Raw genomic sequence first — 122,000 nt, forward strand, 5'->3', positions numbered from 1 at the left:
TACACTTCCAGTCTAGTGTCCGGTCCGCTAGCTTCTCTAACATAATGTATCTTCTCATTCAGTATTTCTTTCTTTTTTTTAAAATTGGTCTTCCTGAAAAAAGTGTGTCTTACTTTCTATACAGCAGCTGGTATTAGAAATGTAGAGGTTGAAGAACAATTACTTTGTGAGCACACAGAAAACGTCACCTGTCATTGTCACTTACTTTTGTCCATATCTATAAAACTCACCTACATAATCTTTGAGCCTGTCCCCCCAAGAAAAACAACACCATAAGCTATAAATTCAGTCGCCAAAAATGACGGGTTAAGGGAAGGGGTACGTACAACGATTTAATTCAGAGGACTTGTTGCAACCCACTGATGTAATTTAGTTTAAACTTTATAGCCGTTAATCTCTGCTGTCTATACACTTCTCCACTGTTTAGTCCTCTTTGTCCTGCTGATTACAGATGATATAGATAGATAGATAGATAGATAGATAGATAGATAGATAGATAGATAGATAGATAGATGGATTGTGTTACCAGTTTTATCTACCAAGACATTTAACCTACGATGATGTCAGACTCATAGGAAATGGATTTTGTTTAAGGCCACTAAAAAAGCAGAAATATGAAATAAACCACTAACCCTCCCTGTAATGATTGGATAACCCACTCTTTCTCCTGAGCCACTGCCACCTCTATTTTAATGGGATTTTGAATTAGTTTTTTTTACTTTTGGAAAGAAACTTATAAAGTTCAAGTTTCACCTTGGGTCCTCACTAGAAAAGACACAATCAAGTTGCAGTGGTTTTTTAATGTATTAGTGACTAAAGGTGAGAATATTTCCTTCTTCTTTTCAGCTGCAGCTTATAATTTCCCCAAATTTATGGAAATACAGTACTAAAGTGGTGGAGTCCCTCTGGACATTCATTGTTATAAATTGACAAATCGGTGCTTCGTCTCTAAGCTCAGGATTCTTGGATTACACTCTTATGATTTCAGTCTGCCTCTTTGCATATTGCCCAGCATGTAATTAAAACGGCTATACCTGGGTATCACCGTTTATTCCTTTTCCACTGTGAACCAACAACCTTGAGTGGATGCTCTTTCTCCACCGCACCTGCTATATCAGTATTAAGGGTGGATGTTGGCTTATAGCCACTGAGTCTGAGTGGCTGATTGCGCTGGTTGACACTCAGCAGAGGGTAAACACCGGGCTCGCTGTCATGATAATCACCTCAGTCCTTGAGCTTTAGTAGCCGAATCATGTGTGACTGTGCTGTCAATGAACAGATTATTGGCTATGTATCTCTTGAGCAACACACATATATATATCAGTGAAAAAAATACACTGAAACCTAATTATATGTATTTATACGATGGTGCATATTGTGTGTTGTTATGCAAGATGAAGCATGCTATAAATTGCATTTTGGTTGCTTTTAAGAGATTAAAAGGCCGAGCACAAGGTTGTCCACTCCATCAGAACTGTACTGAATATGTTTTTCTTTTTTTTCTTAATATAACACATATTCTGTTCAGTGTGATTGGTCAGAATCTCTCCCCAGCACCTTGAAAGACACATTTTATATTTAGTGGGTCTTTCGTGACTGGCACGACTATTTTTCTTTCTCTAAAAAGACAAAAACAGAGTAACAAAGGAGTCACGTCTCCGACAGATCATCAACCGTTATCCCTGTGAAGACACTGTTGTCATCAGATGTTCAGGGGATTATTTACAAGTCTGTGTGTACGCCTCAGCAGGTTTGTGAGGGAAGAGGGAATCTGTGGCATTGAATTTCTCCGGTATTTATGACCACTTCATGACTAACTGATACTGTAACTTTCCTCCTATGGCCTGAAGTGGGCCACACTGTATATTCATCTACCTCACATGAGAGATGTATTGTGAGCACAGCAAATCTGATAGAGATAGAGACAGATGGAGCTTGATACCCTGGAGTAACAGCACATTTAGTGGCCAGCCTCACAGATCAATACAGCACTGGCAACCTGAAGGCCTGCAGGTTGGAGATTTACACCTTCAGGAGACCTTCTCTGAGACTGTAACACTGCACTGGTTTCTATCTGTGTGGCGTTCAGCGTGTCCTAATACCAGTAAGTAACTGGTCAGTCATTTAAGGATCAGCTTTATGTGAGCCTTAAATGACACAGTCACACTTAGGCATGGGATGATAACCGTGTTCAAGGTATACCACGATTTGAAAAAGCCATGATAACCGAAACCACCAAATTTTCTGTCATACCGTTCCTAAGGTATGAGCTGTTATTTGTCTGGTCAAAGACAGGAAGTGCTGGTCAGAAATCCCTCAGGTGGTGCAGCATAGAGTATCACGACCCCTCACACTGTCATTACAGATTCAGGTTAAATTAACATGTCTGTCTTGAGCTAGATAGCTAAATATAAATGAATTATGTTGACAAAAACTGATAAAAATCTATTGACACTTTTAAACAACGTATAAAACAAGATGAAAATGTTAGGGAGAGACGAGCTGGGAAGAGATCAGATGTAAGGATAAAGAGCCCTTGTAAACCATGTGGAGCAATCACTAGTAAAAAAAAGTGACATTTGCAGTCATCACGAAATTCATGCAAAGGTGAACTTACTTGAATGTGTTTTTTCAAGCTAACGTTATTTTATCAGAGCTGGTGTGTTTTTGCTAAACTTAATACAGTCTAAAAGAAACCACTGCTGTCCTGTACTGATAGATTAAAATATTGATTAACACGCTAAAGATTTCCTCAAATTGAAACAAATATGTAACAAACAGAAGAAGATGCATCTGAAGGAATGTTTACTGATGTTTGACTAATTTAATGTTACTAAATGTTGATGGGAGAAAGGAGTTGAAATGTAGTATGAAGCCAACTTGGAAAGGGGAGAGGAGGTTAGGGAGTTGAGAGACAGAAAAATCAGAACATGAATTTTTCCCCTTATTCAACCTCACAGATTCAGAAGATGTCCGATGACAAGGACATTTCAGCCGCTCCTCTAAATGCTTCTAAGTATAAAAGTGTCTAAAGAACAACGTATCGAGGAGGAGGGCATAGCTAAAAGGATTGGGTCACAGGATTAACAGTCACAATGGCTGAAGATGAGGACTTGGGGATGGAGACAGTAGAGTATAAGTGATTATCTACGTAGAGGAGGCCAAAAACTCATCATTGATGTTTTATCATTGACTGAAATGGTCTTTGTGAAAAATCAAGGCCATATTCGTATTTCTTTTATAAGAGACTTGGTTGATTTATATTTGATTTTAAGATACATAAAGACATGTTTCACACATTCACATTCAAATGGGGTGGGGGATTTATAATGAGACTCTATCTAGGTATGCATTTATGTTATATTGTAATTGTAATCAGTTGTATTTATTTTAACATGGACCCCAGGAAGAGTAGCTGTTGCCTGGGTAACAGCTAATGGGGATCCAAATAAACTAAACTAAACCTTAATACTTCCCCATAATAACAGGTAAATAGGCGTTTCCTCCAGGAGTCCATAATCTGTGCAGAGGAATGTATAAAATCATGCAGCACACTTTAACTGAACCTGTTAACTATAACCTGTAAAACTCATGATGTTTAGTTAACTACAATGAAACTTTCAGATTCAGATGACTCAAATATGACTAAGACTAAACAGCATTTTAGTCAAAAGGCTATGACTCAAACAAAATCAAAATTTGAGTTCAAAATGAATGTTGTCCTCGAGTAGGAAGGAAGGGAGGAAGGAAGGATGGAAGGGAGGGAGGGAGGAAGAAGGAAGAAGGAAGAAAAGGAGGAAGAAAATATGGTAGAAAGGAAGGAAGGAAGGATGGAAGGAAGGTTGGAAGGGAGGAAGGCTGGATGGAAGGGAGGGAGGGAGGAAGAAGGAAGGAAGGATCAAAGGGAGGAAGAAAGAAGGAAAGGAAGGAAGGACAAAAGAAGGAAGAAAGGTAGCATGGAGGGAAGGAAGGAAGGAAGGAAGGAAAGAAGGAACAGTCAAAACAGACGGGGTCAATTTGACCTGGGAGGACGGCACAAAGGTCAATGCTGGTTAGCAGGAAAGGTAGCTAATCAGATGCTCAGCTGCAACACAATATTCAGCACACCTGCTCTTCAAATCCTTGCTAACAACACACAATATAATCTTATACTAGATTTGAGAAACCTGAATAGGCGTACTCCAATAAAAACCTGGATACTTACACCTTAAACACTTTCATTGTTGGTACAGAACAAAGTTGCTGAGTTTGGGGAGAAATCAGGACACAAATGCAGATGATCAGAAACCTGGATTTTGTATTCATGTATGCAGGGATATAAATAACCCGTTTTCTCATGTTTCATGGGGGACGCCGTTTCCCGAATAAGAAACAAAACCAGGATATTAAATGCACTGACTGTCTGCCCATGACTTGTAGCTACAGTACAGCAGTGTGTCTACTTTGTGTGTTGTTCCCTTCAGTGTTACACCCGCACTCTTGTGGCCTGTCAGCTGCTGTCAATCAACCACAGACAGCGACACGTCCCTGCAGCTAGATGAGACAAATAAAGTGCACTTCTAATAATTCCCTGAAGACCTTTTTTTTCTTCCCTTTTTAATAATAAAAACTATTAACGAGGCATTAGAAAATATATGTTCACATTATGTTGACTGCAAAATGGGATGACTACTGTAAATGTGATTTCCATTGGACTTTAATCCTCCTGTTGTCTTCAAGTCAAGGAAGGAAGAGAGGAAGAAGGACGGAAAAAGGGAGGAAGGAAGGAGGGAGGAAAGGAGGGAGGAAGGAAGGAGGGAAGAAAGGAGGTGAGGAAGGAAGGAATGGGGGGAAGGGAGGAAGGAAGAAGGAAGGAAAGGAGGGAGGAAGGAAGGGAGGAAGAAGGAAGGAGGTGAGGAAGGAAGGAATGGGGGTGGGAGGAAGGAAGGAAGGAAGAAAGAAGGAAAGGAGGGAGGAAGGAAGAAGGAAGGAAGGAGGGAAGAAAGAAAGGAAAGAAGGACAGGAGTGAAGGAAGGAAAGGGAGATGGAGGGAGGAAAGAGAGACGGAACAGTCAAAGTAGACGGGGTCAATTTGATCCGGGAGGAGGACACAAAGGTTAATGTAGCAAATATTTATCTTAACTCTTAAGCTGTGTATGCATAAGTGAGAGTTTCTTTTTTACCGTCCAGCAGCTGAACTACTTGGTATGATTACTGTGGAGTGACTAATATTATTATATAACCATCTCTGGTGTTGCAGCAGCCACTGTGTTATTGTGGGCATCATCAAGGGACACCTCAGCAGTGTAATACCGGGACCCGAAACATTTGGCAGTTTTGTAGAGAAATCCCTGATTTAGTGTTACACTGATGGAAATGTAAAAAAGCTTTTTATTCTTTGACATTGCAGCTGCATTCATAGATTTGTTTCTCGTTGTCCGATCCTGTGGTAATGCTGTAATTATTGTGTCTGGGTTACTAAATCATTCAGTTTTATTTCATTACACCATGTCTAGCCACACAGAGCAAAACTCCCATTTTACCCTTCCTCCTAAGCGGCCAGATGTAGCACTCGATACCCCAAGTGTCATCTCCTCCATTAATCTTATTTCCACTAATAGCTCTCTGTGGATCTTGGCTTATCCTTCATCCAGCTACTGATGTATCCTGACTGTCCTGCATCGTTTTTGCTCAAACTTTAGCACGCTGTAAAACATCATCTCATTATTCTGCTAGACCACACAAACAGTTCAGCTGAGCGTTTTTTATTCAATACAACTAAAAAAAATGATAATGCTTTTATGGCTTGAATGTCTATTAGCCACCCTGCTTTGCTTTTGATTATATTGTAATAACTCTTTGTCGTGTTTCTGCTTCACTTCATCAGTCTTCCTCTTGTTTTTTGTTGTATTTTTACTGTCTGGATATTATCTTTAACCCTCCTGTTGTCCTCGAGTCAAGGAAGGAAGGGATGAAAAAGGAAGGAAGGGAGAAAGAAGGAAGGAAAGGAGGGAAAAAGGGAGGAAGAAGGAAAGGAAGTAGGAAGGAAAGGGAGGAAGGAAGGAAGGAGGCAAGGAAAGAAGGAGGGAGGGATGAAGGGAAGGAAGGAGAAAAGAAAAGAAGGAGGGAGGGAGGAAAGAAAGAGAGGAGGAGGGAAGGAGGAAAGGGAGAGGAAGGAAAGAAAGAGGGAAGGAAGGAAGGGAGGAAAGAAGAAACAGTCAAAACCGACGGGGTCAATTTGACCCGGGAGGACAACAAGAAGGTTAATGCACATATATATTTTGTAAATCATTATATAAAGAAGGTGTGGGTTTGTTTTAGAAAGACAGGTGCTTCTTTCCTCTTGTGGATTTGAGCTTTTTTGTTTTAAAACAAAAAGGGCAGATGATGCAATCTGCAATAAACTACTGTCTCAACTTTCCCTTTTCATCACCCAGACGATTCTGTTACACCGCTGTAAGAAATCTGCACATAAGAGAGTTTTGGCCGGTAGCTGTGTAGCATGTGGTGTCATCCACCTCCTCAGGAATTAAGCATAATCTCATCCTTGTAATTGCAGGTACGTCTAGTCATTAACGAGAAGGGGCTCGTCTGCGAGGAGAGGGATGTGAGCTTGCCGCTGCAGGAGCACAAGGAGCCGTGGTTCATGAGGCTGAACCTGGGCGAGGAGGTGCCCGTCTTTCTCCACGGAGACGCCATCATCAGCGACTACAACCAGATTATAGATTACCTGGAGAAGAACTTTGTGGGAGGTACAGTGATAACGTGGCTCCAATCTAATGATTATGATCCCTTTTTCGTTTTACTGTAACCTTTGATTTTAGTGACACATTTTGGGAGGCCTTTAGAAATATAAGAAATATAAAACTCTTGCTCAAGAAAATATGAGGCTATTCTCCAAAGCCTTCAAATGTGGGATAAAGACCATTCAAAGCCATTCGAGGCCACCGGTCACCTTGTACAGAGTGCGAGTCTGTACTGTGAAACTTGTGTACTTTGTAAGTTGTTGTTGCGACAATGTCTTTGCACCAATGTCACCAAGATGAACTCTTCTGATTGGATTAGGTGAAACTCGAATGACCTCTCAGGGGAAAATGTTTGGCAGTCAACAAATATGACGCAGATACCGACACAAGAGAGGAAATTTAGGATGATGAACAAGCAACAGAATAAATAAGTAAAGAACAACGTCGGCATGCAGCAATTCAAATGTGATGAAGATGGAGGAATATATACAAGATGTGAAATGTGCATTGTGACGCAGTGACTCAGATTGAGGCTTAAACAGCCATAAATGTCAACCACTGCAAGAGGAAGGAGACGTTAAGACACTGAATCCTGTGTTGTGTTGTAGTATCTGTGGGTGGCGTGTCTTATATTATCATCAGCTGAGACATTATGTAGATGTTATGTAATGCCCTCGGAGCCTCAAACCACAAAATGCCTGAGGGAGATTAAGAGCTGGCCAATAACTGAACTGAAGAAGCCCCTCGTCTTTTAGTTTAGTTTGCAGTCACTTGTCTGGAGCAGCGATCCTTGAAAGCTCAGTTTTCAGTTGCAGAAGATCTGGTTCACTGCTTGCACAATAATAAAAGGACACGAGGCAGAAATGAACCCTGGTGTTTGATGTCTCAGTCTCATTCAGACCCATTTATTTGAGCTAATTTATACTGTGGTGCATTTAAGTTAACACATTCTGAAACAATATACTCTGAAGTCCTTATTCAGTATTTTCCAGACTGTAATAGTTCAGTTAAGGTGTATTTCTTTTTTTTGTGTTGAACTCGTTTTTTAAAACCAGACTTCAAGCCGGACATGCTTTTAGCCAGACGTCAATCTGTGGGATAAGAGTTACAGACATGCTTTCTCTCTGCGCTTAAATTCCTAATGAATGCTGGCAACGTGGGCTGCAGCTGGGCTGTAAAGTGCAGATGTCTCAGAAAAGAAAAGAGCAGCGCAGAGCAGCACGGTGCCAACTCAGGCTACTTTACAGTGTTGTTGAGAGGAGGGCTTTTATTGTCAGAAAAGCTGTTTGTCGCCTGATGAAAATCCAACAATCGGGTGCCTCAGTTGGTCTTATGCTCTGTCACATTCATCCTGAAAGTGTAAAGCTGTCAGAAGTTGATCTATACGGATGCCCTTCGGGTGCTGCTGTGATTTTTCCACCACAGTGCTGCAGCAGACCACCTAGAGGTCCGCTGCATGGCATGGCCAGACCGGCATGCCGATCCTAGGACTGATTACTCAGCTTCCTGGACTTCTGCCAGGTGCAGCTCCACCCTTCACGAGCTTCACTATTGGCCCGAGCGTCCCAAAGCAGCCAACAGACTCTATCTCTGTTTTGTCAGCACTGCCTGTCCCGTGTTTTCTGGCTGTGACCCTGCGGAGAGATAAACGTCTTTTTTTGTTTCTGTTTTGTTCTTATAAAGTGTTTCTTCTTAATATTGACTCTCAGCAGCAGATCATTGTACAGAGCACCGTCCCTTCCAGCCGCACAGCATGTAGCAAACCTGCTGAGTGCTAACACCAGAATTAGTACAGCAAAATGTAAAAGCTTGCTCTTTCACTGATAATGCTTTTTAAAGGAATAGTTATGTGGCACACAGTATCTTGGCCTGACACTGTGGCATTTTTAGACCATGTGGCAACTATCACGACTCTAGGTTGAAGACCACATGAAGACAAACCATGGCAAGCCAGCCTGTTGTTAAATTAAAATTAAAATTAAATTAAAACAATAGTGAAATTAATAATTCATTAGTCACATAATACACCATTATTAAAACACAGTACGTTGCCTAATATTTGCCTCTTTCAGCTGTCTTGGACAAACAAATTCAGATTTATTTAATAAAAGTACCAAGTTGTGTGCACTCTCTGGTGTGTTGAACTTCAAGTGTGAGACATCATTTTGAAACTTGGCACAAGAAAGACTTCAAAGATAAGGCTAACAAAAGCTGAATCAATCAAGAGGGCAGAGGCCCTGTATGAGAAGCAATGCAGCATGTTTACAACCCGATGTGCCGCCAAATGTCAAGCTACAGAGGGCAGCTATGAAGTCATGCAGTGCAATGCTACTATAAAGGTCCAGAAGTCTCCAAATACAGACCAGAGTACACGCAGCTCAGCAGAGAAAGGCAGGGACAAGGGTCGCACCAAATCAGTGAGATTGAATTAATATCCTTTTGTGCTCTAGTAATTTTCATACATTTGCACAAATAATAAGGTGTGTGTGTGTGTGTGTGTGTGTGTGTGTGTGTGTGTGTGTATGTATGTGTGTGTGTGTAGAGCGCAAATCTTTTGGCATGGGGAATCTAGACTGGGAGACGAGCAGTAGGAGTAAATAAATAAGTAGATAAATGTAGAGTGTAACACTGACGGCAGCCACTATGTGCTCGCTCCAATTGACTCCAATCCAAAAAGTGTCCATGTTTTTCATTATGGTCCCAATCTCTAACTTCAGGCCGTGTTATAAGTGTGCTTCTGGTCATTTGGGAATAATTGCTTCATTAATGAGATTTGAAAACTGTGATTGACAGTTGGCTCACTTGCTGCTCCAGGACTCACAAAGAGTCTAACTATGGGGCGGCTGTGGCTCAGGAGATAGAGCCACTAATGGGAGTGATGTGTCCTTGGACAAGATACTTAACCCCAAATTGCTCTCGATGGATTCCCCAATGTTGTGTGTGAATGTTAGTTTCCCTCTGATGAGCAGGTTGGCACCCTGCGAGGTAGCCCCAGCCATCAGTGTGTGAAAAAAATGGCTGAAAGTCTGGACAAGCAAGACTTTAGTATTGTTGTTACTACTGTTGCAGAATGTCAGTAAAGTTAATGCCACTTGATTAGTAATACCTGCTCTGTTCACACATTTTAACTAAAGTAGCTAACGGCCAAATGTGCACCACATGGTGTCTCTCTTTGCCTCGGGCTGAGGTTGCGAGGCATGTTTCCAAAGTGTGAAAGGCAACATACCGCGCTCTTTATTTGGAAGGTCCTGGCTCCAAATGGAAAAGATAGCGCTGAACCTAAGCTGTAACTCTGGACTTCAAACCAACTGCGAGGCAAATCAACGGGTGACATCACACCTGGCTATATCCATCTTTATACACAGTTTGTGGGTTACACTTAATCTGTTAATTAGTTAGTTTTAGAGGTGAGGTTTTGGACGGAGCCAGGCTAGCTTTCCCGCCTTGTTTCCTGTCTTTATGCTAAACTAACCAACTGTAGACTCATATTTAACAGACAGATTTTAGCTCTCAGAAAGAAAGCAAATTAATGTATTTCCCAAAATGTCAAACTATACCTTTTAAGTTGAGCAACAGCAGATAAATAGGACAGAGCAGGCCAGTAGGGGACTGTTGTAATGAGCTATCAGCATTGCCCTAATTAACCTGTTTCATAATATTGTTGCCTCCTGTCACTCTGCATATTATTGTGTTAATTTTTATCATCTTGATTGTCCTTGAATTTAATCTCATGGGGGTGACACAGTGTTGGTTCAGCTCAAGCCTCGCTACTTTTCCCACTCCGCCTAATTTCTTAGAGCTTTTTAGAGTTCCCAGGAGACATTTTTCCATTCGGTTCAGTATTGTTTAAATGTCAGGCTTTGTGAAATGTGGCCGGCGGTGCGTTACAGAGAGTGAGGGGTGTCATCTGTTACTAGGTTACCATGCTGTGTCTCTTTGACAGCCGAAGGGAGTATTGTATTAATTTTGGGGTTGTGTAGCATAAAGCTTTATGATGGTTGCTTAGAAACCTCAGGTGCTCTGGGAAATTATGAAGTAATAAAAATATACGAAGTGTGCAATTGTTCCCTAGATTCTTTTTACTCCTTTGTACATATTTTCTTGTGCATATGTGTAACTGTTTTTCTGTAGCTGTGCTTGTCCTCAGAGAAACATGCCATAACAGGGTTGTGAGCTACTTTAAAAAATGCTTTCTCTCTCTATGGATGTTTTTCACATCGTCGTCTCTCCCTGCAGACACGGTGGCTCAGCTGATTCCTGATGCAGACTCGCCTCTCCACGAACGAGTGCAGCAGTACCGCCAGCTACTGGACGGTCTGCCCATGGACGCTTACACACACGGCTGCATCCTCCATCCAGAACTCACCACTGACTCTATGATCCCAAAGTACGCCACCGCAGAAATACGTAGTAAGTGAAGCCAGCTCACCGGGTTGTGTGGACATGATTGTGCATAACTCTGCATTAATTACAAGTGGAATAGAGGTGATGTTATAAATATTTGCAATAGTAATATTTGTTAATGGAGCATCTCTTCACACAAGGCAGCAAATTAAAATTAAAAAGTATAATATCAAGTATTGAATCTTAATTATTATACAATTAATTTAATTTGAGAATAAAATGGGCAAAACAAATTCCTTATGAGATTTAAAATAATAAAAAGATAATTAAAGTAAAGCAAAATAAATAAATAAATTAGTACAAGCTCCCCAATAATAGTATCTTGTTATTTTCACACGTTGGTTTGTGGACAGATCAAACAAATTGGATATAAAATAGATGTTTCCTGTTTGTTTGCTAAGCTGAGCTAACTGGCTGCTGGCTCTAGCTTTATATTTACTGTACAGACTTGAGAACGGTATCAATACTCATATTTAACTCTGGGCAATAAATCGAATTAATGCATTTCCCAACTTGTTGAAATATTCCTTTAAAAGATGATTTCGTCAGGCAGATTGTTCCAGAGCCTCCAGGCCCTGATTACAAATATGAAGTATTGAATCTTAGTTATTATAAAGTTCATTTAATTTGATAATAAAATGGACAAAACAAATTCCTTATAAGATTTAAAATAATAAAAAAAAAACAGTACAAGCTCCCCAATAATAGTATCTTGTTATTTTCACACTTTGGTTTGTGGACAGATCAAACAAATTAGATATAAAATAGACGCTTGTGCTGTTTTCTGTTTCTATGCTAAGCTGAGCTAACCGGCTGCTGGCTCTAGCTTTATACCTGAGAACGGTATCGATGCTCATATCTAACTCTCGGCAATAAATCGAATGAATGCATTTCCCAACTTGTTGAAATATTCCTTTAAAAGATAATTTCCTCAGGCAGATTGTTCCAGAGTCTCCAGGCCCTGATTACAAACTCCCCTAAAATTTTAAGCCAGGACACGACACTCAAGGAGCTACATAAGGCCACAAAGAGCCATAAAAGTAATCAATAAGATCTGAAAGACAATTTTAAACATACTGGGAACCAGTGTGAGGAGACTGGTGTGATATAGTTATGCCTCACAGCTCTGGTTAAAAGCCTGTCAGGTGAGTTCTGTACAGTCAAGGAAATCGATCAATATATTGTATTTGTAGTATAAAGACCGTTAGAATAATCAAGATGTGAAGAGATGAAAACATGAAAAAGGGTGTTAAGATTTCTTGCAGCTTGTCTTGTGATGTGCTCAAGAAACCAGGATTTAATTTCTCTGCAGTTCAGTTTAAGAACATTTTTAGACAAAGACAATCCTGTAAATAGAAATAAACATACCGACATCACTGGATCTAACACTGAGATACAACAGGGTATCGTCTGCATACAGTGAAAAGCGATGTCATGTCTATGGATGATCTGCATATAAGACACATTTAAGGTTGATGTGATGCATCGGTAATCGATTATCTCATATTTATATATCTTTAGATTTAAAAATGAGTCAGGAGGTCTTATTGACTGTAATTAACAAATATTAAAGTGCAGATTGCAGATATATTTACCATTGTGTCAGTCAGACAGAAGGAGTGTAACAACCAGGCGGGGAGTTCCGGTCCTCTGAAATGAGGCCAACGTGGAAGTAACTTAGAACTGCATTCTATCAAAAGGCCACCAGGGGGCGACCGTTTTGGTGTCAAAAGGACTTCCGTCTCAATACAAGTCAATGGAGAATTCACCAACTTCTCACTTGATTTCTAACCTCAGTAAACGTTTTCAAAATGTGTTTATGGTCTCAATCGCTAGTTTAAAGCCTTCTTCAATGCAGTATGATGTTCATTTGTGACATTTTGGCCTCCCTGATTTTATATTTGACGATAAAGCAGGGTATGCATTAGGGCGTGGCTACGTCGTGATTGACAGGTTGATTGACCAATGTCCTCGAGATCCAGCCCTTGCAACCATAGCAGATTCAAAACTATTGGCTTCTGAGCAGCAGTCCACAAACCAATGGGTGACGTCACGGATGTTATGTCCATTTCTTTTATTCAGTCTATGGTAATAACTCATTAGATATCTCTTATATAACTCTACTGCTGTGACACCAGTTAGCTTCGTGGCAAACAATGGAACTACTTTATCAACAGGTAAAGCTATAGGCATGAGTTTTATAATATCTGTCAGCATTATACTGACAAGAGAGAAAATGATAAGGCTGTTGCTCATTGACTTACTGACTGTTTCACAAATTAACCAAGTTGGAGTCCTACTTTATCATTGTCCCTAAACAGTTGATATATTATTTAAAACTGAACCTCTAAATGACCAGACACAGACTGGAGTGCAAATGTAGGTTACTGAATCCACTCAGCTGTGTATAACACTCAGAGGCATGTGTTCAGAGAATCAAACTGTATCGTGCATCGATGCATGAGTGACTCCATGTGACAGTGTTCTGCTACATTTCACAGCGCATGTTCACACACAGTTCATGTTCAGAGTAGATTCATGTCAGGTGTGTGTGTGGTGTGTTAGGATACTATATACTTCTGGTGCCTGTGTGCATTTCAAAGGTTTTATTCTCATCACTTAAAGAAACTGTTTCTTGGCAACAGAAAATGATTAACCCCTGTGTCGTCCTCCTGGGTCAAATAGACCCCATCTCTTCTTTCTTTCCTTCCTTCCTTCCCTCCTTACTCCTTTCCTTCCCCCCTTCCTTCTCTCCTTACTTCCTCCCTCCCTCCCTCCCTCCTCCTTTTCTTCCTTCCTTCTCTCCTTAATTCCTTCCTCTTTTTGTCCTTCCTCCCTTCCTTCCTTCCTTCCTTCTCTCCTTAATTCCTTCCTCTTTACGTCATTACTCCTTTCCTCCCTTCCTTCTCTCCTCCTTTCCTTCCTTCCTTCCTTCCTCCCTTCCTTCCCTCTTCCTTCCTCCCTCCCTCCCTTCCTCCCTCCCTTCCTTCCTTCCTTCCTTCCTTCCAGGACAACAGGAGGGTTAAAATGTGCTGTGGCGGGTTAAAAAAGTCTTATATTTATGTGCAGAATGTGTTGACAGCATAAAAAGTAGATGCTATTTTTGTTTTTGCCTTTTTTTTCTGTGCTTATTCATGTTTTTGAAACAGTATATAAAGAGATTATTAGTGTTGTTAACTCTTTTCATTATTCTGGACGTTTACAAATACTCTGTGTGAACGAGCTTCAACTTTGGGACCAACTAGTCTCCCATAGCAGCAGCAACAGACGGGCATTATGAATGCAAAGCTATTCATCTCCCTTACTGCATTTTCCACATCATTGGCAAACAAATCCCTGTTTTTATGTGCACTGTGTGATTAGCATACAGTGTAATTTGACGCTACTCAATACCAAAACCCCTTAACACAGCATAGTGTAGTGCTGCCAGGTTATATATCCCAGCAGCTGATATCAGCCTGAACTGCGGTGCTCTTTCCATCAGGTATCGGCCTCGCCATGTAAATCAACCGGCTGGATTAGATGAAATCCTGCAGCAGAATTAATTATCCTGTTCAGTCCGTGTTGTATCTATACAATCAACCCGATGAAGTATTAAATATTAATAAAGATGCATCAGTGATTTTCATGTGTAATTATCCACTAATTTGTTTTTACGTCAAGTCAGTATTAAAAACAGTCTTGGATGATTATACTACAAACTTAAAGGGATAGTTCACACAGTTTAATACAGAGGTGTCAAACTCATTTTCATTCAAGGGCCACATAGAGCTCAATTTGATCTCATGCGGGCCGGATCATTTAAAAGATGGAAGGCACTAAGAAGAGAAGGAAGGGAAGAAGGAAGAAAGGAAGGAAATAAGAAGGGAAGGATGGAAAGACAGGCAAAAGGAAGGAGGGAAGAAAGATAGGAAAGGCAGACAGATGGAAGGAAGGAAGGACAGGAGGGAGGAAGAACAGAAGGAAGAAAGGGAGTAAGGACAGATGGAAGGAAGGAAGAAAGGAAGGAGCGAATGAAGGAAGGAAAAAAGGAAGGTAGGAAGGACAGATGGAAGGAAGAACAGAAGGAAGAAAGGAAGGAAGGACAGATGGGAGGATAGACAGATGGAAGGAAGGAAGAAAGGAAGGAGCGAACGAAGAAAGGACAGATGGAAGGAAGGACAGATGGAAGGAGGGAAGGAAGGAAGGAAGAAAGCAGGGAGTATGGAAGGAAGGAAAAGAACACAGGAAGGAAAGTGGGCTGGACTGAACCCCTCGGCGGGCCGGTTCTGGCCCACGGGCCGCATGTTTGACACCCCTGGTTTAATATGTCTGGGTTCATCAAGTTTAAGGTCAACAGTGAAATGTTTAGGATGAGACAGGCAGAAGTAATTCTATACAATAAGATAAACAATATAGATTAAGACAGAAAACCTCCCCTATGAATAATGAATTTTAAATAGATGAAAGGTGCCAGTGTATAAATAAATGGTAGGCGTTGGAATAGAGTCATTAGATGAAAGCTGTGATACAAATAGTGTAGAGGTTATAAGAAGTCACAATGCTGCAGGAGATATGACTGTTTCTTGTTATTCATATTTCAGTAGATTAATACAGTAGCACAATGTTGGACACATATTTCCAGTGTAACTACATTAAGACTGTTTCAATCATAATCTAGACTGTAACATGTCTGAGTGGAGGGTGGATTTTTTTTAACATTTTTTAACCCTTGTGTCGTCCTCCCGGGTCAAATTGACCCCATCTCTCTTTTGACTGTTCCTTCTTTCCTTCCTTCTTCCCTCTTTCCTTAATTTTTCCTTCCTTATTCCCCTCCACCCTTCTTTCTTTGCTCCCTTCCTACCTCCCTGCCTCCCTCCTTACTCCTTTCTTTCCATCCTTACTCCTTTCTTTCCTTCCTAACTTCCTTCTCTCCTAAATTCCTTCCTCTTTTCATCCTTACTCCTTTCCTTCCTCCCTCCCTCCCTCCTTACTCCTTTCCTTCCTTCCTTCCTTCCTTCCTTCTCTCCTCTCCTTACTTCCTTCCTCTTTTCCTCCTTACTCCTTTCCTTCCTTCCTTCTGTCCTTCCTTGACAGGAGGGTTAAAGGAAAAAGCTGGTGATATTTTTACTGTCATCAACAAATACAATGAAAAGACCAAAACCAACAATGTGTTAGTCCTTCTCTTATTACTTTAGAAACATCCTGTCTGTTCCAGTTGGTTTCTACTGAAGCTGTAAGTGTTGTGCCCTTAAACAGGGAAAATAGTGAGGGAAGAGGGATGAAGAAACACGCACTCTGCTCTTGCCTTTACTCGTCTGTATTGAGTCTTAATTCAGTCTCAGGACCACAGTTTCCACAACTAAGTTATCCTCTATGGTTTTCTAAATAATGTAAATTATATTTTTAACCAGCATAGACTGCAACTTACATGAAATACATTTACCTTTTTAACATATGTCTTTTAGCTGACACATGAACTGACTTTTTACAGTAATAAAATAACGTTTTTAAGCATCTTACAGAAAATATCTCTGTGATAAGCTCAAATGCAGAAAATGGCGGAACAACAGTCAGGCGCTAAAGCGAGACAATAGCAGTAGCTAGCTTACACGGTGACGGAGTTAGCCAGAAACTCTTTGACAACATAAAAGTACAAAATTCACCTCTTTCTCTCACAATGAACCACCATGACAAAATAACAATTATCAACAACGTGTGTCACTAGATTTATAGTGCTTTGTGTACGGTAATTACCTTAAACAGGAAAATAGTGAGGAAAGAGGGATGAAAAAACACACACTCTGCTCTTGCCTTCACTCATCTGTATTGAGTGAGGAAGAGTAGCGCGATTCCCTCTACTGGAGCCCTGAGGCATTACCAATAGATCGACACATAATCAACCCAGAAAAAGAACACACATTACCTATTTGTATTATTTACACTCTGGCTGCATATTCTCCACAGTAATAACCTTAGCAACATAGCTGAAATAACAATGAAATTATGTGTTAAGAAAGTGGAACACGATTCATAACTCTGAAAAGGAATAAAATTATGTTTCTGAAAAATCTAATTATTTTAAAATTCTTAACTACTACATAAGCCGATCTTTAAGATACACGTTTGATTTTAAATAATTTCCTAAACCAGCTATAGGCACTGTACGTTACTGAAACAGGAGTACAAAGTGATTTTATGATGACTACTCTCAGCTGTCGATTTGGTTTATTAGTAGATCCAACAGCAGGATGGTGTACTGTATGTGGGATCATAATGAAGGAACAGTGGCTCGTTGATGAAGATGCAGTTTAGTTTTTAGACAACAATGGAGCTTTGTGGCACAGAGGAATACTCAATATGTCAAGCTTTGGATACACAGAAAATACTTATATATATAATCGGCTCTTAATAGGATCAGTACATTGTTGGTTTGAGTCTTTTCATTAGTTTGTTGACAATACGAAACATATAGAATATCAGCAGACTCAAATCCTTTAATAATATGGGCTCCAGTGAAGCATTTGTACATTATAGGCCACATCTTACATCATACTGTAGATGCCCTCGAGGGACTATGAATGGAGCACAGATGAGAATAATCGCGTCGTCCTCCCGGGTCAAATTGACCCCGTCTCTTTTGACTGTTCCTTCTTTCCTTCCTTCTTCCCCTCCTCCCCTCTTTCTTTGCTCCTTCCTTCCTTCCTTCCCTCCTTACTCCTTTCCTTCCTTCCTTCCTCCTTTCCTCCCTTCCTCCCTCCGTCCCTCCTTACTCCTTTTCTTCCTTCCTTCCTTCCTTCCTCCTTTCCTCCCTTCCTCCCTCCGTCCCTCCTTACTCCTTTTCTTCCTTCCTTCCTTCCTTACTCCTTCCTCCTTTCCTCCCTCCCTCCCTCCTTACTCCTTTTCTTCCTTCCTTCCTTCCTTCCTTCCTCTTTTCCTCCTTACTCCTTTCCTTCCTTCTGTCCTTCCTTGATCTGAGGACAACAGGAGGGTTAATAATATGGACTTCAGTGAAGTATTTGTACATTATAGGCCACATCTTACATCATACTGTAGATGTCTCACTCTGCCCTCGAGGGGACTATGAATGGAGCACAGATGAGAATAAGCTGATATGATTATTAAACAGTCTGGTCCCCCTGAGTGTCTGCTCTGTGCAAGATATGCCAGAAACCACAGTGGATGGGAAGTGCAGCAAATGTCTAATAATCTAGAGTAATATCTACAATTTACATCTGACTGTACTGTATGCACACAGAGCTGCATTATTTACATTGGTTCAAGTATCAAATTTGTCACAATGAAACTTTCCTCATCTGAGCTTAAGATAAAGACACTATTTGTTTGCTATGTTATTTGTGTGTGTGTGTGTGTGTGTGTGTGTGTGTGTAACTGCAGGACACTTGGCCAACGCTGCGACGGAGCTGATGAAGTTGGACCATGAGGAGCCACAGCTGACAGAACCGTATCTGTCCAAGCAGAAGAAGCTCATGGTGAGTTTTGTATAAAAGTTTTTTATCTGACCCTAACCCTCATTGTTTGGAAATGTGGAGACGGCCACTATGGAACTGAAACCCTTATATTGTTTTCAGTATATTATCCATTAACAATGTATTGTAGTTATTTTAATGGGAATAATTAATGGATTGTAATTATAAAGGTGTTTTAATAAATTTTCTGCATGTTTTAAAGATTTGTGAGCACTAGTATCACTATTACTCATTTTCCACCGAGCTGGAGCCAGTGCTGGTTCGGAGCTAGTGCTAGAATCAGTGCTCAGTTGGTGCTAAGCCTTTGAAGCACTTCCATGATTCACCAGTGAGAGGCAGCAACATGGCGCAACGCATCTAGCCTGCCGGAAACGAAGAAGAAGAAAAAGAAGAAGAAGAAGAAGTAGACAACGGCGGCTCTGGCAAAAAAATTGTACTTTTAATCAACAAATCTTTAACCCTCTGTAAATGCCACGCTAGTCAGCTAATGAACATTAACCCCGCTAATCTGCTAATAAACGTTAGCCCTGCTAGCCGGCTAATAAATGTTAGGCCCGCCCCCAGTCTGTTGATGTAATCGGTTCTTGCTTTAGACCAGTAAAGAGTTGGTACTTGCTCTGGCTCCCGTTCTGAGGATCGGGGCTGGAGCTTTGGTGGTGGAAAAGCAAAGAACCGGTGCTTAGTCAGGCTCTGGCTCCGAACCAGCACCAGCTCCAGCTCGGTGGAAAAGGGGTATATGGAGGTGTTTTTTTTTAAACTTGACCATATGCTAATGATTCTGTAATGTGCCAAGAAACGCAGCAAAGAAGTACTATAAATACTATAAATGTGGCTTTGCAAAGGAAGGAAATGCATTCAACAGGTTTGTTAGACCTCGAGGAGACATACGATGTGTTTCAGTGAGTAATAATGAAGGTAATAAGTCAACAAGAAAACTCTACAGAGTGGCTTTAAGGCCATTTAAGTAATAAAATGGGCTTTGATTTTTCAGCTAATGGCTGTCATGCTATGTTGTAAATTCAACAGTTTGTAAGGGAGTCTTAATCCACATAGAAATGGCATTAAGATTCCTAATTATATTAAAGTCTATTACTTTATTCTTTAATCCAGCCCACCTCTGGAGTAAAGCTATTGAATACCTAAATACTGAATATGGATCCCTTAAAATATCATTAGTTTACACTTTTATATGATATATATAATATTTCAGACCCTTTAACTGTGTGTAGGAGCAAAGAAATGTAATGGAGATATTATGTGGACAGCTTTGTTTACTCCTTAATATTTTGTGATAGACAATCCCACTACAAGTCAAACTTACACTGGCTCTCTGACAGATAATGTCTCTTTTTCCAAATGATGTTGGACCTGCATGGTTATTACATTGCAGGGCTGCAGCTGGGAGAAATTTCATCATTAAAAGCCCTTTAGCAGTTTTTTCCTCTAATCACGCCACTGGAGAGCTGAAAAACATTCTGCAGCATGCAAATCCTGTAACACTGGTACCTTTGACCTAAATACAGCTCGTGTTCCCTGGAGAAAACGTCCAGATGTACTAACCTTGTTTTCATCTGTTTAAAAAAAACCTGTTGGATTCTGTTAACAGTAGGAAGTGAAACGTAAAAAACAAAACAACAACCACCACCAAAAACAAACATATTGTACATGATCACAAAGCTGGAAAAGCATGACGTAGACAAGTAGCTGTTTCACCAGTGGTTTAAAATCATGAAGCAGGGATCAGACTGAAACATCCACAACCATAGCATGGATTGAAATCTGTGAGAGAGAATGAATTGTAGTGACTTTGGTGATCCTCTGACTTTTCCTGTGGTTTGGAGTGAAACGTCTCAACAACTATTAGATAACATTTTATATACACATTAAAGTTCCCCTGCAAATATGATCCTCAGCTGCACTGTATATGTACCTTGTTTTCTGCCAAATAGCTAATGTTAGCATTATATCTGTAATGTTTATTTGATTAATTAATTATTTGGAAAATGTATTAGAAACTATTTTGGTAATCAAGAAACTCAGACAGTCAAGCAAAAAATGCCAAAAAATTGATTGTTTGCAGCTTTTGAAATATGAGGATTTGATGCTTTTCCCTATCATGCATGATAATAAACTGAATATTTTGGGTTTCTTGGACACTTCATCAGACAAAACAAGAGTTTTGATATCACCATGAGCACCAAGATAATATAATGGGTGCTTTTCATTATTTTTTAATACAAAATGATTAATTGATAATGTAAAACCTGAAGCTAGTTAGCATGCTAAAATGCTAGCTCATCATCAGCATGCAGCATAGCTCAGCTGCAGACTCCCAGTCTTGTTTTCCTGTTTTTATCTAATATTGTATCAAAATATCTAAAAAAAAAAACTTGACATGCAAGTACTAGTGGTCATATTTTATTAACGTATTGGTGACAGCTACAAATGTCTCTCCTCACAGCACCTGGAGCAAAATGCAGTCTCAGTTTAAAATCATGTTTTTACTTCACAGCGCTTCGTAGTGACTGTTGAGATGAAAGCGGTTTGTTTTTTTACGATTGGCAGGCGAAAATCTTGGACCACGATAATGTGAACTACCTGAAGAAAATTCTGGGGGAGTTAGCCATGGTTTTAGATCAAGTGGAGGCTGAACTGGAGAAAAGGAAACTAGAGTATCAAGGTTTGTCCAAATGATTATTATCTGCTGTCATAACACCACCAAAATATGTTGTATAGCTAAATAAGTTAAATTTGTATTTTTTCCCCCTTCCTTTCAGGTCAAAAGTGTGAGTTGTGGCTATGTGGACCTGAATTTACACTAGCTGATATCTGCCTCGGAGCCTTGTTGCACAGGCTCAAGTTCTTGGGACTTTCTAAGAAATACTGGGAGGACGGCAGCCGATCCAACCTGCAGTCCTTTTTTGTGCGCGTGCAAAAACGCTACGCTTTCCGCAAGGTCTTGGGCGACATCCACACGACCCTCCTGTCCGCGGTCCTACCCAACGCCTTCCGGATGGTAAAAAAGAAGCCTCCGTCCTTCTTCGGGGCCTCTTTTCTCATGGGCTCCCTGGGAGGAATGGGCTACTTTGCCTACTGGTATTTAAAAAAGAAATACATGTAGTGAATGCCCTTATTGTTGTGTTAAATGTCTAATGTGTAATTTGTGTGATGTTTCAACTTTTCTGTAATGTTTTATGACTGCAGGAAAAACATAATGAATCTATATAGAGAACACTATTACTTACCTGGGTGAACAAAGAAATATTAAAACATTCCATAATAAGAAATTCTTGACAGCACATTTTCTGGTAATCAAAGGCCTTCATCGAGTTTTAATTTCTGGCAACTTGCAGCTCTTGTGCCTGTAAGTCCTTGTTTAACTCTTGTTGGAGGCATGCATCAGGTCCACTTGTACTGAAAAACTTCAAAAGTAGAAAAAAAAACAAACCCAGACAAAAATGTTTAAACACAGTAACACAAACATGGGGTTAACCGACCTTCGCATGCCACTATTATCATCATTACTCATACCTGCTCTTCACTCCTCCATCAGCCCGAGGTTTTTAAGTAGTAAAAACCGCGGGGGAAAACGTTCATGACAAACACTTTTCTGATAATTGCTGTGCTGCCAGAAACTGCCAGATGAAGTGAAGGATGGAGGCAAACTTTAAAGGAATAGTTTGACATTTTTTCTGAAATAGGCTTTTTTTGCTTTCTTGTTTAGACTTAGATGAGGTTTTCGATATTACTCACATGTCTTGTTAAATATGAAGCTACAGCTAGCAGCCAGTTTAGCTGTAGCCTAGCATAAAGACTGGAGCTAGCACTTCTAGAGAATAATAATAAACATACTACATCACCTTTTTTAAATCTGGACAAAAACTGAAATGTAACATCAACAAATTGTGGTTTTATGTGGAGCCTTAGCTGCAGATGTGCTAGCTGTTTCTTAGCCCCAGTTTGTGCCTCATATCATGTACACCAGCCATCTTCAACTCATTCCACAAAGGGCCATGTGGCTGCAGGTTTTCATTCCAACCAAGCAGGAGCACACATTTAATCAGCTGAACTCACTCTTCAGTCAGCTGATTGGTGTGCATGTGTGCTCCTGCTTGGTTGGAATGAAAACCTGCAGCCACATGGCCCTTTGTGGAATGAGTTGAAGATGGCTGATGTACACTGTTACATTTGAGTCACAATGCAAAGCACTCCATTTTTGTTATAAATATATAACACGCCAGTTTTTGAAAAACCCAGGAGATCGTTTGACAAACTGTACTGTCATGTATTCTAAAAGTATTCAGGTTTCAGATTCCTCAAAGATTTCCAACCATCTGGATGTAAAAATATTCTGTTTGCTGCACAATTTTAGGCAGGTAGGCATCAAAGTATTAAATTACAATAACCAGACGCTACAATACAACAACAAAAAATAACAGAAAAGGAAAAGAAAAAGTAAATAAATCAGAAAACCAAAAACACAGAAGAGTATATATATATATATATATATATATATATACATATATATATATATATATGTGTGTGTGTGTGTGATATGAAATATAATCCTTGGTATCACCAGAGGCAGATTATAGATATGCTGCATCTTTAAAATCCCCATTTCATACATCGCTTGTCTAGTCTACCAGTCGAGGACAAAAGAAACCTTTTCATATGCAGCCAGTTTAGTGATCTGCCAATGCATTGACTTCCTCTACCAAACATAATGACCTCGCCTTTTATGCAAAATTCACCCAAAATACTAACATGAAATATGGGAAAGAAACATCAGTAAATACTTATCAATATTACTGATGATAAAAATATTACTGTACAATTTGATTCCTATTGTACAAATTAATCAAGGAGTAGTAATTTCTGGCTACCATCTTTATTTGGATTTGGGAAATGTGTGAAACAAATATTTATTTTCATGCAGCAATTAAAATATTTTTTAATCCAGATGGCCATGCTGGCAGTATGAGTCAGCGAGTCAGTCCAGACTGATCTATCTTAAGAGCTATTTGACAGACAGTCACGACGTTTGGTGCAAACATTCATATTTAAAGAGGTCAAAACTCCAACATCACCTGTAGTTTAGTCTGTGGCCTTCATCAGAGTCATCATGAAACATTATTAGTACAAGTGTTCCTGGAGTTTTGATCTCTTAACCCTCCTGTTGTCCTCAGGTCAAGGAAGGACAGGAGGAAGGGATAGGGAAAGGAGGAAGGAAGGAAGGAAAGAAAGAAATGAGCAAGGAGGGACGGAGGAAGGAAGTAAGGAGAGGAGGAAGGAGGGAGGGAGGGAGGGAGGGAGGAAAGGAGGAAGGAAGGAAAGAAATGAGCAAGGAGGGAGGGAGGGAGGAAGGAAGGAAGGAAGGAAAGGAGTAAGGAGGGAGGGAGGAAGGAAGGAAGGAAAGAAAGAAGTGAGGAAGGAGGAGGGAGCAAAGAAAGAGGGAAGGAGGCTAAAAACTAAGGAAAAATTTAAGAAAGAGGGAGGAAGGGAGGAAAAAACGGTCAAAAGAGAGATGGGGTCAATTTTACCCGGGAGGACGACAGGAGGGTTAAAACTTTTTTTCTTCTTCTCTGTGAAGTTGAGCCAGAAATCCCGACTCTGGATGAACTGTTTTAACTTTGGTGATGCTCTGACTTCAGCGGGTCCATCATCGGGTCAAAATTAAAAAATGTGTCTTACACTTTGGAGCATTTCTGACCACAAAAAGCATCAGCCTCAGCTTCTGCTTCATGTTTAGTGGTGACGTATAACTCGCTAAACTATAATGGTTTCAGGTTCAGTTATAAGCTAAGACAATCACCTGCTTCCTCCAGTTTAATATCTCTCATAAAGACATCAGAGTGATATCCATCTTCTCATCTAACGCTCCTCAAGAAAGCAAATAACCTCCATTTCCCCGACGGTCAAACTATTCCTTCATCTAACAGTACACCCAATACACACACACACACACACACACACACACACATACAGAGACACACACACACATGTGCGCTCAGAGCCAGTTTATAGTTTATTTAGAGCACCAGAGATTACACAGCACACGATGGTCCACTGTCACTCTCTTTGTCGCTGAGCAGGAGTTCAGATGTAATAAAAACCTTGAGGGGGGGAGGGGGGGGGGGGGGGTAGTAGGGCTGGGCGATACGGACAAAATCAAACATCAACCAAAATATTATGTGTGTATAGATGACTATTGGTGCTTTCACAAAATAGTTACACGATGAGAGTTTTGATAATCACCAGTGATGTGAATATGATGAGTATAGTGGGTTAACCCTCCTGTTGTCCTCGAGTCAAGGAAGGAAGGGAGGAAGGAAGGAAGGAAAGGATGGAAGGGAGGAAAGAAGGAAGGAAGGAAAGGAGGGAGGAAGGAAGGGAGGAAGAAGGATGGGAGGAAAAGAAAGAAGGAAGGAAAGGAGGGAGGGAGGGAGGAAGATAGGAAAGGAAAGGAAGGAGGGAGGAAAGGAAAGGAAAGAAGGAAAGCGGGAAGGAAGGAGGGAAGGAAGAAAAGGGGAAAAGGAAAGAAGAAAGGTAGGAGGGAGGGAGGAAAGAAGGAAGGAGAAAGGAAAGAGGAAAGAAGGAAGATCATGGGGAGGAAAGAAAGAGACAAGGAGGGAGGCAGGAAAGAAGGAAAGAAGGAGAGAAGGAAAGAAGGACAGAAGGAAGGAAGAAAGGGGGTTGGAGGAAGGAAAGAAGGAACAGTCAAAACAGACGGGGTCAATTTGACCCGGGAGGACGACACAAGGGTTAAAGGTGAATAACTGAAATCTATCCGAACTGTTAACACGATATCTACTCTCACTCTCACGTCATGATATTGATATATTATTGATCTGTTGCCCAGCTCTACTACCCGGGTGTTTGGGAAAGTTACACTCGGCTGACCTGGTGGGAATATTGTAAATTCTGCGTCTATGGCTCTAGCAGTGTTGCTTAGTTACAGTAGGTCTAGGGTGTATATTTCATTTGCATGGGTACTTTTCTTATTGTGTAAGTGTGTTTTTGTGATAAAGGTGGACACTTATGGACGATTATTGTGTGGCACCAGGAGGCAGAATTTACGATCCACTTACCGAAATAATCAAAAACCACCAAAAATGTCTAAATGTCACTGAGTGTAACCTCTGAAGCACCCGCTCACCCTCCAACACCCCTCCTCTTCCTCCTCACCTCTCAGCAATACTGAGCAAGAAAAAAAAAATCACTGGATTTTTTTTACTGCTGCTTTCTTTATTTGTCACCAACTCCACCTGACAGATGCAAGATTGTTTTTACAGATAGATATTTTTTAATTATACATTCGTCTTGATGATTTCTTTTTTTTGTGTTTCACCGTGCTGACTTTTTTTAACAAGCTTCAAAAATGGATGAATAAGAAGGGGAACGGAGGGAGGGAAGGGGGGATAGCTGACTCATCTAAAGGTGAAAGGAGTATGATGATGAAAAAAAAGCCTTTACCAGCTGTTAAGTTTTCTTTGTTTCTCTCTCCACACTTTGTTCACCCTTTAATGGGAGGCTTTGTGCTTTTTCTTAGTTGGACCTCGAAGGTGTTTAACATGTTATAAGTCTGCTCCTGAAACCCTCCCCTCTTTACGTTTAATTCATTATTCATGATGTGACGGACCATGCCGGGCCGGAGGAGGAGTTGTAATAAGCTTCTTTAAGTTTAATGGCTGGTTAGACTGACACATTCATGCAGCTACAGTTGCCCCCTTTTCTAGTCAGTGAGTGGAGGGAGGGAGGGGGAAGGGGGGGTTTAACTGTACAAGCCTTTGGTTAACAAACGCAGATTTATGTGAGTTTTTTCAGTTAGAGACAGGAGACAGGACGCTCGCTGCTGCAGCTGTGGTGGTGGAAAAAAACTATTGAACCAAAGACGATCAATGCTCCTTTAAAAACAGCAGCGTCTCCTTTTGCTGTGTCCGTATTTATCTGATAATTAAATCTGATTTTTCCACTGAGATTTAATGTAACTCCTCTAGAAGTGTAGAAGGCTGTAAAAGATGTTGGTTTGTGTCCAGTTTCTACGTCTGATATGACCAGAGAGAGAGAGAGAGAGAGAGAAAGAGAGAGAGACAGAGAGACTGTGCGGTTATAGCCATTACAGATTTTAACCTTCACATCTGGAGAGAAGAAGATATTTGAGATATGCATTAAATGAAACAAGAGGGGCTTTTAGTTTCAACACTGTTCTTTGCATGAGCAGCAGTAATATAAATGGCACAAAAGTTAAAAATATAGATAAATATATATATTAATTTTTTTTCAAGTCTGGAGGTTATTAAGAGAAGTTGTAAAAGTGCTATTTCCTGATGCGATTGAATCATTTTGCGATTTTAGCTTAATTGTGTCAGCATTTCTTCTTTGTGCTCAAACGTTCACTTCTTTTGTTCATTGACAAACAGCAGAGGAAACTCGGAGAGAGAGAGAGAGAGAGAGAGAGAGAGAGAGAGGAGGAGGGAGGGAGGGGTAAACGTCAAGAAAGGTTATAACCAGCCAATCATTGTGAACTCTTCGTGCTTTCTGATTACTGCTAGTCCACTTGTTACGACTCCACTGCTTCTTCTTCTTCTTCTTCTTCTTCTTCGTCGGACTGAAGTCATGCTGCCTGAGGGGCTGGATCTGTACCTCTTGGATCACACACACAAAGAGTTCAAGTCGAGTAAAAAAAAAAAAAAAAAAAAATCCTAGTTGTGATTTGTGGCCATTATATTTCACTAAAGTATTTTTTTATTTTTTACTTTTTATTTTTTATATTTATATATATGCATTTATTTATGGTGCTTTTTATGATGTTTGTTCATAAGCCTTAATTTATTCAGTTGCCATCAATGACAAAATAAATTATGAAAAATGGAATATACTGATTCTGGTTTTTTAATTTGGCATCTTTCACCCATCGACTGTGCTTTCATCACATCATTGCTAGAAAAAAAAAAAGTTTTAAACATGCTCCTATGATTTATGTAAGTTGATACTGATACTGATGATATGGTAGTTTTTCAACAAACCCCATGAAAAGACCAAAACCAATAATGTTGTTAATCTGTCTCTCAATACTTTGACCTCCTCCGACCTCGTCTGTGTCTCTCAGCCCGAAGCTCCCGTTCAATCCTACTGAAGACGGCTCACAAATATACTGTTTCATTTAAAAAAAAAAAAGAAGTAGTATTATGTAAGTATTTCCCTCAACAGCTGGGCTCTGCAGTTTTCTTGTTTAAAAAAAAAAAAACTAAAATAGGAGTAAACAGTTTGTTTTCAGCTGCAGATTATCACACATTTGGGAATCTGGTGTAGTATTGTAACGATAAGTCGATTAATTGATCGACACAAAATTGCCTAAACTATTTTGATCACTAATTCATCATTTTGAGTCACAATTTTAATTAAAAAATGCTTAAATTATCTGTTTCCAGCCTCTTAAATGTGGCTATGTTCTGATCTTTGGATTGTGGACTAATAATAAAATGAGACATTTTAGGTTGAATATTCTGCTTTGAGAAATCTTTATTGCTGTTTTTCACCATTATCTGACATGATTTTGATTAATTGATAATGATAAATAACCTAATCTCCTTATTTATATGGCATCAGCAAAACGGTGTATGTAGGATTGACTCAAAGCAAACCACAGTGCCAATGTTTATGTGTTTTTATTCATTTTTGGACAACAGTATAGCTCTATGTCACAGAGGAATAGGCTACTATATATATATATTAAAGGCTTTAGTAATACTTTACAATACTTTACAGGTCGCCATTTAGCCCAAAACGTTGATTTGAAGAGGGAAATATTGTTGCAGGTACCAGTGTGACCATGAAATATGACCAATAAAGTCCAGTGTGAGGAACAGATCTGTGAATTTAAAGACTGAATGTGTTGCTTGTTGAATATGTTTGGGTGTCAGATGATGGATGATCCCATACATCTGAAAGCAGCCTTAAAAACAGTCAGTCCAGTTCTGGTCTTTTCACAGGGTGAGTGTTGAATATGTCCAGGTTTGTCTTATTAGGCACTCTTAACAACAGTAATAATACTACTAATATCCATTCGCAGTGCTCTCCTACTACTGGAGTGCATTTATCACGAGAGATTAAAAATGATATATATAATTACTATTCTTAATCAAATTTTAAAACTTCCTATGTTGCTGTACAGTCACCAAACCACATGTGATTATAAATAGACAACTTATTAAAATCCTAAAATCCAACATACAGGGTGAAACGTAGGTCCGCTGCAGTTATAGTGTCAGTTCTGACTTTGTTCTAAAAGGTAGTTTTCTCTTTAAAAAAACAAAGAGTATAGCTGCTGTACATTGGTCATCATCATCATCATCATCATCAGTGCTACACGACAGGAGCTGTAAACATTCTCAAAGTATTCCCGCTCACATCTAAAAACTGTGATTACTCATCCAAATGAAATATTATTAAGGCAACAAACTGTGAGACAAACAATTGGTGTAGCATGAGAGAGAGAGAGGGAGCCGCAAAGCCGGACAGCAGAGCAGCGTTTTGCTTTTATCTCAGATTACCCACGAGTCATTTTGGGAACGGCAGCTGACAAACACAGAGCGGAGGAACTGCGAGCCACTTATCCTGAAACAATTTGACCTTTCCTGCAAGGAGGGAATAACTTTAAATAGCGTGGCCTCGGCTTGGATCCGGAGACACATAAGCAACATAAGTGTAGTGTGTTGTGTTGTGTTTTTTTGGCGGAGGGACGGACGGCTGCAACATTGGCGGGTAAATGTCGTGTGTTGGAAAGTATGACCGCAGTCTAAGCGTGTTGTTTCTGTTCTTTTGGCTGGCGGAGAGGGGGGAGTCCAGGAGACAAAGGGCTTGGATACCAAACCCGATATGTCAGATACCACCCGGAGAGGGCGCATATGGTCCCGAGCAGCTTGTGAGACATGTCGTGGAAGTAAACAGAGGTGCAGGCAAACATCCACACCCAAATAATCACTATGAGATTCAGAGCCACGTACAGAATGTTGAGCACCATCCTCGGCAGAGAAGACAGGCTGGCTGTCTTCAGGGAGGCCATCGGCGCCGTTTCCTCCATGATGAAGAGAGCGGAGTAGGCCAGGATGAAGGAGTGCCCCGAGATGTCGTAGCCATCCCAGTGGTGGCCGGCTCTCCTGCAGGTGGCTTTGTTAGCGAAGCCCTCGACGAGCTCCGAGGTGTCGAGTGTAAAACAGGAGCCGGTTATGTCCTCGATGTAGAAGAAGGTCTCGGTGCAGACGTACCACACGGCGGTGGCCACCACCAGAGACAGCAGCCGCCGGCCGAGGAAGGACACGCTCCTGTTGAAGGAGGAGTTGGAGAGGAGGAGGAAGGGAGTCAGCAGCAGCAAGGTCCAACCCCAGGACAACTTGACAAAGTACCTGTAATCAGAAGAGTGTGCATTATTCAAACGTATTCATGCCTTTTTTATCAGCTTATCTGCAGCCTGATGTTCATTCAGATATCAGGTCAATCTGTGCTGGAAGTGTTACTCAACAGTAGGAAGCACACAGGCTCTCTAATCAGTTTTTTAAACATCTAAATCAGCTGAAAAGAAAATATGTTCCACAAGAGAAAAAAAATGAGGCCAGGAAAATGATAAAAGGATAATTGTGTTATCCAAAATCTACCCACCCCCCCCCCCCCTAAAGTCAAAGATAACAGTATTTTTCTTGCATAGAATATTTAAATAAACACCTGAAGTGAGACTGTGGATTATATTATCTTAGTTATCTTTTCAGAGCTACTCATGAAGGGAGTTTGTGGTAAATAACTCGATTTCATTTGGTAAACTTTTGCTTCATAGATGTAAAAACTTCTGCTGAATCACAGCCACTGCAACTCCAAGTGACATTTATGGGATAACACTTAAATACTCAGCTTACAGCAGCACAAGTAGAGGCGCGTGTCCATAGTATACACCAGTATTACCTCAAGTTTTCTAATATTAGCCTCCAGCTCCCAGTACCTCCCTCTAAAATAGACTGACGCTGTCCTTACTCGGGTGGGAATCACCAGACGCTGCATGATACAATATTATTACGATAGTTCTGTCACGATACAATATTATTGCGATTTTAAATATAATGCGATATGCTGCGATATACTGCAATTCATTATCTTTTTTCAACTGCAAATTATGTCCCCAAAGGAAAACTTCATGCACACTGACTGTCACCTCTGCTGACCTCACCACAAAACAAATTAGAGCCCTCTAGTGGCCTGAGAAAGCAATTGACTTTATTATTTTTAGTTCCAAAAACATTGATATTTGGCTTCTGTGCATCGATACAATATTGTCACGCAAAATATCGCCATACTATGTTGTATTGATTCCCCCCCCCCCCACATCTCTAGTCCTTACTGTGTAAATCCAAGGAACATTGCACACATGTATATAATCTCAGGAACTTCTGCATATTTATATATAATGCAGATTTATTTACACACAGATTGTTACTGTATATAGTATTTTATTTTATTTATTACATCATGTTCACCTTTATGCTGCTACCTTTTCCCACTATACTGCTTGTGTCAATATGAACTTCTTCAAAGAGGGATCAATAAAGAAATATCTTATCTTATCTTAAATCAGGCCAAGTCAAGCTGTAGCAGCAACTGTTAATATAGGGCGTATTTTATTACCTATGAGTTTAACATTTGAATTGTTACAGGAACAATACATCACATATAAATTTGACTGTTAGCAACTTTTGGTAATACTTTATAATACTTGTTAGAGACCAACAAACATAAAGACATTCCTAGTAGATTACTTTTAAGCCTTTAAACTCTTTAATCATTACCCAACCTGGATTTTCTTTTCTATATTTCATTGTCAAGCTGGTACCTGAAGCACTGTGTACCACACCCAAACCCACACAGCCACTTTACATACGTTTTGTTTGTCCATCTAAATGTCACCTAACAACTAATGTTAGATATATAAACACATTTTTTCCTCTGACCAATGAATAGTTTAATTCATAAATAATAAAATACACCTTTTCTAATCAGTTTCTTCTACAGCTTGACTTGATCTGAGTGTTTAACCTATTAATCTTTGCCAAAGAGCTGCACTGTTGCACAAAAACATAAAACCGTAAATGTCGTCTTTAGTCGCAGTGGTTTGAGCCTTCAGGGCCACCTTACATGACTTAAATCATTCACTAATTCAGTTTAAAACATATTAAATAGATAAAACATGCTAAATAACAAAATGAATATAACATTGTATTTAATTAAAGGTCCTTTCTCTATCTATAAAAGTTCATTTGAGGCTTTAAATGTTTTTATTTGAATTTTGACAGCACAGCTCCTTTAGCTTTGCCCTAAATCTCTTCATTTAACAACAACTCCTGATTGTATTTTAATCTGATTGTATTTTTAATCTTTCCTTCATCGGAAATCACCTGACAGTCAGTGAAAGGTTTGTTTATGAGCTTTGGACCTCAGCTACCAGCTAACAACATGCTAAATGGAGGCTACTTACACGTTCAATGCATTTCTGCTGCTGCTGAAATAAGACGGCGGGATGAGCTCCAGATGTTTCAGCACTGATCCAGAGACTGAAATAAGTAAAAATATCCAGGGGAAGTTTTGTCTGACGGCTGGTATCCTCCAAAGTGTCACCAGCTTGTCCACAATGACATCTACCCCTGCCATGTTGACGTCTTCTTCTTCTTCTTCTTCCTCGTCTTCTTCTTCGTCTTCTTGTCGTTATTGGCGGTTGGAATCAAAAATGCGTCATACCGCCACCTAGTGGATTTAAATAAGCGGTGTCAAATTCATTTTACATACAGCTAGTTTAACAAGGGATATAAGTGGTTTTATCTTCATTTTTATTCTGGGGAATTGACTGGATTTAGTTAAGTTTCTTTGTTTGTTTTTTTTAAACCATTTTTTAATTTTATATTTTAATATATTATTGTTGTATGCATCTTTTGTTATGTGTTTGATGTGTAGGCTATGCTGTGTGTATGTGTTACTGTTGTGTGTAAGGAGAGCAGCAAAGTAAGAATTTAATTGTATTGTCCGTGTTTTTACCATGCATATGACAATACATTTCTTTATCTTATCTTTTATTTAGTTTTTGTAGTCTTTCAGGTATTAGGAGGAAAGACTGGATTTGTAGAAGCTGAAAAAGGATGAATGAATGCATGACACCAAACGTGGTTTAACCACTTAACACACGCCCCTGTTTTTTATGCTGTTAGCCTAAACGACATGCCCAAGTTGTGAGCAGCACAGATCCCACATAGTTTGAGACTCAGAGATGTGTCTGGTATCATTGGAAAGGAAACACTCTCAGGATTCTTGTAAAAGTGTCTGTGTGATTCTGTGACTTACTCACAAAGAGTGGCAGAGGTTACAATGATGGGGTTGTTTACTCGCCCATAGGTTTGCCTTTACAATGACATGTGTACAGACATTCAGGGACCTCTCAGCAGGATATAGACACAATGAGGCCACAGCCACATGTCTTGGCTTCATGCAGTCCAAATTTGGAGTCAAAAGACCAAAAGATGAATTTTTCAATTCAATTCAATTATTTTTCAACAGGTATGTCCATGTGTTTTCCTTAGGTCCTTTTTGGAGACTCCAAATGGACACTTGGTTACCAAAGCTGTATAACCACAATCAAACACCTATAACTTCACATCCCCTTTGCCTACAATCAAAATCTTGGTCTCTAATGAAAGCTGACGCCATATTATTATTATTATTATTAATATTATTATTATTATTATTATTATTATTACATATAACCATATTTTTTGTTTGGCCATATCTATCTATCTATCTATCTATCTATCTATCTATCTATCTATCTATCTATCTATCTATCTATCTATCTATCTATCTGTTTATTTTGGTATAAGTCATATGTCAAGTCGAAGAAGAACCAACCGTGTACCAAAATGCCGAGTGCGTAATGATATGGTTCAACTCTTTTACGCACAGGGCGCACGCCGGTTACGCTTGGAGTTTGTTTATGGACAGCCAAACTTAATAGCTTAGTGTCATATATGGTCATACACCGTTGGCTAAAAGGTTATCAACTTCATTTCACCGAATATTTCCATAGGCTAGAACAGCAGTCAATCAAAGCCATGTCGTTATTGTTGTCGGTCACATGTCTTCATTGGCTTTGGATCGCTTTGGATACGTGTACTGCCTAATCCTAAACACCGATTGGCTTGTGTGTGGTGTCGTCAGAAGCAGAAGAGGCTCACGGTCGTAAACATCTAGTCACGTGTACTCTGAGATGGACGCGCAGGTCAGGAAATGACGTAAACGGACCGCATATGGTTTGTTATTTGTGTTATTACGTTACGTGTTGGACTAAATCCATGGACATATTGAGGAAAGTATTCCGGTTTTATGGAAACGGATTTCATATTTCACAAGAATGGATATTTGGCGAGCTGTACAGAAAGTGCTGAGTCATAAGATGATCGTTGTGGATAAAGGGAAGACTTTGAAGGTATGTAGCATTATAGCTTTTCTTACTTAGCTCAGGGGCTAGCCGAGCTAATCGCTAATACTATTACGGCTGTGAGCAACCATATAAGTCGTAAGTGGTCTTGAATGAATCAGCGCAATCTAAGCTTTCCAACGATGTATGGCATGAGTATATATGTTTAAGGGTTGGTGTTTAAAACATCCAGAAGAACTTGTGGCTACCTCCTAACATCCGTCCCGTTCCTTAGACGGAACAGCGTGCGTTAAGTGGTTAAAGGATTATGGTTAGGGTTAGCTCAAATCAAAAGCAAAACAAATCTGATTTTATCCGCAAATCAGTTGTGTTTTATTTCATTTTGCATCATTCATTGATGTTTTGATTTAGTTTTCTTCTTTAAAAAACAAACAAACTATCATTTCAGTTATCGATCAGTATTTCAGTTAACAAAATGGTCTTTTCACTAATAGTTTTGGTCTTAGTTTTCGTTAACTTTGGGCCGGACAAACAGATGAATAGCCTGATATGTCTTGAGAAAATGGGTGAAATTTCAACAATTATTTTGCACAGAATATGCTGATTGACAACATTTTGCACAATGTTCAATATATGTATACATGATCACAGTATGTATTCTTTTTTTCTTTTTTAGAGAAGTGTATTCTGATCAGGGTGGAAAGAAATTGGAATTACTTTTCTGCAATTTTCATACATTGTAAAGTTATCCACTGGGTCGGTTCTGGTCCACTAAGCGTTCCATTGGGGCTATATATCTTACACACCTGACTTAAAATAAACGCTCCATTGACTAATAAAAGATTTATATTCCCTTCTCACCTATTTCCTATTGTGCTATAAAGTCTCGTATTTCAGGTGTTTGAGAAAGCCAAAGAGCTTCTCTAAACAACTGCTGCACATCCTCTGTACCTTCAACTATCAGGCTCCTTTCCTGTGAAACCATCTTGGAGGCAGAAACCCTCTCTACATTTAAGAGTAGGCTTAAAACTTTCCTTTTTGATAAAGTTTATAGTTATGGACTGAGCTAATATTCCGTGAAAAAAATTCTCAGATTAAAGTGTAAATTTGCAAAAAAAAAAGTTGGGTATTCTCCAACATTATAAAGTCACAAATCAGCAAGAAAAAAAGTCGAATATTCTCAGGCAGCATAAAGTCATACATTTGCAAAAAAATGTTGGGTATTCTCTGATATTACAAAGTCGCAAATTTGCGGGAAAAAAGTAGGATATTCTCCGACAGTATAAAGTCATAATTTTGCAAGAGAAAAGTTGGATATTCTCTGTTATGATAAAGTCACAAATTTGTGAGAAAAAAAGTCACTCTCTGAATAGACATAGGCCCCGCTTATGAGCGGTTAATATCATTAATATCTACAGCGCCTCACAGTGGCTTGGTGAGGGAGTGCAGTCATTGTCATTCACAAGAGTTATGATGCATTGTTCTACTGGAAAAAATGTTTTTGCCGATTTGTCTCATAAATAACAGGCATTGTACTGAAAACTCTATGAAAACTCTCTTTATGGGCGCTTAGCTCCCATTGGCTCTCTCTGTATCTATCTATTACTGTTATTGTTATCGCTGTTGTTGCTGTCCTTTGTGTGTCTCTCTCTCCCTTCTCTCCATCCTTCTTTCTCGTTCAACCCAACCGCTCAAGTCAGATGGCCGCTCACCTATAGGGCCCGGTTCTGCTCGAGCTTTCTTTCTTGCCAAGTGCTTACTCATGAGGGATTGTTGGTTCTCTGTAAATTAGAGAGTATGGTCGAGACCTGCTCTATGTGAAAAATGCCCTGACATAGCTTCTGTTGTGATTTGGCGCTATATAAACAAAACTGACTTGACTTGACTTCTCCAGAAACTCCCACAACACCCAGAAATACAATTATGCCAGTTTTCTTGGATTTTCTTTCGACGTCAGCAGTGCAGTAAATTACCGTTGCCGAAAAGGCCAAAAACTTTGCCTGATCCTTACAAAAACAAAACTCAGCATACTTCCAGACTGATTTGCCCTCCTTAGCTTCTTGTCTTACGTCATAACATTTCTTACCTACTTCCCTGATTATTTGTGCCTCCCTTACACTCCTTGGAAATTTAGCCTCCTACGCAGTGTTGTTCCCTTTGCAAAGAAGACACCATGGATCTTTATCCTTCAACGTCATTCTCTCCGCATTTACCACATGTGGCAAAATCACTCCATCATACAGTACAAACAAACTATGACAAAACTTTGAACAATTCTTGTACTGCAAAGGTTTGGGAACACTCTGCCTTACTCGGTATGACATGTGGTCAAAGAACACTGACAGCCAAGTACCACAAATCAAAGTGAAGCATAACAGATTTGGTCTCATACTTTTCATCAACTCCTTCGTCAAACCTCTTTATTCTACAAACTGTCCGTCACCCCTTCACACTCTTTTCATCTCTTTGCATCCATCCTGCGTGAGACTCCATGACTCCATCAACACCTTTTATTGGAGCGTACTTGCTGAGCAAAAAACATGCCAACTCATGAATCTGGCTCTATGTTTGGTGTTTTTGTCATGCTGCAGAATACATTTGGGATCAATCAAACACCTCCATGATGGCTTAAGAAAACAAGGACTGCTGATGATATGTATTTAGCTTTTGTGGTGATTTGTCCTTAACGTGAAAACAAAACATTTTTAAAAAATGAAGAAAAGTAAATACATTCAAAATCCAATAGCCACTGTGGCATGTAAGGAATGAATCTTAAACAGGGTAAAAAAGTCCATTGTCCAGGCAAGCATGATGTTTCTTTCAGTTTATTTTGACCATTTTCTGCAATCAAACAGACAAAGAACGATGCCGTCTGCTGCCTGTCTTGCCCTTGTAAAAAAACATATACCCTTCATAGTGCCTGCTAATCCTATCCTATAATAAATAAACATCTAAAGTGCCTACATTTTTGAACAGTACTATATAAACAGTATTTTCACAGCATGGTATAGCCACTTTAGTAAAGCAGTGAGCTGAATACTTAATCCACCACTGAATAAAACACTATTGTTATTCTTGTACTTATTTTAGCTGTTACAGTATATTAACATTTCACGGCTGAAAAAACATAATAAATACTGAATTCTCTCTGCTTTTACCCACAGTTGTTAGTTCTTCAAGACCACACTACACTCTTACCTGCCTTCTCACCAAATCTCTCCCTGTCAGTGATATATTTACTGCCGCTGACCTTTTTCACAGCAGGCTTATTTACCCCACAGCAGGAAAAGCACAGGTGGAACTGATTGCATTAACGTTGGATGCCTCACTGGTATGATATATGTTATTAATTCCACATGTGCTTTTCAAACGCTTTGACATGTCAAAACATGTCTCCTATGAAAAAGGTCTATTGGTAAAAATGTGTCATACATTTCTAAAATATTATATTTGTATAATTGTTTGGATTTAGATAAACTTAAAGCCATCCCCAACCGGTCGACGCAGATGTTCTCCCACTCTGAGTCTGGTTCTGAGGTTTCTTCCTGTTAAAAGGGAGTTTTTTCTTGCCACTGTTGCTCATGTGGGAATGCTGGGTCTCTTTAAAGTTAAAACCTGAAGAGTTCAGTTTAGAACCTGCTCTATGTGTAAAGTGCCTTGAGATAACTTTGTTGTGATTTGGCGCTATACAAATAAAATGATTGATTGATTGTTTGAACTCATAAATGTGTTTTTCTTCTTGTTGCTTCACTTGAATGTTTGAATTTCAATGTGCAGAATGACATCTTGTGTCCAGCTTAACAATATTTCCATATTAACAGATTCTGGATTTTTAATTCTATTATTCAAGTTATTATTCAAAAAGATATATGGCGAACTCACTCTTTTTTTTCTATTAAATGAATGGATTTGCTTTCTTATGACTTTTAACTGAAATCTCCGTACACTGTGACTTATGCAGAAAAATTTATGCCAAGCCCTTCTTCAGTGTGCTCGTCGCTAGGCTAAACAGTTAGACTATTTTCTACATAAATCATGTCGTGTCACATTTGAATTCAGAAACATGTAAATTTCTGCACTTGTGGTTTTTCTCTTTGTAGTCTGTTCCATCCATGACCCATCACCCCATTTACATCCAAAGATCTGTCATCTACTTCACTTCTGAATGACTTTTTTTTCTTTGGTTGTAATTTCTGGGGTGATCTTATTTCCTAACACAGTAGTTAGGCAGCATGAAAGTTGGGACAGAATCGGGGAAAGTCTGAGTCAACAATCAACCTTAATTAAAGAATGATTATTTCAAGATGTGGAAGATTGCTTGTGTCCACAATCACACAATCAGCTCTGCCTACTCCCAACAGAAATGTCAAAGAAATGAGTCAATTATTCATTTGCTGCTCTATTATGGGTAAGATGATGGGCTAAAAAATTAAAAAATGACCACTGAAATATATATTAAGATTACACATAATACAGTATCTTTAATGATTACGATTTAATTATTTAAAATGTGAGATTCACCTACACACACACACGCACACGCACGCACACACACACACACACTGAGGAGCGTTTGCCTTTCCTCTTCATTGAGCTGAGATGTGTCCATTCCGCTCTTGCTCGGAGTCATGTTTGCTCAAACGAAGCTTTGTAACGTGGCATGTGGATGTAAGTCAGCAGGTCAACGTTTCACGGCACACGCTGACCCCAGTGGAAGAAGCTCAATGCAACCACAACCTTAAACACAATGTCGACTAATTGGAAATATTGATTGCTGCAAATATTTGGAAACTGGCTGGATAACAAACACACTTTTCAGGGTTTTTTTCCTCTTCTGCTAGTTGGAAGACTGTTGGTCAATCTACAATATTATTATATATACATATTATATCTACAAATGATTATAGTGATATTATATAGCCTATGTAAGCATCTGTTTCAATCAACCTCAAAGCCTTTTGGTGCACTGTGCTTTGTCATACATTACGTATCTGTAAAGCTTCCCTGGAAAAACTGACTTCTGTCTGATCCTTGACCATAATTTCCAAATATATGTGTAAAACCTGTGGTAATAAGTTGGAATGAAGTAGGAAAAAAAGTCTAACACAGAATTAGGTGATAATTTATACCTTACGCTTTATAAACAGTCAAACCAAATTGGGTCGGTTTTGACCCAAGTGGACAAAAGTTGTCGATGGGAAGACATCACACCCGATTGAGTTTGAACAGCAGTGGAATTCAACTAAATATATTTAATTATGTACTGTGTTTATGAACAAATTTGGCTATTTATTTATATTTTATTTCTACTTCACTGCATTTATTCTAGAGCTAAGTTCACAGAATAAGATTGTATACAGAAACATATACTTTTTGTTAGGTGGAGCGGAGCAGGTGGACACGAATGCAGGCTGAGCGAGGCTGAAAAATATTCTTTTTATTTAGACTTGAGTGCAAGCAGGCCAAAACAGAACAATGCAAAACAGAACAAACCAAGCAGAACAAAAAGTGAACAATGGATCTAACAAGACTGAACTGAAAACCAGGACTTCCAAACAAACTGAACTAATGAAACAACAAGGAACAGGTGGCAAGAAACAAGGCCAGGCTGGGAGCTGATTGGCTGGAGAAGACACAGGGAGCAGGGCAAAGCTAACGAGACTGATGCAGGGCAGGTGTGGAGGGAAGAGCAGGCTGAGGAAAACATGGAAAAACACAAAAGGCAGTAGTTGCCCTGGGCTGAGGACAAATCAAAAGCAGAACTTCCATCCATGAGCCAAATAAAAGTCCACAGCATGCACAATCCTCTTCATATATAAACTGTTATATATTAAACTGTCTTGGAGTTATATAAATATAACACTTATAAATAAGTGCACAAGTCATATTGCGCAAACACAGCACACAAACCTCAGCATTACATTACCAACCTGAGAACCTTTACCAAAAAGACTAGAAACATGAATTGCTGTTGACACAAAAATAAATCAATAAATCAAGCAGAGTGGTCTGCATATTAAAGCTGCATGCAATACAAATTGGACTGAAAGACAACTGTTGCTCTGAGTTTCAGTTCACTTTCAGTGAACAGTTTCTATGAGAATCAATGCAGCAAGCAACAGTATCTCAAGTGGCCCTTAAATATAATCTGCATCCTCTTATCTGTCCTTCTTCTCACTCTGTCGAGTATTAAACGAGGCAGAAAACCCAGAGGGCATCTGGCTTATAAAATATGACTCATGTCAGAGATAAAACTACTCAACAGAATTTAAGAAAATTCAAATTAGCTCATATTCGACCAACTATAGCAATAAAATGCTACTTAGACATTAATACCATCCATCCATCCATCCATCTTCTTGCCGCTTATCCGGGGTCGGGTCGCGGGGGCAGCAGCCTAAGCAGGGAAGCCCAGACTTCCCTCTCCCCAGCCACTTCGTCCAGCTCTTCCAGGGGGACCCCGAGGCGTTCCCAGGCTAGCCGAGAGACATAATCTCTCCAGCGTGTCCTGGGTCTTCCCCGGGGTCTCCTACCGGTGGGACGTGCCCTGAACACCTCACCAGGGAGGCGTCCGGGAGGCATCCTAACTAGATGCCCGAACCACCTCATCTGGCTCCTCTCGACGCGGAGGAGCAGCGGGTCTACTCCGAGCTCCCTCCGGATAACTGAGCTTCTCACCCTATCTCTAAGGGAGAGCCCAGCCACCCTACGGAGGAAGCTCATTTCGGCCGCTTGTACCCGCGATCTTGTTCTTTCGGTCACTACCCAAAGCTCATGACCATAGGTGAGGGTAGGAACGAAGATCGACTGGTAAATCGAGAGCTTCGCCTTTCGGCTCAGCTCTCTCTTCACCACGACGGATCTGTGCAGAGTCCGCATTACTGCAGACGCCGCACCGATCCGCCTGTCGATCTCCCGTTCCATCCTTCCCTCACTCGTGAACAAGACCCCGAGGTACTTGAACTCCTCCACTTGAGGCAGAATCTCATCCCCGACCCGAAGAGTGCACTCCACCCTTTTCCGGTTGAGGACCATGGCCTCGGATTTGGAGGTGCTGATTTTCATCCCGGCCGCTTCACACTCGGCTGCGAACCGATCCAGTGAGAGTTGGAGGTCACGGTCTGATGAAGCCAACAGGACCACATCATCTGCAAAAAGCAGTGACCCAATCCTGAGGTCACCAAACCGGACCCCCTCTACACCCTGGCTGCGCCTAGAAATCCTGTCCATAAAAATTATGAACAGGATCGGTGACAAAGGGCAGCCCTGGCGGAGTCCAACTCTCACTGGAAACAAGTCCGACTTATTGCCGGAAATGCGGACCAAGCTCTGACACCGGTCATACAGGGAACGGACGGCCCTTATCAGGGAGTCCGATACCCCATACTCCCGGAGAACCCCCCACAGGATCCCCCGAGGGACACGGTCGAATGCCTTCTCCAAGTCCACAAAACACATGTGGACTGGTTGGGCAAACTCCCATGCACCCTCAAAGATCCTGCAGAGGGTGTAGAGCTGGTCCACTGTTCCACGGCCCGGACGAAAACCACACTGCTCCTCCTGAATCCGAGATTCGACTATCCGACGGACCCTCCTCTCCAGCACCCCCGAATAGACCTTACCAGGGAGGCTGAGGAGTGTGATTCCCCTGTAATTGGAACACACCCTCCGGTCCCCCTTCTTAAAAAGAGGGACCACCACCCCAGTCTGCCAATCCAGAGGCACTACCCCTCCCTGAGCTACTACCTTACCGTGGTGGAGGGGTTTGCGTGTCCCAATGACCCCAGGAGCTCAGTTGTCGGGGGCTTTATGCCCCTGGTAGGGTCTCCCATGGCAAACAGGTCCCGGGGGAGGGGCCAGACAAAAGGTAGCTCAGAAAACCCCAATGACGAGTACGACAGATGGTTTTTCGTGTCCCTTGCCCGGACGCGGGTCACCGGGGCCCCCCCCTGGAGCCAGGCCTGGGGGTGGGGCTCGGAGGCGAGCGCTTGGTGGCCGGGCCTTCACCCATGGGGCCCGGCCGGGCATAGCCCGAAAAAGGGACATGGGACCCCTCTCCCACAGACCCACCATCAGTGAGAGGGGCCAAAGGGGTCGGGTGCGTAGTGAGCTGGGCGGCAGCCGAAGGCGGGGACCTTGGCGGTCCGATCCTCGGCTGCAGAAGCTAGCTCTAGGGACGTGGAACGTCACTTCTCTGGTGGGGAAGGAGCCTGAGCTGGTGCGTGAGGTTGAGAAGTTCCGGCTAGATATAGTCGGCCTCACCTCGACGCACAGCAAGGGCTCTGGAACCAGTCTCCTCGAGAGGGGTTGGACTCTCGTCCACTCTGGAGTTGCCACTGGTGTCAGGCGCCGGGCGGGGGTGGCAATACTTATTGCCCCCCGGCTTGGTGCCTGTATGTTGGAGTTTACCCCGGTAGACGAGAGGGTGGCCTCCCTCCGCCTTCGGGTGGGGGGACGGATCCTGACTGTTGTTTGTGCCTATGGTCCGAACAGCAGCTCAGAGTATCCAGCCTTTTTGGACTCCTTGGAGGGGGTGCTGGAAAACACTCCCCCTGGGGATTCCCTCGTTCTGCTGGGGGACTTCAACGCCCATGTTGGTAGCGACAGTGAGACCTGGAAGGGTGTGATTGGGAGGAACGGCCCCCCTGATCTGAACCCGAGCGGTGTTCTGTTATTGGACTTCTGTGCTCGTCACGGATTGTCCATAACGAACACCATGTTCAAGCATAAGGGTGTCCATATGTGCACTTGGCACCAGGACACCCTAGGCCGCAGTTCGATGATTGACTTTGTAGTCGTGTCGTCGGACTTGCGGCCGCATGTCTTGGACACTCGGGTGAAGAGAGGGGCGGAGCTGTCAACTGATCACCACCTGGTGGTGAGTTGGCTCCGATGGTGGGGGAGGATGCCGGGCAGACCTGGCAGGCCCAAACGCATTGTGAGGGTCTGCTGGGAACGTCTGGCAGAGTCTCCTGTCAGAGAGAGTTTCAACTCACACCTCCGGGAGAGCTTCGACCATGTACTGGGGGAGGCGGGGGACATTGAGTCCGAGTGGGCCATGTTCCGTGCCTCCATTGTCAAGGCGGCTGACCGGAGCTGTGGCCGCAAGGTGGTCGGTGCCTGTCGGGGCGGCAATCCCCGAACCCGCTGGTGGACACCGGCGGTGAGGGATGCCGTCAAGCTGAAGAAGGAGTCCTATAGGGCCTTTTTGGCTTGTAGGACTCCGGAGACAGCAGACAGGTACCGGCAGACCAAGCGGAGCGCAGCTAGGGCGGTCTCTGAGGCAAAAACCCGGACATGGGAGGAGTTCGGTGAGGCCATGGAAAAAGACTTCCGGACGGCTTCGAAGAGATTCTGGACCACCATCCGGCGTCTCAGGAGGGGGAAGCAGTGCACCGTAAACACTGTGTACGGTGGGGACGGTGTGCTGCTGACCTCGACTCGGGACGTTGTGGATCGGTGGAAGGAATACTTCGAAGACCTCCTCAATCCCACCAACACGCCTTCTGGTAAGGAAGCAGGGCCTGGGGGCCTGGGTGTGGGCTCTCCTATCTCTGGGGTGGAGGTCGCCGAGGTGGTTAAAAAGCTCCTCGGTGGCAGGGCCCCGGGGGTGGATGAGATCCGCCCCGAGTTCCTCAAGGCCCTGGATGCTGTAGGGCTGTCATGGTTGACACGACTCTGCAGCATCGCGTGGACATTAATACCTCAGACACAAGTAATATATTAATAAAAGTAAAAGACTGAAATGGGCAGTTTTTGTGCTCCTACTTTTTAACTTTTTTCACTTTATTAAGATTTGAATGCAGGACTTTTGCAGTATCGTGTTGCTACTTTTACTTACACGAGGAAACTTTACACTTTATCTCTCTTGGGAAAAGAACGGAAATCTCAATGAGACCTGTTTAAAAAACAAATGAAACAAAAAGCAATTAAGATTTGTCAGTGATCACACAACTGTGCTGCCAAATTTCAGGGTAATCCACAGCAGTGATGAAAGAACCGGTGCTGATGATGACGACAAAGTTGAGTCCAGGTTTTGCTGAGTCATTACGATTGTACTGGAGGAAAATAAATCTCCCCAAATAGCATCTGAATGCAGAACAAAGTTTGTCCTTGATGCACTCTGACTTGGCAAACAAGCCATTTTCCAGGCACGCCGGCTGTTTGGCTGATTGTTCCTCGAGCACTGCTGCCAGACTACAAAAGGCATCTAAATTACAGTTCAGACATCTGACCAAAGGAACTGATTTAAGACTTTTGAGATTTAAGATTTCTGAAGTTAGATTAAAAAGGCTTTTATACAAGACAAAACATTCAATGCATACTAAAATCCTGAAAATGGTTCTCATTTTGCCTCTATTGCTGTGAGACTACAGATATTTTAATGTGAACACACTGAAGGCAAAGACTGAAGAGGCCCTTTTTAAGTATGAAAACCTCAAGCAAATAAGGGAAACGGGCCTAGACTTGACTGGTTGATTAAGATCCTGAGGTTTTCCCATGCAGACTGGAAAATATAGCTGTGAATTATTAAAACAAACTTCGCTTAGCCCTGAAATTATTTAGTCCGGTGGAGACGCTGCTCCTTAAACAAGCTGTTTTACTGTCCGCCTGTATGCTAACACTTCAAAGAAAGCTGCTTGTTGTCACATTTTCAGCTTTGCTTCAATAAATGACTGATTTGATTCATCGTGATGCAAAACGTATGTGTTCTTCTCAGGGAATTACTGAAGGGTAATGATGAGGAAAATTTTATGGGAACAAGTTAGTGCAAATATTAAATCTGTATTCATTAATTTTACCTCCACCTTCCAAAGTAAACACATTAGGAAATGGTTTCTTATTTACGTATCCTGGTAAATACAGAGTGACTTTAGCTTTCAATATTCACTCTCCTTTTAGCTCTGTTTTGGTTTCCACCAACTCCTGAGGGAAATATCTGGCTCCTTAGCTGCTAAATGCTCCACTATGTTCACCAGCTATTCATTAACTTTCTCTGTTTGACGCTGGGCAGGTAGTATTGCAACTGTAACTGTAACACTTGATGAAAAGTGATGAGAGTGAATGAAAACTTTAAAGTTGCAGGCCATAAAACTAAAACAATGAGCTGCTAAAAAAAGCTCGGTAGAACTGAGGGGAACTGCAGAGTCAGTGATAATTAATGTGGGTTTATCACTAAGAACAACAGCTTTCATATTAAACAAAGTAATTCAATCCATTGTTATCATACACTGATTAGAGCAGCTTTAGCTGTGAGAATCTTTTTCGTATTATTTCAGCCACATCAGTTGATCTGGTGTTTATAGATTGTTTAAATGATATGGGTGTAATTGTTCTATATTTTCCTTTTTTGTCAACAAATCTCAATGTGCAGAGCCAAGACAAAAATTAGAGTGTGATTAGAAGGATCAGCTAAGTATTGTGTGTGTATCCAAAGCTTGACATATCGTACACGAACGCACCATTGCACTGGATGACATATTTCTTTATCCTGAAGATCAATGACCAAAGACTTATAACAGCAGCCATGTTTTCAGTCTCTGGAGAGTAGTTGTGTGTAAGACACTACTGAGAACATGGTTCCACTTACAGTACAGTGCTTCACTAGCTCGTTGTACTGCATATCACAACCTCTTGACTTTGTTAAATTTCCCAAAGAACTTTAGTACAAAGTCAAAAGGTTGTGATATGTAGATATGTTTCCTCCGTCGTACATAGGAATATGTAATTCCTGTTATTAGTCTCTGGAGTCATTTCTAAAAACTGATGTGACTGTAATCTTTGGGGTGAAGGAAGATGCCAATCGATGTGTCTTACTGACATGTTTTAATCATTTTTGGTCAGAGGAATAAGATATATCAGGCTTTGGATACACACACACTACTTCTAAGTAGAATGAGTCCATTATTGGTTTGGCTCTGCACATGAGAAAATTAGATAAATATAGAAAATTGCTAGTCATATCCACACTAAGTACATAATCACTGGTCTCTGATTGAGAAGCTATAATTCAGGTGTGCTGGTGTTTGTCTAGAGTTCCTCTCTGTGAAAGGCACCAGCTGCTGTGCTGTTACAGCACTCAGACCGAACTGAAAGGCCCGGCTGTCACCTGAAAAGCTGTGGCTCAGGGACCTCAAATATAGTTAGTGTGAGGTTTGTTTTATTTTCCCTCCCGGGTAAATACAGAAGGCCACTGAGTGCTCCTCCTCACCTTTCAGACATGACAAAGTCACACTGAGCTTTTGTATGCAAGCGCCCTGAAGCACCTCGAACCAGACAGATGATGTCATGCTGCAGGGGGTGTGGGATGGTCTCTGGGAGTAACCGTCTGGTCTGGTCTGGTCTGGCCAGGGAATCATCCTCTCCCCTGTTTGACCCATTTCAGACTTTCCTTCTGAGGTTTCTCTAACTCAGATTCCTGCAGACTCATTCCTGCATAAATATACTGCACTTTAACCAAAGGAAACATCATCTGTTTTAGTGTTTTCGGGACTGTAGGGTGGGAGTTAAAATGATGACATTGTTTTGTCCTTTTAACCCAATAAATTCTGTATTGAACTGTCACATTTCCACCGTCATCCTGTGACAGCTGGAAGCATCTAAATGACTAAAGTAAATTTGCTTTCTGGTTGTACTGTTTGAACTTGTCCTTCCCCACAAATTTTATTATTATTAGGCAGGAATTTTCCTAAAGACTTAAAGGACCAGTGTGTAAGATTTAGTAGCATTTAGTGGAACAGATTTGGCAGAGATGAAACATAATATTCATTAGTATGTTTTATTTAGTGTATAATCCCATTAATATAAGAAGTGTTGTGCTTTCACAACCTTAGAATGAGCCCTTTATATCTGCATAGGAGGTGGGTCCTCTTCCACGAAGCCTGCCATGTTGCATTGTCATGTTTCTACAGTAGCCCAGAATAGACAAACCAAACACTGCTAAAGAGGGTTAGGGTTCGGATGGGAGGGTCTTTTGCATTTTTCATGAGTTTTGCAGCCGCCGTAGGTTCTGCTGCATGCTTGGAAGAGGAACCTCCCCACTAGATGCCAGTAAATCTTACATACTTGTCCTTTAACACACAAGAGCAGCAGTCCTCAGTCAAATATACTGCACACGCTCCATCATCTGTTCATGTGTCTGCACCTGTCTTCACCTGTTTGATGGATCTGTGTTGTTTTGCTGTGTCTAGTTTTGTGAAGTGTGAAGATAGAAATATTAACATGACGGAAGAGACATCTGTGTACCCACTGTTAAATTAAAATGTCATCCGGTTAAATGATGCGTATATAGTCAACTTGACTCATACAGCTGAGTCATGTTGAATTAACAAGATTTTTCCTTGGTGAACTCCCAGTGCAACAGAACAGACAAGACATCATTCAGCACAACATCTTTATTATTTATTATTGATAACATAAAAACGTACAATCTTATATTGTACATCTGTGAACCCATCACATCTAACATGGTGCGTCACATTAATGCAGATTTATCATTTGCACTAGTATGTAGTATGAGTAGATCAGTATGTAGTATGTTGCATTTTCTTCCATTTAAACTTGTAACAGCTGTTTTCACTTACAATCTACTGAAAAAATTAAAATAAATAAATATATATAATTTTTTAATTTTTTAATTGCTATGCAACATTACACCAAGGCAAATTCCTTTTATGTGTAAATCCACTTGGCAAGAAACATGATGATGATTTCTGATTCTGATACTAATAATAAAACCCTACAGATGAGAAAACTTTAAAATACACCAAGTATTATAAGCTGAATAACCTCAACACGTTAGAAATAAGCAACATACCAAAATAATTACCAAGGCAGCCACAAAGTGAAAACAAAATATACTTTAAAGTAACAAATGTGTTTTTAAGAGTTGTATTGTCTCAGGGAATGTACTGTTTTTTTTTTTTTTTTTTGTTTTTAAAAGTCACTCAGATTTAAAACAGTTGTATGAACCTACTCCCAAGTTCAACTATTTTCTTCTGTTTAATTCGCTAACTTGTTTCAGCAGTACTCAGACTAACAAACTTTGATGGAGAAAGTTAGCACAGGTCCTGCAGCAGATCTGTAAATCAGGACAAACTATTGAAAGTTGTCTAAAAATCACAATATTAATGAAAGAAAACCAAGCAAATGTAAAGAATGCATAAAGTCAAGCGGTAGTTTATGTTCATGGTCAGTAGCAGACAGTGAGATTCTCACTGGTCTTCAGGTCGAGTGGAAAAGCAAACAGGTCAAGCTCAAAGACCAACAACACGATTCGACCCCTTTAACTGAACCTTGAGTGCTGTTGACCTTCTGTATGTCAAAGGCCTTCACATCCACTTTGATGGAGCTCTCCGAGCATTTTAGACACAAAGTCACAAAGTCTGACAGCACTCTGCTGAGCCAGTGTAAGTATGCCGTCAACCCTTTGAAGGCTCAACTTCAGACCTGAGCAACCCAGCGGACACAAAAACCTTCAGAGCTAAAGTGTGTGTGTTCAGGTTGATTCAACATTTTTTTCCCCATACGAAAGAAAACCAGAGACCAGTGCATGATAGGATGATTTGGACCAGAAACCCTAATAAATGAGGTCATTTGTGAATTCACAGTTATGCAGCTGTGACTATCGTATATTGTTTTCTGTAACAGATGTGCTCTCAGGTCTTCCCCCTGCTGTTTTCTCAGCATTATAATTACATCTTGCATCAATAACCATTGTATTAAACATATGTCACTCACAGTCAATAGTTGAGTCCCCAAACCTGCACATGATTTCAGGACAGTGAATTTTGCAGATATTTTACACAGTAACTCTACAATAGGTTTCTCAAGTCTACTTTCATTTTTCTGATCAGGTTAAACTGTAATGAATATGGTGTGTGGTGAAATGTGCCAAATGTGTATCAGACTGTGCCATCATAAACCTACTGAGCCCTCTGACAGCCGACGTCATTCTGACCTAACACAGATTTAAACTTCTGGCTTGATCTTGGCAGCTTTATTTGAATGCCATGACCTGCTCAGTGGTTTATCGTTTTCTACTAGTTTTACAAAAAGCTGCCAATTGGCAAACACACTGGTATCAGAAACATTTCCACACATGACCCTTTGACGTAAAAATAAGAAAAAAAAAGGTTTCAATATGAATTTAGAGTTTAGGCAATGGATCCACAACACAGAGAAGGCTCAACAGTGTCCTCTCTTTACCTACAGCCACACTCAGCACCACCGCAGAACTAACTAACAATATTTGAGCTAATATGGATTACAGATAACTGGACACCGTGTTGAAAGGTTGTGCCCCAATTATTCCACTGAAAGTTGCTCTGTGGTGAATTCGCTGAAGCATGGATCAAATTCTGATAATAAAAAGCCATTTCGAGGCATTTGTGACGCTCATAGAAATATATTCACTAGTTCATATTTGCCACTTTTCCAGTGATTGTGTATGTGGAAAATGCTTTTTGGGCCAGTGTGCGTTGTGTCATGAACCTGAAAGTTGTAATTACCCTCAACACCAATAAAAAAAGGGGTTGAATATAACCAAGTACCCTCACTAAGCCTGGCTAAGGTAACTGGCCTGTTAAGCTAACCAGCATTTTGCCATTACTAGCAGAACTTGACATAATCCACCAAGGAAACCTTCTCAGCTGCCTCACTCAAGTAAGGAACAAGGCACATCTACTGCATATCGATTAACCCTAACCCTAACCCCTAACCCTAATCCTAACCCTAACCCTAACAACAAGCAGGTTGTATTAACAGCTGACACCAAACACATTTTTTTCCCCTTCTGTGCCAGATCGTCTTGTCCTTTGACTCAGCGTATTATTTCCTTGAGTATCTTCCTGTGAGTGACCAGTTGTTGTACTGCCTACCTGGTTTTGACCCCCGCCTACAATAAACGACTCATTGGTTCCTTCATTGTGTCCTGATCCGTACCTGATACAAGTACCCTCACTAAGCCTGGCTAAGGTAACCGGCCTGTTAAGCTAACCAGCATTTTGCCATCACTAGCAGAACTTGACATAATCCACCAAAGAAACCTTCTCAGCTGCCTCACCCAAGCAAGCAACAAGCCACATCTACTGTATATCGACTAACCCTAACCGTAACCCCTAACCCTAACCCCTAACCCCAACCCCAACCCTAACCCCTAACCCTAACAACAAGCCGCTTGTATTAACAGCTGACGACAAACGAAAACTTAAAAAGTACTCACAAAACTAAGAATACAGATCAGGCTGCTGAAGACAATCATGATATGTAGCCTATGTTTGATATTCCTACACTGTCTCCACAATATGTTGGAGTTCCTGGTGACAGAAATTCTCTCTGTATAAAGCAATAGTTAGAATTTATTGTCTTTTTGTTTTAAGGTCTTCCTGAACCCGTTTTATGATCCGATCTCTGCAAACAGTAATGTGTCAAGTTGACAGCGGAGAATGTGAGTAAACAGTTCATTCACATTTAGCTTGTCTGCCTCTGCATCCGTTCATGTTTCACGTCTAGTGCTTTGAATCAGACTGTGCTGTGTGACATTTTTATATATATTACTTACATGTGCAGACTTGAGGTTCATTATTATCATTTCAAGTAAGTATTGTTGCATCTTAAAGCGTTTGACTTTTGAAGCAGAACTGGGTTTGTAACCGGGTTAAACCAACATGGATCAAGTTCCTCATCCATAAAATGTGAAGAGAGACTCGCTGGAATGTCGATGTTAAAGAGTTCATTTCATTGTTTGCACGCCGAGTCTTTTATAAACTTTCTCACACTCTATATTTCTAATATCTCACACATATTGCAGATGTTTTGGCGGGCACGGGTTAGTACGAGCATCTCATTTAAACGATTGCAGAAAATATAAAAAAAACAACAAACAAAACTATTTTCATAACTGCATTAGCATCTTGTAGCTTTCATTTCACGTTCCAGTTGGTCTGCTGTGTCTGACTCCCGGTCTCGGTGATCTCTTTGACCCCGGTGGCTGCGGAGGCAGGTGGTGCGGTGTACCTTGGCAGTATACTCCTCAGTATATTACACATGGCAGACAATCCTGGAACTGACAACAGCTGGAGATGAACACTCACTCTGCAGCCACTTTTCTCCTTTTTGTTTAATGTGCATTCTTCACCACACTGCTCAGCGCTTCCCAGAGGAGTGCTTATTTAAACATTTTATTGTGTTTTATTGAAACAACTCAGGGAGGTCAAGGGGCAGCCGAAACATGTGCTCTATTACTAGCAGACTCTTGTAAGGCAGCCTCAAGCTCTTAAATACAGCAAATGGTCCAAATTGCTACGCTTTTTATTTAAAATAAGGAAATTATCAGTTCTTCTGTTAATAATTGTTTTTTTGATTAATCCAGATCTCTTTCTTAATAAATCAGACATTGATTTATTTAAGAAGTTATTGAATCTATAAACAATGAAGGTGGCCACTAAAATATTTCATCATTGCGATTTCTGTTCTCAAAGGCAATTTCCTGTGTTTGTGATTTTCTCTCCGCAGCAGAGAGAGAAAGAAAAAGACAGACTGTAAGTTATCATGATGATTGTGTTCAGAAACCTGAATCAGACAGTTTCCTGACTCCCCATGTGAGCTGGAGGGAGAAGAAGAAGTGCAGGAGGCTTCTTTTTTTTTTTTTTTTTTTGTGCGTCAGAAACCCTGTTGGCCCAGTTAAAACTCCCTGCCACACATGACAAACGGGCTTGTTTGCAAAGGCTCGTGTTGAAGCGAGGGTCTCCTCTGCTTCTCTTGCTATTTGTGTGGCTCTCTCTGCTCTGTGAAAGGATCCACTGATGAAGGTATGAGGCTCAGATTTTTTTTTTTCTTCTTCTTCTTCTTCTTCTCCTCCTTTTATGTAACAAACATTGTTCACTGATGACAGTAGAGGCTGGTTTTTGATTGATTTCAAATTGTGTTTTATGGAAATGTTTTTTTTTTAAATTGTCTATATTGGAAAGTTGTGGGCAATTACTGAAGCATGAACACTTTAATGAAAGCTCCAATTTAATATCATTAAAATACAGTAACACAAAAACCAGATTGTACAATTTAACTTACAGAACACATTTTTAACCCTGAACTGGATATAATTTCTCTAAGGAAGCGGAAAGTGTATTTTACCCTTAATTTAATGCATATTTAAGATTTTTTTTACACATTGTTTTATTTTATGATTTGTTTCTGGTGAGTTAAATAAGGAGTTGCAGTAGATATAATGTTGCATGTTGAGGTTTTCCATTTGTTGCTTTAAGGAAACATTATGCAGCTGGGAAACTTGTCAGGACAATAGCATGCTCAGAAATATATTATTATGTAAAATGATGACTCTGCTCAGTGTTTTTACAGCCTACAAACTGGCAATAATGCACACAGTACATTTCATGGTCTAATGGCATGAAAAGGGTAATTGAATAGTCTGGGTCTTTTCCTACTGACAGTGAGGACAGTGATCCACAGTCAGGTTTTGAGAAGCAGTTTACATTGGCGTCACCAATCTTGAGCCAACACGCGGAAAACACACATTCTTACAGCGTTAGATAATTATTTAACCAAGGATGATCCATTGCATTGCTATTTATGATAAAACCAGCAGTGTTTTTACAAAGTGTACAGTGGAATAAAGTGGAAGTATGAGAAAGGGTGCAGAAAATGTGATGCTGCTGCTGCTGCTGCTGATTTTTTTCCAGCTTCTCTACACAGAAAAAAGAAGCTTGTAGATGAAGATTGATAAGGGTTAAAATGGTTATAGACTCTTTATATCATATTTATAATAACACTGTACTGTATCAAATACAATAAGTTATATGAGAGGTGATGATGGAGCTTTATAGACAGTTTCATCTCATTGTTTTACTGTTTCCTGTGTCATTTTCAGCCACATTATAGGCAGCTGTTTTCAGAGGGAAAAATCCCAATGTACACTACCTGCTCAACAGACACAGAGAGCGACCAGCTGGTGAACACAGTGGAGCATTTAGCAGCTGAAGAGACAGATGTTTCCCTCAGGAGTTGTTAGAGAGCAAAAACAGAGAGTGCATATTGGACTTAAACTCACCAACTGGACAGAATCACGACTCCAAATGAATGATAATGATAATGAATGATAATGATGCTCCGAAAATGTTGGATGTCATGTAGCTGTTTCCTGATAAGTTCAACATAACAAATGAACCCTTACATGCTGTTCAGGATCAAATTTGACCCAGTTTTAGATTAAAGAACTGTAAAACACCGTATACACATTTCCTTTAGCTGGACCTTTTTTTTAATGTAACCCACACTATACAAAAATGGAGCTGATACACATTTTTATAAAAGCAAATATCATAATATATATATTATATTTAACCTGTTAATTAAAAAAAATAATAATCAAAAATCAGCATTCAAAACAAGTTGTGTTCATCATATTCTATAAAATGTTATTCTAGTGATTGTGAATGTCTTTTTCCATAAGATTAATCAAACAGAAGGATTAATCAAACATGTAATAATGACTAATGAGGGAATTTATGAATGTGAATTGGTGTAAAGTAAACGTTTCACTTGACTGACATGTTGTTTTATCAGCAGGTGAAATATAATAAATTAAGCCTTATTTATACACGTGTTTTAGACTATTTAATTCAAGGAAGGACAGGAGGAAGGAAGTAAGGAGAGAAGGAAGGAAAGAATGAAGGAAAGGAGGAAGGAAGGAAGGAAAGGAGTAAGGAAGTGAGGAAAGAAGTATGGAAGGAGGGGGGAGCAAAGAAAGAGGGAAGGAGGGGAAGAAAAAAGGAAAAATTAAAGAAAGAGGGAGGAAGGAAGGAAAGAAGAGACTGGGTCAGTTTGACCTGGGAGGACGACAGGAGGGTTAATGAATCACACAAAGATAAATAACCACTTGTTTTTGATATTTTCAGTCTATCACGAGCTGAAGTCCTCCCAACCTTGAGCTTCTATTATTCTGTTATTGATTTTCACTGTCAGTCTGAGCTTTGAGCCTCTCTCCTCCTCCTGCTCAGAGGCGTGCAGGGATGCAGAGCAGCTGCAGCCTCCTCCACGGTGCTCAGATGGGTGCTGCCTGTGTTCAGCTCCTGTTGGCTGCCACCCTGTGGACGATGCCTCACATGGGAGCTGCTGCTGCTATGCTGTCGAGCTCCACACAGCAGCAGCTCAATACGACCAGAGCCGGAGCAGACGCACAGTCTGACGTCAGGATGCTCACCGAGGGCATCAGTGCGCCTCACAGCAGACGTAAGCGAGCCATTTCATCCAGGGAGATTAATGCCCTGCTGGACTACCACAACCGAGTCCGCTCTCAGGTCTTCCCCCCTGCTGCTAATATGGAGTTTATGGTGAGGAAATACTGGATTCATGGCAGTTTTTTGATTCTTTCTTTTAGATTATCAGTATAAACATGATAATACATCAACATTAGGTAAACATCTGCAGGTTAAAACTGTCCAGATGTGGTTTTTTTTTTCGGGTCCTGGAAACCACAGAACATCTTTAATATCTCCAAAAACATGCATAACATTGTCTTTTCACCTTGATACTTTTTAAAACAGAATTACAATCATGGTTTTGAACTGAAGATTTGCATTGATAGACTTCTCTTTTACATAGAGGTTTAAGTACTATATGTTCTATATCTGAGATTGGTGTTGACTTTACTGTTTACTCAGCACGACTCCTCCCAAATCCCAAATAATATGAGGAGGCTATTTAGATTTCTGATTTTGGAGTTTCATAATAATTTGTTCATAAACAGGGATGTTACACCTGTCTGAGGTCTGAAACTGAAAACCTTAATAATAATAACTATGTAGGATAATATGCTGCTTTTTTTGTTGGCATCAAATCCAATGCTAGTCCAGTTTGTGAAACTTTGTCAACAAAAACACAAAAGCTTATCTGAAAAAGTTTGAGTTTTATTTTGTTGGGGTTTTTTTTTTCGTACAGTAAACCCACAAAAAATGCAGCAGGAGGCTGATGTGTGAAAGCGTGTTTGGTTTGGTCTTTGTTTGAAGTAGATTATTTTTCTTTCTTTGTCTTTCTGTTTCGCTTTCTCTCTCACTCTCTCTCTCCCTCTCTCTCTGTCTCTTTCTCTCTGTCTCTCTCTCTCTCTCCCTCTCTCTCTCTCTCTCTCTCTCTCTCTCTCTCTCCACAGCTCTGGGATGAAGGACTTGCTAAGTCAGCCGACTCTTGGGCTTCACGATGCATTTGGGATCACGGTCCGCCGCAAGCCATGAAATATTTGGGCCAAAACCTGTCAATCACTACAGGAAGGTAGTGTAGCAGAGAATCAGCTCTCAGTTCATGCAGTATAGTCTTAACATACACTGAACTTACACAGGATACAATGATGAAAACAATACACATGTGGTTATTTTTTGAACTGTGTAGATCAGGGGTGTCAAATATGCGGCCCGTGGGCCAGAACTGGCCCGCTGAAAGATCCAGTCTGGCCCAGTTTCCTTCTTCCTCTTTTCCTTCCTACTTTTCTTCCTTCCTACCTTTCTTCTTTCCTCCTGATCTTCTTTTCCTTCCTTCCTTCCTTCCTTCCTTCCTCCCGATCTTCTTTTCCTTCCTCCCTTCCTTCCTTCCTTCCTTCCATCGGTCCTTCTTCCCTTCCATCTTCCTTTCTTCCATCTTTCATTCCTTCTTCCCCTTGCTCCCTTCTTTCCTTCCTTCCTTCCTTCCTTCTTGTCTTCTCTTCTCATCCTTCCATCTGTCCTTGCTCCCTTTCTTCCTTCCATCTTTCCTTCCTGTATTCTCTTCCTTCTCCTCCTTCTTTTCCTTCCGTCCTTCCTTCCTTTTAGTGGTCCGGCCCACATGAGATCAAATTGGGCTGCATGTGGCCCTTGAATGAAAATGAGTTTGACACCTCTGGTATAGATGAATGACTGATTGTGTGTTGGCTGTGACAGGTACCAGTCCATCACTGATCTGGTCCGGTCCTGGTACGATGAGAGGCATTATTTCTCCTACCCGAACAGATGCAGTGGACCTGTGTGCTCTCACTACACTCAGGTGCAGGATTTGATCATTCAATGCTTTCAAAATACAGTCAAATTTAAACATGTGGTTTTGCTCCTCTAGTCGTTTTAGTATGTTTTATAGATACAAGCATCAAATCATGTTTTATGGTTCCTCTCAGATGGTGTGGGCGAGCACCAACAGAGTGGGATGTGCTCTCAGGAAGTGTGCTAACATATTTGTGTTTGGAAGCACCTGGAGTGAGGCAGTGCTGCTGGTCTGCAACTACTCCATGAAGTAAGAACTATTACGATGTCTTACTATGATATCATGGTAAGATATGCACATGTAATAAATACTGGGAACTGTCTCACACATGCAATATATAAAAAGACCTGCAAACATACACAGCAGCAGTGTGTTGATATAGCCTTTTTAAATCAATTCAGTTGCTTTATTTCACAGGAGAATCCACTCAGCATCATTATAGGTCTTACACTTATGTATCATTTTGATGTACATGCAATTTACTTAAGTATTTCCACTTTTTAAATTCCTTCTGCATCTTCAGAGAGAAATGTATACATGACATTTATCTGACAGCCAAAGCTACTTTGCAGATTATAATGCAGTGACACCCAAGACATGAACATATTAAGCTTTTAAAATGAGCTCTCAACCTCCAACCAGCTGCAATAGTAAAATATACATACATGTTTATGCATCAATAATAATAATAATGGTCAAATATTATGCATATAATAAGACACAATAACAATTGGAGAGGTGGTATTCTGCATAAGAGTTTGAATTATTTGAGTTCATACTTTTGTACGTACTTTCACTACAAATGAAGGCAAGGCAGTTTTATTTATATAGTGCATTTCATACACAATGGCAACTCAATGTGCTTTACATAAAACAGAAAAACATGTAATTTGAGAAACATTAAAACATACAATTAACCCCCCCCCCTCCCCCACACACACTAATAATAAAAACAAAGTACAGAAAAATAGAAATAGAGAAATAAAATGCTAGAATAGAGCATTAAATATAAGATAACAGCATAAAATAATGATTAGCTTTAAAATCATTAAAAGGACATAGAGTGGAAATGAAAGATTAAAATGTAAAGTGCTTTAACCTTCCTGTCGTTCTCCCGGGTCAAATTGACCCCGTCTGCTTTGACTGTTCCTTCCTTCCTTCCTTCCTTTCCTCCCTCCTTTTCGTCCTTCCCTGCTTCCTTCCTTCCGTCCTTCCTTCCTCCCTCCTACCTTCCTTCTTTCCTCTGTCCTTCCTTCCTCCCTTCCTTCTTTCCTTTCCTCTCTCCCTCCTTTTCTTCCTTCCTTCCTTCCTTCCTTCCTTCTGAACACATAGAAAATGAGACCTTCAAGCTAACATCATGTCTTTATGTGTTTCAGAGGAAACTGGGTGGGAGAGGCTCCTTACAGCAGCGGGAAGCCTTGCTCAGCGTGTCCGTCCAGCTACGGCGGCTCCTGCTGGAGAAACCAGTGCTCACCAAACCCAAAAACCAGAAGACTGACAAGATACTGACACACACACACACACACAACACTGGATTTTAAACTTGTTTTAATGGAAGAACGAGAGAAAAGTACAAAGTCATCATCATTACCCATGTAAAGACGAGCTTTCATTAACACACAGGCTGCATAGAAGAAGCAATTTTGACATATATATAAAAAAACCTAATGCAGCTGTCCAGTTACCACTATTACCATCATAGTTATTAATTCATGCGTGTTCATTGCTGTTGATTGTCCAAATTTCACTAAAACAAAATATTATTTTCTTTTATTGGTTGAAAGAAAATTGCCTATTTTTATACTTATTGAAGACATATATATGGAGAGGTTTTTTTTGCACTGTTATTTGATTAATTTGCTGCGTTGTGTGACTATTTGAGAGGCATAGAACAAAGAAATTAAGCACTTTTGTTGTACAGATTATACTTATTGTAACCTTGGATGTGTTATTGATCCTCTTTCTAACCTGATTATAATATTTTTTTCTTTGTTTAACATTAAAAAAAAAACAACAACCTGTCAAGTCATTCCTACAGTAAACCAGGGTGTGTTTTAATTTGTGGTTGTCTGTTTGCCTGGATGAACATTAATTAAGTTATAAATAACCTATGGCACTCTATATCCCTATAAATAATCTGCTGTTCACCACTCGTGTTTATTCACTGCTGCTGCTGCAGGAAATTTTCTGTCCTGCATTTCACCTCATTACATCTCTCCATTTACCCCCTCAGAGGCTTTTCTCTGCCATAAAACTGGAGCCTAATGCAGCTTTTATGGTCTAAAATATGAGAGAATCAGCTGTGCCTTCAGATCAATTTATGGACACACACACACACACACATAAAGACACACACACACACTATTTGATATGGAGAAGTGTCTTGCAAACGAGTGTAAAGAGCAACTTAGCACTTTCTGCATGAGAGGAAAGTTTTTGCTTATTCTACTATTTGTTGTTTTTGCCATTTTTTCTAATTACTCGTCACCAATCTTCACCGCTAGTCGAGGCCTCTACAAACACTCTGGGAAATATCCGTCTTTGCCTCCGTGCCAAGATTTAGAGGAGAAGATTGATCCACTTTTGTGTGTGTGTGAAGCTACAGCCAGCAGTCGTTTATCTTAGCTTAGCATCGAGACTTGATACAGAGGGGGGGGGGGGGGGGGGGGGGTAACTAGATAGGCTCTGTCCAAAGGTAACAAAATCAGCCTACCAGCACCTCTAAATCTCACTAATTACCATCTCATTTGTTTAATCCGTACAAAAAACAAAGTGTAAAAATAACAAGTTGTAGTATTACAGAGGTTTAAGTGTCAGACTGTATCTCGCTGAGGCAAATTAACTTCCTGGTTACGTGCCGTTTTTACTCATTATTGTACAGATTAAACAAACAAGACATAACTTTTTTAATTAAGTGACTTTAAGAGTGGCTGGTACAGTACATTGATTTTGTCATCTTCAGTACAGAGAGAGCCAGGTTAGCTTGATTACATGCTGTAGTTTCATATTTAACCAATTACCATGAATGCAGCATCATTTTTCTCATCTTATTCTCATTTTAGCATCATCATAGCAAGAAAACAACTACTTGTATTTCCCTTTAACAGATTTTAAAATTACACAAGAACACCAGTGATGCTATATTATGAGATAAATCCTGAATATGAGTCTTATATCAGCAAGATTGTCCAAATAAATCACATAAAACATCATTATTAATGAGCATGACCTACTGTAAGACCATAAACACTAACTGCCTGATTGCTAGCTGCTTTCTTTCAACCTTGATGGTGTAAAAATGGCCTTTTAAGAAAGTGAAACAGGTGTATGATTCCCTATTTCTGCAGGGAGGATTGTGGAAATAGCATTTTAGCATTAGTCAGTGGGCGTCCTGCTATCCACACGTGTTTTTGTCGCCCAATTTGACAGCTAAGCAGTGAGCTATACTCTTACCCCCTTCAGTCAAAACAAAACTGATTAGGCCTACGTCACTCATCATACACACAGTTTGTTAGCTGCCACCCTCAGTACATTCTCCACTCCTCTCTGTCTTTTATGTCACTCCCCCGCCTTCTGGCTTTCTCTCTCCTTTTGTATAAACTCTTGTTTCTTATTCAACGCTCGTATTCGCCCCTTAATCTGTATGTTGAGAAACCGCTGTCTGGTAGATGAGGAAGAGGGGGGGAAAGCACATAATAACTTTATGTCTATTTGAGTTTCTATCATCATGTTGCCATAGTTACAGCTGCTATATAGATTGGTGTCCATACGAGCCTGGTTACTGTTTAACCTCCCCACCCACATTTGCCCAGATTAGGAAAATCAATAAGATAACAGCGGCAACACCGGCCTTACCTTGCACCAACAACACCCTTCTCACACTACAGCGGCTCCCAAACTTCCACAATTTACACCTTGTGGTGCAGGAGGAAAAAAAAGTGGATTAAAAAAAAAAACATGCTTGAAAGGAAGCAGAAGACGACATGGTCAATGTAAACACACAAGTCAGCTCAAGTATGGAACTTCCATTTGGTGAGTACACACTCATGTTTTTATCAACTTGTCTCGCCGCATTCAGAGAGAAAAGCTGGAGTGTGGCAGCTGCTTGGCTTTTTTCTTTCTTTTTTCTGTGTCTTTGTGCAGCAGCAGCAGCAGCAACAGCCGCAGCCGCCCGGCTCCTGAGCTCGGCTGGATCACAACTGACTGTTTCTTGAGTGGAAATATCAACCGCCATTTGTATCTGGCTTTTTCACACGGCTGTAATCCAGGAGGTGTGTCAGAGATATGGAGGTTGTTAAAAAAAAAGAAGGCTGTGGAAGCCGGGGCCTTGGTGGTGATGATGGTGCAGAGGCTAGAAAAAGGGATGATTTGAAATGATGTTGTTGCTGCTGTTGACATGAGTAGTGGAGTTTTGAGAAGCTGCAGAGTGTGGATGATGAAGTGTTTTTTTATTCCTGAGGTGCTGAAAACATTCTTTCTGCAGAGTTAGAAGACTGAAATATTAAAGCTGTGATGAAATTTTGATGAGGATTTATATTTTGAAGTAGCTATGGTGTTTTTTTTTATATGATGTTGCACAGCCACAGTGGATGGTTTGATACATTTGACATCACAGAAATCCTCATCCTTCACATCTCTCCTTTATGTTGCTGCTGCTGCTGCTGCTGGAGGCTGCAGACGCTCCCCTGTGTGTGTGTGTGTGTGCGCGCGTGTGTGTGTTTGTGTCTGTTTTGAACAATCTCAGTAAAAACAAAGGCCTCACTGAGCTACCTCTCAACACCGACAGTTAGTCTGGTTTTTATTTTCACTCCTGTTATCATTCATTGAATCATTTGCATGTCACAATGGGATGCGGAGATGCAAATCCATGTTCTCAAAGCTCTGCCAAATGAGAAAAAAAAGATAGAAAATGAGACTATTGTGGAGGTTTGTGTGCCCACCAACAGGTGATTTGCATATTATTGAGCTAAATGATGATCATGATCACTGCTTTCAGATCTTTCTCTGAATAACTCCACTGTTACAGGTGTTAACGGCTCAGCTTTAGTATTTACAAGCTTTATTCCACACATGCTCTCTACTCTGCTACATCAACCCGTTACTATTAGCCTACTTAAAGGATAAGTTCACAATTTATCTATTGTCCTAAAACAATATCTAGAAACATGTTTTTGCTGTAATCGTTCCTCCTTTTCATACTGACCATTATGCATGTTCAATGTAAGTGTTAAAAGTTTGTTTAAAGTTAATAGGAAGCTTCAACCAGCCAAATTATTCAACTCAAGTCAATATCTTTAAAAAAATACAGTTTTAAAGTCTTTTTAGTGCCAAATTAATTGTTTTTGTTGAGATCCTTTAACTGCAGCTGAACAAGAAATGAATATTTTTCTTAAAAAAAGGCTGTAACTGTGGAAGATATCAACTTAATTTTATTAAGACAGATGGCTGAAGCCTCATACTATCACTAAAATACGAGGACTTTGGATTTGTGTTCCCCATCACTTACATTGTAAGCACACTTAGAGTAGATCTTCTAATTGTCAGTATGAACAGGAGGGATGATCACAGCAAGAAAACACTGTTTCAATGTTCATCTGGGCTCCTGACTGTTGTTTTAAGACTGATTGTCCTTTGGCACAGTGAAATTCATCATTCTGTCTCAATAGAAAGGTGTGTTTGTTTTTCCTTTCACCTGTTTGAAACTCTTTTCCTGTTATGTGATCAGACAGTAATAGTGATGTGTAACATGAACTGAACCCCTGGAGGACTTAATAGATGATAAAATTAAGAATATATATATAAATGCAGCACAGACTCTGTTGCTGTAGTAGATTGGTGATATTGTGATTATTTGTGATATTGGTCATTTACTCCACCTGACAAGCTAATCACTGAACATAAACAGTGTGCAGAGAGGCGTTGTCCATACTGTATTTATAAACAATGGTGCATGAGGACGCAGGTGTGTTGAGTATGGATGTATGAAGTTATCTGGATACAGGGAGAGTGCCACATAGACATAGTGGCCAAACAATGTAATTACATCACGAGATGCTGTTGAGCCTAAGAAGACTTTTCCCCATAAACTTATATAAAAAAGAGACATCTGATATATTTTTTGAGCATCATGACCCCTGAAAAATGACTCATTTCACTATCAGAGGTGGATCCATTCAGTCTGATCACATTTTGAAATTCTAGACAAGCGGCAAGATTGAATTGTTTTATCCCCATTCACGTTAGCCACAGGGCTAAACTGGAAGTTTGCTCCGTGGAAGCATCAGACCCACAGAGTGTGAGCAATATATTTTCAGGAAGTTGCTTATTTGGCTTCACGCACCATTGAGTTACTTTCCTATGAATGAACGAGGCCCTTCATCAACACTGTGTCCAGTCCTGTTTAGACATCCATGCTGTTGATGCTGATGTATCACAAGTCTTGAGTATAAACTTCTTTGAGATATGAGCGTGAAAAAATGGCAATTGTTTACTGAAAGTATGGTGGCCTCTTGAAGACTGAATGTGAAAACTTGACACTATTACTCTTTGGAGCCATTTCTGAACCATTTTTAACCATTTTTAGACAACGTCAGAGGTCTGCAGCACAAAGGAATAAGATACGATCAGGCTTTTAATACACATAAAATACTAAGTAGATCAATCCATTGTTGGTTTGGCTCTGTGCATTAGATTTATTGACAATAAGAAAACATAGAAAATCACCAGTCTTATCCTTTAAAGGATAAGTATGACGATAACCTACATTGTTCTTATTGTCAACAAATCCAACAGTAAATTGAAACAAGGATTGTCTGATATAGTTTATCCTCTCTGAATCACAGAAATGAGCCACACAGTTGCACCAGGTTACATTATTCCCTCATTACTATGAACACACACACACACACACACACACACACACACACACACACACACACACACACACACACACACACACACACACACACACACACAGTAGTTTATATTGAGTCAGTCCCACATATCGGCCGGCTGCCATATGTCCTCTCAACTGTGTATTCATCTGCAACTGAAAAAAGTCCCCAACAAACAAGCTTTTTTCTCCTGTTGGAGTAAAACTACAGTGGCCAGTAGTTTTTAACCCTTTCATGCATGAATTATAATAACCTCAGTCAAGATTTTTCTCCTAATATTTTTAATTTCTCTTTATGCATGAAAAAAACATATTTGAACTTCATTTTTTCGTTCACCAAACGATATACTATGACATTATAATAACATAAATCAACTGATCTATGACCAAAAACATTACTGCAGGTTTAGTGGTAGTGTATGGGATGATGCACTAGTGTCCACTGTGGAGGCTGAAGCGTAACTATGTCATCAAAATCCTTTCATACATAAGAAAACAGCTTTTGAATAGCTGTCCACTGCAGTGACCACTATGCGTGAAAGGGTTAAGGAAATAAAAAGCATCTTTAAACACAATTGTAGATATCTGTTACATTTCTTTTAATAAAATTTGCATCTTCAGCAAGAACCAGTGAGCTTACAGCCGGACTAGCACGCCATTTATTTAGATTTATTAACAATATCATTGAAACTACACTCTGTATAAAACAGAATCAGATGATGCAGTGTTTGTGTTAGTCTCCGTTTATCCTCTCCTATTAAGTGACAGGATATTCGAGTGTTTTGGTTATAACCACCTAAAACCTGTGAGTGAGCTGCTTTGTGTGTTTTGAGTGGATCAGCGACCTTTTTCTGAGAGGATTTGTTTACAGTATATACTTAACAACAAATCGCCCCCCCAAAAAACTGGGACACATTTATGTTACAAATGCATTCTTTGGCAGCGGCCCACTCTAAGCTTCTTTTTGGCCTCGATCGGGTTATACTATGCTTCTTTGTCCGAATAAACTGCAAACCAGTGTTTGGGTCACTTCTACTTTAAAGTGGTGCTGACACAAGGTTATTATAGTTTTGAAATTTTCTTTAGTTTTTATTTAGTTTTTCAGTTTGCTTTTTTTATTTCAGTTTAGTTTTAGTTAGTTCATCAAGTGATTTAGTAGTTTTAGTTTAGTTTTATTTTGAAGGAATTGAGTAGTTTTAGTTTAGTTTTATTTTGAAAGAATTGGCCAGTTTTAGTTTAGTTTTATTTTGAAGGAATTGACTAGTTTTAGTTTAGTTTTATTTTGAAGGAATTGACTAGTTTTAGTTTAGTTTTATTTTGAAGGAATTGACTAGTTTCAGTTCAGTTTTTATTTAGTTTTATTCTTAGTCTTAGTTTTCCAGGTATTAAGAGAAAGCCTCGACTTGTAGAAGCTGAAAAGGATGAAAGAATGAGTGACACCAAATATGATTTATCATCAAGTCCTTTTTCATTTCATTCTTTAACCACGAAGCATAGCGGCTGCTGCAGGACAGGAAGTAATCGAGGGAGAAAACAAAGCTGAATTTATCTGCAATTCAGTTTAGTTTAGTTAGTTAGTGTTCATTGTAGTTTTTATTTAGTTTCTTTTTTTTAATTGTAGTTTTTATTTATTTATTAGTTATTATTTATTAGTTTTTATATATTTATCATAATAACCCTGGTGCTGACACAATGTCCCTTACGAGCATTATAAATTAAACATATGTAAATTCTAATGTCATATATACTACATAGATGGAGACTTCAGCAGCAGATAGCAATATAAAGATCATCATGACTAAAGGCAATCATATCAAAGATGTCGACCAGTTTCTCCTCAAACTTCCTCTTTAACATGATTATTTAACTTATGATATAAATAACTTTGTGTCAGTCACATCTGATTAATTGCTCAACGGTCACAGCCTGGACAAACTCCCCGAGCAGCGCTGTTGGCAGAATCACTTGGTGAATGTAAACATGACAACAGCCGTTCAACAGCCCCTCAGCGGATATCTGTTTGCCTACGAAGCTGAATGAGTTGACCGCAGGGCGCACAGCGAGGTCTGGCTCCTCAATGTTACCCCATCTGAGTCACACAGAACGAGGTCTGGCTCCTCAGTGTTACCCCATCTGAGTAACACACAGCGAGGTCTGGCTCCTTGGTGTTACCCCATCTGAGTCACACAGAGCGAGGTCTGGGTCCTCAGTGTTACCCCATCTGAGTAACACACAGCGAGGTCTGGCTCCTTGGTGTTACCCCATCTGAGTCACACAGAGCGAGGTCTGGCTCCTCAGCGTTACCCCATCTGAGTCACACAGAGCGAGGTCTGGCTCCTCAGTGTTACCCCATCTGAGTCACACAAAGCGAGCGAGGTCTGGCTCCTCAGCGTTACCCCATCTGAGTCACACAAAGCGAGGTCTGGCTCCGCAGTGTTACCCCATCTGAGTCACACAGAGCGAGGTCTGGCTCCTCAGTGTTACCCCATCTGAGTCACACAGAGCGAGGTCTGGCTCCTCAGTGTTACGGTTGATGTTCCTCTTTTCCACGCAGGTCATTTAGAAATCCACTCCTAACGTGATGCAGTGATGAAGGCTAATATGAGGCTTCAGCAGTCCGAGTTAAACAAATCAAGCAGATATTTACCAGAAGCTGAAGTCTTTTTAGTACAAAATTCCCTCTTTGTGTTTCCTTGCTGAGCTACAGTGGAGAGACACAGAATTTCACACTAAATAAAGACACCAGATTTGTCTAAACTTGACTGAACAGATCAATTTTGGATCCATTTATATGAAGAAAAGGAACAATTACAGCTGCCAAAATTACTCTTACAATATGAATATTACCATGTAACTACTGTTAAAGCTATTCTTACCTTTCTTGCATTTCAAACCACACATTTAAAAAACTTAAACAGCCGATGTTGATTCTTGTTTTAGCTCTTGTTGCATCAAGCTCTTTCTTTGTGGTGGCTTTTTCTAATATACTTTTCTTTTTCTCCATGGGAGCGGCTGGAGGTGGAAGCCTTGGCCCACTTTTGTCTGTCATTGTCAGTCGTTACTGTCTGTTTACGGCTATCTCCGTGGTGGTCCGAACATTTCAGAGTGTCATTACCTTATTAATAGCATTTTAACCTAAACGAAAAAAGTATAAAAATGTAACAAAGGTAAGGGTAGCTTTAAGAGAGACTTTATTTTGTAATTTTCATCTGGGAAGAATGTAGGATTTTATTTAATTGGATTAAATCATTACTCAATTATTACACACTTACTTATCATAGGCTCTCTCCATAAACACATTACTATTATAACCAGCTGTAACTAAATATCAGGGGATGCTAACACAAACCTTATTAGGCTGACAAATTTAAAAATTAATGCTCATTTTAGATTCTTTACTTTGCAAATTGTCATCATGCAGCTTTGTTTCAGCTCACTATAATAAAAAATGTTTGTTTAGCCACTTTATGACTCTCTATTCTTGTATAACCAGGTGTTACTATATGAACTGATCACACAGTAAGAGTAATGCATGATCTCTATGTACAGTATTTTAAAATAAGATGCTTTAAAGCTTTAAAATAAACAGTGTAGTGTCAGCTAATGAAGTGAAATGTACTGTTTACTGTAATAAAATATGATTTTCAGCCAATCTACATCTACACGTGTCTCTCTGCTGTTATACAGAAGCCCAATTAGCAGCCTGTTTGGAGGGAGGGTATTACACACTGTTCGTTTGACACTATTAATCCGGGTGTTCAAGTCTCCAATCAAATCTCATTGTGACAGGCATTAGAGGATTATCCCCGTGTGCCTTGGGCCCTTACAACCAGCCCAGTGGCCCCGGCAAAACAGCACTAACCAGTAACAGTGGCCCTGCTTCTCCTCCCAGCCTGCCTCAGCCTGGCTGGGCCCGAGAGAGCCGCCGAGGCTCATGGGCCTTCGCTCAGCTGGCCGGCTCACTGTCAGGGCTCGGCCTTCACAGGGATGTATGGCCAGGATGGGACGCTGCACTTCTCCAACCCAGGTAAAGGCAAAAAAACGAGGGAGAAATTTCCCCAAACGAGGCAGAAAGAATGGTGAGAATTAGTCGACGCTTGTAGATTATTCCAGAGTTTAATAACAAGCTGGTGTTTGCGTATTAGAGGCACAGAGCTGTTTGTGGTGGAGAGTAAAGCTGCTGGAAGCTGATGTGAAAGTGTTACACAGTAGTTATACATGTTTCTGATTCACTGCTGCTTGAATATTTAGAAAGAAATGTGATGTATAGAGCTGTTTTTAAGACAGAGAAGCTTTGAATGTTGGATGTTTTCGAAGAGTTTGAGTAAAACTACAGTGGCCAGTAGTTTTTAAGGAAATAAAAAGTATCTTTAAACACAATTGTTGATATCTGTTACATTTCTTTTAATAAGATTTGCATCTTCAGCAAGAACCAGTGAGCTTACAGCCAGACTAGCACGCCATTTCTTTTTTTTTTCATTAGATTTGTTAACAATAACAAAAAATAAGGAATAAATGTATGTATGGGATACATACTGCTGCTTGAATATATGTGTAGAGCTGTTTTTGAGACAGAAAAGCTTTGAATGTTGGATGTTTTTGAAGAGCTGCTTCATTGAGTGAAAATATATGGACTGAAATTGATGTTAAATTCATGTTTGTTAGGCTACAAATGGGCTCTATGTGATGATGACTACAAAATAATTCAGCGATTGAACAGTTTGAGCAGTCTGAACTGAGTGTTGACTACTGTTATGTGTCCACATGATGGCAGTAGTAAGCAACGATATCATCATGGCTGACAGACAGACGTGGTGGGAGCCAACAGTACATTCACTCAAGTACCACTCAGGCATAATGTTGAGCTACTTGTACTTCGAGTACTTCCATTTTATGCTACTTGATACTTTAACAGCACAACATTTATCTGGCAGTTTTAGTCACTCGTTACTTACAGATTAAAGATTTCAATTGTAAAACTTGAGATGAGTTTATAAAATATGCTGCATTTTTATAGGTTGAAGCACCCAAAAGTTGTTAAAATCAGCTCCTCCTTGGCTCCCTACATGATAATCCAAATGTCACTGTAACACTGAGAGGAGCCAATATAGTACTTTTAATGCTTTAGGGTTAGGGTTAGGGTTTTGCTGATGAGACTTTTTTTTACATTAAAAAATAATTGAAAATCTACTTGAGTTAATTTTATTTATACAGTGCAATATCGCCCTAAATTCAGATGAGGAAAAACTCCCTTTAAAACCCTTTAATGGAGAAAATCAGATGAGGGATTTCTCTTCCAGGATGGACAGATTTGCAATAGATGTTGTAGGAGACCGAAAAAGCCAAATTACAGAAGTTCAGGACTTTTAGATTTTCAAACAGTTTTATTATGTTTTCTTTACTTAAAAATATGATTGAAATACTTCCTGAACATCTACCTCTCTGCGTCTGTGACATTGAAATAAAAAATGAAAGCGTGATCAGATGACATAGTTTGTTCAGCTCAGTTTGTTCAGTCCAGAGCAGCATGTGACCTCAGCATGCAGGTAGAGAGAGAGAGAGAGAGAGAGAGAGAGAGAGAGAGATCAGCGAATGAACACGGATGAAAATGAGCTGATGAAAGTGTTGAAACTGACGCATGCAATCAACAGGTTCTCCATCAGATGAACCGTAACGTGTTTGACTTATCAAATCAAGTATAAAAGCACAAATCTTTATATTTGTGCAACATAATATTTTTCCACTCCTGTTCCCGTTAGTCACATTTCAATTTTGTATGAAGTCGTCGAAGGCGCTGACGGGGGATGAGGTCGAATCCCTAAATATTTTACTGCCTTGTTGTTCAGGCTGTGGAGGTTAAACGTCTATTGATCGTGTGATGACTGAAGGACCTATAGAGAATCACAGAGAGATAAAAGTGCTCAGGGCAGAGCTGCTGACAGAGGTGAGACAGAGGGCCAGCAGTCAAAATGAATTCTCAGCAAAACAGAGTTAATGATTGCAGAGTCTTATCACACACTGTGATTGATTTACGTCTTGCATGGGCCTTCGTGTTTATTGATGCAATTGTTTACTTATTTGGTGGCACAGAGGCTACTTGAGTTTTTTTTTCTGACTGGAAGATGAAACATGTTTTTTTTTTTAGTAGATTGAAGCAAGAGAATATTGCCTTCAATTTGACACATCTATTATAAAGATGCACTGAAGGGTTTTTTTGGCTTTTAAAGATAAATATGACATGAGGAGATATTTTAAGTGAGGCATGATTGTGCATGAGAACTAGAGGTATGTGAAGAGAAATGCAAAGAAGTTCATTATATGCATTGTCAGAAGAGCATTTTAAAGACACAGCCTCATACATCATTTGGAAATTTAAAAAAAGAAAGAAAGAAACTCCTCATTGCTCATCACTGTTTTATCTTTTTTCTCCAGCTACACACCTCCCTCATTTATTTATCTAAGTTTTATCACCCTGTAATATTGTGAGATACTGAAGAACTAAATAGGCACTACTGGTTTATCATTACCTCGAGACCAAATAGTTATCATGGGTGAGGACAATATGACAGCTCAGTTTCAGGGAGTAGATCTGATACCAAAAAAGATATTATATTTACTTAAATCAGATTTGTCTCACACAGTTAAACATTCCCTTAAAGGTGAGATTATAAGACTGAAGAGAAACTTAAAAAAAACAGCATTTATGAGTATATTTGATCTTTTTTAAAGGACTGTGGTTACGTGAGGCCAATCTTTAAGGCTCTGTTTGGCAAACCTGATAATATCCATGATTACATTTATCATCTTAGCACAGAACCTTAGAAACTACAGAAGAAACCCTTCAGGGTGTCAACTGGCTTTGTTTAACATGGTCTGCAGGCCTCTGAGCACAGATTAGTTTCATCAGGTATAAACTGTTCTAATTTGACAGCAAAGAGAAAAAGAGGATAGAAATGTTATTAAGCTGGAGTTGTGAAGAAGTAGTTTCAACGATAAAGACACAAGGGTAAGGGTTAGAAGAAGTATTAAACACAATCTGACAAATTAAACGTGCTTTTGTGAAAATGTCTAAATTTCAAAATGGTCATTATCTTCACAAAAAAAAACCCAATTTGTGTCATTATGGGCATAGAAGGTAACTGACAATATTCCAGTGGCAAAGAAAATATGATATTCCCCCGGTCGGTCACGGGGGGCTTGCATAAGCTGTGTTATTTGCAGATAGTTATCTGTTGACAAGGTCTTTGCCATGACACTCTACTCACCTATCTCCTCCATCTACTGCAGGAGAGCAGAGCAGCAGCCCTTTTTCTGCTGGTCTCAAATCTGCTGCAGCCAGCACATTGTCTCCTTCTGTTTTTACTCTTATCAACATCAACACGCTCCTGGATGTGCCTCTCAAACACTCACATTTCCCCTGTGGTGTGGCTCTCTGTGAAAGAACAAAATAAGTCCCCAGACAGTGCATATTCCACGTATGGTTTTTAACGCTCCCAGGCCATTCATGATCGTCTTTTTCCTCCCAGCTTCTGGCTCCTGTATTTTGATATTTTACTACGCTGCTTCCCTGCTGCTTTGCCTTTCAGATCGGACTTGGGGTAATGAAATGTAGTCATTGAGGAGAAGGTACAAATAGGCAGTGGTTGCAAATGGAGTTTGGTCAGTGGTCGGAGATTCCTATTCAGAAGATAGACAGGACTTTGTTCACAAACTGGAGTTTGAAGTTTCAAAGGGGAGAATCACACAAGTGTTACATCAGGTCTCAGCGATCCTTTGACTTTTAGCCCCGGGGCAGGAGTTTGGGTGACTGATTATAAGACAGTCACTCTCTGGCCCATCACATTTCATCATGGCAGCTTCCTCCCGTGTTTAATATGGATTTAACAGCTAAATGTCAGGCAGCTGAAGCCAATATCAAAGTGCTGCGTAAAAGCTCTATTTAAGACCAATTTAATTTCACGAACATTAAATCGAAACTAAAACAATGACAAAATGAGTCTATTTGATTTCATTTGATGACATGCAGATAAAGCACTTTATATATAACTATATAAATATATTATAAAATGAAGATAAGAGAAGCTGGAAATAGCATGTAACACAAAGTATTACGCATAAAACTGAAGCTGTACACAGAATAAAAACACTATTTCATGATAACATCAAGTACTGTTTGCTGCATTATAGACTAAAGTGAAAGTTTGACATCCAGATTTCATCATTAAATTGTAATAAAAACTTTGGTCTAAGAGGAGTGCTGGCACTTGGCCATATAGGCATTGTGCACTTGACCGACTGCATACTTAAACATGCCCCGATAATTGTAATACAAAGTCCACAGTAATAAAAAGTAAATACAAAGCCAATTCATTATAATACAATGTAGCCATACATATCATTGTCTTCATTTTATCTGGTGATGTCTTGTCACGAAATTTACTGTGGACATTCGGACAGTTTTGAAGACAAAATTAGATGAATCTAATAATTACTAGTTGTGGTGCTACTTCAGGGATCCTCTGACCTTTCTGCAGGTGTCAGGTTAAAATATATTTTATTGGATATTTTGGTTTATGATGAAATTGCTATTTAGCAAATGTCAGCATGCTAACGTGCTAAACTAAGCATTTTCATTGAGTGCATGTTAGCGTTTAGCTCAAAACACTGCTGTGTCTCGTAGGCTAAAACCTTACTGAACCGTTAGCTTGGCTGCAGACTCTTTGGCGGCATTCGGAACAACTTGACCCCTGCATGAAAAGATTCAGTTATTTCATTTATTCGAACCTTGTACAAGGCTATGCATTGATGTAGCTAACAGAAGTTAGGCATGAAGGCATGAAGTTATCTGTTGCTCGGCTGGTGCAAACGCCAAAAAAAGGTTCTAGCTTCCAGGTTTACTTCTGTGTTATTCGGACCACTGAATATGTGCAGTAGTGTTTCTGCAAGTTCCTGTTCGGACCATAGATTTTACATTGTGATGACATCACAGATTTATAAATTGCTTTAGATTTTACACATATAAAACCGCCATGGATCCAAGAATCCAGAGAAAGAGTCAAAATTGACCATGTTTGCCGTTCAAAGTGTCCTGTCATGTCTCTTTTATATTGGTGGTCTATGGGGAAAATGCTTTTTGGGCCGCAGGGGCGAATTTTTCTCTGCAATACAGCGAGTGACCACTGGGAAAAGTCAGCTGATGGCTGAGTGGTGGTAGCCCTATCCAGCTCTTATGATACATCCATGGGCTTGGCTAGCAGAAATCTCTACTGAGCATGCTCCGTGGATGCATAGGCCCACTGAACTTGTGCAGTATGTTTTTATCTGGGTCAGTTCTTTACAGCAAGAAGTGGCATTTTTGGCTTCATGTGCTACAGGGCTCCATCTCCAATGGTGCATCCAGTTCAATTTATGCATGCATGGTTCTGCTGAATGCCACTAAATTCTGCACACTGCACCTTTAATACCAGTATTTGACTTTGAATTTGTTTTTTTGGCTAAACTTCTTACTCTGTAGTCTTGAATCATGAATAAGGTGACTACATTTGAATCTGTCACCAAGGACAACTTGTTTTACCGTAACATTACTCCAGTTGTTTTATAGCCTCCTTGCACGTGTCAGTCCACCCTCACCTCTGTGGGAACGTAGACACATTAATGTTAACACAAACCCCCCGCCCCAAAATGAAGATAAGTTATGGGACAATATCGAGCTTACCTGCCCTATCTAACACATCAGAACAGTTTGTCAGTTCTTGATTAAGAAAGCAATAACCATGCAGATTATACTTTATAGTCCTGTATATGACTGTTCCTTGAGAAGTTCACAGAATTTTTTAAGATGGGAGCAGAGATAAAAACCACTTTAATGACAAGGAAGATAAGATTTGGCTCTGAGTGACTCATGTAAAGCTCCACTCTGTGTCTCCCATCCTCCCTTCCCCCCCTCCCCACACCCCTCCGCTCTGCTCACTCGCTCACTGCTTTGAAATAATCAGCACACTTCTTGAGCAAATATGGGCATTGCAGAAGAGCAGAGCGGATCGAACGTGAAGAAATGTTGTAATGGATGACCTCTGCACACACAAGCGAAACAACACGCACCAATTAAGGTTCGAGGTTTGATGCAGAAAAGCCATTATCAGTGTATGAGTGTGTAAAAAGCTACTAATCATTTTTTGATCACAGGTGTAGTTTCTATTGAGTTAATCAGGTTAATAAAAGGCCTTCGTCGTATTTAATCACTGTGAGAAGCAAAGATCAATGAATCTGTGAGCGTAAATGAGAGTCTGAAAGAAATAGTGTCTGTAGGTTTTAATCAGAGGTTGATCACTTCTATTTTCATTTCTGATTGGATCAGTGTAAGAAGGGGTTTTTTGTCAATATCTAATCATTGAACCGATGATCTCACACTCACGCACAGGAGCCTTTGGGAATATTATGGTGTTTACCTGCTGTAAGAAAAATAATTTTATGAGTCCCCAGTATAATTTGAGTGTATGGTTAACAAGTTCACCTCTCTGGGGTTTTACTGCTTCTGAGGTCTACCTGAACTCAAGATCGTTGACCTATTTCTATGTACTGGCACTTTCTCTTCAAATACACGACTACTGTTTGCTGTGTGACATGTGGACACTCTGTGCAAGCTGAAAACAATCAGGATGTTACAAAAGTTATGAGTGGAAACCAAAAACCTGAGAGAAATTATTATTATTATTATTATTATTATTATTATTAACACCTCATTTCTCACTTCATGTACTTTCACTGAAACCTCAAATTCATACAACAGATGAAAAAGGCAACACTAACTCCTATTTAGCATTTATAAGCATGATATAACTTAACATATTATTTATAACACACCATATAAGGGCTTTGTAAGTGATGAGATTAATGTTATCAACGAGCACAATTATTCCATAACTGCTGAAACAGTTACTGAATGATCCCATCGTTGATAAGACAGTATTACATGGCTCCAATCACAGTTAATGATTCATTACTAAACAAGTGAACAAATGATCACACTGTGTGTTATAAAGCATTTATTAACTGTTTATACGCTTTGTAGCTTTAAAACTTTTTTATAAATGTGTTCAAGAGTTTTGCTTGAGGTTTAATTTTGGATCTCGGAAACAGTAGTTTGACTAAAATGTCTTAACTCAACTCAACTTTAGAGATTTTAGCCGCATCTCTTGGCCCTTATTAGTAAATCTTTGTTTATGAAGGAATAAATAAATGTAATGGCGATAATAGAATTAACAAGAACAAAAAATAAATGCGTCATGATTCATTTTTAACTGTACTGTATCATATTGTCCGTCCTCTGTTATCAGTTTATACAAGTGGAGTTGTTGTTGGCAAATACACTTAAAAATGTCCTTATATCTGATTACAACTACAAGTGTGTTAAACACTGCGATGAAACACTATATAAAGTTAAAGATTACGTTAAAATTTGACTTGTGACTAAAATGCTGATTTACATCATTGTAGGTGATAAAACATGTGAAAGGTTGAGTCACATACAAAAGGGACAATTAACACCACATTTACATTTACACATCTGAATAGTCATGCTAATAAGTACATACGATTTGAAATATAACATATAAAGTGACTTATCTCCTATGCATGTGTTCATGGAATAATAGTCGTATAATACACATAGTTTTCTTACCTTTTTACCCCCCAGAAGCTCATCAGATGAGCTGTAAAGTACCTCATCATCAACACCAATCATCTTGGTCCTAATGTGTATATTTAAATTAATGGTATTACATTGACATATTATATAAAAGTTGAAGAAATGTAAATCACTTTTTCATTACAAACACAGATACTACACAACCACTTATCTGCATATTTTGACTTTTCTGCCTCCTTGCTGCCTTTTGCCTTTTGTATCTGGTGGTTTATTAGTTATTAAGTGAGTAATATTTTGGGTATTCATACAGTAAGACTATGTACATTTATACTTTAGATAAACTCATCAGCCACTTGATTAGAGCCTTTCAGTTTTATTCAGTGAAGTGTTTGCATGTGTTCATGGTATAATAGTAGTATAATACACGTAGTTTTCTTACCTTTTTACCCCCCAGAAGCCCATCAGATGAGCTGTAAAGTACCTCATCATCAACACCAATCATCTTGGTCCAACTGTGTATATTTAAATTAATAGTATTACGTTAACATATTATATAAAAGTTGAAGAAATGTCAATCTACACAACCACTTATCTGCATATTTTGACTTTTCTGCCTCCTTGCTGACTTTTTGCCTTTTGTATCTTGTGGTTTATTAGTTATTAAGTGAGTAATATTTTGGGTATTCATACAGTAAGACTATGTACATTTATACTTTAGATAAACTCATCAGCCACTTGATTAGATACACCTGTGCAATCTAATGCAATCCAATACAACAGCTCTTCTATACTCTTCTCTACATCATTTACAAAGCTTAGTCAGAAAGGTGATAATTGCTGCTGTTGGTTTATTGGGGTGTATTATATTGAATGGTGTTCCTATTATTTTGTCCACCCAATTAACATACCTATTAGGAACACTTTTAATTATCATACAGGATTTTTAGATCATAAATATTAAGCAGATATCATGTTGTTGTGGGTTTTTTTGACAATGTCAGCAAAAACTAGAAATAGATAAGCTTCATAAAAGTAGAATTTATGGCGGAGGTGTTGTGTTGGATTGCGTTAGATTACACAGGTTGTTCCTCTTAAAGTGTCTGGTGACTGTATGTTATCATTATCACTTCTAACAGTATCACTCTAATTCTCTGATTACATCACTTTGAAACATCTATTTGGTTTTTTGACTGATTTAAAATAAGAACAAGTACTACAAAAATCAAGCGATTCCAAATAATATATATAAGAACTTAAAATAGATAAAAATGTGACAAGAGCTGTCAAAAACTGTTTTTATTTTCACTATAATGACCGGGAATGTGCAAATGCAATAAGGCATTCATTTGAAAGAGCTCACACTGATTAATGCTTTGAGCTATAGAAAATAACACATCTTTATATTTAATATATATTTAATTAATGCTCTATTCTTCCTATTTTTCTGCACTTTGTTTTTATATATATATTTTATTTTTTATATTTTTATTACTATTAGTGGGGGTGGGGGGTTTAATTGTATGTTTTAATGTTTGGGTTTTATTTTTATTTCTCAAATTGCACTTTTTTATGTTTTTTGTTTCTTACTGTTGATATTTAATAATAATAATAATATATTTAATGCTCTATTCTTCCTATTTTTCTGCACTTTGTTTTTATATATATTTTTTATTTTTTATATTTTTATTACTATCAGTGGGGTGGGGGGGTTATAAATTTTATTTTATTTTTTTTGTCTCAAATTGCACTTTTTATGTTTTTTGTTTCCAATTCTTACTGTTAAATGTTTTATATAAAGCACATTGAGTTACCATTGTGTATGAAATGTGCTATATAAATAAAGCTGCCTTGCCTTGCCTTGACTTTAGCTGTCAAACATAAATTAATTTCATTTCCTGCTGCAGAATTTGTCCTTTAAAACATTTCCTTCAACATGCTCTGAACCATCCAGGCTGTCCCAACAACGAGTGCCGGGCTTTGGATCAGCCTCACGTGCATTCTCACAAACAATGAAGTCTTTTACATAAAGGCATCACTTTGCTGTAGCAAGAGTTATTTCTCCTAGTTAATTACTCCAGAATTAACTAAGATTTAGCGGCAACGTATTACACTGATTAGGCCTGAATATGACACACTGATATGATGTGACTTGTGAGTTTTCCCCTGCAGACACACTGCTCTCAGTCTCGGCTGCTTTATAACAAGATAATGTCGAGGCTGTGCTTCTTTGTGTGCATGTGATACGAGCATGTTACAGTAAGTGTTGGAAGAAGCCCAGGCTATAAAATAAACTGGTTTAAAGTGGTGGGAGCAGTGATTTGGCAAAGGATTGACCACATGTAGGCTCTCAGGTAGGAAAAGTTATCTATTACTGACTGACAGAGAACCAAGAGAGGAGATGACAGATATCAAAGTTGTGCTATCTCTTCTTTAAAAAAAAAAAAAAAAAACACACAAAAAAAAAACAACAACCCTGCCTGTGATTCACCACTGGCTGGTTAACCATCAACCACAGAGACACTCCACCTCTCTCGTCTGGTTAGCAGCACGAAGGAAGGAGAAGGGCGGTGAGCTCTGCATGGCTGTCACTCACTGGTCTCCTCTCTGATACCAGTAGGTCCCCATCACACTTAACTGGGCTGGGGAGCCACCTTGTAACAGGGGCGGAGCTCAAAAAGAGGGAGGTGGGGAGAGAAGGGGGGGTAATGGAGGTGTGTGGGGGTGTCAGAAGGAGGAGGAGGAGGAGGAGGAGGAGAAGGAGGGGGGCACATTAGCTTCTTGGACAAGTCTTTCTGCCCCACTGTCAGATAGTTGAGAATTTGTTTGTCCAAAGCAGTGGTGGACATGGACATGGCAGACTACAGCGAGGCTCTGGACCCAGCCTACACTACGCTGGAGTTCGAAAACATGCATGTGCTCGCCATGGGCACAGGTGAGTCACATATATGCAACTCTGATGTTGAACTTTGAGACTTTTACTAATTTAAAACTTTGGTCAGGAGAGGAACAGAGAGGGGAGTTCTGGCGTGAAGTGATAAAAAGGGGGTCATTTGTCCATCTGCTCCTGCTTTTTGCAGAGGGATGATCCCGAAGCAGTGGTCTTTTATCACCTCTGGGTGCAATAGTAAAACATTAAGAGATTTTGATTTACGAGGCTCCGCTCTCTCCTCAACACACTCGGGTCATTCGGCAGAAGCAATTTCAACCTGTTTCAGCTTGTGGAGGTGATAGATTGATTTCAGTGGGTTGATATTCATCCTCTGATGAAGCAGTAGTCTGAGTATCATGATCCTCCTTCTCCTGTTACAAACAGTCAGTTCCCACAAAGTCTAAAGTGAAGAAGAAAGGGTGCAGGGGTTTTTTTGGGTGTTTTTTTTTTCTTCTTTTTGGAGAAGAGCTTACAATGACACCAACTTATTTATATATGCAGTCTCCCATGACATCTGGCTGTGATCCTGATTCTAAAATTACCGCTCAGACTCAAAAATGAAGCTTGAACGAGAGCTTTTAGATTTGAGATTGAAGATTTTACTCTTACACATATTTCTACACTACCTTGTCCATTAATGGGTTCAGCCTGCCATTTCCAATCTTTACAATGTGACATGACATACTCTGTGATTAATTGACCCGGTCCGGTGACTGTGAGGGGGGGACTAGAAAGAAAACTGTCTTCAGTGATTGCCTTTTCAGTGGTAATCAAGCCTACATCAATTCTGGTCTGTTGACTCTGTCTGAGTCACTCAGGTAACAGATCCTCACAGGCTCTCATGAAGGCCGGGTTTGATCAGCCGTCAATGGAGCTGATCATTGTATTCACTCTGGCTCGTTCACACCTTCTTTTCTTTATTAAAACCAGCCTGACACACTCTCAACTGCTGATCAAACATATTTACTGATGCTTGCTCACTGTCATCTAATTAAGCTTTAATAAAAACATACTTCTCCTGGTTTCGGGTCACGCTGTGTATTCCTGTTACACGTCAAAAAACTGATGACCTAAAAGCCTCCTGTCCTGATGAGATGTTTTCTTTCTCTCTCTCTCTTTCTCTCTCCCTCTCTCTCTCTCTGTGTCTCTCTCCGTGTGTCAGACTCTTCACCGGCTGAGAGCACCAACATGAATGCTACCGGCCAACTGGCAGCGGGCAGCCTGTGTGCCATATGTGGAGACAGAGCCACTGGAAAGCACTATGGGGCGTCCAGCTGTGACGGCTGCAAGGGCTTTTTCAGACGCAGCGTCCGCAAAAACCACATGTACTCGTGCAGGTGAGAGCACATCTGTCACTAAGACTAATTATTCTGATCTGTTATACTACATGCTGATGTGCCATTGAGCAAAAACCAATGAGAAAAGCCTATTATTGTGTTTGAAGATGATTCTAGTTATAAATTCAAGTGTCTTTTTTTGAATGTATGACACCACGAATAAACTTATTCCTCTCACTTTCCAGGTTCAACAGACAATGTATTGTGGACAAAGACAAGCGAAATCAATGCAGATACTGCCGACTGAAGAAATGCTTTAGGGCTGGCATGAAGAAAGAAGGTAGGAGTCAGCCAGCGAATCACTGCCACACTGTGTGAGCTGTCCCAACTGATTTGATACTACTCAGCTCAGTGTGTCGCAATACTCAGGAGAGTAGTACTTCGTTAATGTTCACTCAATGGAGCGCTCAAGTCTCCGACGAGCTTATGCTGAGCAAACATTTCAGAGCAATAATAGCCATATACTGATAAACATGACAATCTTGGGAGCCTTATTTTTCTTTTAAATGAGTCAGCGGTCTATCTTTGCGTGACAGAGATTTGGAGGAAAATTAAACACTTAAACATTATATTTTTTTTACTGTTTTAGAGTTTTCAGCTTACAGCTTCATGAACATTGCACCTTTTTCTTCTGCAAGTAGCAAGTGAATACAGCTGCAGCACTAATAACTACAAATGTGTGTTTTCTTTTAGCTGTACAGAATGAAAGAGACAGAATCAGCACCAGGAGATCCAGCTATGAAGACAGCAGTTTACCATCCATCAATGCACTCATCCAGGCAGATGTACTGTCAAGACAGGTAAGACCTACTCAATCATCTTTGGGACTCACATCTCACTTTTATGAATCGCCTGTCATGAGGCTTCAAATGACTTCACGTCTGCATTGCCCTGTGTAGATCACCTCCCCTGCTCCTATACTGAACGGCGACATCAGAGCCAAAAAGATCGCCACCATCACAGACGTGTGTGAGTCCATGAAACAGCAGCTGTTGGTGTTGGTGGAGTGGGCTAAGTACATCCCAGCCTTCTGTGACCTGCCCCTGGATGACCAGGTACGACTCGAATGTAGACTGAGTGTACATAGCTGTATAGACACTCTGGTCACTCATCAACTAGTCGACTCCTACGACAACATCCATCCCACAAACATAGTGCAGGCAGCAGTGCCACCAAGAATAGAGTTATCACTGAATATGACTTCCTAAATAAATAAAATTATAGCAGAAGAATGAATTCAAATCTCTGAGGAGGTTTTTTTTAAATCATGGAAAACCCTAAACTCTTCAACCAGAGTGGTTAATGTATTTAAATCCTGAGTTAGAATATGATGAGCTGGTTTTAAAGTTATATCCCTCCTTGAAAAAAGTGCTGAATCATTAACAGTGTGATCACCAGGCCTTGGTAACTGATTTGCTGATGTTGTATTAGTGAGGAAGCCAGTGTCCTCTCTCTTTGAAGCTTCAGTTTTTAACCATACAATACCAAATCCTTTAAATGAACATGTAGAGGATTAAATATTTATTATAACATAGCTAATAAGTGAATGAATTCAATTTGTTTCAGGTGGCGTTGCTGCGAGCTCATGCTGGAGAGCATCTATTGCTCGGTGCTGCAAAGAGATCCATGCTGTATAAAGACATCCTCTTATTAGGTAAAACCAACACAGGAAAGAGCATTTCACACCTGGAACTCTTACAGATGCATTCATATTGCAATTACTAAGTGTGCAATCCTGTTAAAAAATAGTTTCTCATCCAGAAAGAAAATTAAATGCAGTATTTTAAATCTCAACATAAAAATATGTGTTTCTCCTGCAGGAAATGACCACATCATCCCCAGAAACTGCCCAGAGTTGGAAGTGGGCAGGGTAGCAGTGAGAATCCTGGATGAGCTGGTGCTTCCTTTCCAGGAGCTTCAGATAGACGACAATGAATATGCCTGCTTGAAAGCCATAGTTTTCTTTGACCCAGGTACTGCTGCTCACTAATCTTTGTGCAACTTCTGTTCAAGCCAATATTTTCAATGAGGAGTTAAAAACTATCTGCCTATTTATAGTAGACACTGTAATGAAAAGTTGCATCTTATTAACACACTTCTCTATGTAAACATACCTGTTTTTATTTGCTCACAGATGCTAAAGGTCTGAGTGACCCTGGAAAGATCAAGCGTATGCGATACCAGGTCCAGGTCAGCCTGGAGGACTACATCAACGACAGGCAGTATGACTGCCGGGGCCGCTTCGGGGAGCTGCTCTTGCTGCTGCCGACGCTACAGAGCATCACCTGGCAGATGATTGAACAGATCCAGTTTGTCAAACTCTTCGGCATGGCAAAAATCGACAACCTGCTGCAAGAAATGCTACTTGGAGGTAAGCTCTCTCAGATCGATATGTAAGCAACCTTGAGCGTGACCAATGAACTTTAAAGCTTTCTGTCAATACACTAAATCCACATGTATTAAGAATATATACAGAGGACAGCAGTGTGTCAATCCCTATGACTGACTGTATATTTGTGTATTGTGTATTTCAGGTTCGGCCAATGAAGCTCCACATGCACCTCACTCTCTGCACCCTCACCTGGTTCAAGAGCACCTCAGCAGCAATGTTATAGTGGCCAGCAACATGCCAACACCGATCCATAATGGTCAAATCTGTAAGTACAAAACACCTTTAGTGCAAAGTGCCCTTAATTGTTTAGCACAGATGTTGATGTCAGTCAGTTAAGATTAATTATCTGTCATCATTTTATATAAAGTAGGAGGAGAGAGGAAGTGTTTGTGCACCCCAGTGTGATCAGAACCATTAATCTAAGTGAGCTGAAATTAATTATATCTTAATTAAACGTCGACTGTCAAATTTCCCTCACCCGGCTCCATGTGCAGCCTAGTAAGGTAGCTGGAAGGGCAAACAGGCTTGGCAGAATAATCCTTTAAATTCTTCATGGAAACTAATCTGGCTTATTTTGTCAAAGAGAACTTCTGTTATTCTTTCTTAACATGTTTAATGCTCTGAGAAATTTCACAAAAGTACTTATTCTTTATCTGAATATTGTGTTGCCCCAAGACATGTTAAATGGTAAATATACACCCGCTTATGCTGCAGTTTCTCTCTCTTCTATAACTCGCTCCTGTTTCTTGTGTGCTCTACTTTTACAGCCACTCCTGAAACCCCGATTCCATCTCCGCCTACTGCCTCCAGCTCAGAACATTATAAAATGGCTCAAGGGGTCATAGCCACTGTGCCCAAGCAGCCAACCTCCATCCCTCAGCCCACCATTACAAAACAAGAGGCCATCTAACAACCCTCCGAGTTCCTTATTCCTTCAGTTTTTTTTTAAAGAAATGTGTTAAACCAGGGTCTTTATATGTGCATTTATCAGCATTGAAGCTGTTTAACTTGACTGAAACAATAAAGTAGCTAAATATCTCGAATGTAATTGCAATTATGTCCCTTTGCAGATTGCTGTCTTTTCAGTCTTCAGGGATCTAGGTTGTTCACACGTGCAGCTGCAGTTGAGCTCCACGGCTCAACTAAAGCTTGGTGCAAAGAGTTCATGGCAAGAAAAAAGAAAAAAATACCTATAAGCATCAAAACTATCCATAAATACTGTTTTTCTTTAAGATTGACATTTATAAAGAAGTATATTATTGTATATATAGTTTATTTTTTGGGTAACATCACTTTCCTTTAGTGTGGCCTCAGTGTGTGCAGTAAGGCTTATGTTAGACATGGTGATATGATCATGTCATTATTTTATGAATGTTACAACAGGCCTTACATTGTATTTAGTGTTGCACAGTTTTTTTTATTTGATGTTCATTAGTGATAAAATGGTGTCAACTCTCAGACAGTCATGAACTCGTTTCAGAAAAAAATGTCATTTTATCAAAGCTAAAGGAAATCCCTTGAATGAATTCAGATTTTTTGGAGTCTCCTTTGGATATTCTGTGTGACAAGACTAAAATATCTGTGGTTTGTTTTAATGTATATTTACAGTAGCAATGTAAAATTTAACACATTTTACAACAAGAAAAGCTCAGCGCACTCTGTGGTGCCACTTTGTAAAAGTCATAGGCAGACACACTGAGGAAGTTTCCCAATAATATGTTGGTTTTTAAAAAATATATTATATTTTTTGTTTAGTACTTTGTCATGGTTTAACTGGTGGAATAAATTGTGCCTTGTAACCTGTACTGCCTTACAAAAAAAACACAAAAAACAGGCTTTGTTTTGCCTGACAATGTGAAGACTAATAAATCAAGGTCTATTTTTACATTGCATTTTCTGTTTCTATGTTTTATACAGACATGAATATAAAGGTAGAGATTTAGACTTTACAACTTAGAAAAGAAACCAGACATGTGAGAAAGCCTATTTAGGAATAAAAAGGGTCCAACGTGGCAGTGCTGCTTCATCACTGATAGCCTACTGCAACATGTTGCTTCAGACTGATAAACTACCATAAAATCATTATAGATAGCACTGATTTAACAATCCAATGGAAAAACCCGTCACCAGTGCCAATGTGCTGGATTTAGACGTATTATAATGACAGAGGTTAAAATGATCCAATCTAGTATAATCCAGTTTATCAGGTTTTTAGCCAAACACAAAGATATTTATTCAAATAAACATACAGCAGTTACATGTATTGTTTAACCCATTTTCAAATGTGAACGAGATAACATACCTGAGAGAGATTCAGACACAACATATCTTGTAGTGACACGATCAAGGCTGTGCGATACGCAGGCAAATTCTGCCATCTACTGCATTCAAGTGTAAGTGATACCTGTCCGCTAAAAACGTGTTAAAGGACACACAGTCTAGGTCCCCGATAGTTTAATTGCCTAAACTGTGCAGACACTGTACAAGGGTTTAGGATATATGGAAGCCCATTTCCGCCAATGTGATTAAAAAAAGTTAAGTAATTATATCTAGTATCTAGTATCTCAAAATAATGACTTTGTAACTGAAAATAATGTCTTAGTATCTTAAAATAATGAATAATGAGTTATTATTATTATTATTATTATTATTTTGAGTCAGTAAGTCATTATTTTGAGATACTTAGTCATTATTTATGGATACTAAGTCATTATTTTAAGATAGTAATGTCATTACTTTGAGATACTTCGTCATTATGTTAAGATATTAAGTCATTATTTTGAGAAAAATTCTCATTATTTTGACTTACAGCATCTTTTTTTCATCACATTGGCGGAAATGGGCTTTCGATAGGGGTCTATGCATAAACTAAAGTAGCCTGGAAAACTTTCAGAATCCATTTTAATGCCATCATGTGTTAATGTGTGTGATGGTAAATATAGACTAACCCTCATGCTTTCAATTTAAGATTAGTTATGAAAAATGCGGGTCGAAGTGTGTGGATTTCTACTTCTCTTAAAACAGTTTTTAAGATGTGTTAAGTTACTCTGAAGCCATATAAACAGCTTGAGGGAAAAAAACAAGTCTAATGTAGTGTTTGCAAAATAAATAGATACAAATAGGCTTACATTTTAACACATTTTAACAAAAAGAGAGCTTCGCAAACTACGCCACAGTTTTTAAATGGGGTTTGCTAGTTTCCGATATGCACCTGAAGGCATCATGAGCATCAAAACAACAGCCGTACGTCTCCACTGAACGTAACACCACATGGACCAATCACAGAGCGCCGTTGTTCCACCCGGAAATTATTAAAGGATTTTCCTGACAGGTCGGCTGTGCTTTTTTTTTTTGGGTCGCTGCAGCTGTTTTTGAAGCCAGTTTATCCCCTGCCAATGGATGCTCATAAAAGTCGCCAACATCTGTCCTAGAGGGTTAATGTTAAACGCATTTTCGGGTTGGTATTCAGTCATTTATTCTGACTTTAGTTTTGTCGCAGTGGTTGTGTTCAGGGTCATGTTATTTTAGCTGACTGAGGCTCTGACTCACTTCTCTTCTCTGGTATGAAAGGATGCGTTTTATTCCTTGTATCTCTAATCTAATAATAAGTAAAGTGGTATTTGTACATGCATATCTCCTTAAAGGTTGGGTCCTTTTCTTAAAATGACAGCCAGGAACTCAAAAAGAACATTAAAGCAGTTTTTCTGTTCATATTCACCATTAGAAGATCCCTTCATAATGCACAGTCCTCATTCTGTGCAAACACGTATTTAAATGTTGATTTGAAGCTAATTTGAAGCTACAGCCGTCCAAATGAGTCAAATTTCAATATTACAGTCTGTTTAGTGCCAAAGTCCCTCTTTTTGTTACTATACTTCCAACACAGCTCAACAGGGAAACACAAAGAGGGAATGTAATGCTTAAAAGACTGTAAATGTGATAGATATCTACTTGAAATGACTCCGACTGCTGCAGCCTCATATAAAGCTTCACTTCAACTTTTAAATGACTGTATGGACTCACTGTGGATTTTGCCCTACATTTAATAGTCAGTATGCACAGGAGGAATGATTCCAGCAAGGAAAACCTCCTTCACTGTTCATATGGGCACCTGATTATTGTTGTAAGACAGACATGAAAATTGTGACAGTGATGTATCCCAGAAACACATCTCCCTGTCTTTTATCTTTTGTTGGTTGCTTTACTAACAGCTTCACCCAGTCAGCCCATGGCCGATCAGCATGAGTCCATCGATCTCAGGTCTCCAGAGGACCCGTCAGCAGCTGCAGGGCACAGCTGGTTCCCTGGACCCCCTCCACCCATCTACTCCTGCAGTCTGACCCCCGAGCTGGTTGCCAAGGCACGGGAGGAGCTCCAGGAGAAACCAGAGTGGCGTCTCCGAGATGTTCAAGCACTGAGAGACATGATACTGAAGGTTTCGCTTTGTGCTTTTTTGCTATATTAACATTTATACACAATCTGCTACTTAAATTCCAGTAACAGGGTAGGATCGACATTAATTATATTTCCTTTAAAACTGTCAAGTCCCAAATGCTTTCTCAGATTCTCAAGCTTGATTGCGTGTTCGTTGAGCACATATTTACTCTTTAAATCATATATTCTCACATTATTTAGGAACTGTGTGAGTTGCATGCAAACATTTGGTGGAGTCCTGTTAGCTTGGTGGCTAAAACACACACGTCCAACATAATCACAACGTCTTTGCTTCAATTCTGTTTGGATGCATTTGTTGCACGTCACATCCCTCTCTCCCTCCTTGTTTGCTGTGTGCCTGTATTGCATGTAAACAATAAAACATTTGCAAGATGTGGTCTAAATAAGAGATCGAACTTGAGACAGAACATCTGGGGACTGTAATTCTCAGCAAACATTTCTCAAACCAGAGTAAATAAAGCATTTATTGAGGACTTTCAGACACAGATTTGGTGCTCCAGTGAGTATTTACCACAGCACAGCAGTGTTTGTGGCATCGACTCAAAACAAACTACAGCATGTGTGTTCATGGTAATGAAGGAACATGTCAGCCAGTTTCAACATTGTGGCTCATTGATGTGTTTTTTAATAGCTTTTTGGACAACAATGGAGCTCTATGGCACAGCAGGATAAGATATATCAGGGCTTAGAAAGCAGGAATAAATTATTAGTAGGATCAATTCATTGTTGGTTTGCTGGTTGTCCAATAGAAAATTAATTTGCAGCTTTTCTGATAATTGTTTTTGTCATTTTTTAATCAAAAATACCCAAATTTGTCAAATGTGAGGATTTTATGGTTTTCTTTGTCTTCTGTGGGGCAGTAAACTGAATATTTTGGATTTGGACTGCTGGGCAGACAAAATAAGACATTTGAAAATGTCACCTTGTGCTGTGGGAATTCGTACTGGGCACTTATTGACCAAACAACTAATTAATTAAGTGAAAAAACAATTAATGCTGCCCTACCTGGGATTTGTTGTCTTTAAGAAAAATATACAATATCACCAGATTTTTTTTTTGTTTGTTTTACAGCAGTTTGGTCTAATAGAGCCCCCTGAATATAAAATAATTTGGATGCTTTGTTTTTCTAGCCAGAAAAGAGCCCACCTAGTAATTAATAAATTAATTGCACTTCTTGCTCTCCCTTATAATATTACCATGATTTGCTCGTCTTTTTTGTCACAAGCTATACTTTATTTTCCAAGTGTAGCTACATTATTTCAGTTTTTGCTGTTTTCCAACCTTTAAATGTATCCACTGAACTCTTTTGCACCTGACTCTGCAGGAACAGCCCAACCTCAGGACGAGGCTGGACGACGCCTTCCTCCTGCGCTTCCTGCGGGCCAGGAAGTTTGACTATGACCGGGCCCTGCAGCTGCTGCTCAACTACCACGCGGGACGTAAGGCCTGGCCAGAGGTGTTCAAGGACCTGAAGCCATCCACCGTGAAACACGTCCTGGACCTGGGCTTCCTCACGGTCCTGCCTCAGCCGGACCCCAACGGAAGATACATCCTCTGCCTCCGTCCTGGTTAGTGTCCTATCTGTGTCTTTAATGAATAATCCATCTTACAATCACTAATTATGTCTTTCCCATATATACGTCAGTAAAGCTCAAAATATCTACATTCTGTGTGACTGATATCCGGTTACTGATTCTGGTTCCAGGATGTTTTACTCATCATGTATCATCATTTAATCTCCTTTTACAGGAAAATGGAAACCGAATGATTATCCATTTGTTGACAATGTGAGGGCCATTTATCTGACTCTGGAGAAGTTGATCCAGCCGGAGGAGACGCAGGTGAATGGTCTCGTCATCTTAGCCGACTACACCGGAGTGGGCATGTCACAAGCATCCAATCCAGGCCCGTTCCTTGCCAAAAAAGTTGTGAGCATCCTCCAGGTAAAAATTTTTAAAATCTGATGTTAAGTATTCTTCTTTTAAATGAGCGAAGCAAATAACTAGTCTTTTGTTCTTTCTTGAAAAGACACATGAATGCAGGATGTAATTAAATTGTCACAGTATTTAGTAAAAAAAGACACTGTTGTCATAATTTCCAACCCTAGCTCTTGAGCCCTGCCTGTTGAGTTTTGTCTCGGTGTAATATTTACATATGTTTGACGAGGAGCAGCTGTGATTGCTCTCAATAAGGTTTCTCTTCTTATTCACAGGATGGGTTTCCAATCAGAATCAAGGCTGTTAACATAATTAACGAGCCCAGGATTTTCAAAGGCATCTTTGCTATAATTAAGCCTTTTCTGAAGGAGAAGATGGCAGAGAGGGTAACTATTGTCCTTGAATTGTCTCTGACTCTTTTGTCTTATTTTGAATCGTGCGCTCCCCCTTTTATCGTCAGCCTTGTGCTCTAAAATAATCGTCTATTTTCATCTGTGAGAATGGAAGGCCGGGCATTTTTCTTTTCTGAGGAATGAATTCAAACCACCAGAAACACAAGCTCATATTTTCTAAAGTCTAATGATGACAGGGGTCGATTAGTGTTCATTAAAATAATTAATCACATGGTGACACTGATGATTTCTCCTCACACACACAGTACATCCTCCACGGCTCAGACCTGCGCTCCCTGCACCGGAGCATCCCTCGCTCGGTTCTGCCGGAGGAGTACGGCGGCACCGCGGGCCAACTGGACATGGGCGCCTGGTCGAGACTGCTGCTGGACTCTGAGGAGGAATTTATAGTGGAGTTCTGCCAGCCAGATCCACTAGAGGGTGTGGTGCTCCCAGACTCCATGCAGTTTGAAGGCGAGCAGGCCAGCGGGCAGGATGACGACGTCTTCAGGGGCCTCCGCTCTCAACTCTACTACTGCTACTGATGCACACTGTACATAACACTCCCATCACTGAGAGGACATTTGCTGTTTCATCTGAAACATGTGTGTAGACTTTTACAGGGCAAGTTGCCAATATTAAACGTGATTTATTTTACTAACTAAGCAGCACTACTATAGATGGATAGTCTTTAGTTTACACTTAGCCCAGCATTCAATCATGGTTCCAAGGCAGCTGCAGGCTCTGGCAAAGAGGCTTTTGACACAAGCCCATGCCCCTCCATGAATTTATTTTAGTATTTAATATTTTCCACTGAGGAGGAATGCTAAAAATAGTCTTATATCAAACTCACATCTCTTCAGTTTGTTTAGTATCTGCATACCGACAGTCAGTCGTATAATGGCCATTACTGCTCTGTCTGCATGGTTTTATCTCCCCACAATACCATCAAAAGATTGAGACAGTTTCTGTGTACGTTGCAGTCTAATACATTGCCTTAAACTGTTATTAATCAGTAGATTTTTTTTTCCAATGGAAGTGTTATAAATCATGTTGGATTTGTGTGAACCAAAGCAATACTCGTGCATTCTCACCAGGACTCGTATTACATAATAGTGGATATACTTTATGGTTTAGTAAACGGACATATTGCTGTGGCTGAAAGAATAATGTCATAGATTTACCTTTTTTAAGTGTTGTTGCCGAAACTCATATACAATATTTCAGGGCCTTTTGTTTAGATGACGCTTTAGTTTTCTCTAGCCTGAATCTCTGAGAGGATTATTTTTCTAAATTCAGATAATCTGCCTTATGTTTTTTTTTGTTTTTTTTTAATGTTTTATGTTGACCTGTTTGCCTGTGTCTCATCACGCAGTCTTAACACAGGACCATTACTGATCACAGGAGTCACATTGGGAGGAGTTGTAATGAGAGGATATTCAGTACTGACTTGATAGACACCCAGTTTGCCAAATTTCACACCAGACCACGTACAGAAATGTGCAATGAGGTTGGATCTGTTTTCTTGCGGCAGCCCCGAAGCTCTTTTATCATGTTCAGTCTTTTTTATATTTTTTATTTTGTGCACGTCTGTTATTGTAAAGCTGTTGTCGTGTCGCAGGATATTAATTGTTGATAGTGAAGACAGTAAAGTAAAACTGAAATAGAAAGGCTCTGTTTGTGTTTGTTTGTGCTGCGGATGCTGTTGTTGGCCGAGGATGACGGTATGCTGTGTGCTCTTGGGAAGTTGTGGGTATTTTCACAATGTTATTGCAACTTACTGGACTTTCCCAAAGTGGGATCATGATTCACCAAACGACGGGAATGCATTCTTTCACTTCACTGCAGTAGAAGTCGTAAAAAAAACTCCATGAGAAGTAAAAGTCCAAAAAATCTAAAAGTGAATAAGTATTATCAGAAACATGTAAACTCTGCCTTTCAGATAGTTCTATATAAGACATATATATGAAATTATTATTAATTATGCATAAACATTTCAGCAGCATTTTATGGTTATAATTGATTAAGGGTGAAGCAAAGTTGAATTATTATTAACACCATCTGTGTATTAGCATCACTGTTGAGTAGCTTAATTAGTATATTTAAATGTAATAGTATATTTAAGTACAGTACCTCAGAGTTCTACTTAACATGATTAAAAGTACTACCACTGCAAAAAATATGTTAAATTGGAATAATGTTATATTGATTGATTGATTTTTTTATTAACGTGTCATGCACATTTCAGTAAATATAGGAGTTCACATAGTTCACATAACCTTTCATCTTCCAACATATTTTTAAATGTACCGACTTCAAGGTTCAGGGGAAGGATTCCTGTTCTCAGCTTGAGCCACTAAGGATCTTTGATTTCTTGATAAGTTTGCTTTAACATTATATTTGTGAAGCCTGTTCAACGGGAAGAAAATTATCAAGATCATAAAACTATGAGGAACAAAAGTACATATCACACTGACCTCTGAAGGGAAATGACTATATATGTATATAAAACCTGTATGATTCAATGTGTCCCTTTATTTCAAGTTTTCATACAGTCAGTAGAGTTTAACCCTTGTATCATCCTCCCGAGTCAAATTGATCCCATCTGTTTTGACTGTTCCTTCCTTCCTTCCTTCCTTCCTTCCCTCCTTCCTTCCTTCCACCCTTCCTTCTCTCCTAAATTCCTTCCTCTTTTCGTCTTTACTCCTTTCCTTCCTCCTTTCCTCCCTCCCTCCCTCCTTACTCCTTTCCTTCCTTCCTTCCTTCCTTCCTTCCTTCCTTCCTTCCTTCAGGTCAGGGATCAGGTGACACTGAGCAGATGCCAGTGAAGTGGTTCTCTGTATATAAGGTTAAAGAAGATGCCAGATATGTGAAATATGGGGGAATATATATGTAGTTTAAACAATGAAGAGCTGTGTTTTAGAGTCAAGTTTAAAATAGATTTGGCATGTGAGCCTTCTGGTTTGATCTTCCTTCCTTCCTTCCTTCCTTCCTTCCTTCCTTCCTTCCTTCCTTCTCTCCTAAATTCCTTCCTCTTTTCGTCTTTACTCCTTTCCTTCCTTCCTTCCTTCCTTCCTTCCTTCCTCCCTCCCTTCTTTCTCTCGTTACTTCCTTACTCCTTTCCTTCCTTCCTTCCTTCCTTCCTTCCTTCCTTCCTTCCTTCCTTCCTTCCTCTTTTCCTCCTTTCCTTCCACCTGTCCTTCTCTCCTAAATTCCTTCCTCTTTTCGTCTTTACTCCTTTCCTTCCTTCCTTCCTTCCTTCCTTCCTCCTCCCTTCCTTCCTTCCTTCAGGTCAGGGATCAGGTGACACTGAGCAGATTCCAGTGAAGTGGTTCTCTGTATATAAGGTTAAAGAAGATGCCAGTTATGTGAAATATGGAGGAATATATATGTAGTTTAAACAATGAAGAGCTGTGTTTTAGAGTCAAGTTTAAAATAGATTTGGCATGTGAGCCTTCTGGTTTGATATTGGACCGCTGCCATCTGGAGCACTTACAGAGAACTCAGTAATTTGTTCTGGCTCGTTGATGAGATTTTCACTGTATTTTAACTGCACAGCCCGTCACTGGTGGATACTGTTGTTGACTGTCGACTTGTTTCCATGACATTTCTTTATAGTGAACGAGGCTTGTCGTGTGCTGTGCGTTCAGTGAGTGTGAGTCGATAACGTGACGCAGAAGAAAAACAAGGCAAGGCAATCAATTCATCAAGTTCAGTTTAATTGTCAAGAGGAATGACGGAGGCAGAGACGGTCTTAGCTCAGGTCTGTATTACTGTTACATACGAATCATAGGTACACTTGAAAAATGAATACCCACCAATCTTTGGAAAACAGGAAGTTCAATAACACTTAGAGGCATTTATTTAATCCTCAAAGACTCAGACTCTTCAAATCATCTGCAAGAAAAAGAAATACTCACTTTAGTGTATAATACAATTTTACATCCCTATTTTCAAATCCAAACAAAGACTGTAGCCATCTTTAACCCTTGTGTTGTCCTCCCGGGTCAAATTGACCCCGTCCGTTTTGACTCTTCCTTCCCTCCTTTCTTTCTTTCCTTCCTTCCTTCCTCCTTTCCTTTCCTTCCTTCTCTCTTTCTTTCCTCCCTCATTTCCTTCCTTCCTCCCTCCTTCCTTCCCCCCTTCCTTCCTACTTTCCTTCCTCCCTCCCTCCTTCCTCCCTCCTTTCCATCCTTCTTCCTTCGTTCGTTCCTTCTCTCTTTCTTTCCTCCCTCCTTTCCTTCCTTCCTTCCTCCCTCCCTCCTCCCTTCCTCCCTCCTTCCCATCCTTCTTCCTTCCCTTCTTCCTCCCTCCCTTCCTTCCTTGACTCAAGCACAACAGGAGGGTTAATTAGTATCTTTCATTATTATTCTTTTTCTTATTGTTACACAACCTGAACCAAAATGAAAGAAATGTACTAGCAGCTACAGTTACATGTGATGTTACTTTCAATTATGTTGCATCTTTATGAAATATAATGCATCGTGTGTCATATTGGAGTTGTTGTATTTATGAATTTCCATCTTACAAACAGTGCTCAAGCCATGACTGAGAAACTTCATAATGCAGCAAATAACGATGCCTCATGTCAGCCGTTAACCCTCCTGTTGTCCTCAGGTCAAGGAAGGACAGGAGGAAGGAAGGAAAGGAGTAAGGAGAGAGGGAGGAAACGAGGAAGGAAGGGAAGGAGTAAGGATGAAAAGAGGAAGGAATTTAGGAGAGAAGGAAGGAAGGAAGGAAGGAAGGAAGGGACGGACGGAGGAAAGGAGGAAGGAAGGAAAGGAGTAAGGATGAAAAGAGGAAGGAATTTAGGAGAGAAGGAAGGAAGGAAGAAACTAAAGGAGTAAGGAGGGAGGGAGGGACGGACAGAGGAAAGGAGGAAGGAAGGAAAGGAGTAAGGATGAAAAGAGCAAGGACTTTAGGAGAGAAGGCAGAAAGGAAGGAAGGAAAGTAGTAAGGACAAAAAGAGGAAGGAATTTAGGAGAGAAGGAAGGAAGGAAAGGAGTAAGGAGGGAGGAAAGGAGGAAGAAGAAAGAAGGAAGGAAGAACGGATGGAAGGAGGAGGGAGTAAAGAAAGAAGGGTCGAGGGGAAGAAGGAAGGAAAGAAGGAACAGTCAAAAGAGAGATGGGGTCAATTTGACCCGGGAGGACGACACGAGGGTTAAGTTAACGGTTCACAGTTTAAATCTAAATATAACAGATGTAGTGTTAGGTTGTCAATGTCCGGTGTCCCGTGTGACATGAATGTAAAGACCTCAGAGACGATGGACATAGCGAGGTGTGATGTCACCCGTTGGTTTGGATTTAGTAATTTTACTCGGGAACATTTCACATCCATAAAGCCACCAAGTTTCCACCAATAGAAGAAATGTCCACTATGACACTTATTAGATTACCCGAATGAAGTGACTGAGACCATAATGACGTGTTGAAAATGATTGGTTTTGTATTTCTAGAGAGACGTCGTTGACATTTTTATATCAATAGCTGACCGTGAGAGTCAGCTTCTAGTGAACTGACCTCAGCGTCAAATCACGGTAGCTGCTTCTTCGGAAAGACATAATGAAACAGTCAAGTTGGGAAAATGACGCTATAATGCAACGTGATCCACTGTTTCAGGATCTCGACCCATATAGGGACAAAAAAAGTGAGGATAGCTTGGTCCTCTGCTGAATTGATTTTGACCGACTAATCTTTACTTGGAAGTCTGAATCACCCGGTGGAAGTGAAAAGCACGTCGTCCCCCTTTAATATGGAGCAATTAAAAATGTGACCAAGAACCCGTAAAACTATCAGAAACATCTGGGGGTTCCCCGTATGGGAGGAAATCTCATTAAGTCAGTGACAGTGTGTGGTGCTTTAACCCTTGTGTCGTCCTCCCGGGTCAAATTGACCCCGTCCGTTTTGACTGTTCCTTCCTTCCTCCCTTCCTTCCTTTCTTCCTTCCTTCGTTCCTTCTTCCTTCCTTCCTTCCTTCCTCCCTCCTTCCTTACTCCTTTCCTTCCTTCTCTCCCAAATTCCTTCCTCTTTTCGTCCTTCCTTCCTTCCTTCCTCCTTTCCTCCCTCCCTTCCTCCTTTCCTTCCTCCCTCCTTACTCCTTTCTTTCCTTCCTTCTCTCCTAAATTCCTTCCTCTTTTCGTCCTTCCTTCCTCCCTCCTTACTCCTTTCTTTCCTTCCTTCTCTCCTAAATTCCTTCCTCTTTTCGTCCTTCCTTCCTTCCTTCCTTCCTTCCTTCCTTCCTTCCTTCCTTCCTTCCTCCCTTCCTTCTCTCCTTACTTCCTTCCTCTTTTCCTCCTTACTCCTTTCCTTCCTTCCTTCCTTCTGTCCTTCCTTGACCTGAGGACAACAGGAGGGTTTTCTTGCTATAATCGTTCCTCCTGTTCATACTGGCTATTTAGAAGATCCCTATAATGTAGGAGTGATGGAGGACAAAATCCACGGTCCTCCTTCTGCACAAAAATGTATTTAAAAGTTCATCTCAATCTAATATGAAGCTGCAGCCGTCCAAATGAGTCAAATCAAGTAGATAGTAGATCAGTTTTGTCGCAGTGGTTGTGTTCAGGGTCATGTTATATTAGCCGACTGAGGCTCTGACTTACTACTCCTCTTCATCAAAGGATGCGTTTTATGTCTTGTATCTGTCTTCTATCAATAAGTAAAGAGGTATTTGTACATTTATATCTCCTTAAAAGACGTGTCCTCTACTCAAAAAGAACATTAAAAGAGATTTTTGTTTTTTCTTCTTGCTGTTATCATTCCTCCTGTTGATCCCTTTCATAATACACTTATAATGTCAGTGATGGGGGACTAAATCCACAGTCCTCTTTCTGGGCAAAAATGTATTTAAAAGTTGATATGAAGCTAATATGAAGCTTCAGTCGTCCAAATGAGTCAAAACAAGGAGATATATTTCAAGATTACAGTCTTTTTAGTACCAGAGTCTCTCTTTTTGTTCCTATACTTCCACCACAGATCAACAGGGAAACACAAAGAGGGAATCTGATGCTAAAAAGACTGTAAATGTGGCAGATATCACTTTATATGGACTAACTCAGACTGCTGAAGTCTCATATAAGCTTCACAGCTACTTTTAAATGCATTTTTTCACTGCATTTTTGGCCTCTATTACTTACACTGAAAGCACACTTAAAGAGGATCTTTTAATAGCCAGTATGAACAAGAGGAATGATGACAGCTAAGGGAACCCCCCCCCCCCTTCTTTTTTTTAAGTGTTCATAATATTACTTGGAGGGGGGAAAAATAAGGCGAACCTATCCTTTAAAGTGCGTCTAAATAAAGCTGAAAGCATGAAAGCTACCATGAATCATCCCAATAATAAAATAAGAGAGAGAGAGAGAGAGAGAGAGAGAGAGAGAGAGAGATGTATAACCTGTGTGCTTGATGCTGGGAGTGCAGTGTGGTGGTTGGTGTTGTTGGCTCCAGCCCACAGAGGAGTGGGAGCCTCCTTAGCTTCGCTCTGATTGGCTCAGACACGACTAACTCCATTTTGGAAAAACAGCTGTTTGAAGACACACAAGCTTTTTTCTCTCTCGTTGTGTGCAGACGATACCCACAGAGAGAGAGAGAGAGAGAGAGAGGCAGACAGAGACAGACAGAGACAGAGAGAGAGAGAGTGAGATAAGATAATACTAATATAACAGGCGTTTAAAAGCAAACACACTTCTCCACCCATAGTGTTGTTGTGTCTTTCTGCACACCAGCCTGCTCCAGTTTCGGCTCAGTTCGGCGTGCTGCGATTTTGTCCGAGTGCCAGGAAACTTAACTGGGGGATTCATGGTGTTACATTTCCATTGTAACAAGTGGATAACAGGAGGCGACCGGGCCAAGGTTAGTGGCATTTTTTACAAAACATCTGCTTTATTTGTGTGTGTGCAATATTAAAAAAAAAAGGCGAAATGCTTTTGTGTGTGTATGCGCGCGCGTGTGTGTGGATTTACATGCATAAAAATGGTCGGGCAGCCGCAGGGAGCTGCAGAGTCACGAAGCAAAAAAAAAAAAAAAAAAATTCAACATGATTTTTTTTTTTTTTGGTAGCATTTTTTCCCTCCTCCCTCCCTCCTTCTCTCTCCCTCCTTCCCTCCCTCCCCAATACACATTTCCTCGTTGAAGCACTGTGCACTACATTGTATCTGTCTAAGGGCTTTGCCTCGGTGTCAGCTTTTGTTGAATTTCATTATGAATGTTAATGATATTCCACATTTTTCTTCTTCTTCGAGTGTTCCCATTCTGCTATAGTCGCCCGTGTGTGTGTGTGTGTGTGTGTGTGTGTGTGTGTGTGTGTGTGTATTGTGCAGTTTAAAGGACTGGCATGCTTGTCCTTCCCACACATTAGCTGCTGCATTCACTGTAGCTAATGACAGATTGGATAGCTTTCGAAAAGCCCTCATCTTTTCTCCTCATCCACTGTGCTTTTCTTTATTTCTTTCTTATTATTTAGCTCTGTCAGTGCACCCAGACAGCAGCTCCTTCTCTGTAAACACAAATCCACTGTTTTTTATTCCCTAACTTAATGCAATAACAAGACAATGATGACAGCAGCAGGTTTCCATGCATTAACCTGTCTGTTTAAGGAGTGAAGAAATGAAAGGAGCATGTTTTCTGGAGGTGAATCTTGTAAAATGATATGGATGAATAGAGATGCTGTTAAGAGATTCAGCAGCAGCAGCAGCATCAGCAAGCATCAGCAGGCTGGTGGGGAGCAGCAGCAGCCTGGGACCCCCCACTTTGCATGAGTGTTGCTGGGCAGGTGCCAGCGTTACTGGGCAAGGGCTCTGGTGAAAATAAATACTGGCTCCTTGCCTGCCTGTGGTGGTTTGCCTCACTGTCGACAAGGCTGGCGGACTGTAACCAAAACAGTGCCCTCTCTGAGCTCGGAGCACTGTAATCCAGACCTGAAAATCTACCATCTGATTAAGTTAAAAAAAAAATAAAAAAATTGCACAACTTGGCAGGGTTGCATGTAACCGCTAGTCTTATTATATCAAACCAGTGACCGAAAGAACACATAGAGCCGGATTGTGGCAGGAACAGGCACGGCAAAATAATAATTTGGGGCTTTCATGGTTCAAGGAGAACTGTTGCATGTCCGTAGTGTCGCTTTAAATTTCACATTTTGTAAAGGAAGGCAGACAACTGGGGTACAGATCTAACATGGAGGAATAAGGCTGGGGGGGTAATAGGTAAAGCAGCAACTATCAATTAATTTTTATTGTTGATTATTTTGCTGATTATCATTTATTAATCATGTGGTTTGTAAAATGTTAGAAAATTGTGACAAATGCCCATCACAGTTTCCTGAAGCCCAAAGTAATGAAGATATTCAGTTTATTATCACACAAGATTTAAAAAAATAGCAAATCCTCACCATTTAAAACTGGATCAAGGGGATTTTTTTCCTTTTTTGCTTGAAGCAGCCCCTGACTTTAATCAATAATCAATTATCAAAATATTTGTCGGTTATTCTTCTGTTGATGGACTAATTGCTTGAGCTCGAGTATCGTGCTAAATGCTTAATGTGATGTTTGCATGTTTTGCTCTGAGCAGCAGCTGAAGGTTAATCTGTCTGCCCATGCTTACATTTCTGGACCAAAATAAGAACATTTATAAAGCAAATAATCATCATGTTTCTTTTCATATAAAAATCAGTTGTTGCACCGGATTAAGCCACCTGATGAATTTGAGATGATGTTTTGTACAATCTGTACAGCCTGATGTCAGATACGGCTCTCTCTCCACTGTCTGTCCTCCTGTCTTTGCACCAGCTAACCAAACATGGCCTGTTATCCTTCAAAATGGCCAAAGGGGGGGTGGAGAGTTGCCAGAACAGAGAGTGCAGTGATGCTAGAAACCCCCCTCCGAACCACCCCACCCCAACCCCACTACTGGAGAGAGACACATTAAGCAGAGACACACACATGCCCCCCTGACCTTGGACAGAGCCCTGCAGAACCGTCCCTCTTCTGATTCAATCATATTTACTGAGTCGCTGAAAGCAGAGAAGAAAAATGCACACACACCACTTGGCATTAAGATTATATCTGCTCTTGTTTTTCTATCGTGAAGGCTCGTCCCGTTCTGTGTGTTATGCATCTTCTAGTACCCGCGATGATTATCTGCAGTGCTGCATGACCAACACTCTTACCAACACCGCTCTCCTCCTTCAACTCCTTCCGTAAATGGAAGTCATATCTGTTCCTGCTGAGGGCTGCCAACAATAACATGATTACCCTGAGAACATGTGGACCCCTGTATCCCTGCGCTGAGAGCCTGTATTAAGCACACACACACACGGCGGGGGAGTAATGGTTACTGTGTGGCTGTTTATGTCACTTCTTTTCCAGTTAGTGGTCACCAGATTATTTTTTTTTAGCCAGTTTAACAGCTTTCCCTTTATTCCAAACGTAGTCACACTGAAGGTTAAATGAGCTCCCATCATGTCGTACAGACTGTAGTTTATTTCATTCCTCATTTGAGAACACTGTTCTTCAGTGGCAATAACCTGAGGCAGCTGGATACAAGGCTTTTCTGCAATAAGGATGAGACATTGCATGCTTTAGCTAAAAATAGCAATCTATTCTCAGAATTGGTTCAAGTGCATGCTAGATATCATTGAGATTACGGCCACAATCAGTTCACTGCCCACAGACCTTCCCGGGTTTTAAGAACACAGTGATCAGAAGACAACAAGTCTGCATCTGGGTCCACAACAGTGAAGCATGGTTTGGATACCATGTGAACGCACTGCCCAGGGTCTATTTTTGTATGCTTCCCTCTGTGTAATCATGGGTTTAATGTGTACATATTTCGTGGACGGGGATTTGTCGGTTCAACTGCGTTGACCTCCAACCACATTCTTTGCCTGTGCGCAGAGGACTTAAGCTCCTCTGTTTTTAGCTCCCTGACTTCCCCATGAGGAGCAAACGAGTGCCATCACCCCGAACCATAACGTCTCGTGTGACGGACAGAAAGCACTTTCTGATAGAGCCGACCACCGCAAGGTTACACTCGGGTTATAAAAATTAGGTCTAATTCAATTTATCTACAGTATGTACCACATTTCTGGGGTCTGATGTATAAACAGAGTGTACAAACACAAACATTGCATGCGTCATGTCCCTTGAAATAAACTGGTATTTATGAAAGGGCTGCAACGAAGGATTGTTGTTATTCCTCCTCCATTTATTGTTTTCTTTATAAAATGCCAGAAAAGAGTGAAAAATGCCTTTTATAATGTCTTCAGACAGCTTATTTAGTTTGCTCAACAGTTCAAAATCAAAAGATATTAATTTTACCATTATGTGAGACACATTTCAGTTTCAAATCCTCCCATTTGAGAATATGCAACCACTACTGCTACTGAAATGATGATTTGGTTATCGAGATAGTTTCTGATTAATGTTCTGTTGATCGGCCAATCGAATAACCGGCCTGCTGTTGCGGCTCTAATTTATAACTACATCAAACCACCAGTTTCCCACAGCCAGCAATGGATAATTTGATAAAGTGGACATGAAAAATAAGATGAGATAGAATCTAAATTAAAAAGCATTTGTGCAGATTGTCAGCCAGTTTCATTCACTGATTTATTATTGGACTCTACTCCTCGGACTCTCTGTGTAATCAAAGTGTGAATCAATCAAAGGTGTTTTTATATATATATATATATATATTCAATGTAGATTTTCTTTGTGATAAATTTTACATTCTTTTATCAGAGACATCATTTAATTTCCTTCTGTTAATGCTCTTTTCATTTATCTGTTAATTGTGAAGCACTTTGTGAAGTTAGTACAGGTTTCTATAAATGCTGCTATAGGAACTGAAACACTAATTATCAGTCTGACATCTGCTGGTGATTGAGATATCACCACCTGTGATGGTTTACAGGCAGAAGTAATGAATTAATAATATGGGCGCTATAAATTGCCACAGCAGTAGCTAATGGTCATGTGTGAAAACAACTGCTCTGGCATTGTCAGAGACTCTCACAGTTGGTAATATTGCTTTGCTTTGCTTTTCATTGACAGTTGTGGAGCAGGCTGAGGGATTTATATGCAAACAGGTGGATAATATTTATGTGTAGCTGTGGCAGTGGACATGAGATTTATGCGTACACACAAGTCTAAAAAAAATAAATCTGATGAAAGGATTGTCTGTCCATATTTCTGTCTATCTGGTGTTTTATGCATCTGGTTTCTAGAGGCCAGAAAAACTGAAGTGAGGAGGTTAAATCCCTTGTCACACTACTCAAACTTCTGTGTCCCAGGAGGTGACGAAGGTAATCTACTAATTGCAGGGTTTGCGGTTTGATCCTTGGCTCGCTCCACCTGGCAACACTCTCAACCTCAAATTGCTCCCTGTGGTTATTCCAGCACCTTGTATAGTCACTGAAGAGATACTCCACCCAAAATCTTCTCTTTTTGTTTTTATATATGCGCGTAAAACTACTTATAGATTTAAAAGTGGGTTGTAAAAAATGTGTAGCTTGATTCTTAAAGGGAGGACAGCTTTGGTTTTAAAGAAGCAAAGGGGACTTATAGTGTGAGGAGTGACAGTATTGTGATCATAGAAACACTCTGGCACCACTTTGACCAACGGGAGGAACAGGTTGCCAAGCCTCCAGCATGCACAAATAAACACATGCATCTCCTCGCGGCCTCAACAGGATCATATGTAAATATTGAGATGGAAGCACAGACTGTTTATAAAGATGGATGTAGCGAGGTGTGACATCACCCATTGGTTTACATTAGAGCTCATGTGAAACCATACTTGCGGCTTGTCGTCGGTGCCATCTTTTCCATTTGGAGCCAAGGCTTTCCTAATAAGGTGAGAAGGAGTTGCCTCACTGGGAACACTAAGCTTATGTTAGCACACTTGGGCTAACACAAGCTGCTTCTAATTGTGCTAAGAGGGCAGGTATCATAATCAAATATCATTAAACTTATTGAAATATTGTAGATGTTTGAACTGTTGACTGACACCCACACAGCAGACATCAAAGCATGGTTTGTGTCTTCAAATCTAATTTCAAAATGCCCATCATCACTCTTGTTAGAGGGACTGACTTTAGTGTTTGAGGCCATAATGACTCAATGGGAGTCAACTTGTCTCTTGCGTGCATTGGTCTCAATTTTTTCTTTTTTTTTTGGTTCCTTCATCTTTTTTTCATTCCTTTCCTTTATGTTGCTCTCAGTCAACACTTGTCCTCTCTTATTATCAGCCTGTCAATCAACCGTGAAGCACTTTGAACTACATTAAGCAGTGTGAAAGGTGCTATGTAAATAAAGTTGGATTTGATTGAACTGGAGCCAGCATCTAGTGGCCATCAGTGGAATTGCGCTTTAAGGAAGTAGCTCCGCACAGACTGACTTTAGCCTCAAGACATGAGAGTTGCTGCTTGGATAGAAGCAGTGATTTCAACCATATGTTGGTGAAAATATTGGTATGTACAGAGCATACTTACAGGCAGCAAAGGAAAGACAAGTTATGCTGCGGAAATAATATGAAGTTCAAGTTGCTACGGATCTTTTTCCCCCTGCTGTGAAACTGGGTCACCGTCGTAAACACAGTGAATACAAGCTGACCACAGCCTTTGTTCTCTCTGAGGGATCAAGCTACCTTATTATATCCACAGGGAGTGAGTGCGTTATGATTTTAAAAAAAAACACATTTTGGGTTGAGTATCACTTTAATGTTTAAGAGGGTACATTGTAGATACAAGCAAAACAATAATTGGCACAGGAAAATAATATATTGACTCAACATAAATGGTTTTGTGCTGAGTCCTAAGCCTTGTATAGACTGTTACCCAGCGTGTGGAGATGAGCTTCAGCTGCAGACACTAAGTGGATATAGAAAAATAGATGGGTAATACATATGCAGCAGTCATTTGTTTCTGCATTTAATAAGACGCAAATCTATTTCCTCACATATTCCCTCTTTCTGATAGATGACATTGTTTGGCGAGGGTTGCTGTTCAGAGTGGCAACACATTTGTTTTTCAGCATTAATGCGAGTTGATTTAATGCGGCACGGCTAGAGTTAGACTCTCTTATTTCAGCCGGATTGGCCCACAGCGTCAGCATAAATTTCACAGCTCAGGTCAAGGTGTTGAATAAACACAGCTTCATATCTATTTGCTGAGAGAGTTTTTAATCAAACCTTATTATGTAAATGGTTTTTCTCATCCGTGTGAATCGGTTTGGAAGTAAAAGAGACGTGCCTTTTTTTTTTTTTTGGACCCAGCAGGTCAGTGAAAGCTGATTTGATGAGAATATGTCCATGTGAAAAAATTTAAAAAACAACAACCAGAAAATGAGCTGTGATTATTTTAGATGAAGTGGCCTGTTTATAAAAATCCATGTGATGTGAAGTAAGTTAATATAAACTGTACTGACTGCATTTGTATCAGAGCAGGTTTGGCATGTTTTTCCTGTATACCTATATAGATGATGCTTTTATTTTGTAGGTCTGCAGGCAACCCTTTTTTTGTGTGTGTTTGCTCTTGGGGGTGAAGGTCATGCAAGTAAAAGAGATGTGCCCCTTTTTTTTTTTTTGGACCCAGCAGATCAGTGAAAGATGATTTGAGGAGGATATGTGCATGTAAAAAAATTCAAAAAACAACAACCAGAAAATGAGCCGTGATTATTTTAGATGAAGTGGCCTGTTTTAAAAAAAAATCCATGTGATGTGAAGTAAGTGCTAAAATTGTTGAACTTTAAAAGTGATGAGACAGAAAAAAATGCTCAAGGGTAAAGAAGAAAAAGAAGAAAAAAAAGAACACTGTGACCTTCAGTGTTTGACAGCGATTCATAGGCTTGTGATCTGCTTTACGCTTTGATTTCGTCTGCTTTGAGAATTCTATGGCTTTAAAATATTTGGGTGTTTTTTTTTTTTTTTTTTGCTTTAAAAGGTTCCCGGAGGAAAAATGAGGAGATGTGTCAACAGGAGACAGCTGTGACAGAAACTAGAGAGAAAATTATTGACATTAAAATTCACTTGAGAATGATATATTAAAAGTATTTCCCCCCTTTTTAGTTGCTTAGTGGAAAACCCCCATTCATCTTATGTGTAAATACAGTAGATTGTGACTGTTTAATGGTACATGATGAATGAAGGGTCATGATGAAAGGTTTTACTGAGGCTTTTTGTAGCTTTTAATATAAACTGCACTGACTGCATTTGTATTAGAGCAGGTTTGGCATGTTTTTCTTGTATACCAGAGGTGTCAAACTCATTTTCATTAAAGGGCCACATACAGACCAATCTGATCTCATGTGGGCCAGATCATTAAAAAGATGGAGGGAAAGAAGGATGGAAGGAAATAAGAAGGGAAGGAAGGAAAGACAGGCAAAAGGAAGGAGGGAAGAAAGGTAGGAAGGATAGATGGAAGGAAGAAAGGGAGGAAGGACGGAAGGAAGGAAGGTAGGGAGGAAGGACAGAAGGAAGGAAGGTAGGGAGGAAGAAAGGGAGGAAGGACAGATGGAAGGAAGGAAGGAAGGAAAAGAAGACGGGAAGTAAAGTGGGCCGGATTGCACCCCTGGGCAGGCCGGTTCTGGCCCACGGGCCGCATGTTTGACACCCCTGCTGTATACCTATATGGATGATGCTTTTATTTTGAAGGTCTGCAGGCAAAGTTTAACAATTGCTCTCGCTCTTTTGTGTGTGTGTGTGTTTGCTCTTGGGGGTGAAGGTTATGCATGCACCCTTTTTTTTGTCCCCTTTCAATCATATCACATCCTTTTTAGATTAGCAGTGTGAGAAACGTGTGATGATGATGATGCAGCAGAGTACAAACCACACACACACACACACACACACACACAGAGGCCATAGGGACAGGTGACAGGGAGCGACTTGTGCCTCTTCCTTCAAATGACTTTAAATGCAGCGTAACGAGCAGTTGTGGCTGCAGAGTAATCAAGTTTCAAGCTCTGTAAGCGAGAAGTCCTGAGCTGAATGCGGGTTTCTGTTGTGTGTTATTTTATTAGCGAGGATACAGGGCGAGGGGGGGGTGAGGGGCGAGGGAGCTGTGGGTGGAATCCTTCTAACAGGTGTTATAGCCCGCAAACCTAAATCGTATATTATTACAAATTAGCTAAGTGGTTAGATGTGCTGCACGTAGCCAAGAAGGACATATTATGTTTCTCAAGTCCTCAAAAAAAAAAAAAAAAAGAGTAATGAAAACACCAGCAGGGGGATATTGCCTTATTTAGCAAGGCAGGCAGCTTCTATCCTCCCTTTTTTTTTCCTCCCATCACCCTCACTCTTTCTCTCTTCGTCATCTACTTTCCATCCATTCCTCCTCCTCCTCTTCTTCCTCCTCTTCTTCCTCCTCCTCACACTCACCAATCCTCTCCTCATTTTTCTTCCATTCCCTCCCTCGCCCTCTCTTCACCTAACCTCCATCTCTCTCTCTCTTTTTACGCCTTCACCACTCCGGTCCTCCTCTTCCTAGTCCGCTCAAGGGTCTCACTCAGCCTCCCGCTTGTATGTATATGTGTGTATGTGTGTTCATGTGTGTGTGTAGAGAGAGAGAGAGAGAGAGAGCCTGGGAAAAAGACAGGACATAAACAACACAAGCAAACAAACCACCTGCTTCCTGCTGAGGTCTCGTGTTGTTAAATGTGTCGACGGAAATAGAAGCAGGCAACCTTGCAGCTGAATTAGAATAGATAGAACGGCCGGTGGGAGGAAAATCAGCGACGGACACAGCCGTTATTCACGCACAGTACATCGCTGCCTGTCTGTCTCTGTGTTTTAGGAGAAAAAAAAACTACGCTTCTTGACACCTGAGGAATTATGGGAATAGAGAGGTCAGAGGTCAATCTCCTCAGGGCAGGTGTTGCTATCAATAAAATAGTACTACATGACTGTATTTGATCTGAATCTTAATCACACGATGCTACGAGACAGCAACTGATGATGATCCTCATTACTGATTCATCAGTCAACTATTTCTTCAATTGAATTATTTAGTCTATGAAATGTAAAAGAATAATGTGTGATAGTGAAAAATGCCCATCCCAAGTATAGAGCTGAAACAATTGGTAGATTAAGTGATTTGAGTTGTTAGGCAGAAAACTTGTTGGCAACCAGTTTTATAATGAATTAATCATTTAAATCTTATTTAGTTTGAGCCTTTATGTCAGAAGGAGGCAATTCATGTCAGAATTCGCTCCTCTTTAATGATATGACTGGCCATTTTCTCTATATTTCTTCCCATGTCTCATGTGCAGAACTAAACCACCAACCATCTCCTTACAAGTATAATGTGTGTATCCAAAGTCTGATATATTGTATTAGGCAAGACAAGGCAAGGCAGATTTATTTATATAGCGCATTTCATACATAATGGCAACCCAATGTGCTTTATTAGACCTTTGCTCCATTGTTAAACTTATAAAAACACGTCAATGAGCCACAACATCGCAGTGGCTGACATGAACATTCACCACAAAGATTACAGTCAAAGTCGTCTGTTTAGAAATGACTCCAAAGACTTATAACAGAGATCACATTTTCAGTCTCAAGCAGTGATCCAGTTGAGAGGCCCCTCGCTGTAGTTAATGCTTGTGATCCCACCAGACGAGTTGCAGCATGTTTCAGAGGTGAATGCACCAAGTCTATGTTTTTATAAAAGCCACGTCAATCTGCACAGACGAGATCAAATATGGCAGGAAGTCGTATATATCAACAATAAACACAATTAAAATGGGCAAACAAGGAAAGCATTAAACTACATGGCCTTAATTTCCATAGTATAAGTGCAAAAATCAAGGAAAAAGCAATAAAATCTGTGCTTAGGCTACCGTAATTACTGTAGTAGCAGAGCAAGCACTAAATTTAAAAGGCAGCTAGCTTGACTGCAGACTCTTCACTTAGATCGTAATAAAAACGTGACGCAGCCAGAGCGTGATTAGCCGTGTCTGGTGTAACCACGGAGTCAGGAGAGTAGTTCTTTGTAAGGAAGAAGCTACTGAGCATGTGCAGAAACGTGATTCCTTTTTACAGAGCTTTGCTAGCTTCTTGTACTCCCACGTCACAACCTCTTGACTTTGTATTACATTTCAGTTTCTCAAAGAACTTCAGTCATAATGTGATTGCTGTTATTAGTGTTTGGAGCCATTTCTAAATAAAATAAGATGATTGTAATCTTTATAATGAAGGAACATGTCAGCCAGGGCAGTGATGAGGCTCTGATGTTTTTTTAATGGAGGAATAATAATAATCAGGCTTTGGATGCAATTCCTTGTTGGTTCAGCTCTGCGCAATAATGATTTTTCTATTCATAAATCTGCATATTCTTTTTTTTTCCAATCCATTGATCTATAAAATATCTGAAAACGACCAACGATGACATCAACAACCAAGATATTTGATTTACAATCACTTTAAAAAGATCTAATTTTCAGGGTTGAAGAGCTTCATGAAATTTGGATTTAATTTTCTATAAGTTGACTCATCCTTTCAGCTCTATCTAAACTGATTAAACTATAAAAATATCGCACAGTATTTGAATAGTAACATTTCAGAGTTAACTGAATAGAATAACAAGCCAAAACCAGACATAAGATTAATTCAACTTTTCTGAAATATTGCTTTTTAAACAGCTCACACCACTTCTCCAGACACACAGCAGTCACCCTCATCTAAATATTATCAACTTGGACGTAGCAGCTTTAAGAGTTATACCCTTAAAGTGCTTCATCCTTCAGAGCTGCTTTACACACTCATAAATTAGTTTGGCTTTGTAAGTAAACAAGAGAATAACTATTCGGAAATGTTTGTCACAGAGGACATCAATCTCGTTTACTTGTTTTTATCGTGAGCTCTGATAAGCAGCATTCCCAGTCTGCGCTAGCTCGTGATATTCAATCATTGTAAAGTCTGGATGTCTCGACAGACACGTTTGTTTTTCTTCCGGCCTGCGAAGAGTCTCGAGAATGATGAGACGAACAGTTGTTGCAGTGTTTTTTGCAAATGGAAATGTGAGAGTATTTCTTCTTGTGTGTGTGTGTGGAGGGTTTTTTTTTTTTTTTTTTTTTAAATCACAGCCTCGTTTTGGAGTCCAGTTGGAACACCTGCTCCTGACTCAGCTGTGAATCATGTGTGGCTGATGAGGCTCAGTCACACCCATCTTTATTCACACAAACAAACACGAACCAGGGGATTCCCTACAGCCCGAGGCAGGCAGGGCATGCTGCTACAGTACTCTCAGTCGGATACGTCTGGCTGTCTGGCAGCTGGACTCCGCCGGTGCCTGAAAAGCATTGATCCATCACTGCTCATTTGCTGTTTCTTGGCCACAGCGACACACACACACACACATACACCTACACACACACACCCACACACGCATATGTTCTACATTCAACACCTCTGGTAATGTAACCTTTAAAAAACAAAACATAGATATCCGATCCTGAGTCCGATCCCATTACTTTGGTGTGTATTGTGTGAAGATGGAGCAATATTATGATGCACGGGGCTCTCGGAGTGATATTGATTGGCCCAGCTGTTGCTAAGTGAGCTGTGCTAACAAAAGGGAACAGGGTCTGCAGAAGAAGTATTGTCTGTCGCTCCAGTGTTGTTTATCATGCCATCCTGCCATCTGTTTAGCAGACGAGACGACTTAGAAAGATTAACAAAAATCAATTTAAAGTGCGAGTCTGCAGACGGATGATTTGGGTTTCCAGTTTGTGCTTAGTTAGTGTCACTGAGTGGAGATCAGCCTGCCTTAATTACACATATACAGCCCTTTTTCTTTTTTTTTTCTTTTTTAAAGGCATGAAGGGTGTTCTGTGCAGCGGCCGATCATGTGATGTGGTCATTTTGGGTGGGATCACTTGATGATGTCATTTAAGGTGCCCTTTATCCAATAATCCTTCACTACGGGATATTTGGCGAGTAGAGTCTCGCTCTATAAAGACTCATGTTACACCAGCACGCAACAGCTGGTCATTTTTTTACACTTCATTTTGTCACATTTGGACAGAGCTAGGCTAGCTGTTTCCACCTGTTTCCAGTCTTGGTGCTAAGCTAAGCTAACACAGCTTCATATTTAACAGGCAGACTCTGGAGTGGTATCGATCATCTTATTTAGCTCTCTGTAGAAAGTGAATAAGTGCACTTCCAAACTTTAACTCTGCAGCATAACTCATGTTACAGTGAATGCTCTGCTTGAAACACAATTATGAACTCATAATTGTATAGCCTCCTATAAAACAGGCCTTAATGTGGAACAGGAAGCTTTTATTTGTTATGTCTGATTAATGCATTTTCATATCCACATTCACGCTACTGCTCTATCTGTATGCTTCCTGTAGGTCAAACCATTCACAGCCACAACTCTGCTATAAAATACAGAAATCCTTTATTTTTTTACTTCCTTTCTGACACTGTCTCCACTTTCATCCTAAATGTAAATATGTTTAATGTTCCTGCAGTGTGCTTCAGCATCACCTTAATCTCTTACATAATGATAACCCTGCTGGTACACAGATGGGGGTGCTTTCATGATCAAATTAAGAGTTGGGCAATATGATATCCAACTGAAAACTGTCTGCAATTAGTGCTAAATTCAACTGATGACCAGCTGTCAGTTAAATTTAAGGTGTGACTGTGTTTTAGCTTTAGTGGGAAGCGGCAGTAGGAACCAGGAAGTGGGTTGAAGTGGAGTGGACTTGCTGTTAAGTTTTTTCCACTCATCCAAGAGGCCTCCGCAGCTCTTTTCAGTGCTCATATGCTGGTGGTCAATTCAGAGGATGGGTGCTGAATCACTGATCGACACTTAAACCACACTGAAAAGTTTATCATTGATTTTTTTTTTTTTTTTTTTTTTTGACCACCCAAGGCTCACGTTGCTCTAAAACATCACTGCATCTTTGAACTTGTAATCCTCTACAAGCCAGTTGCAGCCTGAAGTTAAAAGGCTTTCTGCAGAGTCATCAAAAACTGTGCAGAAAAACTGCGTGAAGACGTCAAAGCTGAGTCTTCAGTTTCTCAGTTTCAGAGTGAGTTTTCTGTTTTGACTCATTCAATAAACTCTGCATTAGAGCTACTGTCAACAGATCAGTCAGTTAGTTAACCGGCATTCAATCAACTAAGTCATCATTTTCACAATTGATTATTCATATAAGTGGAGCTGAGATGATTAACTGATAGTCAGTCAACATAAAATTAAGTGGCAGCAATTTCAAAAATCTATATTTTCTCTGCGTTATGTCCTTTTAGACTGTTGGTCAAACAAGATATTTGTTTTTCATCATCTTTTGACATTTTAACCCTCCTGTTGTCCTCAAGTCAAGGAAGGAAGGAAGGGAGGGAAAGAAAGGAGGGAGGGAGGGAGGAAAGAAGGCACAGTCAAAAGAGACGGGGTCAATTTGACCCGGGAGGACTACACAAGGGTTAAAGACTAAATGATTTAATTGATCAATAAAGACAGATTTGGTAGATTAATCAATAATAGAAATAATCATGAGTTTGCAGTCTTCAATTCAAGGTTAAGTTCTCTGGTTCATGATTTCTGGTTTATCATAGCCTATGATTGGATATCGGTGGGTTAGGGTTTGTTTTATGTTGTCACTGTAGTCACTTAATTTACTAATTTGATGATCAAATGATGATGAAACCTTTTTATCAAGAAAATCTGCAAACTATATTTACTTATTCTAGCTTTGTTGCCAAAAAGATTTAGATAAAGTTGTTGCACATTAGAAAGTAAAGTAAGGAAACCAAGTAAAGAAAGTACATTTTAAATATTTCATGTAGTTTTAAGTTATTTATTAAGAAAAAAAATACAAACTATTTTCTTGTTCCAGCTTCTTAAAAATGTGAATTTAATTTGCTTCTTTTCTCTGTTGAACTTTAAATTGAATATTGGTTTGTTATTTAGCCAAAACAAGACATTACAGTTTTAATAAGTAAATGATAAATAGAGAGAGATATAATAATCCACAGATTAGTTGATAATGAGAATAATTAGTTGCAGCTCTGCTTGGCTTCACATGCCTGCAGTCTCAGTATCAGTATCTCTTTTTTGAAGCCATCGGTATGTGCCAGTATTCCTCCAGCACTGACGTCTCACGAGGGGAGAAACGCTGGATATTGATCTCCGAAGGGCCCCGAGTTGTGAAATGGGGGGGTAGGGGGTGGGGGTGGACCACGACTCAGCTGCTCTGAATGCCTGCCGCGATAATCTGTCTGAGCGAGATTGATTTTTGATTTCGCCGTAGCTTTCTGAAGAAGAAGAAGAAGTAGAAGAAGAAGAAAAAGAAGCCGCCTTGCCAGATCCTTTTGTTTTATTCATTAGCTCACTCAAGACTTTTTCCACAGGAGCTGATGCTAATAGCCTCGGTCAGGCTTCTTATCTGCTGTTCCTCGGCTGATTCATAATGCCTTCAGGCGTGGGAGCTCGGTACGCTCATTTAGGATGGCAATTATGTTGAGAGTGGCGGTGATCATTCGCCAGTATCTCCTCTCAGTGAAAAGGAGATGGAGAGAATTGTGTTGGGTATCCAGTGTTTATCACTGATAATTCTGCATGTCTGACAGAGAAGATGGAAACTTATACTGTGACTTAATAGTAAGCCTGAGACTTTTAAAGTGCACCCAAGAGAGAGAGAGAGAGAGAGAGAGAGCGAGAGAGCGAGAGAGAGAGAGAGAGAGAGAGAGAGAGAGCGAGAGAGAGAGAGAGAGAGAGAGAGAGGAAGCTGGTGAAAACATCTTCTGAGTGGCAGAGATTTGTGTCTTCTTGCCTCTTAGGCGAAAGGCAAAGTTTTTTTTTTTTTCTTCCACAGTGTAAAAGAGCTATCTAGCAGTTTTTGGCAAGTTGCAATATTCACTCCACCAGGGGAAATAAAGCCCACTCACACCCAGCCGGGGAGGGGCGGGGGGGCCCCATAAGAAGAGGAAGGAAACAGGGGGCGAATATACACACCAGGAATGAATGGACAGAGCTTTTTTATTTATTTATGAGAGGAAAACCCAAGTGAGTGAACAACAATGCTAAATCCCAACAAGGAAATACAGCTCCCTTGTGTTGTTGAAGTGGGCACGTTGTCAACCGAGCAGCTGCTGACATCATGTGAATAAGACAGTGCCCAGACCACATTTTTTGACGGAGAGGGGCTGAGAGGCAGAGAGCTGAGGCAAACACTAGTGCTACGGTGCTCTCTCAGTCAGCGTGCGACACTCAGCGCAGCGGGGACGAATGGATTTGGATGAATTGGCTTGAAGCAGTCTGCTCGTTGGTTCTCTACAAGCAGGACGAAGTGACTCTGAATCACTTGGGTAAGATTAGCTGTTTTTTAAATGTTTCAGTCTTTAGTTTTACTGTGAATCTACTAGATGTTGATTCATTGTGAGGCAGAGAGAGAGAGAGAGAGAGAGAGAGAGAGGAGTTGTTGAGGAGCTGTTTTTTGTACTGAGAGATGATGAAATATCAAATACAGTCATTCAGAAAGTGCAAGGGTGGTGGTTTTAGAGAGAATGAATGTGCAACTTTTTAATAGTTGACTTACTTTAGGTTGTATTTAAAGGGAAAATGCAGTAGATTACCTAGCTTCCCTGTTTGTCTGTCTTATATCTTTTTAAACTGAGTATATTCAGGTTTTTGGACTATTGGTTGGACAAAATAAGACATTTAAAGGTATCATCTGGGAAACTGTGGGAAATGTCAAATGATCAGTCAAGAAAATATAGAAGACATTGATCAATCAGGGAAAAGATCATTGGTTAGTTGCTTTTAAATGAACTATATCGTGTCAAACATAAAGGTTAATCCCAGAGTAGTTCTCTGTTTGGCTCATAAAATGCCAGAAAACAATGAAAGATCTTGATCATTTTTTCCATAAATGTCTTGTTTTGTCACAACCAACAGTCCAAAACCTAAAGATATTAAGTTTACTGTCTCAGAAGACAAAATAAACTAGAAAATATTCACATTTTAGGAGCTGGAATTAAAGAATTTGGACTTTTGACTTAAGAAATGACTCAAATTGATTATCAGAATAGTTGGTGGCTAATTAAAATAATAGGTGGCAACTAATCAATGAATGGATGAACAGTTGGAGCTCCATAGTTCAGTAAGCCAACGGAAAACTTTAGTTGCTACGTGAGGCAGATGCAACTCATTCACGTGGAGGCTTTTTGCTTTGTCAATAACATGCGGCAGAATTAGTTGACAGACCAGAAGTCGGTGGGGTAGAAGGCTCTAATGGACGTCTCAATCAGCAAAGAAGCCCGTCTTTGTGTGGGTTATTGCAGATAATGTGAGTTTATTACACACAAATCAGGCTTAAAAGGCTCCAGCGGGATAGTAGTGAGCCTTGCCTCTCTAATGGGCTCCATGTAAGTGGCTCTGCTGACTCATGTTCCCCTCAGTGATCTCAAAGGCTTTGGTTCCTAATATATTCACGCCAAAGCCTCCCTTGTTGAACGCCACCTCGCCCAGTGTGTTGGTCACTGTTGACGTTCAGACTTACCGCTCAGCGCTCCGCAGCATTCAGCATCCACACCAGGATTACAGCTCTGTGTTTGTTTGGATATGATAATGCAATGCGGCATCTTTTTAAATAGTCAAAATAGAGGAATTAGCAGAATGTGAATTAGGATGTGTCCCTGAAATAACTTTTATAGAGAGAGAATCCCCACTATCGGAAACTATCCACACTTTTACAGAACAGTGCAGTGAGGCTCGGCTGAAATGAGCTCATGAACTGAGCTGCAGTCATTTCCCTTCGGAGGATTGAGTTGTTATTGTCTTGACTGGAAATACATACAGGTGGGTGACATTTGTCTTTGCCACAGCGAGTCCAGCTGCAGTTGTGTCGAATTTCCCCCTTCTTATATACACACACACGGACACACACACACACACACACACACACACACACACACACACACACACACACACACACACACTTGGCCTTTCACATAAAGGCACCCTTTTTATTAAACTGGGACATTAAAAACAAACTCCATAAGTCATTATTTGTGGAACGTGGTCATGAGATACTGTCAAGGTTTCATTGAGGAAGCTGTGACTGATGCAACACTCCTCGCATCATATCTGTGTTATAGGTCAAATTATTACTCATACAGAAGGCCTTTTGAGAGGACTACAGTATGTCATCTACAAAGGATCGTTTTAGGGGGCTTGTGCCCGTAGGAGTTTGAAGCTGAATCAACTTATAGTTAAACTTGTCAAGAAAAAACTGCAGCTTCGAGCTTCTCAAATGTGAAGATCTGCTGCTTTCCTCTCGTTTATTTCCTTGTAATTGTCAGAAAATATATAAAGTGAAGACAAATGACTGTATTTGTAAGTGGCAGCGTCAGATGGAAGGCACGATTATTTTGTTATTCAACTCGATAAACAAGAGCTGTAATTAGTTCAGTTGCTTGTTAGACAGAAGGTCATTGGCATGTTTTTTTTTTTTTTTTTTTTTTTACAGATCATTTGCCTCAAAGTCGCTTTAAATGTTCATTTGCGTTTTATACAAATCACAGCCGGTTGCACAACAACAATAACAATAACCTTCCACGGCTTCAGTCAGTCAAGCGAGCGCTACGAAAACAAGTTGATCATCGCTCTGTGTGTCTCTGCTCGTATCAGGGATAAAGTGATTTTAAAACGCAGCGCCATTAAAAACGCCTCTCCCACAGCTGAGACCAGGCAGCCGGGCAGAAGAGAGGATGTAAACACATGCTGCACCATCACCATCACCACCACCATCGTCGTCATCATCATCATCATCCCTCCATGGAAACCTGTTAATGATCTCATGGCAGGATTTGATCCACATGCGCAGGCAAGCCGGCTAATTAAACATAAAAATGGCAATTAGATGGGACTAACATTAGCCACATAACAACTGAGCCGCTGGAGTAGAAAGAGGCAAACACAACACAGAGCAGACATGTAGACACACAGGCAGGGCTGCTGGTGTGTTTTTTTGTTGCTTCAGACAAAAAAACATGGGAATCTTCTAGTGAAATCTGTCAAGCTACCTTTGTGTCGTCCTCCCGGGTCAAATTGATCCCCTCTGTTTTGACTGTTCCGTCTTTCCTCCCTTCCTTCCTTATTCGTTCCTCCCTCCCTCCTTTCCTTTCTTCTTCCTCCCTTCCTTCCTCCTTCGTTCCTCCCTCCCTCCTTTCCTTCCTTCTTCCTCCCTTCCTTCCTTTCTTTCTCACTCATTTCCTTCCTTCCTTCCTTCCTTCCTTCCTTCCTTCCTTCCTTCTTCCCCCTTTCCATCCTCCCTTCCTTCCTTCTTCCTTCCTTCTTCATTCCTCCCTCCCTCATTTCCTTCCTTCTTCCTTCCTTCTTCATTCCTCCCTCCCTCATTTCCTTCCTTCTTCCCTCCTTCCTTCCTTCCTTCCTTCTTCCCCCTTTCCATCCTCCCTTCCTTCCTTCTTCCTCCCTTCCTTCCTCCTTTCCTTCCTTCTTCCTCCTTTCCATCATTCCTTCCTCCCTCCCTTCCTTCCTGGACTCGAGGACAACAGGAGGGTTAAGAAGTTTCACCGGTTGCAGAGATGAACGGTGATTTGAAAGTGAAATGTTTCAATTCTCAAGAGCAACAAATCTCCATAGACGTTAACTGATCTGAGTGTCTTAGCAAGCTGTAGAAAGTGTTTCCAGCAGCTTATGACGGCAACTGTCACCGATCAGTTTACTGAGCTGTAGCTAATTAACATGCCAGGTCTGTGAGTTGCTGTTAATAATGCACGGTATGATAACAGAGGGGGCGGGTCTCTTTTCTACAGAAGTGATCCAAGTTAGCTGGTAGCTCAGTGATGGGATCATCAATATCATCATTTAGAGCTTCATCACCTAAAAGCCTGAAAGAGTCGAAACATCCGGGTTTCTGTGAAGAGTCGACCTGCTGTATGTGAAAACTGCCTTGAGATCAGTTTTGTGGTGATTTGGTGATTTATAAATAGATTGATTGATGTTACAAGTTTGTCACAATTAACTGAATGAACTGGCCAACTGCACAGATCTTAATAATGAATAGAAATGCACAGTTGAGTGTCATGATTGTAGTTTAACCCTCCTGTTGTCCTCGAGTCAAGGAAGGAAGGGTGGAAGGAAGGAAAGGGGGGAGGAAGGAAAGAGGGAAGGAAGCAAGGAAAGAAAGAAGGAACGGAGGGTGGAAAGAGAGAGGAAGGAAAGAAAGCGAGAAGGAGGGAGGAAGGAAGGAAGGAAAGGGGGGAGGAAGGAAAGAGGGAAGGAAGCAAGGAAAGAAAGAAGGAACGGAGGGTGGAAAGAGAGAGGAAGGAAAGAAAGCGAGAAGGAGGGAGGAAGGAAGGAAGGGTGGAAGGAAGGAAGGAAAGAGGGAAGGGTGGAATGAAGGAAAGGAGGAAGGAAAGAGGGAAAGAAGGAAGGAAGGAAGGGAGGAAAGAGAGAGGAAGGAAAGAAAGAGAGAAGGAAGTCAGAAAGGAAGTCAAAACAGACTGGGTCAATTTGACCCAGGAGGACGACAGGAAAGTTAAAGGGGACATAATGTGCTTTTTGTCAGCGTCTGTTATTTTTATGCTATTATGTCAGGTGTCTCATCACATTCTTCTTTATAATGTTGTTATCCTGTTTCTTCTGTATAGTCCCTCCTTTGTCGCTCTTCATGTGGTTTCTTCCATTTTCCCCCCTCGTTGTTTTAGGTGGATTTTCCCTTTAAATCGAGGGTTTAAGCACACAGAGGATGTTGTGTTGCTCTGTACAGACTGTAAACCCCCCCCTGAGGCAAAATTAGGTCTGTACACATTACACTGACTTGACTTGACATGTCTACATTAACAATGGTCAAAGATCCAAAAACTCCCTGCGAGACAAAAGCCAGGGCTTCAACCTGCTCGGAGAGACTTTTGTTTACAAAGTTACCTCTACTTCCTCCTCGTGATGACATTAGATCATGTAGCTCTGGTGCCTGAGACAGATAATCAGCATTTTTTTCTCGAAGAAGTTCCTTTTCTTAATAACAAAAAGGAAAAACTATTGACAGCTCATTTTTAAAGCTTATTCTTCTGTGTTGTCTTGAAGCGAGGAAGAAGAGGGACAGCACAGACAAGTAATTACTTCATTTTATCTGCTTCTATTTATGTACAAACAAGATAAATGTGTGATTGTACTTAGTGCAGTGATATCTCTTTTAGTAGAGAGAGAGAGAGAGAGAGAGGTTGAGAGGAGGGGGGAGAGGTAGAGAGGGGTAGAGAGAGAGATCTGTTCTGAGAGAGAGAGAGGTAGAGGGAGAGAGAGAGAGAGAGGTAGAGAGAGAGAGGGGTAGAGAGATGTGTAGAGAGAGGGGTAGAGAGAGAGAGAGAGGGGTAGAGAGAGAGAGAGCGGGAGAGGGGTAGAGAGAGAGAGAGAGAGAGAGAGAGTTAGTGAGGGGTAGACAGAAAGAGAAAGAGAGAGAGAGAGAGAGAGAGAGGTAGAGAGGGGTAGAGAGAGAGAGGGGTAGAGAAAGAGAGAGAGAGTTAGTGAGGGGTAGACAGAAAGAGGGAGAGCGGGAGAGAGGGGTAGAGAGAGAGAGGTAGAGAGAGAGGGAGAGAGAGGTTTCAATCACAATCGCACAATTGATCAGAAAACTGGTAATAAGAGACTTTACTGGGATTGTTCAGCTCTAATTGGTAGTTGGTGAAAGCCTCGGTTGTTTAAACTCAAGGTTGTGTAAAAGGCAGCAGAGGTGTGATTGTGAACCTGTGAGAAACCGGCCTCCTACAGTGAATTTGGCTCAGTAATGACTCCACAGCTCCCTGGCTTATCTACTGTAGAGATGACTATCTTAACGGTAGGATCACACCACCACCACCACCACCACCACCACCATCAGGAGCCGGGAACACAGAGCGGCTCTTGTGTTTTTCGGTGTGGGAGCACTCTGAGGGGAAATGCCGTCGGCCCCCAGAACTCAGTGACATTTCCTGAGGTAGCGCTCTTTACCTAGGTGGGGGGGCTCAAAGATCGCCCTTTTGCAGCAAATTTCAATTTCCCAAGCGTCTCGCCTACATCTCTGTGCAGCTCCTGACCTCTGAGTGAATGACCCAACGTGCTTCCTTTCTGGCACAGGGCACGGATACTGTACATAGGAGACAGAAAACAATTGTGAGACCTTTTTTTTTTTTTGGGTTTGAATGATGATAAAAGAATATGAGTGAAAGCGTTTGGGGGGAGGAGAGGGGAGGGGAGAGGAAGGGGGGGACAGAGCGGCTTTGGATGAGCATGTCGTTGTGCGTCGTGTCTGCCAGCTCATTTTTATTCCTCTCTCATTCTTCTCTTTCTCTTGTTCCCCCTCCGAGACTTCAACACCCCCCCCCCCCCCCCCCCCCCCTTCTCCTTCATGTTTCTTAAAGATTCATAGCATAGCAAGTCAGCTGTTCATGGTCATGGTTTTTAAACAATGTTGTCTGTATGTAAGTGGAATGTAGTTCAGGTATGATGCCGGTCAGAGAGGTTAAAGCTATCTGGACCGAAGCTATCTGGAGGAGTAGCTATGACGACATTTAGAGGATGAAACAGGTTTTTATCTCTTCTTTGAGCCTGAGGACTACTTCCTACTACTACTTTCTTATCTCTCTGTCTGCCTCTCTCTTTTCTTTTTTTTTTTTTTTTTGTGGTGTTTTCTGGAGCAGTCTTCTTTTTTGTCCTCTGTTCTCCGAGGAGTTACCAGCTGTATAGTGTTTTTAGAGGTTGGCAGGATCCATGACCCAGTTAAATATGGACCGAGAACAGGAAACAGAAGAAGAGGAGGAATGAATGGCTAATGGGGGAGCGCGACTCGCTTTCTGGCCCCGCCTCTGCCTTGTCTTTGAATGGTTTCAAGCTCTTTTACCCTGGCTCTCCATATTGATCAGTCCTTTTTCCAGACCCCCCCTCCACCCCTCCTCTCTCTCTCACACCCCCCTCCTTTTTTTCTCTCCTCTAAATCGTTGCTGTGTAAGTACCTCTAGGACAGACAAATGGACTCTCTAGTAGAAGGGGTATGACTATGCATGTGTGAGAGAGAGGCCTGCGAGATTTGGAGCAGCTTTTTTGTTTTTCATGATGTAATTAGGACGGCCAATTAGCACAGATGTCGCTAGTGCCATTAATCGCCGCGCAGAAATAGAAATGGCAATTATTAACACCTTCATTCTTCTTCTTCTTTTATGAATTTCACTCTCGAGCTGGCGTCGGCTTTTTCAGGTTGTGGAAGTGCTTCTGAAGTGCCCCCCCCCCCCTCCTCCCCTCCTCCCCCCCTCCCTTTTTCTGCCCACTCTCTCTGTCTGCATTGGTCATTTTCAGTCGCTTCTGAAATAGCTCAGCACAAGTAATTTAAAAAAAAGAAGAAGAAGAAAAAAAAAGAAAATTAAGTCTCTAGCCAGTTTTTCTTGTGTGTCACGTTGACTCCACAGAAGAAGAACCATCCTCCCACAGCTCCTGCAGACCGTTAAAAGGAAAGACAGCATGTTTGATTTATTCGCTTCTCCTTACACCTCCACAGCCGCCTGACATTACCTCTCCCCCTCCCTCCCTCTCTCCCTCCCTCCCTCTCTGCAGGTGTAATGAGAGCGCTGGTCATGGACAGATGATGGACGTGGAGGCGACGTCGTACTCAGACTTTATCAACTGTGATCGCACAGGCCGCAGGAACGCAGTGCCCGACATCGCAGGCGAGGGGAACGCAGGGGCCAGCACCAGTGAACTCACCAAAGACCTGGCAGAGATGGACCTGAAGGCTGCAGGTCAGTGTGCAAACATCTTGAATACAGGTGTAACACAAATGTGAAAGCAAGACAGATATGCATTAGAGCTGGGCCGATATGCTTTTGTGCCTTTAACGATTTTTGGGTCCCGATTCGATTTAAATTGCGATTTTATATTTCAATTATTGTGATTTTCTTTCCTTAAACAAGAACAGGTTGAACCCAAACACTTGATAATACATCATAAGTCATATTTTATTTATAACGTGCTTTTACAAGTGCTCAAAGACAGAGAACATAAAAAATATGGAACAAAGTAAAAAAGACATAAAAGAAAAAGAAAAAGACATAGTGGTGGTTAGTGGTGGAGCAGGTCTGTGAGGTAGGTGGGGGCCAGGTTGACATACATGCATACCATTTGTACCATACTGTATGTTACACACCTGAGTTCACAGACAATGAAAACACAGACAGGTGGCTTTGCTCTGCATGTGATCTCAGTGAGATTTGATTGTAATCCTCAGTAAACGAGTCATGACTGCAGCACAGCGACAGATCAGTCTTTGCTTCCTCTTCTAGCAGCAGGGGTTGTTGAGTTATTAGGAGGAACGTGTCTCAATGTGACGCAAATGTTCTCAGTTTGACCATTGTGTGTGTTACTGTACATCGCTGACTTCCTTTTTATTCAAGGAGAAGTTTCCCATGACATGATAAGGCAATATGACCCATTATAAATCTACTGTTATAACGCTGGTGTGGTGGGAAGCCTCAAGTTTGGAAAATAATCTCATGTCACGTTGACAGTGTGTCACTAGAGGAAGTTGTAGTTCCTTCCTCGGGATTGTCACGACTCTTTTTTTTTCTTTCTTGAGTCAGAAAGGAGATTTATTGCCGGCTGAAAGAAAAGCCAAATAACTTTTTAGCTTGATTATATTTACTCGATTAAAGGATAGGATTAAAACAATAGTCTGGAGCCTGTATGAACATAAAAACAAGTTTTGCTTGTTGTAATCATTCCTCCTGTTTATCTCCAGCTGCGATAAGGCTTCAACCATCCAAAGTAGTTGAATTATGTTCATATCTTTTCAGTCACTTGTGTTTTTAGTGCCAATTTCCTTCTTTTTGTTTCGTACTTCCACTGCAGCTCAACAAGGAAACTCTGAGGTCATTTTTCACTAGAAGATATTCTCTTGATTTGACTACTCTGACAGCTAAAGTCTCACATTAGCCCTAGCTTACATTGAAGACATATTCAGAGATCTTTTAATGTTCGGCATGAACAATTATTATTATCAAGCAAAACCTGTCTTAATGTTAATATGGGCACCTTGGGACAGTTGTTTGAAAAGAGACTTGAATAATTGTGAACCTGTCCTTTAATTGATTAGTTGAGAGAAAATTAATCTAATTAAACTATTTTCAGTATCAAATAATCAAAGCTCTGAAATGTGAAAATGTATTTATTTTGTTTGTCTTAACCCTGTTGTCCTCAAGTCAAGGAAGGACAGAAGGAAGGAGGAAAAGAGGAAGAAAGTAAGGAGAGAAGGAAGGGAATTAGGAGGGAGGAAGGAAGGAAGGAAGGAAAGGAGTAAGGATGAAAAGAGGAAGGAATTTAGGAGAGAAGGAAGGGAGGGAGGGAAGGAAGAAGGAAGGAAAGAAAGAAGGAAAGAAGGAAAATGGAAGGAAAGAATGAAAGATGGAAAGAAAGAAGGAAAGAAAGAAATTAGTCAGGGAGGAAGGAAGGAGTCAGGAAGGAAGGATGGAAGGAGCAGGGAGCAAAGAAAGAGGGGAGGAGGGGAAGAAGAAAGGAAAAATTAAAGAAAGAGGAAGGAAGGAAGGAAATAAGGAACAGTCAAAAGAGGTGGGGTCAATTTGACCCGAGAGGACAACACAAGGGTTAAATTACTGTAATTTAATTTTCTGTGGTTTTGGACGAAGACATGAAGACGTCGCCTTATACTCCATAATATCATAATAGGCATTTTATTATTGTCCAACTGATTGAATCAATTTCATTAAGAACATAATCTGCTGATAAATAGATATTATAATTAATTGTCCTCTACATGATGTGTATACGCTGTAACTGATTTTTGTGCACATTGTTTCACGTTTCTCTTCCAGGAGACCCGGGGGCCTCGCCAGCCCCTGCGGCCGAGGGCTCCACTAGCCAAGACGCCCAGGGAGGTGGAGGCCCGTCCTAAACTCAGCCGGAGGCCGAAGGGGGGCAGAGTCAAGGAGTGATATGTAGATTTTGGAAGCAAGAGAAAGTGGAGAGATGGAAAGGAAAAAGGAAAAATGAAAGAGTGTTTATTGGTTGTCCTAACCGGGCACGAGGACACCTTCGCTCACTGCCGGCTTGTTTGGAGCTCTCGGTGGCCCGAATGCACGACTTTTTATTGGATCCGATTGTAACACACGGGGAACAGAACAGAACAGAGTAGAACTGACAGTTGAGATGCTGCTCTTTTTGCTTTGTACTCTGTTAGTCATTTATATTCCTGACGCAACAAGAAAGCACAGAAACTTTGGATGTCTGTGGAGATGGATGGAGCTGAACAGAAATACATTTATAACACTCGAAACATCGTTCCAGCCTAATATGGAACTGTGTCATGGAGGGCGTATTCATAATCATCTGTTTGTCATTTTCTTTCTTTCTATGTCAGTGTGTGTGTGTTTGTGACCCTCTTGTTCTATTTCATTGTCTTTTCTTTTTTTTTTTTTCTAGTACAAAAGCATAGTCACCATTATACTGTCGTGTACGGACTTCATATTTATTGCTAAATGTTCAGTGATAACTTTGTGATAGCAATTTTCTTTGTGTAATAAAATACTTATGAATCTACTGTAACCTTCGTATTTTATGCTTTTTAAGTTAAGGCTTCACTAGAGGCCATTTTCAGGTTGCTGTTGCTCTGGACTCAGCAGGTAAAGGAGCTGTTAAAGGTGGTGAGGTCAAACCAGCCAGGATTAATGAGCCCAGCGCTGAGTTTTACCAGAGTCATAAATATTATTGAATGCAGCTTTAGTGTACATTAGGATGGCCAAAGGAAACCTGGTGTTTACATTACCACCTTGCACAGCCCCAGTGTTCCCATTTATCTCTTTGTACAAAAAAGAAACAGAGGATGACGGAGCAGTTTATCTGCAAAGCCGTGTAGATTTTCAGCAATCTCTCTGAGTGCAATGCTTGAGATAATTTCCTCCCGTGTGAGTAATTGCTTCAA

General features: G+C 40.4%; 6 protein-coding genes across 11 annotated transcripts in view; 5 read left to right on the forward strand and 1 right to left on the reverse strand.

Moving 5' to 3' along the window:
- The window catches only part of gdap1l1 (ganglioside induced differentiation associated protein 1-like 1), a 23,673-nt gene extending 1,954 nt beyond the window's left edge, over positions 1-21,719 (forward strand). For 2 of the 4 annotated variants that reach the window (XM_053318456.1, XM_053318455.1), the window contains 5 exons: positions 6,539-6,731; positions 10,962-11,135; positions 18,507-18,601; positions 21,164-21,278; positions 21,376-21,719. In XM_053318456.1, the coding sequence (XP_053174431.1) occupies positions 6,539-6,731; positions 10,962-11,135; positions 18,507-18,601; positions 21,164-21,278; positions 21,376-21,719 (921 nt within the window). The remainder of the gene's footprint in view (positions 1-6,538; positions 6,732-10,961; positions 11,136-18,506; positions 18,602-21,163; positions 21,279-21,375) is intronic. The other 2 variants (XM_053318457.1, XM_053318458.1) reach the window with 2 other exon arrangements.
- Positions 21,720-27,917: 6,198 nt separating this feature from the next.
- Positions 27,918-32,293, reverse strand: fitm2 (fat storage inducing transmembrane protein 2). Its single transcript, XM_053318460.1, has 2 exons — positions 32,121-32,293; positions 27,918-30,006 (listed from the first exon to the last, which is right to left on the reverse strand). The coding sequence occupies exons 1-2, from the start codon at positions 32,291-32,293 to the stop codon at positions 29,400-29,402; spliced, it is 780 nt and encodes a 259-aa protein (XP_053174435.1). The 3' UTR covers positions 27,918-29,399.
- Positions 32,294-54,003: 21,710 nt separating this feature from the next.
- r3hdml (R3H domain containing-like) lies at positions 54,004-57,845 on the forward strand. Its single transcript, XM_053318467.1, has 5 exons — positions 54,004-54,415; positions 55,231-55,349; positions 55,991-56,093; positions 56,221-56,336; positions 57,464-57,845. The coding sequence occupies exons 1-5, from the start codon at positions 54,095-54,097 to the stop codon at positions 57,594-57,596; spliced, it is 792 nt and encodes a 263-aa protein (XP_053174442.1). The 5' UTR covers positions 54,004-54,094; the 3' UTR covers positions 57,597-57,845.
- Positions 57,846-77,352: 19,507 nt separating this feature from the next.
- hnf4a (hepatocyte nuclear factor 4, alpha) lies at positions 77,353-83,169 on the forward strand. Its single transcript, XM_053318450.1, has 10 exons — positions 77,353-77,558; positions 78,718-78,892; positions 79,078-79,172; positions 79,586-79,692; positions 79,792-79,947; positions 80,459-80,546; positions 80,713-80,865; positions 81,027-81,263; positions 81,427-81,549; positions 82,052-83,169. The coding sequence occupies exons 1-10, from the start codon at positions 77,471-77,473 to the stop codon at positions 82,192-82,194; spliced, it is 1,365 nt and encodes a 454-aa protein (XP_053174425.1). The 5' UTR covers positions 77,353-77,470; the 3' UTR covers positions 82,195-83,169.
- A 1,464-nt stretch (positions 83,170-84,633) lies between these two features.
- Positions 84,634-89,854, forward strand: ttpal (tocopherol (alpha) transfer protein-like). Its single transcript, XM_053318454.1, has 6 exons — positions 84,634-84,741; positions 85,496-85,719; positions 87,064-87,307; positions 87,489-87,682; positions 87,952-88,062; positions 88,335-89,854. Exons 1-6 carry the CDS (start codon positions 84,684-84,686, stop codon positions 88,611-88,613), a joined length of 1,110 nt encoding a protein of 369 aa, XP_053174429.1. The 5' UTR covers positions 84,634-84,683; the 3' UTR covers positions 88,614-89,854.
- A 5,847-nt stretch (positions 89,855-95,701) lies between these two features.
- pkig (protein kinase (cAMP-dependent, catalytic) inhibitor gamma) lies at positions 95,702-121,618 on the forward strand. Of its 3 annotated transcripts, none has more exons than XM_053317525.1 (3): positions 95,702-95,916; positions 118,625-118,809; positions 120,895-121,618. In XM_053317525.1, exons 2-3 carry the CDS (start codon positions 118,653-118,655, stop codon positions 120,972-120,974), a joined length of 237 nt encoding a protein of 78 aa, XP_053173500.1. In that variant the 5' UTR covers positions 95,702-95,916; positions 118,625-118,652; the 3' UTR covers positions 120,975-121,618. The 3 variants fall into 3 exon arrangements, with proteins under 3 accessions (XP_053173500.1, XP_053173502.1, XP_053173501.1); XM_053317527.1 differs by lacking the exon at positions 95,702-95,916 and adding an exon at positions 111,295-111,384; XM_053317526.1 differs by lacking the exon at positions 95,702-95,916 and adding an exon at positions 118,201-118,519 and having other exon boundaries at positions 118,623-118,809.
- Positions 121,619-122,000: the final 382 nt, after the last annotated feature.

The sequence above is a fragment of the Scomber japonicus genome, chromosome 4, assembly GCF_027409825.1.
Source record: "Scomber japonicus isolate fScoJap1 chromosome 4, fScoJap1.pri, whole genome shotgun sequence".
Classification (NCBI taxonomy): Eukaryota; Metazoa; Chordata; class Actinopteri; order Scombriformes; family Scombridae; genus Scomber; species Scomber japonicus.

Bases quoted from the DNA above. Each gene is read 5' to 3' on its own strand.
- ttpal (XM_053318454.1), top strand. From the start codon at position 84,684: ATGCTCATAAAAGTCGCCAACATCTGTCCTAGAGGGTTAATGTTAAAC. The intron at 87,308-87,488 runs GTTAGTGTCCTA...CTCCTTTTACAG, and splicing joins CATCCTCTGCCTCCGTCCTG to GAAAATGGAAACCGAATGAT. The intron at 88,063-88,334 runs GTAACTATTGTC...TCACACACACAG, and splicing joins AGGAGAAGATGGCAGAGAGG to TACATCCTCCACGGCTCAGA.
- r3hdml (XM_053318467.1), top strand. From the start codon at position 54,095: ATGCAGAGCAGCTGCAGCCTCCTCCACGGTGCTCAGATGGGTGCTGCC. The intron at 54,416-55,230 runs GTGAGGAAATAC...CTCTCTCCACAG, and splicing joins CTGCTAATATGGAGTTTATG to CTCTGGGATGAAGGACTTGC. The intron at 56,337-57,463 runs GTAAGAACTATT...TATGTGTTTCAG, and splicing joins GTCTGCAACTACTCCATGAA to AGGAAACTGGGTGGGAGAGG.
- pkig (XM_053317525.1), top strand. From the start codon at position 118,653: ATGATGGACGTGGAGGCGACGTCGTACTCAGACTTTATCAACTGTGAT. The intron at 118,810-120,894 runs GTCAGTGTGCAA...TTTCTCTTCCAG, and splicing joins GATGGACCTGAAGGCTGCAG to GAGACCCGGGGGCCTCGCCA.
- hnf4a (XM_053318450.1), top strand. From the start codon at position 77,471: ATGGACATGGCAGACTACAGCGAGGCTCTGGACCCAGCCTACACTACG. The intron at 77,559-78,717 runs GTGAGTCACATA...TCCGTGTGTCAG, and splicing joins TGTGCTCGCCATGGGCACAG to ACTCTTCACCGGCTGAGAGC. The intron at 79,948-80,458 runs GTACGACTCGAA...AATTTGTTTCAG, and splicing joins ACCTGCCCCTGGATGACCAG to GTGGCGTTGCTGCGAGCTCA.
- fitm2 (XM_053318460.1), bottom strand. From the start codon at position 32,293: ATGGCAGGGGTAGATGTCATTGTGGACAAGCTGGTGACACTTTGGAGG. The intron at 30,007-32,120 runs GTAAGTAGCCTC...TTCTGATTACAG, and splicing joins AGCAGAAATGCATTGAACGT to GTACTTTGTCAAGTTGTCCT.